Source organism: Diadema setosum, chromosome 10, assembly GCF_964275005.1.
Source record: "Diadema setosum chromosome 10, eeDiaSeto1, whole genome shotgun sequence".
Taxonomy (NCBI): domain Eukaryota; kingdom Metazoa; phylum Echinodermata; class Echinoidea; order Diadematoida; family Diadematidae; genus Diadema; species Diadema setosum.
Window position 1 is genome coordinate 37,386,386 of NC_092694.1, and position 144,179 is coordinate 37,530,564.

The 144,179-nt window shown below is 38.3% G+C and overlaps 5 protein-coding genes and 2 long non-coding RNA genes across 8 annotated transcripts; 3 read left to right on the top strand and 4 right to left on the bottom strand.

Moving 5' to 3' along the window:
* Nucleotides 1-6,738: 6,738 nt before the first annotated feature.
* Nucleotides 6,739-12,286, bottom strand: LOC140234276 (transmembrane protein 14C-like). Its single transcript, XM_072314336.1, has 4 exons — nucleotides 11,972-12,286; nucleotides 11,028-11,129; nucleotides 9,624-9,711; nucleotides 6,739-8,795 (listed from the first exon to the last, which is right to left on the bottom strand). Exons 1-4 carry the CDS (start codon nucleotides 12,042-12,044, stop codon nucleotides 8,753-8,755), a joined length of 306 nt encoding a protein of 101 aa, XP_072170437.1. The 5' UTR covers nucleotides 12,045-12,286; the 3' UTR covers nucleotides 6,739-8,752.
* Nucleotides 12,287-12,556: 270 nt separating this feature from the next.
* Nucleotides 12,557-45,327, top strand: LOC140234277 (CDK5 and ABL1 enzyme substrate 2-like). The gene is made up of 10 exons (XM_072314338.1): nucleotides 12,557-12,966; nucleotides 32,779-33,003; nucleotides 33,742-33,828; nucleotides 35,348-35,471; nucleotides 36,773-36,935; nucleotides 37,730-37,851; nucleotides 39,933-40,039; nucleotides 41,765-41,901; nucleotides 42,458-42,525; nucleotides 45,149-45,327. The coding sequence occupies exons 1-10, from the start codon at nucleotides 12,557-12,559 to the stop codon at nucleotides 45,287-45,289; spliced, it is 1,584 nt and encodes a 527-aa protein (XP_072170439.1). The 3' UTR covers nucleotides 45,290-45,327.
* LOC140234278 (uncharacterized) lies at nucleotides 22,854-27,719 on the bottom strand. Of its 2 annotated transcripts, XR_011901610.1 has the most exons (4): nucleotides 27,493-27,719; nucleotides 24,949-25,018; nucleotides 23,652-23,769; nucleotides 22,854-22,984 (listed from the first exon to the last, which is right to left on the bottom strand). It is a non-coding gene; the product is annotated as an uncharacterized lncRNA (long non-coding RNA). The 2 variants fall into 2 exon arrangements; XR_011901611.1 differs by lacking the exon at nucleotides 24,949-25,018.
* A 10,576-nt stretch (nucleotides 45,328-55,903) lies between the features above and the next one.
* On the top strand, nucleotides 55,904-107,262 carry LOC140234498 (vesicular inhibitory amino acid transporter-like). The gene is made up of 2 exons (XM_072314539.1): nucleotides 55,904-55,975; nucleotides 106,087-107,262. The coding sequence occupies exons 1-2, from the start codon at nucleotides 55,928-55,930 to the stop codon at nucleotides 107,260-107,262; spliced, it is 1,224 nt and encodes a 407-aa protein (XP_072170640.1). The 5' UTR covers nucleotides 55,904-55,927.
* A 5,676-nt stretch (nucleotides 107,263-112,938) lies between these two features.
* Nucleotides 112,939-118,218, bottom strand: LOC140234172 (uncharacterized). The gene is made up of 4 exons (XR_011901593.1): nucleotides 118,124-118,218; nucleotides 116,706-116,867; nucleotides 115,661-115,806; nucleotides 112,939-114,781 (listed from the first exon to the last, which is right to left on the bottom strand). It is a non-coding gene; the product is annotated as an uncharacterized lncRNA (long non-coding RNA).
* A 7,919-nt stretch (nucleotides 118,219-126,137) lies between these two features.
* Nucleotides 126,138-131,160, bottom strand: LOC140234294 (armadillo repeat-containing protein 1-like). Its single transcript, XM_072314358.1, has 7 exons — nucleotides 131,000-131,160; nucleotides 130,676-130,750; nucleotides 129,921-130,012; nucleotides 128,884-129,097; nucleotides 128,106-128,222; nucleotides 127,029-127,103; nucleotides 126,138-126,326 (listed from the first exon to the last, which is right to left on the bottom strand). Exons 1-7 carry the CDS (start codon nucleotides 131,072-131,074, stop codon nucleotides 126,138-126,140), a joined length of 837 nt encoding a protein of 278 aa, XP_072170459.1. The 5' UTR covers nucleotides 131,075-131,160.
* A 1,206-nt stretch (nucleotides 131,161-132,366) lies between these two features.
* Nucleotides 132,367-142,600, top strand: LOC140234227 (mitochondrial fission regulator 1-like). The gene is made up of 9 exons (XM_072314289.1): nucleotides 132,367-132,477; nucleotides 133,440-133,542; nucleotides 134,203-134,316; nucleotides 135,175-135,317; nucleotides 136,727-137,034; nucleotides 138,027-138,223; nucleotides 139,366-139,475; nucleotides 140,045-140,237; nucleotides 141,932-142,600. The coding sequence occupies exons 2-9, from the start codon at nucleotides 133,468-133,470 to the stop codon at nucleotides 142,013-142,015; spliced, it is 1,224 nt and encodes a 407-aa protein (XP_072170390.1). The 5' UTR covers nucleotides 132,367-132,477; nucleotides 133,440-133,467; the 3' UTR covers nucleotides 142,016-142,600.
* Nucleotides 142,601-144,179: the final 1,579 nt, after the last annotated feature.

The window sequence follows — 144,179 nt, forward strand, 5'->3', positions numbered from 1 at the left end:
AGAAAGAATAAAACCCAATATGATTAAACCATCTAAATGCTACTTCAGGGTCCTAGAATATAACATCTTACCTCTATTTTGCTGAAAACTCCATTCAATTTGGTTAAGTGGTCACAAAGAAATGTGGATTGTTATAAAGCATGTCATGAGTCTAATTCTTCCAAGTAAGCTCTTGGAAGTTCTGCATATCAATGTGGACAGAACTTGGAGGGAAGAGATTCCTGAAATTGTCTACAAAATTCCTCATTTCTCTTTGACCACTGAAGCAAATTGAATGGGGTTTTCTGTGGGCAATGAGTTATAGTTTCATACCCTGAAATTGTATTTGGATAGATTCACTATTTTTTAAGTTATCGTTGCGGAGGGCACGGTTGTAATTTTTTTGGGGACATATACGGTATAAGTTTTATAAAACATACATTTGTCAGGACTTAACAGGTCGCGGGAATGAGTACTTTTTATGAACAAAAAAACAACAAACAAACAAACAAACAAACAAACAAAAATCAAACCAGCCGGGCTATATAATACATAGACAGTTTTATACGGATAATGTATAAACAGACTACTGCCTGTTAGAGCTCTGGACAGTGGTAGTGTACAGTAATTGGAATACTAGAGTGGAAGGTTCTACAGATCTGAGAGGCCATGCATCGAATTCATTTACGGTACCATTACCATATTATTACTATAAGGCAGATTCTACTCCAGCACAATCAACATGTACTGACATCACTATCGTCATCACCCTGCTGTCATACATTAGAAATAGTAAGCCCTAACCCATATTAGGCCTGTCATCACTAGCACTACCTTCAGTAAGAACGGGGAAATTAATTTACCGGTCTTACGTCATAAAATTGGCATGAAAGGTGTTAAAATTTAAGATTATTTAAGCGTACAACACAGACGTATTTTGAAGAGCCGCCGCATGGCGCCGGAGGTGGGAACGAGTGAGTATAGAACCCTTGATGCTAAATCATCATCCTGTATACTGCCTTACTTTGGCAAAAGGAAGCAAGTGACATCCAGTACAAATGCTACAAATGAAGAAAATAATGTTTTTGGGTAGGCCCTTCAACATGGTAATTTGTGAAGAGAAATAATGTCCGTATTCGTGCAAGTCATATGGCGATGCATTTATGACAATTCGAAGAATTTTGATATTCTCATAGAAATTCATTATTATGTAAATTGCTTCCTTTTGCCCAAGTATTATAGATTTGTAGCAAACATGAAGAATCTGGCAAAAGGAAGCATGTGACAATCATATCTTGAGTATGTAACTTGCTTCCTTTTGCCAAATGTAGCAAACATTAAAAAAAAAAATAGCAAAAGGAAGCATCGACAATCATATCATATTTGTTGTCACTTGCTTCCTTTTGCCAAAGTATTTTAGATTGTGTGAAATATAAATAATTTGGCAAAAGGAAGCAAGTGACAATCATATGAGGTTGTAACTTGCTTCCTTTTGCCAAAGTATTTCAGATTTTCAGCAAATATGAAAAATCTGGCAAAATGAAGCAAGTGACGATGATATGATGATAATGTTACTTGCTTCCTTTTGCCAAAGTATAGATTTGTAGCAAACATACAAAAATTGGCAAAAGGAAGCAGGTATGACAATCATATCATAAGGATGTTACTTGCTCCCTTTTGCCAAAGCCTAAGGACCGGGTATTTTAGATTGTGTGTAATCATGTAAAAGATTTGGCAAAGGGAAGCAAGTGACAATCATATCATGAGGTTGTAACTTGCTTCCTTTTGCCAATTTGGGTATTGTATTGACTGTCTATTACTACTAACGTTGCTAGTTTTGTTGTGGATCAATCGTTAGTAAAAATCAGAAACAAAAAAAAAAATCTTCGTTATGGTTCTCGATTCAACATCTAACCTTGCCATTATAAACGCCACCTATAGGTCTAGAAATCCAGTCCCCCCCCCCCCCCCCCCCCGTCAAACTGAATCTCGGTCCCCTATAGATATAGTACCGGTACTGTATATTCTACAATACTTGAGAAGTTGGCATCTATCTTTGCATTTGGTCTGTCTTACACATGTCATGTCATGGCTGAACTCACATTCTTTGAAATTGAATACGGATAAATCTGAGTTTTTAATGTTTGGTTCGAAGACACAATTAGGTAAACTTGACATTAATTTTATCTCTTTTTCCGGCATGTCAATTAGTGTGTCCCAAACCTGTCGCAACCTGGGTGTAATGCTAGATTGTAATATGACTATGTCTCATCAAGTTTCTAGCATTTGTAGATCGGTAAGATACCAACTTCGTAATATCGGCTTCATTAGAAAATATTTGAACCGCTCTTCTACCGAAAAATTAGTCCATGCCTTGATATCTTCTAGGCTCGATTTTGGAAACTCTGTCTTATTTAATTTACCACAAACTCAGCTCTTCATGCTACAGAGGCTTCAAAATGCGGCAGCACGCATCATCACACTATCCAAGAAGCACACTCACATCACCCCTATTTTGAGATCACTTCATTGGTTACCAGTCAAAGATCGCATTATCTTTAAGATTTTACTTTTGACTTTTCATTGCATTCAGGGCGCTGCTCCTCAGTATAACATTGACTTACTCCATAATTACATCCCTGTTAGATCTTTACGCTCATCCAACTCCGGTTCTCTGATAATTCCAAGATTCACTACAATATGGGGCACACGTGCCTTTGGCCATGCTGCTCCCACCTTATGGAATAACTTACCTCCAGCCGTAAGAAATTGTTCTTCATCAGACTCCTTTAAAAGCAGTCTAAAAACTCACTTGTTGAAAGCCTCAATGCTCAATTTGACTAGTCTACTCATTACATGTATGGTTGAGGGGTCTAGATATCGCGCACGTAAATTTGAAATGCTCTTATAATAGAAGTTATTCCATAATCGTACCTGAATTTCTCAATGAATATCACGAAAATGCAGAAAAATCACCTCCCAGAATCTCCTGATGATACGATGACGGAGTAGTGCGCTGTCGCCGTTTGTATGTCGGACTTTTTTTTATGCGTTCAATTTCTCGGGGTATGTAAAGATCGCGCAGCTGCCCTCTGTAGTTTCATGCGTGAAAGTGTCTGCCCCTCTGCGGCTGTAACGTGCTCCGGCTTTCGTAGAATATTTTTTCACTTGATATTAAATTTGTCCCTGTTAAGCAACAGCAGTATTATTATTGTTATTATTATTATTATCATTATTACTATTATCACCACCACCATCATCGATCATCATTATAATCATCTTTTTTTCTTTTTTTTTTATGAAGCAATGTCATGCTGAAAGTACAGCTCGATTCTTTTTTTTTTTTCTTATGAATGCACTGTCATGCTAAAAGGACAGCTCCATTTGATTTTAATGAAAGTAAGTAAGCAGTGTATGTTGTTTTTTTCGGTGTGTTGTATATTCTTTACGAATGCACTGTTTCTGCTGAAAGTACAGCTTGGTTTGATTTCATTATAATTGTGTTTTGTTGAATCGTGGATTCTATGATACATGTGATTTGATTTATCATGAAACTGTATTGAATATGGAATCAATAAAAGATTATGGAAAAAAATCATCATCATCATTATCATTTTCATTATTATTATTATCACTTCCACCACCATCATCATTTTATCATTCTTATTATCATTATTTTTATCATTGATATTTTCATAATCGATAATGATATTCATTTATAAAGTTTTCTTACAATATTTCTAATCACTTTAACCAATAATATACACGTAATATAAAATGGAAAAAAGTAAAATATGAACATATATTTTGTGTGTGTGTGTGTGTGTGTGTTTGTGTGTGTGCTTACCCATTCGTCACCCTCTCATTTTCGTCACCCATTTGTCACACTCTCATCTAATTTTTCTTCAGTATCATTATGACCCTCCCCTGTCACAAATATATCACAAGTTAGCGCAAGAAATCACAAGCAAACTCAAATTGAAATCACACTTCAACTCCGATACACTGAAATATTTTCCTTTGTAATATTATAATCGTTGTGTTAAAATTTGACTTAAAACAACATTTATTAACAGTATTTCAGCGTAGCTGGCAGCATACATTGTTCTTGTGTATGATGACGTCACGTGGTAAACGATCGATCGAACAAATTACGAATTCTATCGACTACGAACGAGACAAGCGAGACGACACGTCTAGGCTACAACATCCTTAGAACAGATTTTAAGGTTAGGTAGGTAAATTACAAGGTAAAAAATTGGAAATTTTGTGGAAAATTTGTTGGAAATCAAAATTTCTTACCTGCTTCCTTCTCATGTTGGGCGGTAAGTCAGGTATGTTTATTCCATGGGCGTATCGGCAAATTTTGCGCTTATTCCTACGCGTAATATCGCTTGCTATACGCAGTTACGCTATGCGCGATCTTTACGTCCCTGCGCGAGACCTAGTACCCTTACTATATTTGATATTTGTATGTCCTTTATCTCCTTCACTTTCTCTTCCTTCCACGCCTAGAGCACTCTGCAGAGTGGATTTGGCGCTATATAAATCATATCAATTATTATTATTATTATTATTATACTCGATTATCAATGGAAATTCCATAATCATTATTCACTGTCAGTCTAACTTGTTACACCCACAGTATTACACGCGACCTACCTGAATGTCTGACAATGTTTCAGTTTCCATTTTCTGGTCATGATGTGTTGTGGTCCTTCGTCTGTCCTCGCTCTCCCCCATCTTCAGAAGATATCCAAACGGATTGGAAGTGAAAATAGACATCTCCCTGCCGGTTGGAAAAGATATGAACTCCGTCAAATGATGCATTTGACCAGGACCAAGGCAAAGATGCGAAAATCTCTAGCGGTGCATTGATGCCTTTTCGTGCAAGCAGCGCTACAACACACCCAAACCCATGGATCGGATGTTTTGCGTAGTCCTACTACGTTTTGCGTTTAGTTGGTGGTGGGATGCCGATTGCATGCGCTGTGATTTTCAAACTGCGCGCACAAACTTGTTACGCGCTATCTAGCCGATGGTGTGGCACTCCGTGTCACACGGCACTGCTCCGTGTCAGGTGCGGGATCCATCTATAGCCTGCTATTTTTCTGTTTTTATAGCAAACTTTGCAGTTTGTTTATAATCAAAACATCTGCATGTTTTGTTTTTTTTAACTTCCACTTGACACATTTAGTCAAGAAATTGAAGAAAAAGATTTAATAGGCTACATCACGCTCTTTATCACAGACGTTTATAAATGCGCATTCAATAATTTCAAGGGGGAAAAAGAAATAAAAAAGGTGTTCAATAGATGACGATATTTTGTATATTTGTTAACATATGTGTATAATGTATGTATATGAAGGGTTTGTTTGCAAAAACCGATAAGTCCATTTTTGAAGATTTTGAAGTATGATCTCTGTCATAAAGTACAAAATAATACCTTTTAAATGATATATTGGTCACTACATATAAAGCTATATTTTTGAAGATATGGTCAAAAGAAGCAAAACTTTTCTTATTATTTTCTTTATTTTTCTTGACCTTTAATCGCAAATATCTCCATTTGGCAAATATGGACTTATCGGTTTTTGCAAACAAACTCTTCATATATATATATATATATATATATATATATATATATATATATGAGTATCTGAATATAAGAACGACCCAAGTCCATGGAAGACCATTTCGAGTAAACTGAAAAAAAAAAAAAAAAAAACTTCATATCTTTTTTATTTGTCCAATAATATTCTATTTAACTGTGATGGGAAGGCAACATTGTATATACAAATTAGAACATATATTATTATGACAATTAACATTTACTGGTGTACATTAATTGTGGAGAGGCCATTTTGTGTGATGGACTTGGGTCGTTCTTTGATTCATATACATGATATTCTGCTACAGAGACAACGAGATTTTACCCAGTGTGGTGGGGAGGAGAAAAATCTCTTTGTATAGAGATGAGAGAAGGACGAGAGAGGGCGCTATAATACGAATGTAAGAATGACCCATAGAGCTGTATTTAATACAGCTCTATGGAATGACCCAAGTCCTTCATTCTTACATTCATATAAGATTTAACTCATTTATTTCAGGCACTTCCGGGGGGTAATTAGGATTTATCATTTATACACAAGATGAGTCCATGCATAAGCTACAATTTCCCATGTCAAACTAAATTTGGCCAAAAATTGGACTTGGGTCGTTCTTATATTCAGGTCTTAATATATATATATATATATATATATATATATATCTGATTGAAATTGAACACAAAAGTACAGTATTACGTAGCAGACAGATCGAGTGGTGTAGGTGTGGGTGCGAGTGTGCGTGTGTATTTAGAAATTATAAAATCTGTTTATTTTCAGTTTGGCTACAATTTGTTCGTACATGGAAGAATGATTAGAAATATTTTGGTCTTCATGTCTTCTTTCAGCATCTTTCCTGCTATCTCTCCGTCCATCCCCTATCTCTCCATCTATTCAACCAAGCACTCAAGACATACAAAGTGCTCTCGTCCTTCAGGTCAGGATCCCGGACCAAAACGAAAGAAGAAGAAGGAGGAGGAGGAGGAGGTGGTGGTTTGAACATTGTTTTGTGTCGGGTTCCTTACATTTCCAACATATGCAGGGGTGAATAGCTGCTATTCCACACATTCATGCAAAAACTATGATTTAATCGAGTGTGAAAATAATCATGTGCATCTCTTAACATATCAACAGAGCGTAGAAAACAAAACCGTATGTTTTGAGGCAGTATTTATTAACGTTTAACAAATACACTGCATTAATATCCTCCTGAATTACAAATCACAATCTTCAAGAATTTGTAATTATAAGGCTATTCCTGCACAGGAAATACAAAATCACATTTCTCCTGCTCAATTCACAATGACAGATTGTTCAATTGAAGACAAGGTTTGCCTATGACAGTAATCCTTGAAACAAAGACAAATGAATGCGTATCAGAGGATGAAACTTTGGGAGAAAAACTCAAACCGAGAATTATATCAATAAAAGTAGTTGTTACACAGTCGACTATCATAACGAACTAAGGAATCACTTTAATCTGATATAAAAGAGTTTGAAAAACAATAGAATACAAAGAAACTTAGATCTCTGGGGCAAGAGAAATCACCTTGCTATAAGAGTACCAAAGTGTGGTGTCATAAGCCATTCATCACCATGGAAACTGGTTCTAAACAACCTCATCTGTCTCCCAAGTGCTTCTGTGCGCACCTGGTTCCAACTCAAGCTATAACAAAAGACCGTGACATCATCACTTTGGTACCCTTTAACATGAGCTTGCAGGAGAACAAAATGTATTCTATAAGAATGGCAAGTGTCATTTTCAAAAAACTCCAGCATTGACAAAGGATGGAAAACTGTAAGAACACAAAAGGCAGACACACAATTGTATGATCAGATGATAGTACTGGCGAATGGTGTTGTCACTTTCACAAAATACTGATATCAATCTCTTTTAATTGACCATGATGAGACGAAATGTAATGTCTTTTTTATGAACTGCTAAATCTGAAAACAGGCAATCAGTAAGGTCATCTTCCAAATATTCCCATGATATGAAAATTGTCTTCCATTGGGTTTAAATCATGATGTGCTTCATCTTTTTGGCCTTACTACTAGAAGAGAAGAAGGAACCCAAGACATTATTTTTCTGTAAAGTAACTGCAAAATGGAACACTCAGCTGCAACTGAAAGACACAAATTCTGTTTTCATCAGCTAACTGGGAAGTGAAGAATAGAAACCGATGTATCATTTATTTCAGAGCTTTGTTCACAGCATATGTGCTGTCTTGAAAATGTATAAGTCATGCTTTTTTTATCTGACTTTCTCTCACAGTAAATGGCAAAGAAATAAAATTTATATTCTCAACTCCTTCCCATCATTGCAAACTGTAGATTTAGATACTGAAGTGATAAAATATTGCATTTTAAATGGCGGTTTATCCTTTCCCACAAACCTTGAAGGGTGATGTCATGTGACATGTCCAAATTAAAGAGTTTGTTTACAAATATGCTTACTGACATTTCTGCCATTCTAAAATAATGGAACAGAGTGGGCATTTCAGAGTGGGCATTTCAAGACAAGTGTCTTGTCTGTGATATTTACTGATTAATTTGCTCTCAGCCAACCAGATGGAAGGATTTCAGTAGTGTAAAACAGCTGTCAGTGACTAATAAGGTTCATGAAATGCTGCCCACATTGCACTCTACTTGGTCATTCAATTCATAATTGTATTCCTTTTTTTAAGATTGAAAGAAACAAAAAATAATCTGCATTCTTTCCAATCATTTGACTCCAATCAGTTACATGTATGGTACAAAAATAAGAAATTCACTGCTTTTTAGGAAGCACTGACTGCATCACCAAATATCAAACAGCAAACTTGCAGTTTGAAAGCATGACAAAGTCCAGCCTTACTTTTCTCTTTTAGGCACAAGCATTCAACCATGAATTAATTTGAAATCACTTTGCCATATAATGTTTCACTCTCTTGAAGTGTTCCCCCTTCCCACCTTCTCTCTCCTCTCTATTCTATTCTTTTCTCCTCTTCTTGCTTATATCTTTTTATATTAGCCTTGGGCTACTTATACAAGCAATCACAGGCATACTGCATAAAAATAGGAATTGGGGCATTATAGTGCATTTTGAGTCAGTAAAAAGAACATTTCAATTTGAAGACACCTTCCAGTAGCGATGCAGATGTCCGCTGACAGTCGGTGAATTCAGTTTACTTCAACAGTCTGGAACCATAGCGGAGTATCATAAGGAGACTGTAGATGAAATTAGAGATCAAAAGTGAACATAAACAGACACACGGCAACAAAATTGTTATTTGAACTTTGTTGTGTTGTTTCTTATTGTAGATGGACAAAGCATTGCACATTTTTTTCTTTAAAAAAAAAATCACAAATACTTGCTGATAAGATGTAAGTCTGATTTTCCATCTATACATCATTAATAAGATGGGGAAATGCAATGGAACTGTATGTTTGAAAGTATATGTAACACCATAGGCCTCAGACATAGCTATTGTGCAATTGCAATAGAATGAATTCATGGTGGCTCAGGCAGAGCCAAAGATGGAGACTACTCACAATAATGGTTCATTCAAGTCTGGTTTCATAATTGTTTAGATATGCTCCAAAACATATTTTTATAAATCAACTGCAGTACAGTGTATATTGTAGTCATGATAATCAAAGACAATTTTGAAGGGAGAAAAATATTCAATGTACACTGCATTTATAAACACCATTTGACAAAATTGTTACAAGAATAGTTAATTCACACCTACAGTAAAAATAGAGAGCTCTGTAAAATTAATCATCTACAGCGTGTACAATGGTTTTGGCAAACTGTAACACACATGTATAAGATGCACCCCGACTTTGGATTTGGAGCAGAAAAAAAAAACAAAAACAAAAACAAAAACAAACAAACATGGACATGTGTACTTGCATTCGTGTATAATCAATATTTTTCAGGACAAAAAAAAAGGTGCATCTTATACATGAGTGCCTACAGTACTCATTCATTCATTCAAGATTTTTTTTTTTAATACCACCGTATAAAGTCAAATACCAACAGGAATAACACACCTGAGGGATGCCACAAGACCAGCTGGCATGAACTTCCCACTGTTTGAAAACCTGTAACCCATGATCCCACACAACACAGCAGCAGTGCCTGTAACAGAGAGAAAAATCAAATTGACAGCTTATGCTTAGGATGGTTTATTATATGTGACCCTGCACCACAAAACACATAAAAAGTCGCCAGACATGGATTTTTAGTTAAGGGCAGATCCTGAAAGAGTAGACTCTAAGCTTTGAAATGATGAATAACTCACTTCAAATGGATTCTCCTAACCTATATAAATATTGGAAAGAAAGCACACACTCAGGAAAAGTGTGAACTGAGAAAAGAGGCTCTGAAGTACAGTGTGTATTCAAGCGTTTAATCTTGACCAAGCCGCGCTGCCTGTGCGATGAATGTGACAAAAAACAGGAAGTAAACCACCGGAGTAACAACAATGAAGGGATTATCAAATCGAACTGAAATTGAGCATGCCTTATTAACACTCTATGTCTGTAATTAATGCCAACTTTCAAAGCAGTAGCGTCATCCTTTCAAAAGTTATTAGAGACGAAAGTGAAGAGTGTGTGCAAGGTTTAACTCAGAAATAAAAATTGGACTCTAAAGACACATCCAATCACAGTATTCTACCATACCAAAAATGTTCGAGATAAACTGCTAAAAAAAACACACTTTCATGCCCGTTTTATGATCCCAAATTTTAGCTTAATGTAGAAGAAGACTTGCTCTTTCAGAAAATATGAAAAAGTCAAGATCGGCTAGGTTGACCGATTTCACCTATTTTCAGTCTTCACGCAAAATCAGTGTGTTCGTTTTGTGGTGCACGGTCACACATGCACTTTTTTGGTGTCCTTTTAAAATACGTCCAAGCTCAATTACTGTAAATACATGTATGTAAAAAACCCCATCAAATGCCAAATATGCAGAAAGCCACCTTGGTGAAACAATGATTGGAAAATGTAATGCATAGATTTTTAAGGGAAAAATTAAAAAGATATTCAAGAAAGTACTCTTCGTGTGCATTTTTCACTTTTCACTTTTTTTCACTATTTTTTTGTAAAGTTTGCTCAATGCAGTTTTCTAGATTCATACCTGCTATTTCATCATGCATCACTCTCTTTTTTTTATCTTCTTCTCTTTTAAATCAATCTTTGTTTCCAGATCAAAGAAAAAATATGAGCATTATGAAAAATGCAGGCAGAGAGTCACTCTGTATTCAAAGTACATTTATTTCATATGTTTGTATTCAAAATGTGTGTATAGTCAATACGAATTCAAATATAAAGCATTTAGAATTCTCTTCTGCTTTTACAATTTATTAGATGAATGCAGTTGCTGTAGAGATCTTCGGTGTCAGAAAATTGTAGTCTCTTGCATCCAGAAGGAGCACTTTCAGCTGTACTTACCGAGAATGGGGTAGACATTCATTGGATCTTTTGAAGTCAAAGAAGCTCCGTATCCAGCCAAACATCCAAACAGCAAACCAGCCCCCAGAGACATGGTGCTACCTGTGGTTCAGAGAGGTTAAAGGTTTGCATGAAAGACACAACAAATAATGTAATATTTGATAAACTTTGCTACATCAGTCACAGAACTTTTAATATTATGTCATATCACTGCATTACAGAATCTGGGCGACTCTGCACTAGTGACAGTGTTACAAAATTCACAAGCATCAAATTATTATGTTTCAAGCACATAGAACTATTGGTTTATGTGTGTGTGTGTGTGTGTGTCTCTCTCTCTCTCTCTCTCTCTCTCTTTCTCTAACCCCTCTTCTAGAAAGTAGAATTCATGCAAAAGACAATAGAGTAGAATCTACACATTTTTTGATAGGGGGGGGGGGGGTCAGGCATTTGAAACCTGTACAGATCTAATTGCATTTATCATAGGTTCAGCATTCTGTCATCGTAAAATATAATTTGACTTGTTATATTACCATTTTGACGATTGCAAAATTTGATGCACATTGCCAGGTCAATTTTCACTTCATAGCATACTTTATTTGGTTTGGAAATATGTAGAATCTATGTATATATCATGTGTAGGTAGTGTAGTGTATACACGTACGTGTATGACTGACAATGCTAGGATACACGCACATAATGTCAAATAAAAATGAACACAAGAAAATAATCGACAATGTAGAAACTAACCATGTATCTTATACATTGTAGTCCTACTGTACACTCAGTTCTACCAGAATCTAGCACCATGCACTGCCAGGCTTCACTAGTTTACATGTGTAATCAAAATGAATGAAAGCATCAAAGAACAATCTGACACTAGTGACAGTTTCCCATAGCCATACTTTGGATATAACTTGCATAATATCAAATCTATGATGTACCTGCTTTGAGGTAGCCAACTACTCCGCCTATCGCCACGATGGCTGCATATCCGAATCCCAGAACATCTGTCATTTTGCAGCTTGTGAAATTTACAGATTCTTGAAGCGAATATCAGTAGAAACTTGCTCCTCCGGCACCCAGCACGTTTGGAACGATCACCTGTAGATCTACTACACTTGTATTCCAGACAACAAGCAGGAGTACCACCGGGCCACCACTATCAACACAGCCACCAGCACTGGCCGCTTCAACCACCAGCAAATCCACGATCAGTTTTATTTACACGTTTTACGTTACGTATCACACGTAGATTCTAAGTATGATTCAGTCGAAGCAGATAACTGCGTAGGAAACTTATGAAGTGCCAAAATTAAACAGGGCACAAAGGGTAAAAATTGTTTGAAAGGGATTTGATATTTTACCATCTTATTTCATGTTTATAGAATGTAACTGTGGAAATTTCTTTTGATAACAACTGCCTTGAGAAGCAAAAAGCTGTAAAAATAATTATTGACGTGTGGGGCTATAGTAAATTGGAATGATTAGAACACTGTCGGCATTCCGTAGGCTTTTTCTTCCAAAACATGGCGGATAACGTGAAGAAGAAATCTCATTTGCGACATGCAAAAAGACGCATTGAAGCCGTAAATTTCTTGTCCAACATATCTCTGGATGGCAGTACCCCACCATCTTTAATCAAAGGGAAGCAGAGCTTAGAATCTAACAACGCGAAAGCTGAAAACAACAGTGATATCAACAACCAGTGCAATGAGTTTTCGCGCAACAGCAGGAGCGAGCGTGATGTCACCGACGGGGGAGGGACATTCATCGGAGGAGTTCAGGCGACGGGTCAGGGGAGGTCCACGGTCGATACGCCCAATAGCAGCATACAGTGTAGCACGCGGGTCGCCCGTACCAGAAGCCGCCGAACTTCGGGCGAGAAAAGTCCACCCGTTTCGTCCCACAGATATGACTCGCCTTTCTACCACTCCGGGTAAGAAGATCACTAAAAAGCTAATTCAGCCATTGCTTAGATTTCAGTCCTTTATTTCTCGTGTGACGAAGGTAATTTAACTTGATTCTTGACAATTGATAAATAAAGAATGAATTGGGGGGGGGGGGGAGCTGAGCTGGGGAGGCTGCAGCTCCTTTTAAGGTTCTCAAAAAGAAAAAAATGAAAGAAAGATTGAAAAAACAAGTGGGGGGGGGGGGCAATTGGGGGAAAATCTCGATACCCATGACCCATGCCATCTGTCCACAGCCCTAGCTGTATACATAGCCATAGGCTATCCGCTTAAGCTGGTGTGGTATAGCCCCACCCACGCCCACCTGGCCCTGAAAAAAAAAAAAGATATTCCTCAGCCCCTGGCCATTATAATGCCCCCAGAACCTGCTTGATAGAATAATAGAATGATAATGATAGAACTCATCTGCAATGTCTACAGTACAGCCATACAGGAGTACAGTATGGCTCTAAAGCAGATTTGCAACCTTGGTACCTTGATCTGCCACCTTGATGGAATAAGAAAGATGTGCGTTGATTGATACCTTTTCATTTTTTATAAGCATGAATTAGCCATGTCCTGCCCTCCATTAAATGCACAGAGGCAATAGTTTTCAGTAAGTCTTTGGAAGAATTGGAAGAGGCAGTAGTTTTCAGTTATATTATAAGTCTTTGAAAGAATAACCTCTACATAAAGATTTTTTTTTTTAATGCATTAGGGTAAGAGTACCGGTATTTGGCCAGCTACGCGGTATCGATGTTCGGTCACTTATCATTAGTCACCAGCCAGTAAGTTCAACTGTCGCAACACACGCAAATCACATCAATTCACATACTTGCACACTCATTCACAACAGGAAACTCCGTAAAGGAAATTTCCGTACGTGCCAATACAGTGTCTCAATGTACAAGAGTTGAATGCAAGTGCCGAATCCGCAGTATTCGGTCACCAACGGGCTCCGCAACGTCCCCGATGCAATTTTGCACCAACAAGGTAGTGCCCAGCACATTTTTCAGCTGCCTTGAACACGCATTGACCGAATACTGGTTGTGGTGACCGTATTCTGGGGAATTTTCAAGGTGACACAAATTTTGGGATTTTGTGAAATTCTGTGTGATATTTAACAAAATGAAAATTGAGATTAAAGAAATTTGATATATTTCACATACATTGCTGTGGATATGGTGTATGTATGTATTATTTTAGTTTGAAAAATATTGCAGAAAAGCTTAAGTGACCGAATACTGGGGGTTCTACCCTATTAAAAAGTGTTCCAAGAGGCAATTTTTGTGGATGGCATATTCTTTATTTCTGAAAAACCACATGAATCTTTCATTGTTATTGTATTAAACCTCTGCTCAAACAACCACCCCTCCAAAACTTTTCTATTCTGGATGTTACACGTTTGTCCTGCAACAATATTCAAAGCAAGATAATACTGATGTGTATCGTTTATGGCGCGCCAGAGGGGAATCAAATATTTATGTTCGACACCGACTAAAAAACCATTTCATCAAGTAAAATTTCATTCAACAAAAGTATATTCGACAAAATATATATTTGATAAAAGATATATTCAATAAGATATGTATTTGACAAAAATATATTCAAACAAAATATATATTTGACAAAAAAATATATAGGTTTGACCAAAATATATATTTGACAAAAATATATATATATTTCACCAAAATATATTTGAGCAAAATTATATTTGACCAAAAATATATTTGACCAAAAATATATTCGACAAAATATATATTTCACCAAAAATATATTTGACACAAAATATGTTTGACCCAAAATATATTTGACCAAAAATATCTGACGAAAATATATTCGACAAAATATATTCATTTCAACAAAAATCTATTAGACCCAAAATATATTTGACAAAAAGTGTTTTACATACATGGCTTTCCATACTTTCGAAAAAAAAAAAAAAATCATTCAATGAACGAAAAACCATTCCATGAAAATACATTTCATGAGCTGAAATACGTTTCATGACAAAATACGTTCGACAAAACGAGTGCGCAATATTCGCTGTGTACCAAGCTGGCCCATGCGACTTGTCTACATGCAGCGCAACACGTACGCATGCATACACTGCACGTGTACCATGCATAGCACACTACAGCTAGCTAGCCTAGCCGGCCCGTGATCGGCGCGGCGCAGCCGCTGGCCGCCTTGGTGGGATGCTCGATCGAGTGGTGGGTTTTGAGCGCGGTAGCTTTCGCGATTTCGATGTCGATCTAGCTCAAGACTTCACGCATGGGCAATGGGCTTCCACTGTTCTGAAAGTGGGAGTAGGAATGATCCCGCCATGGCGTTATGCAAAAGATTCAGCACAGCTTAATCTCCGCCATTATTGCCAGTTGGCGAGCGCGAGATCGGGATCAGGTCGTGGCCGTGGCAGAGCAACATCAGCGGTAACCGCATGCAGCAGCGACCCCAACACGTTACTGGTTACAGCGCCCCGCGCCGGGGTTACATCATCACAATACAAATACATAGTACTAGTATTTCATCACATCATCACTATACAACCAGCTATATACCTCATCACTGTACAACCAGATACATACTTCATCACTACACAACCAGATACATACTTCATCACTACAACCAGATACTTCATTTGATGAATCTTCAAGTCTGATTGGTTAAGAATTGGGGCATACAGTCAGCAATTACCTGTAGTTCCCACAGTACCCAAACTGACCCATATTATACTAAACTGCCCTCTTGATTTGTAGCAGCACATTCATATGCACATGTAGGGTAAGCACTTGGCTTCAATAGTGAGAGAGGTGACCAATATCCAATACAATTGCAATGCACGTGAAATGGCAGCGCAGATATGTGAATTGGCTATCCAAAAGCTATTGCCATCAACCTACTAAATTTTCATATACAATTTTCTTCATTATATAATACATGTATGTACAGATATGAACTGCTTTTCTTCAAGGCAGTTGTTGCTATCGGTGCCCCTGTAAGGTTCCTTGGGTCATAGCACAGAGCCGAGATCCCTCGTGGTAATGATATCAACAATTCCCCGAAGAGCAGTCCATATTTGCACTCTAGGAGATTGTCATTAAAAACTTCATGTCTGAATAGATGGGAGAAGTGTTGTGTGGTGGTTAGTAGAGGTGCCATTGAACTACGGCAAACATATTCCATATGTAGTATCAAAATGTCAATAAATGTTTGTAGAATATGTTGAAGGAATTGAACTACAGTCAACCTTGCCCATGTTGAATCTATTTGGACTGAAGAAATAGCTTCGATCAGAGAAAATTCAACTAATGAGGGATTAAAATTAATAGAATGTACCGGTATAAAGAGAAGAGGACTTGAAAAGGACCTTTGACTTGGGTGATTATTTGACTTATGCGAGGCCAGCTTAAGCAAGGTTGACAGTATTTTCATTTGTGTTGGAACTTTTGCAGCAGTTATCAAAGAATGAATAAAACTGGATACAAATATAGAATCCATGTTATAAAACTTGCAAGGATGATACACTAATTTCATCACAATCATAGTCATGGATTGAAAAGGAACACATATATGCTATTATGTGCCAAGTTTTTTTTTTTTTTTTTGTATGTGAGGGGGTGTGTGTGTGTGTGTTTTCATTTGATTGCTCTTATGGTTTGTTCACTTATAGGTCTCCATACTTTCAACACTGTTATTATTCCTCGAGTACTAGTAGTATGTTGCACTGCATCTTGTATGAAAAAAACAAACAAACACCAAAACCTCTAATTTTGCAGTCATTCACCTGGAGCATATACATCTGTACTGTACTCTTCTGAGCAGCAGTAAACTAATTTGCCCATTCACAATGAACTGGTTGTTTCCAGTTGCACAACTTACAATATATATAGAAAACTTACAGTTTGTGGGATGGCGTCATTCAGTTGTGTACACAGCTATATGATGTATGTAGTAACTATCTCACTTTTTCAGTCATAAATTTATCTTGTGTATCATTCATCCACTCACGCATTCAATCACTCCTTTCACTTTGTATGCCAAGTTAACAAGGAAAGATATTCGTGCCATACCAATCACAAGATGGAAATTTAATTGCAGTCATTAACAATTCTGGACATAAAAGAAATACAAAGTTTATGTAAATAACACTGTATATTCAAATTGGCTTGCCATTATTCAACAAGACAGCTCGCACTGCTGTTGTATGTATTCCACACAACCTACTAAAGAGCTCTGAACCACACTGCTTTCACAGTAGTTTGGGTACAGTCCCTTTGTTATCAGTCCATATTTTCCATTCACAACAGACCCAAGAGATGTCACCTGTAGGCCACACAGTTTTGGGGGATAAATTGTTTCCTGTCATGAATCGCCCACTTATGGCCAGAAGTAACAAGATTTCAGAGGCTGAACTTATTTCACAGATGAGCCAGCAGGCAGTATTTCTAACATTATGGCATTGTTATTTCATGTTACTGAGTAAGATCTGAATATTACTGAGTACATGTATTACCATGTAAAATTTGTATGCTTACCGTTATGTTGTAAAAGTTGCATCGCAGATTACAATTTGCACTGAAATAACCCCCATATTTCTCCTGTTGAAACATTGAAATATACATTTTCTTCATCAGACACTCACAGATAAAACATAATAACATATGATAACCAATAATTACAGTATATAGTGCCTTTTCAAAAAAGACTTGAAGCACTTCAACAATTACAACACTGATCCACTTACAATGTAACATGTAGGGGGCTCGTAGGCATGGCACATCCAGTCAATATTTGAAATATTACACTTTGAAAAGTCGCAAGTAATTAATGCAGGTTTGATTCATTTCAGAAGGGATCTTTCTTTTCTATCAAAAACAGATCCCTTAACTTCCAAGCTTCAATCATATTTCTTACATGTCATGTGGTTGAAGCTTCTCTGGCATTGCCAGCTTAATGCCACAGTCAAGGTGTCACAAATTCCAATCTTTCAAATTCATGAAATCAAATTCCAATCTTCTACAATCTAAATGAGGCAATTGGCACAAATGTACATGCCTTGTCACATATCTTTTTTTTTTTCTATATTTTTCAAATTCATTTCATTTCAGTCTCACAATAATTAATGAATGCTAATTTTGAATGGCAAGTACAATGCTTCTGCTCTGAAATTATGCTGTATACTGTAAACCTGTTTCAATCAGAGGGGGCAGAAATTTGCTTATGACACAAGTTAGCCTTAACCCAATGAGGACTGACTGATTTTGCGACAACAAGCATTTCCCATAGACACCTGCCCTAGTATACTCCGACTGGTTCTCAATTGGCAAAAGAGGAAACTCTGTTAAGCCAGACTTGAAGCACCTCCAGACATAAAGATTCTTACTCGCAAGTGGTACATGTACACTGATCTTTGAAGGCACTGAACACATAATAAAATTCTTATTAACATGAAAACTTGGCTTATACCAGTCTACTGTCAGCCGCCATTACAGGACAAAGATCATCAATGTAAAGTATTGTATCATCCAATGAAGTCCCATTCTCTGAGTATGACTACTGCACATCAATAGTTTATACAGGATCCTGCTGTGTACTTCACTGTGAAAACAACCTACAAACAATCAGAGTTAACATGATACAGACTACAACTGTGTCAAAGATAAGGTGGGTCTGAAAGTCAAGACTACACACAAGGCCTTATGAACATCAATGCTGAACTGTTACCACATACTAGTATATTATTCTGTATGTACAACTTTAATAAAGATGTGGAGTGTAAAACAGATGCACCCATCGTGTCACTGACTTCATTTGTATTTCCAGTTCCAGTGTATATTGTAAGCAACTTTGTTCAACTTTGTCAATAAACAAAACTATTTCACATTGATCACTTAAATAAACAGGATTGAAGTCAACATCCCTTTAAAATTAACTCTGAGACAAATAGAACTATGCAGATATTCATCAGTCTAGAGATACCACACAATTACACTTGCTGTAGGAAGTCTTTAATATTAGAATCTCAGATAAGCTGGAAAACATGATCAAGAGAGGCACTCCTGTATGGATTGTACATTGCTAAGTAATTGAAAAATAAAAACTTTATAAGACCAAGGAGGTACTAGTACCTCCTTGATAAGACGATAATTTTTACATTTACGAATAATTTCTGAATCCAAAAGAAAGATTCATATACACTCAACAACACTGACAAACAGACAGACACACAATAAAAACTCACACACCTATGAAGGAACTTTGTTCACAATGTGGACTAAATCACATTTTTGAACTAAGGAAAACCCACTAGAACTTTAGAAGACTGAGAGCTAAACACTATCAATTCTGTTTATGCTCTTCCAGCATTATCACAGCCAATGTGAAAAACTGAATGTGGATTTTTCTTCCCAACACCAGGATGTAAATCCTGCCTTTCCACTGTAAATCTTACTGTTTCCAACAATCTACATATGGCAGTTTATAGTTTACAGTCAGGGGTCCTTCAGCTCATATCATGTAATCTGACAATGTAAGTACATTTCAATTGGACCACAGTGATCAAATTAATCTATCATAAAATTTCATTCAAAGTTAAATGGTGCAGTATTTCGAGATATTTACATTGTAACCTCTGGCAATTTAAAGAGTCATGAATACTGAGGAAACACCACAGTATTTTTGTACTGAGCAAGGTGATATCCAATATTCTTACAGAGCTAGACCTGCTCATAATAAAGAGGATAAAATGGGTTTACCCCTTGCATAGAGACTATAAAATCTCTATCCCATTAAAAGTGCTATTCATTGGAGTGGGTAAAAGGAAAGCGATGGAAGGTTAATGGCAGGATGATGTCACGGTTTAGGGACAATATGAAGAATGATAGGAAAATGATGTGATGTCACATTAGTGTCATGATGATGTCACAGTGTTTGGTGATGATATCACAATAATGTGAGAATGATGCTATGATGTTATAAAGGTATAAGAATTATGTCTTGATGACAATGACGATGATGATGATGATTTAGTCTTATTCATAGAGGGTAGCCACTTTAGTGATCTTTGCACTGTTCTCCTTGTGGTTCCTGTTCACATTCATGAATGTAATTCAGCTATCAGGATTCTGTCATGATAATCTAATGATGATGTGAGGATGTCATGTTGATAATGAGCTGGCGATGTGATAGGGATGTAATATTGTCATAAAAATAATACAAACATTATTATGATGTCATGATGACTGAGGATGTGACATAAACACATTGAGTGGATTAGACATTGGAATGATTGGCAATGAGCCATATAATCAATCTTTCGCCTTCCCCTAACATCATCAGCTATCAACCAAAAAAAAAAAAAAAAAAAAATGGCTTGACTGAGAGTGATGGGTTGACATTGGTATTGGTATCCCTCTGAGTAACCAGTGCTATATAAGTTGCAAATATATCAAAGACGATTCTGACAGAGAATGTCATCACAACTATGAAATCTGTATGTTTACCTGGGAAAGGGGAGGGAGAGAACTAACCTGAATTCAATTTCATAGGGGCATGATTTGTTTTGTCCCTTTAAGCAGCATTACACATTAAAATGTTCTTGTCATCTTATCATCATACAAATCTGTAACTGCTGAAAGACTGCAATAGTGCAGATGAAAGAGTTGGCATTCATGTACCAATTGCAAAATTTCAAATACATGAAATCAAATGCTACAGATTCAAGAAATGAACTAAATATAAATGCATTACTCAATACTGGCAACCTTCATCATCAATAAAAACCATTATCAGTCATAATTGTTTAAAGTAAATGCCCATTATAAGAACCATGAGAAACACTTAAATATAAAACCTTGTGCAAACAGGAACACTTCCATAAGGAAAAAAAAAAAAAAAAAATCATTGTATTGGCGTAACCCGCCCGACCCTAGAAAACCCCCCGACCCTGAACTTTTCACACACAAAAAAAAGGAAATACATCGTTTTTACTGAGAGAGGGCACGATACGGGTTTGCGAATTATCAAAAACAACAACAACAACAACAACACCTGGTGTCGGAAAATGGCCGTGCAGTACAGCGTGTTGGCGACTGATAAGTCCGGTTCGAAGATTTTATTTAGTATTTTTCAGAGAATCGATTTGTCAGTGGCGCTGGGTGATTTAGCCAAGGAATTTCTGACCGGTATGTCGTGACGGCTTTTAAACTGGTTATATAACAAATTTTTGGATGCAACAGACCCTCTCTATCGAATGGGGTTTCGTTAAATATGAGTTTTACACCTAAAATACAGGTAGCAGGTACAATTGTACACAGTCTTCACTTATTAATGACTTTCACTGAGTATACCCAACCAAACAAATGTCCATGCACCAGTACATGTATGATGATTTTGACAGATTGAATGCGTCAGAAATACTGCAAAACCACATAAGATTCCTGCCAAGTATCAATGAGACCATCGTCGGGTCAAACAAGTTCAAAATCACACAGTTGCTTGATGATGTGACGCCGACTCAACCGCCGATGACCCTACTTTTAATCTCCGGCACAACTAAGACAGAGGAAGTCAGCATCACCAAGAAACAGATATCTGAAATGAGCAACAAAAATCAGTCAATCGAGAGTAAGTCATTAAAAGGAGTTCTATGGAAAAGAGTAAAACTGTGCCTGATTGCCCCTCTAATTAAACAGACATGGAAGTCATTGTAGTGCATTAGACATTAAATTAGTCAATTATACCATCCAGTCAGCAGCCTATGAAACCAAATATATAGCATTATTTTCCTACAAATATCTTATAAAGTGAAAAAAAGTATAAGAAACCTCTAATTTTCTCAAAACATGAAGCAGAGCAGAATACAAGAAATCCTACAGAAGCGCTGCGGCTTAGTTGTGAAGAAGTACAATCATGACAGATGTTTTACACATAGTTAACTCATTCAATTTTTTTGCTTTTAAAGGACACATTTGTACACATTAGCGTACAATGGGCAATAGTTTTACAATGTGTACAATTAACAATTAGCCTGTGATATTTAAATGACGGCCCTTGGTTTCAACAATAACATGGCAAAAGTGTGCGAATACACCAGTGGGATGGGAGAAGGGGAGGGAAGTTCATGCCACACTCACCTTATACTGACAGTGCTTCCATCTGGAATATTTCCTGTAGTGGTGGGAAGTAGATAACCAACATCAGTTACATCTTGAAGGACAGCTAACCAAGGCATGATCTGCATGTTTGACAACATTACTTATCAAAATTATCACTCATTACTTTATGTTGAAACGTACTGACAAAGTCTGTACACAATTGAGTAATTTCATCACCAGTGGTGCATCAGACAGTATGTATGGACTTGTAGTCATACATGTATGCTACACGTCTTTTTATGACTTTGTCTGACACAGAGAAGGCTGAGGCAGGATTGCATCTAATCGAGAGGAGCAGTCATTATTACAGTGCCATCTGGACTGCTTGACAGGCACAAGTTGATAAATCCCAGCTCAAGATAGTATCATGCTTGTCCTTATACTCTGAAAAGGCTTCATGGAGCAAAACAATTCATTGCATACTGAATGTGAAGATGAATGCTGCTACTGCATGTACTAATATACACAGCCAAGTATCTATAAAGACAATGGATAAATCTAATCAAATCAATACATGCATCATTATCTAATATTACAATCCGCATGACAAAGCATCTGACAGAAGATAGCTTGCTAAATGCACTAATGTTATCACTCGGCACAATGTAGCAAGGGCATAATATTACAATTATGTAAAGGAAGAACTTGACCAATATTAATAGAAATGTGTGTACAGTCATGGACAATAAAGGGAGCACTAACCTCTCTCCAGAAGACCCAGAGGATTCCCAAGACGATGATGAGGGCAGACATGACTACATAAATAAGAAGAGGTCTGGTGATCATGGGGTCACGAACCTAACGAGGAGGCTTCCTTATTACATCCTTGTCCAATGGCTCCACTCCGAGACTGGACAGAGGAGTGGGGAGAGAATGAAACATTATCATACAGTAATGTGAACTACAGAATGCACAATTTTTTTTTTTCATGTCAGTATTTGTTCATTATCCATCTTTGATAATACATGTATACACACTCTTTCTTTCTTTTTTTAAAAGAATGAACATATATTTGTCCTTTCTTCCAAATTAACAATAAAATCTGTAGCCATATAGACAGAAAGGATTTCTGGAAACAACATTAATGTGTAAAGTAGAAATAGTTGGCGTCCAGACTTTCCAATAAGAAGGGTCACAAAGAGAAGGAGAGTGGCATACAAATGAGACTTCGAAACACTGCTGATTTGAGAGGTATTGATTTTTACTTTTACAAAATTATTTTCCCCATGACTGAAGAATTATAATGGTACTCACTAAGATGCTGCTTTAGCCGATGAAAAGGTAAAATGAAAAATTTTGAAACCAAAGCTTTAATGAGGTTCAAAGATATTTGCTTGAAGAAATTTGATTGATTGATTGATTAATTGATTGATTGATTGACTGATTGATTGATTGTGAATCTTTATGCAGAGTGGCCTGATTAGACTGAATCAGAATAATGACTGCACTGCCGGCATAATTGCCCTCCCCCTTCAGAATACTCTCAGACCTGCTGATGTGTGCACATTGTGGCTCACCCTTGAGCAGGTGGTCCTTCCATGATGACGTTGATCCAAAGGCTCTGCATGGCATTGAGTGGGTTGGGAAACCTCATGATGATGGATAGGGCTATCAGGGTCCAAGGCAGCTATGCTCCTACCAACACAGAGAAACAAACAAACAAACAAACTCATATGTTGCAATCTATCTTCATAGATCCTTCACTTCATACTTTTGCATTTAACCCATTAATGTGTCCATGCAAATTGGTCATTACGGGATAAGTTTTCATCAATAATTCAAATTTCAACTGATTTCTTGCAAAGTAGAAATCAATACATAATCTTATCACAATTTGTATTCATGTTTGTTTCAATCAAATTACAAATGATTATAAATGATTACACATATTTACATCATATTTGTTATTAAGGGGTCATTTTCAATAAGACTACGTTGTGCTTCTCATGATTTCTCCATTATCATATTTGACACAGTGCATTTTTGTTTGTTTGTTTGTGTTTTTAATACAGATTTTGTCAACCAATAATGAAAGTGAAAATAAATGAGATGAATGAATGAAATGGATGAATGAATAACGTTTGTTGGAGAATAAGCATCAACCCATTTTAATTCTTCCGTGAAAACACTGTTTAGAGTCTTTAATGCCTATATTTGAATAATTATTCCACCATACAATTATTTTGAACGGAATGAAGTATACAATCTTTCGTTTCTGGCATGCAGAACTCAATTGAAGCAAAAATAGTGAACCATTTTAAGCCAAACATTTTCGTGTGTACACTGTATTCCAATTTTGCAAATTTTGTGAGATCAAAGAGTCACAAAATCAAAATACATGTACATGCAAAAGTTCTTGTTTACACTGTATGCACTGTATGCATTGAATTCAAGTGGCATGCTGAACTAGAAATGTCGCTAAGGCGACTGGTATGCCTCCGCCATAATGCATGATTCTCCTAATAGGTCTACTGTACATGTGGACAATGTGTGATTACATTTTCACACAATTGGCAAAATATTAAAATAACAAGTTTGTCACAAATGTGTTGAATATTCACCTTCCTTGACCTAAGTTTAATTGGATGAATAGGAGAGCATGCATTTGGGGATTTGGGGATTTAAGGACTTTAACTTGACTTTGCACATTCATAAGTTTATGCATTGAGTACTTTTCAAGGTATGGAGAAAAAGTGCAATTTCTGTATTGAAAAGTACATTGTTACCATTTTCATCTGGCCTTTGACCGTAAAATTCATAGGATAATCACTGTCAGGCAGAACATGCATAAATATGTAGAAAGTTTCAAGATACCTTGAGCCACTTCTGAGATATGGAGGAAAAAGTTAGTTCAGCACTTTCCCTTGATCTTTGACCTTTTGACCTTTAAGGCAAAAAAAAAAAAAAGAAAAAGTTTCCAGAGAATCTCTATCAGGTTATACATGCATACACCAAGTGTTAAAAAAAATAAATAATCCCGCTGGCATTGCATAGATATGAGGGAAATAGTAAAATGTTGAAGTGTTGCCCTTTTCTTTGGCCCCTGACCTTTGACCCCATGAACCCTAAATTTTCTAGATAATCATTGTCAGTCAGTACATGTATATGTGCTATGTTCCATGAAGATACCATGAACAATTTCCAAGTTACGGACAAAAAAATATTGTTACTTGACCTTTTGACCTTTGACCTTTGACCTCATGACCCAAAACTTCCACCAGAGAATCTTAATTGGGTAATACATGTATACACCAAGTTTTAAGAAAATATCTTCAGGCATTGCATAGATATGGTGGAAATAGTGAAATTTTACGTATTTGACCTTGACCTTTTGACCTTTGATCTTGAGCATGTGCACCCAAAAGTTGATAGGCACAACTTCACCCCCTAATACACATACATGCCAAGTTTCATTAGGATACCTCAAAACGTTTTTTAGTTACGCTGTCCACAAAATTCACTACGGACGGAAGGACGGACGGACGGACAACCCGAAAACATAATGCCTCCGGCACCACTTCGTGGCGGAGGCATAAAAAAAAAGAAAAAAAAGGCTGTCAGCTGTGATTCAAGAAAATTTCACACTGCAAATATTTCTTGCTTTACAGTATGCACAAAACTACTTCCATTGGGGTGTAAGAACAACATTTTGTGTAAGTAGAGAATAGAGATTGTTATGCCTCCGCCACGAAGTGGTGCCGGAGGCATTATGTTTTCGGGTTGTCCGTCCGTCCGTCCGTCCGTCCGTCCGTCCGTCCGTCCGTCCGTCCGTCCTTCCGTCCGTCCGTCCGTCCGTCCTTCCGTCCGTCCGTAATGAATTTTGTGGACAAGGTAACTATCGAAACATGTTGAGGTATCCTAATGAAACTTGGCATGTATGTGTATTAGGGGGTGAAGTTGTGCCTATCAACTTTTGGGTGCACATGCTCAAGGTCAAAGGTCAAAAGGTCAAGGTCAAATACATAAAATTTCACTATTTCCACCATATCTATTGAATGCCTGAAGATATTTTCTTGAAACTTAGTGTATACATGTTTTACCCAATTAAGATTCTCTGGTGAAAGTTTGGGTCATGAGATCAAAGGTCAAAGGTCAAAAGGTCAGGGTCAAATACATAAAATTTCACTATTTCCACCATATCTATTGATTGCCTGAAGAGATTTTCTTGAAACTTAGTGTATACATGTATTACCCAATTAAGATTCTCTGGTGAAAGTTTGGGTCATGAGGTCAAAGGTCAAAGGTCAAAAGGTCAAGTAAAAATATTAAAACTTCTTTTTTTTTTCTCCGTACCTTGGAAAATTTTTCAAGGTATCTTCATGGAACATAGTATATACATGTACTGACTGGAAGTGATTATCTAGAGAATGTAGGGTTCATGGGGTCAAAGGTCAAGGGTCAAAGGTCAAGTGCAAGACTTCAAAATGTTACTATTACCCTCATATTTATGCAATGCCAGCAGGGTTATTTTTTTACACTTGGTGTATTCGTGTGTAACCTAATAGAAATTCTCTGGAAAGTTTTTTTTTTCTCTTTTTGCCTCAAAGGTCAAAAGGTCAAAGATCAAGTGAAAGTGCTGAACTAACTTTTTCCTCCATATCTCGGAAGTGGCTCAAGTTACCTTGAAACTTAGTACATATTATGCATGTTCTACCTGAAAGTAATTATCTTATGAATTTTAGGGTCAAGGGCCACATGAAAATGGTAACAATTTACTATTCAATTCAGAAATTGCACTTTTTCTCCACACCTGTACCTTGAAAATTACTCAATGCCTAAATGTATGAATGGGTCAAAGTCAAGTTAAAGTCTTTAAATCCCTAGATACATGCTCTCCTATTCATCCAATTAAACCTACGTCAAGGAAGGTGAACATTCAACACATGTGTGACAAACTTGTCATTCCAATATTTTGCCAATTTTGTGAAAATGTAATCACACAGTGTCCACATCTACTATCTAGACCTATTGGGAAAATCATGCATTATGGCGGAGGCATACCAGTCGCCAAAGCGACATTTCTAGTTAAGAATTGGGTGTGCACTTTTGATTATTGCAACACAAGATAGATACTCTAGAATCTACTTTTTGAAACAAAAATCTTTACAGTATCCTGTCTTCATTTCTTTCTGAATCTACAACTCCTCAAAGATTAGCTGATTGATGTAAATACCTTTATGAGGGTCGTAAAATTTTGATATACACTGATCAGGATCCTCTGATAAAATAGTTATCGCAGCACAAGCATGGCTCCTGTAAGCAATATGTTGATTAAACAGAATTTCCCCACTAGTTAAAGTCAGGGTTAACCACTCTGGAATTGGACTCCAGCTATCACTGGGGTAACATGACTCTCACCTGGTATAGCCATTGAAGACAGCTGCTCTGGTTTGTCCAAAAGATCCACATTCTCTCGACGGAAAGACTTTGACTTGGCACCAGCAAAGTTCCTGAAAGAATACAAGACAAGCTTATCAACAAAGAACATGATACATGTACTACAAAATACCACAAATCATAAGCAATTACATCTGGTACAGAAATCCTATGACCCACCAAACAAACAAATAAACACAAACTACAATAACAGTGAACACATTCTGAACAAGACACTTTTTTTTTTCTTTTAATACTGCACAATTTATTCTGACAAATGAAGTATGGAATTGCGACTGATTGACAAATTGCCCCACATCGACGTAAATAAGCACTGAATTGATCAGTGTTTTAGTAGTAGCCATGATAAAAGATCATGGGCGTACATATTCGAGCAGGATTCGAACCTATGACCTCCTGATCACCGGACAGGCGTCATCTCCACTAGACCACCGAGCTTTCGCCCGACAGCAAGTGTTGGTTCTAATCCTTATAGCATGCAGCGGGTACTGCTTTGTTATTCAAATTCATGAAATTCTTCCGTCGAGATGTTTTCATTGCGACTGATTGACAAATTGCCCCACATCGACGTAAATATCATGGCTACTACTAAAACACTGGTCAATTCAGTGCTTATTTACGTCGATGTGGGGCAATTTGTCAATCAGTCGCAATGAAAACATCTCGACGGAAGAATTTCATGAATTTGAAGAAGTATGGAATTGTTTGCTTGATTTTCTTCTGAACTTAATAATCTATGCTTTATAATAAGGAGCTACAGTGTCAAACCTCGGCAAAACCATCACTGGATCAATAGAGATCAACACAAAGTGACTCCACATCTTCCAGTCCTCTTCTGTTTCCCAGATCTCGTAGACGGCATAGTTACAGGTCCCCTCATGGCCTCAAACATTCTCACACTGTAGCTGCCATTGTGTATTAGTGGAAACAACAGAAATACAATGCATGACATTACTGGGTAAATACTGTATACCTTTTGGAACATAATTTTATCAACATATAATAAACTTGATGTTGAAAAGATGAACTGAAATGTTTCCAATTAGTACCATATTGATGTACCGGTACTTGTTTCAGGTTTCTCTAGGTACTGCTATTACAGTTTGCCTACAATATATTTAGAGGCATATATATTGTAATTCTGCAAGGGGGAAAGCAATGATAAATGATGATGATGATGATGATGATAATCATGACTAGAAACATCATTTTCATTATTCAAGTAATAACAACAGTGATAATTCATCATGAAAATTTTACTATGATCACTACCATCACTACTTTATTATTCCTAATATTACTAGCTTTGAAAAAACACACCAAATCACTATATTCCAAGTTTATCACAAAAGTAAAAAACATTCACAATGGGGCATAAAGTCTTGACTTCCTAACTTTATCTTTGAAACTTTAGTTTCAACACACACACACACACACACACACGCACACACACAAAAATAAATAACAATAAAGAGGTAAAATTTGAACAACAATTTTCAAACAGTACAAGTACTTGACTAAGTTAGTACTTGACTGGATTAGGCATCCAGAATTCTGCTCTGTTGAAAGATAGGGATGGCTGTTTATATCACATATCTATATCCTCTGAGAATTGTTCATTCAGCTTATTCAATCTCATAACTTTCCATAAGAAACATCACATTCATAGAAGAAAAAAAAAAGAAATAAAGTCAATTTTCCTCAGTCTGTGATTGGTATAATATTACTGAAGCACTTTCCATTCAAAATATCACACCAGTGGGAATCTAGCAATGAGGACACGATGTCTTACCTCACACATCCATCATCTCTTCCTGCTGCATCAACGTATGTCCTCAGGTTGTCACGGAAACTTCATATTCTTTTCCTCCTGTACGGCGAACTACCTGCCGACAATGAATGCCTGTGGAGAGTAATCGTGATCGCGTGAATAACTGCAGTCAGCAACGCGCTGTTGTAATGATACTGACCTGTGTGACAGTAACTCTAATTGTTAGTCTCATGGGGGGGGGGGAGAACAACTAGCAATCTATATTTCATGATGAGTTACACATTACTCCAGGTTAGCAATATGGTTAGAAGGCATATAACCTTGTTTTTTATGTCTGTGATGGTCCCCCTTATTTAAAAACCCACCGTAATGTGTAACGTTAACATTAGACAGCGTAAGCTGTGAGCGCGAGCAGAAACAACCACAACTAAGTCAACGTTGAATTCAATGCTTCCCCATGTCTCATTTAATTCAAATTTATGTGAGTGACTGGAAATGAGATACTAAGGAATCCCTGAAATTTTGGTGGAATTTGGTAGAGTGAAATTTGAGGTATATCTTCTTGCCTCTTAGATACGATATTGGCTTACTGCCAATAGGCCTACTGCATTACCATTTACTACCGCCGGAATCTGTCTCTAAGAAGCCCATGACCGACGGCAACGAGAAGAGACAGATCTCAGACAAATTTCAATGGTCGCGCTCTGTCCACACGTAGTGCTCCTCTACAAGTTAGCGTGGATATGTCTTCCTGGACATTTTGCTGACTAAACCATACAGATACAGATCTCATCGGTCTACGACAGTTTACCAACCTGGGGTTGCTGAGGCTGAGCGAGCCCGTATCCGTAGTGCCGGTGCGGTGCCGGTGGTTGAGCCTGAGCCTATTTACAGCCTCAGGCTGTGGTCTTGCCCTTGGCCTGCTTGATGTTTGGGTTGGAGACCGGATCGTCATGGCAGGCGCTGCCGTAACTATACACAGCCCAGTCGCTGTACGTAGGATATTCGCACAGCGTACCTCCGTCTGGTCAGGCTATTCGTAAACGCTGCCGCTGATGTAACCCCCGCCCGGGGCGGCCGGGCGCTGTACCAGTAACGTGTTGGGGTCGCTGCTGCGGTTACCGCTGATGTTGCTCTGCTGGTGCTAACTTAGTCTCCAAGTATGTCCACGACCGGGCGACCTGATCCCGATCGTTCTCGCGCTCGTCATCTCACTGGCAATGGCGGAGCTGAATCTCTTGCATAACGCCATCGAGATCGTTCCTACTCCCACTTTCAGAAGAGACAGACATCGAAATCACTAATGCTTTGTATAATAGCGCGCGTACCACGCGAGCGTCTAGCTCTCACCGCACGGTACGGTATAGGGGCTAGCAAGCGCGCGCGGATGTGCATGCGCAAGCAATTTGCAGATTGATGGTGTATACCACAGTGTACACGCAACGACACGCGTGCAGTGTAAGCTTGCGCTGCGCTGTATTGTCATCAAATGACTTTTTATTTTCATGGAATGATTTTTTGTTCATCGAATGGTTTTTTGTTCATCGAATGATTTCTTGTCGTAAGTATAGAACGCCATGTCAAATATATTTTGGGTCTAATATATTTTTGGTGAAATATATATATTTTTTGTCGAATATATTTTGGTCAAATATGATTTTTGATCAAATATATTTTTTGTCAAATATATTTTGGGTCAAACATAGTTTGTGTCAAATATATTTTTGATCAAATATATTTTTGTGAAATATATTTTTGGTGAAACATATATATTTTTGTCAAATATATATTTTGTCGAATATATTTCGGTCAAACCTTCATATTTTCTTGTCAAATATATATTTTGTTTGAATATATATTTTATGAAATATATATTTTATCGAACATATTTTTGTGGAATGAAATTTAAATTGATGAAATGGTTTTTTAGTTGGTGTCGAACATAATTATTTGATTCCCTTCTGGCGTGCCATAATCGTTCTAACTTTTGAAATTTTCCTCTTACGAAAAATTGGATGGTAGCAAAGAAACAATATGCTATTTAAAGAACCATCTTTTTATACCCCCGCCAAACGAAGTTTGAAGGGGGTATATAGGAATCAGCGGGCGGGCGGTCGGTCCGTTGCAAATTTTGCGTCGCGAACTACTTCCTCAGTTTTCAACCGATTCCCATAAAACTTGGCACAGATGTGTGCCTTGGGTTGTAGATGTGCAAGACGTATTTTTTGACACTACCCAAAAGTATGTTGCCATGGTAACGGCATATTATGGGCAAAAATGGGTACAAATCTTGCGTCGCGAACTCCTCCCACAGTTTTTGATCAATTTTTATGAAATTAGATGTTCATCTGAATATGTTAATGTGCAAGACACATATTTCCGCAGTGGCAAAAAGTGCGTTGCCATGGTAACGGCATGTTATTGGTAAAATATAGGGCAAAATGCTTCATGGCAAAACTGCTTCATCAGTGTTTTCCAATTCTCATGGAATTCATATTGAATGTTTGTCTTAGGATATAGGTCAGCATGACACATTTCTTGACAGTGATAAAAAGTATGTTGCCATGGTAACAGCTCACATATTATGAGCCAAAATGATGGAAAATTTTGTGTTGCAAAGTACTTCCTCAGTTTTTGCCCAATTTCCATGAAACTTGGTACAGATGTGTGCCTTTGGTTGTAGATGTGCAAGACGCATTTTTTGACAGTACCCAAAAGTACGTTGCCATGGTAACGGCATATTAATGGCAGAAGATCAAGGAAAGATCTTGCGGATTTAACTACTTCCTCAGTTTTTTGACCAAAGCTTAAATGAAATGTGGCACACACCTTGATCTTGGTGGGAAGATGTGGAAGACATATTTTTCGGAGGTGTCGGAAGCTGCGTTGCCATATTAACGGCATATAAATGGCAGAAGATCAAGGAAAGATCTTGCGGATTGAACTACTTCCTCTGTATTCGACTGAAGCTCATGAAATGTGGCACACACATTGGTCTTGGTGGGAAGATGTGCAAGACATATTTTTTGGACGTGTCGGAAGCTGCGTTGCCATGGTAACGGCATATTAATGGCGGAAGATCAAGGAAAGATCTTGTGGATTGAACTGCTTCCTCAGTTTTTGACAAAAGCTTATGAAATGTGGCACACACAATAGTCTTGATGGGAAGATGTGCAAGACATTTTTTTCAGACGTGTCGGAAGCTGCGTAGCCATGGTAACGGCATTTAAATGGCAGAAGATCAAGGAAAGATCATTCCTTGGGTAAGACTGTCGTCACGGGGCGGGGGTATTAATCACCTTAAGTGATATTTCTAGTTTTACTAAAACACTTGATATCATGCAAATGCCTTCATTACTCAGACAAGTGAATTGGAACTTATGCTTGTTGTGAGTTATGTTTTGTTTTATTTTTCATGACACTAATGTAAATAACACTCTTCATTATTTTTTGACTTACATGGAAAACAACTACAGGAGTTTCTCAGGGTCATACAGTGAGCACTCCAAACGCCGTCTCTTTCACCACCAGCAGTCGGCGGATTTCTCTGGGTCACTGTCCCAGGTGACGGAGAGTGAAACCTGTATGCTGCCCTCGCATGCCATGTGTCATGTAGAGTCGCCAAAGGAGCGAACGCCTCCTGTGGGCTTCATGATTCCAGTGGCGAGGTCTTATCGCCTGCGTGTGTGCCGGAACGAAAGGTACCGGTATCCACTTTCTCACAATGCATGGTGTGTCAGTAGACTATGCCAGCAAGAGCCCATCACATATGGTGGGTGTAAGTTATTGTCCAGCAAGGCTCAATTTTCGTTTTCCAACAAATGTTGAATTTTCTGTGGGAGGACTCTTTGAAGCCAAAATAATACAAAGGAATGCAGATTAGATTAGCAGTTACACGTCTTGCTAAAGAAATGGCAGGGTTTCCTGTCATGTTGTGTTTGAGATTCAAAAGATTTTTGGTTTTTGTTTTCTGTTAAAACAGACGAAAGAAGAAAGAGAAATGGAAGTTTATGAAATTTATGACAAATGATGCGTGTAAACTGTCATCAACGCAAGTTGGCTATTCAGAGAAAAATTCCACCCCAACTGGGTAAATATGTGCTGATTCTATTGTGTTAGTCGAAGGATTTTGTCTGCTCCCTCTGGATTCAACGTATGCAAGGTTGACTGTACTAACCATTTAGTTCTAATCAGGCATCAGTGACTGTGTTTTGAGAGACAAACAAATTGTTCAGGGCCTCTGCTTGAAACAAAGACTGCATGTTCTTTTCATTGCCATTGATTGACAGATTGCCCTACATCGACACACTTTTCATTGTTTGATAGCATGTTGTTTTTATGTGGGAGTATTTTCCAGCTGAATAAATGTATATAAGTTGTTAATGGGAATAGCTTTTTTTTTTGCCTGCTCACATTTTGTGCCTTTTTTCCCCATCCAGGATGTTGCTCGTCACACCTCGCCATTCTCCATTTGTGATGTATTCTCTCTTGCCATACACAAGACGAAGCCAGCTCGGAATATACAGGTGAATTTGTAAACTGAACTGATGCCAATATTGACCCTTAATGCCCCTAGGCACTGTAATAGCTTAACTGGCCAAGCTTTTTTCTTTTTCTTTTCTTTTTTTATCAGTGTACAATAATTCATCAAATATTGACCTTCATGTAGTTGATGATTGCTAGATAGCCCTCTCGTGCCTAGCACTGCATCTTAGTTCAACAGGAAGGCTGTGGTGATGCAATGGGATTAGAGGTATTAGTTGTTGTTGTTTTAAAAAGAAAAAGAAGAGAGAAAAAAAATGGAACCCTGTTGGGGGAAAAAAAAAATTATTTGCCCCAGACAATCAGACAATACTGACGTAAATCAGACCATAATAAATCTTATACAGTCGAACATTTGATATACAATATAATGTCTCCATGACAGAGCTTATAATGAGTGCTCTTTACAAGGGAGCTCTTAATAAATGTCTCCACAAGGAAGCTCATAACAAGTGTCTCAATGAGGGAGCTCAAAAGAAGTGTCTCCACAAGGGAGCTTATAATAAATAGATCCACAAAGGAGCTTATACACTGTACATATGTATCAGGTTATTAGGTAATCTCTGTTCATGGACAGTTGGTGCCAATTTGTGCCAATCCATAATGAAAACACTCCATCCTGCTTGCCAGAAGGCAAACAAAGCACAGCAAAGGTGGAGAAGTTGATAAACCTCGTAAGTTTTTGATCACATTTCAAGGGTGCACTACTCAGATTCCAAACTTGGACACCTTATGACTTATGAACTATACACTATGGCAGGTATATTTTCATTGGTTATAATGATAAAGGTTGAGAGGAGATCATTTACCGCTGATCAAGAACAATCAAATTTGAGAACTGCTGTGTATTGAATTTTCATGTCACTAGATATATTCCCAAAGATTTTAGTATGCAATTTCAATGTCTGATGCAAAAATATTTCTTTATCATATTTTTGTTCTTCTTCTTGTTGTTGCTTGCTGGGTGATAGAAGAAGAAATTAATTCATGAATAGAGTACCAGAGATGTGGAAAATATATATGATGTAACAAAGTACAGAACTGCCTGAAAAGTTGTAGGAATTTCAGTTTCACATAAATTGCCCAAGATGATGTTAAAGCTAAACAGTGAATAAGTTTCCTGCTAACTAGCAAAATACATGCCTCTTAGATACGGGTGTATTCCACGACTTTGGTTGCTACAACTTTTCATGTCAGATGTGAGGTTGGCAAAAGAAGAAAAAGTATTTATTTTGCTCTGATAATGGTATTACACTCGTTTCTCTTTTTGCATACTTACTGCTGTATGTCACAATTTTCACTGTACACTGGCATTCATAAAGATTTGCTTTTCCACCTCATATTCAGTTGTCTTCGTGAGTAGATTTTCATAGTTCATGATGCAGTAACAAATCGGCAGAAGTGCACCACAGGTTAAAGATATGTTTTGTTCTTCAATGGGCACTTGGAAATAGGTTAGGAAGACACTATTTTGAGCTGAAGTGTCTTCTATCTTTCATTTAGGCGCAATTCTGAGTCTTCGTCATTTGCCCGGTCGAGGCGTACGTCGGGTAGCAAGCCCTTGAGGGTGCAGAGTGATGACTGCCTAGCCAGACTGGATGGGGTGGAGTTGGGAGACGAGGGGACGGTAAGTGGAGCTCTCATTACCCGGCACCATTCACAGCCATTCGTGTTTGATGCTGCACATTTTCCGTTATCTATCTGCTGTAGTTGCCATTGTTCTTACTGCTGTTCATGTTTTCCATTTTAAGGTCGCATTTTATGGTCATGCTAGATTACCTATCTGATGCAATTTTTGTCGAGCCCACCGGAGGTAAGGGGAGACTAAGGGATCGCCTACGGCGTCTGTCCGTCCGTCGTGCGTCGTCTGTCCATAACGCTACAAAAACTTCAATAACTCTTTAATCTGGGCTTCAATTGCAACCAAACTTCGAGGGAAGAGGGGTCATACAAAGTTTCACATTTTACCATTATGAAGTCACCTCAAGGTCAAAGCTCACAGGCAGGGGTCAATGAACTTTAGGGCCCAATGTTAAGCTTTTATGGCGCGTTTCTATTATGGGTCATAGCTTTTGATCCATAACTCCATTTGTGACCAAACTTGGATGGTAGATGTCCCTTGGGGATTGGATGGTCACCACAAGGTCAAAGGTCACAGGCAGGGGTCAACAAACTTTAAGGGCCCAATGTTAAGTTTTTATGGCACATTTCTTTTTTGCCATAAATTTTTACCCTTTTATATCTCTTTTATCTGTAATATCTCTCTTTTTTTTTATCTGCTATATCTCTCTTTTTTTTTTTATCTGTGATATCCCATTCGCGTACAATTTCTTGTACGCGAATGGGTGAGACACATTATGGCACTTGCCTTGTCTTGTTTCTATGTCTGCTACTACATTAGTTGCTACTGAATGACAGTTTTATCTCATAGTTTGATGTTCCTTTTTTGTCTGTTAATTGATGTTCATTTGCTGGTAGAACAAGACATTTGTTTATCTTGTGTAAGGTGTTTAATTGCTGTAGAGTTTAGTTTTTCATGTGTTGAATAGTCACATGTTTATGACACTGAAGTCATTCATTTTAGGGACATGGATGGAACAGTTTCCCACAAAGTAGGTGAATAAGGTGTTCAAAATTGAGAATCAATCACATACATGTTTAATATATCAGTGTGTGTGTGTGTGTGTGTGTGTGTGTGTGCGGGGCATTAGAGCAGATTGAGTGGATTTCTGACTGGGTAGCTATGTAAAGACAGAGAGAGAAAGATATGGTGGATCTGGATGAAGAAAGAAAAAAACTAATGGAAAGAGAGATAAAATGATAGATGTGGTAATGAAAAAAAAAATAGATATTATGGGCGATAGTTGATGCCCTCTTTGACATAGTTGTGTGTTTTTGTAAGACCTTGAATATTGTTGTTCTCTTCAGACGGTCTCCTTCAGTCACTTTCTGGTGCCAACGCGAGATCTCAGCCTAGTCCTCTACCGCAAACACATCCAGGACATGGAGCAGCTATCATCCTCATCGCCACACTCTCCTGCCATTCGCAAAATGACCATGAGCAATGTCTCCCCTTTGCAGTGGGATAAAAGTGGGTATTATTTTCTGAAATGCAAACCCATTGATGTTAGTCCCAGAGGACTAGATTTATCTGTAGTTTTAAAGTCACTTCATAGAATAGAATATACTTACATAGGAGACCAATCACATTGTGTTGCATGAATGAATGAATTAATTAATTAATAGATGAATTAATTTGTTGATTGATTAGTGGTTGAATGAATGAATGTATAAATAGACAATTGAGTGAATGAATTGGTAGCTAAATGAAAAGTAAATGAATGAATGAAGTAATAAATGTAAATGTCTTTGTCAGTGAATAATGATGAAGGAGTGAATGGTGTTTTGACTTTGATATTCTAATGTTTCAGTTGAGTATTCAAAGCTTAGATGAGAAATAGCTGAATCAAATTTTTATCAAATTCGAACTACTTGTACACCTGGCTGTGCACATCAAGATATCTACCACTGAATTTGAACTGATGGCACTTGTCAGTGTTCACAAAGCTGTGACCAAGAGTGTCAACATACCTTAATATTTGTTACCATGTGTAGTAAAAGTTCACACGCAGCTGATCCAGAGTTTTTGAGATAATGAAAAGCATAGCAAAGAAAAATGTTCATTTCAAATTGAGCATGAAATGCAAGTAAAGTGAAAAGGATATATTCAATCGACAAACTACAGGTATATACCAAACTTTGATTGTGAACATGTCAAGTCATTACCTACACATTTGTGGTATGTTTTCCATGTATCGTTGTTGCAGCAATTTATTCAAATTTGATGTAATCAGATTTGATCCTGATTTATCTCCTTGACTGCAGCTGAAATTGACCATCATCTCATGGACCATCTCAGTCAGAAGATCTACGACCCGGACGAACTGGATGACCCGGAGTTGAGTCTGGGCAAACACCGGAAGCTTCTCACTTTCTCTTCGTACATTGTGAGTTTTCTGGGGAGTTTGTTTCACTATGCGGAGCAGTGGCAGCAGTTTAGTAGGAGAGGTTTTGAAACAAGTTAAGGAGTCCTCCAGATGATTTTCAGATTTTTACATTTGAACAAATATAAATTAGTTATACTGGGTACAGAGTTTCAGAATTTAGAATGATTGGGATGAAGAATAAGAATGTTTTCGAAATTTGTAACAAATTGCAATGAACAAGGATGATGACATGACAGCCTCATCATAAGAATTAACTGTACACAGCCCAGTCGCTGTACATGGTACGTCGCGACAGGGCTGTACGCGCGCGACCACCAACCACTAGGAGAGCGATGTAATCGTATCACGATAGCTTTGAATTTTGATACTTATCATCATTTTTGTCACCTCAAACTCAACGAGTATACTTTTCAATATTTACTCTACATCTGATGCTATCAGTATTCAAATGTACGCAATGAAACTTACCGAAATTGATCATCATATCCAGCATGTCCACACGGTACACAATCTTTCACGCCAGGCCTAACTATACACAGCCCAGTCGCTGTTATACGTCGCGACGTACATTACCATGTACAGCGACTGGGCTGTGTATAGTTAGGCCTGGCGTGAAAGATTGTGTACCGTGTGGACATGCTGGATATGATGATCAATTTCGGTAAGTTTCATTGCGTACATTTGAATACTGATAGCATCAGATGTAGAGTAAATATTGAAAAGTATACTCGTTGAGTTTGAGGTGACAAAAATGATGTTAAGTATCAAAATTCAAAGCTATCGTAATACAATTACGTCGCTCTCCTAGTGGTTGGTGGTCGCGCGCGTACAGCCCTGTCGCGACGTACCATGTACAGCGACTGGGCTGTGTATAGTTACATAAGAATGTATGAGTTGGGGCTCAAGGAAGCAGAACAAAAAAGGGAGGCATGCATACATTCTACACAGGTGAACTTGTGGTAATGTTATGGAATGACACTGCTACATTTCGGAAATATGTGAGGCTTCTATGTCATCATCTTTGTTCAGTGTAATTTGTTTAAGGTTTTTCAAAGTTCTGTAAATTTTTCTGCTCAAGAACCACAATAAATTCCACAAATCTATACATGAAGCTGTTGATTTATGTACTACATGATGTGAAATTATGAAAGTCATCCGGAATGCCCCTTTAAGGGAGAGGAGGGGAAGTGGTACAATGTAAGGATCGGAATATCAGTTAATGGCTATTCCTTTTTATGTCTACAAAAATGTGTGCTATTTTACAGCACTCTGTCCAATCTTGTTCAATCACATGAATTTAAAATTGAAAAGGTTTTGTTGTGTGATTTTAGAATAGAGGGATTATAATCTCCACATATAATGTGAAAAGGCTACAAAGGAAATATTTCATGAGGCACCTGAATTTTGACAGCAAATAATTCTTCATAACTATCCATTTCAATTCGTTTTACAACATCCTTGTGATATAAAGAAGGGAAGAAGTTTGGTGTGAGTTCTGGTGTTTACATGCCATAAGATCCATAATATCAGAGACCATATCAGTTTAACCTGTTGAGTACGAGTCCCGAGTATACTCGGGCAGATATCTGGGAAATGCGTGTTGTAGCAATATCCGTCCATTCTGAATGGGTTAAGAGGTATATCAATGAAATATCATGGCAGCAAGCGATAAATTTTTACATCAAGTTTACTTTTATGCATGAAAGATGCATTGTGTACATGATTTTGTGAGCACAATACTTTTGAGGGCCAGGAAAATCATTGTTTGAATATTTTGACAATACTTTAAAGGCAAAAATGGATTTTTCTCTGATTGAACATGCAAGGAGAAGAAGGAGGAGGAAGAGGAGGAGGAAGAGGAGGAGGAAGAGGAAGAGAAAAGGGAAACAAAGAGAGGAGAGGAAAGAGAAGATGAAGAGAAGGAGGGGAGAGGGGAGATGGGAGAATGAAGAAAGGAAACTGACACTCTTTCATCTGACTCTTTAAAAAAGAAAAAAATTAGAGTCAGCATTATGTCATATTCATTTTTTGTAGCATTATGCCCATTTTAAGGTGTATTTGGAATTTAATTACACTGCCAGGTCTCTGTAGTGGACTACACCAAGCCATCGGAGCTGAAGAAAGAGCTGAACAACAAATTTAAGGAGCGCTTCCCCAACATTGACCTCACCCTCAGCAAACTGAGAAGGTAATGGACTCCTTTAAGTTTATTATTCAGGTTATTGATAGTCTTAGATCTGTTCTTTTAGGTGTGTATGTGACTGTTAGTTTGTCAGTTGATTGGTTTGTTGGTTGGTTTTATTTTCAGCTATCAGTATGGGTAAAGAGCTCTTATGTTACATAGTGGATTCTAACTTTAATTGGATTTACTGCGAGGAAAGTTTGAGGAAAATCGGTCAAACCGTTAAAAAGTTACACATTTTTAAAGGTTTGGTTAAATTTGTGTTTCTTAAAGATAATATAAAGTTTTGGTACCTCAAAAGTTTCCTGAATTTCCTTGTCTTAGTTTGTGTTTCAGGTTAAAGTACCTTTCATATAACTAACACTGTGAGACTTACTCGCCCCAAAGTGCTCTCATGTCTTAGTAGTCATGCAATAATGGTTTTGTACCAGAGCCGTTAGTTTGACTCGCCTCGGTACCGCGAGGTACTCAGCTGTATATTGTACGATATTGCATGATAACTGCGACCAGCAGCCCTATATGCATAGCTAAATGGGGCTTCGCATTGTAGCATTCAGGATCATGACAGACTAGGTTCGCGGGTAAATATCAACTTAAAATCCAAAACTTTCTTCAATTTGAAGACTTACCAGTTAAGTTGAAGTATTGAAACCAGGCTTCGGTAACGTTTGGTTCTGCCAATAGTCCCTTTCTGTTCAAATTGATGACTGAATATGACTCGGTCGAGAGGACCTTGGGAGAGCTACACTGAATACTACGGCCAGCGCATGCGCACACATCACATGTGCACAAATTTCAAATCCATGAACGGATAAGAAAGATGTCTGTGTGCGCATGCGCTGGCTGTCAATTCAGTGTAGCTCTCCCAAGGTCCTCTCGACTGAGTCACATTCAGTCATCAATTCGAACAGAAAGGGACTATTGGCAGAACCAAATGTTGCCAGAAGCCTGTTTTCAATACTTCAACTTAACTGGTAAGTCTTCAAATTGAAGAAATTTTGGGATTTTAAGTTGATATTTACCCGCGATACTAGTCTGTCATGATCCTGAATGCTACAATGCGAAGCCCCATTTAGCTATGCGTAAGGGGCTGCTGGTCGCAGTTAGCTATGCGTATGGGGCTGCTGGTCGCAGTTATCATGCAATATCGTACAATACGTGTACTACTGAGTACCTCACGGTACCGCGGCGAGTCAAACTAACGGCTCTGGTATGAAACCATTATTGCATGATTACTAAGACATAGAGCACTTTGGGGCGAGTAAGCCTCACAGTGTTAGTTATATGAAAGGTACTTTAACCTGAAACACAAACTAAGACAAGGAAATTCAGGGAAACTTTTGAGGTACCAAAACTTTATATTATCTTTAACCCATTTAGGACAAGTACCGAGAATACTCGGGCAGGAGGAAAATGCATGTAATAGCAAAATCAGTCCGTCCATAACGGGTTAACATCCACAATTTTCCTGTCTTGGATGTTTTACTTTTTATTCATGTACTAGTATTTGACTTTGACTTGTGCAAGGAATTAATCTTGGAGGTATGAAAGAGGAAATTCTGAAAAAAGAAAAGCCCGGTACATTTATATTACATCCTAAAATGTGTGTGCAGTAGTTGAACAAAAGTGATTAGAACAAGCGTCGTATATTAGGTGATGCATGGATATCTCTCGCGAAATTACCCAAAAGCCAAAATTTTGCTGTCCATCATGCATTCCTCTTCTGAGCAGCATCAAGCGTGAGATGAGGAAACTTGCCCTGGATGTGTGCTCCCTCGACCCCTGGATCCTCGCTGCATCCTACGTCTACTATGAGAAGCTTGTCATCCACCGGAAGATCAACAAGGAGAACCGGAAGTCTTGTGCTGGTGAGACAGAACGCACTAGCTGACTGATACCTTTTATGTTCTGGGAAATCATCTAATGACACTAGAAAAATATTTATAAAAAAGGAGAAGAAGAAAAAAACTGGAAGATTGAAGTTTAGGCTTATAACAAATATTCGGGTCTTGGGCAATTACCCCAGACCCTTCCCCTCACCCTAGCCCTAATCCTAATCCTGAACCTAGTCCTAACCCATACCCTAATTCTAACCCTAAACCTAACCCTAATCTTCGGGAGGTAATTGTCCTGATACGCAAATATTCTGTGAGGTTGACAATGTGGATTTGAAAAAAAAAAATAAATACAAATGAAAATGGCGAAGTTTGATAATGTCAGTGTGAGCTACATAAAAAAATTAGCAATATCTTTTTTTTTCCATCGCCATACGGAAGTGTAGTGTCACTTGCTATATCTGTGTGTTCACACACCCTTATCTTGAGTAAAACACCTGTAACATCTAATTTGGCAACCCAAAGACATGGGTAGAGATGACTGTATCAGCTTCGCCAAATATCATCTGACTAATTTGTTTTCATACAGGAACATGTCTCCTGCTAGCTGCCAAACTCAATGATGTCAAGGGGACTGACCTACAAACTTTGTTCAAGGTTTGTACATCGAGACACAGACTTTACATGTACAGTATGCTTCCAAACCATGTCCGAGTTGATTTAAAAAGAAAAAGAAAATTAGAGTAAAGTCAGACGAACAAAATGGTTGATGTTTCATCAAGCCTAGACGTAAGATTAGAAATTTCTTAACTGTTAGTGTCAGTTTTTCACAAAATGCTGATATTACATTGTAGTAGCAAGTGTTATCATTATAAGTTATCATTATAATTGCTATATGTGACCTGCTACAACAAAAGGGTCCTAGAGTCGCTGACGGCTGAGCCGAGAAAATCGAGTTTGAAGTCACATCATCAAAATTGGTGAAAACAATCGGATTTCTGTTTTTGGCATAACTGTGTAGTCTAATGTTTTTTCTATCATCTGCCGAAATTTTGAAGCTAAATGATTAAAGGAAAGGCAAGAAAACAGCGTTTTTCTGGGCCATGATTTTATGACTTTCAACATGACAGAAACGTGTCCGAAGATTTGGATTTAGCGCCGCAGCTAGACTCCGCCCCTAGCAACGAGGGAGTGATCTTATTGGTCAGAGCGTGGCATCCTAATTACTGATTGGTCATGCGTAGACTGCTGGCGCTGAGCTTGAATGAACATCGTGGAGGTCGTAGGAGCGTACATTCTATTGTCAAGCGGTGAAAACTGTCTCGCCTCCCCTTGATCATGATAGCGTCTGAAGGAAAATTTGAAGGCGTTTTTCTCGAAACTCTGATTTCCACAACAACTTGATATGCGCTAATATGACTTTTATGATATGTGCTATATATGAATTTAAAGAAGAAGAGTAAGGGAATAATGTCATGCCATTTTCAGAAAATTGTCCTCCCCCGACTTTCGGATCCTTTTGTTGTAGAGGGTCACATAATTATATATTATGTATGTACTGTAAAAGTAGATACTTTTCGTTAGTAATTTTTAGTGCTCAGTTGGATAGGATGAGTTTCACTTGTTTTCAATTCCACGGAGTCAAACCATCAAAAAGTGGAACATATGGCAAGCAGAAAAATAATGTTTGTGTGCTTTTATTTTCGTACTAGTCTCTGCGTGTGCTAAATATGTTGAATATTTCCACTTTTACAGTATATTCTTTTATTTGTTAATTATTGACAAGGTACAATCATTTGTGCTATTTTTCTTGATGTAACTTTATATGAGAAGTATGAAATAAATTGAAACTGCATGTAAACTACAATAAACTGCGATTTTCTACTATTAAGTTTGTATTATTTCTAATCATTGTGGAATTTATGGAAGTCATTTATATTTTTTTTTATGCCTCCGCCACGAAGTGGTGCTGGAGGCATTATGGTTTCGGGTTGTCCGTCCTTCCATCCTCCCGTCTGTCCATCCGTCCGTCCGTCCGTAATCAATTTTGTGAACAGCATAACTAAAAAACTGTGTAAGGTATCCTAAATGAAACTGGGCAGGTATATGTATAAGGGAGTGAAGTTGTGCCTATCAACTTTTGGGTCCACATGCTCAAGGTCAAAGTCAAAAGGTCAAGGTCAAATGCTCGAAATTTCACTATTTCCCCCATATCCATGCAATCCCTGAAGGTATTTTCTTGAAACTTAGTGTATATATGAACTACCAAATAAAGATTCTCCAAAGAGAGTTTCGGGTCATGAGGTTAAAGGTCAAGGGTCAAAGGTCACGTCAAAGTGTTGAAATTGTATGCTTTTCTCCATATCTCGCAAATGGTTCAAGGTATCTACGTGGAACTTTATAGTATACGTACGTATGTGCATGTACTGACTGGCAGTGATTATCTTGGAATTGGGGAGGTCGTGGGTCAAAGGTCAGGGGTCAAAGGTCAAGGTCAACTCCTCAAAATATCACTACTTCATATTTATGCAATGCCTGCAGAATTTTTTCTTGAAACTTGATATGTACAGAAATTGTACGTACATGTGTTACCCAATAGATATTCTGTGGAAAGTTTCTTGCCAAAAGGTCAAAGGTCAAGGGAAAAAGCTAAATTTCCCTTCTTCCTCCATATCTGGAAAATAACTCGAGATATCATCATGAAACTTATTACATATTTATGCATGTTCTACCCAACAGTATTCTCTTTGGAACTTTAAGGTCAGAGGTTGAGGGTCAAAGGCCAGGTTTAAATACAAATATTTTAACATACTGAAATTACACTTTTTCTCCATACCTTGTAAATTACTAGGTGCATAAACTTTATATAAAAGGGTCAGAAGTCAAGTAAAATCCTCAAATCCCCAAATACCAGCACTCTGACAATTTAGTCATTCATCCAATTAAACCTAGTTCAAGGAAAGTGAACTTTCAGCACATTTGTATCAAACTTGTCATTTTAATATTTTGCCAGTTATGTGAAGCTGTCTTCACACATTGTCAAGACATTGTACTATAGACCTATTAGGAGAACCATGCACTATGGCGGAGGCATACCAGTTGCCATAGCGACATTTCTAGTTTCATTCTTACAACTTTACCAAGTGTGTAGGTCTCCACACGTATTCCAAACAACATGTACCTTTCACTATCTCACTTATGAAATCCTTTTGATTCTTTATTTTATTTGTTTGCCTTAATTGCCTGGTCTGATTTTTTGAATTTTTTTTTTCTTTTTCAGGAAATTGAATCTACATTCCGTGAGAGTCGCAAGACGCTGATTGCCTTTGAGTTCCCAATCCTGGTGGCGTTGGAATTCTCGCTCCATGTACCGGAGCACGAGGTCTTGCCACACTACAAACGCATCATTCAGCAGTCCTGACGTATGGAACATTGAGATTCTCCCCCGACCCCCTACCCCCGACCCCTATTTCTTTCTTTGATTATCAATCCTTAAGTACGTATGAGGCAATACTTCTGCTCCTCAAGCTTTTCACGTTTCCCCTTGGCCAAGGTAGGTTCACTTCAAATGTAGATGAGTCTGAAAGAAAGTGAAATATTCCTAATTAGAGTCTAAAACTGATTCTGATGCTTGAACAAATGAGCAAACCATAGTTAACTTAAGTAAAAACATTGACAGACGTGTCCTGCCATAATATCAATAGTAGTATTTGGCTAGTATCCCATATTTGTACTAGGTTTACAGAGAACTGACGTGCTTGAGATGTCACAAGCATAGTATTTTACATTGGCTCTCAGCTAATTCAAAACATACACCATCTCACCAATGAAATCTTGTTGATTGCATACTTCTCGGTTTAAAGTTCAATTATCTCCATGACTGTACAGCCTGAAAAAAAAAAAAAGAAGAAAAAGGTCACCTCTGCTCATTTAAAACAGAGTAAAAGGTTCTCTGACATACAGGTGTACAAATGCATTTTGATTTGTGTTGGCTTTGTGATACCCTCAACATCACTTTTGTGGTGAAATGAATATCTACAAACACTCCATATATTTTAAATAATTTTCCTTCTATTTTTCTTCAGATTACTTGGATACACCCACAAATAATCCTTCCAAACCAATATTCATGTTGTGACCTCATCTGTCAATCATGGCTAAAGTACTGAAATGTTTAACAAAAGACATTGGAATGCATCTTCCCCTCAACTCAGCATAACTTGCCCGTTTCTGTAATATCAATGAGACAGAAGACATGGCAAGGGAACATGCAAGCTATGCTGAGTCTCGGGGAGGGTGCATTCCAATGTCTTTTGTTAATCATATTAGTTCATAAACAATGATTGACAGATGAGGTCACAGCATAAATATTGGTTTGGAAGGATTTTTTTGTGGGCGTATCCAAGTAATCTGAAGAAAAATTAGTTCAAAACATGTAAAATGTTTCTAGATATTCGTTTCACCTCACAAGTGATGTTGAGGGTATCATAAATCAACACAAATCAACATGCATTATTTTGTATGTCAAAGAACCTTTCCAGGACTGATTATCATATGATGGTTGAAGAGTTCAAGGCACATTATATTGCAGTATTCATACCCCAAGATTAGTTTGCCCACTCTTTGTGTAGACCGTTAAACTGTAATAGAATACAAGCGTCATTGTGTGATATGGTCAATAACACCTCATCTTTTTCCTGCCCTGTTTTTTCTGAAATGTCTGCCATGAACAACACTTTAGTGGATTCATTGATGATTTCATATTGTAATGTGAAGCATACATTTAGCAAGCTAGTCAATTTCTCTATATGGGTTTGCAGAGATGCTTCCTTTTACCTCTTTTGTTTTTGTTCTGTTGTTGTTGTTGTTGTTGTTGTTGTTGTTGTTGTTGTTGTTGTTGTTGTTGTTGTTGTTGTTGTTGTTGTTGTTGTTGTTGTTGTTTTGCTTTTGCTACTGTTTTTGCCAAATTACTGCAGCCCTCATGAAAAACCCTCCCTTGGCTAAATTGTAGTAGTAAACATATATGATGCAGGAAAGGGAAATATGCTGTTTTTCCACTCTATGCCTCTTAAGCCCTTAGAATACTGCAGTGTTATCAACAAGGTTGCTATCCCCAAGGATCCCTGGATTTAGGGACCTTTGTGTTTCAGGTTATCCCTGATCAGTGATAGTATGGTTTGTAATAACTGTTGATGGAATTTTGTATCTATAGTGACTCAAATAGATGTCCTACATGGTTGATGCCATTCAAGGTTACTACAATTTGTATCTAATGTTAAACCTTTCACTGTAGTCTAGTCCAAGAATTGTACACTGACCAAGCAAGTTGTGCCAAATATATACTGGATGCATTACATGTATGTGTTTCCTATTTTGGGCATAAGAAGATATCTTCTTCTTTACTAATCTCTTCACATGTCAGTATATGTAACCTTTTCCTTTAATTTTTCTATGCATACAGCAATGTTCTAGAGTTTTAGATGAGACGCATACATTGAAACAGATGCATATGAAGGATCTTGAGAAGCAGAAAAACATTTCAGCTCATAGCAGTATTTCTCACATGGGCTATTTTGGTTGGGTTGTTTATCATGATCACTTATGATCTGTACCAAGGATTTTGACCATGACAAGAGTATTCAAACTAGTACAATGGTTATAGTAGGTAATCTTTGGTAAACAAGTCATTCTTGTATCATTTGGTCGTCATGCATGACACACCTGGTACATTTAGATCTCTCCCATACTCTGTTTTTTTTTTTCATTCTTTATCTCATTCACCAGCCAATCTCAGTCTTTATTATTATTACATCTCTCTGTCAAGCTATCCATTTATCAAATTTCAAAGTAGGATACCTTTTGATAGCCTGTTTAATTATGAAAGTTTCATTTCATTTAACTAGCAATTGAAGTTTCAAAATGCATTGTTTTGTTTCCTTTTGTTTTGAGCCACCAAAATTTCAAATCTTTCAGATTTTATTGGCCCAAACACGGCCACCAGAGCAAAAATTGAGTGATGAGCCCTTATGAATGTACAGTTATGCATTTACAGAACATATGTGCATACACATGCAGGTAGTGTACATACACTTATGTGTGTATATATTTGTTATGTGTACTTTTATATTTGTATCTCTATATGTGGCTCCCACCCCCCCCCCCCCCAAATTCTTTCTCAGTTCAGGGATTATAAAGGTCTAACAGTCTGTTCCGTTCCTGTACGGGAGTGGGACAGCTTCTGCCGTTAATAAATAAAGTATGTTCCCAGCCTGATCTTTATACACTTTACACTTTGCTTTACGTACAATTGTAGGTCTATCTTCTGGTGTAGTAAGTGCTTTTCAGCTAATTTCATTTATTTCTGTAACCATATGAACTGCGATTTGCTGTATCCCAGCATAATCTTTCTTCTATTTTCGATAATATTCCATGGTGTTATGAATCCAGGTTAATCACTTTGTTGAAGAGCTGCCTTCACTTCGACGGGACTTTTTGGGACCTGATGCATGCAGTTGGGCATCATATGCTGTGCATGAATAAGTTTACTCATTTTCTCTCTATTTCTGTTTGATTTTGCTTTTGTGCTTGTGTAGGGTTTGTTTGTTTGCTTTAAATGGAATTGACATGTAGCAGAAAGTAAAGCACCTCTCAGAAGAACCAAATGCAGAGATTGATTTTTCAACATTCCAGGGACTTCTAATGATAATGTCTTTTATGTTGGAAAGGGGATGAATGAAGATTATGACGTATGTTGTAGATAATGTCTGACCATTTTTAAAAAAGGGGAAGATTATAGTTTATTAGAGCTTAAGTGTATATGGTATCAATGTGGTCAACTGGACTATCTTCTTTCTCAAAGAGAAAACTTTGTGGTAATGAGCGTCCTTTTGATTTCAGCTGATTATTGCCCTTGGAAATAACCATTGTATATATTGATGTACATTATACACAGTATCCCTATCGCCAGTCATTGTATAATGTATGTATGTGCAATATATATGTTTTGTTATTAAACAATATGATGCCTTGTACAAATTGTCTTCATTCTGTGAAGTGAGGAGTGAGTGATTTTCTTTGTGGAATACTGTACATGTACTTTGATGTACAGTACACTCTTTGTTCACCACATGTATGCTTATGAACACTTTGCTCACACATACATTTAGGCTACTTATGTACGATTCCACATAGCCTATATATCACTGGCCTATTTGTTTGATGGAAGCCCCATGTTTCTATTGGGCTGGTACCCGTTCAGACGCGTATGAATCCATCGGCAATCAATTTAATGAATAACATCAATAAGATATACAGTACACTCCCGTTGTAACGAAATTCCGGTTACTACGAAGTAAAAATTCAGGCCGCAACATTATCAACTGCATGTATTTTTATTGTTGATTAGTTTGGTTATAACGAAATTTCGATATAACGAAAGAAAACTGCCGGTCCCCTTTCGTCATAAAGGGAGTCCACTGTACAACAATCGTCTTTCTGAAAAGGGCTATGGACGATACATCCACGTTTATGTTGATATCAATGTTACAAAAAGTAAAGCTTAAAAGAAGTAATTAGAGAGAGTATGAGAGATCATGGAGAGGCAGAAACGTAAAAAAAAAACAACAACAACGAAACTTTTTTTTTTTGGGGGGGGGGGGGATGGACCCTTCCTGTAGAAAGCATGCAAATGAAGAGGAAGACATCGAAAAGATCTATCTTAGACCCCGTTTACAGTGCAGGGCTGGTCACAGCCCTGCCTCAATTGCGGTATTCGGCCCCGCAATTCTGTCCGTTTACATTTTAGAGCTCGTGGCCCTTACTCTTACGTACTAGCACATAATTCAAACCATTCAATATTTCTCGTAGTGGTGCTCTACTTGTAAACAAACGAATATTGGAGAGCGCAGGGGTCGCAATTTGGTACCGCATTTGGCCCAGTTTGAGAAAATTCCATGCAGGCCGAAACTACTCCCAGAGCTTGGCCAAAATAATGCGCGGCCGTTTTTGGTACCGCGTTTTGTTCTTTTGAGCGAGTGAAAGGAAGACCGGGCTCAGCCTGGCCTTTTCACTCACTGTAAACGGGGTCCTTGTGGATATTCCAGACTGGCATCGGACGAAACGTGATGAGGTTTGTCCTTGGAATAAGGAGATGAAACAAAATTCCGTTCTCTTGAAAACTATTGTTCAAATCACCAATCTGTTTGAATAGCAGTTTCGATTTTGAGCAAAAAATGTCTTTGGTTTAGTGCCATTAAAGGGACTTTCTAGACGATTTTTATAATTTCACATCATGTAGTACATAAATCGACAGCTCCATGTATAGATTTGTGGAATTTATTGTGGTCCTTGAGCAGAGAAATAGATACTCCGAAAAACCTAAAACAAATTACACTGAACAAAGATGATGACATAGAAGCCTCACATATTTCAGAAATGCAGCAATGTAATTCTTCTATATACCATACCACGTGACGGTGCTTAACAAGTTCACCTGTACAAAATGTATGCATGCTTTAAGTTCTTCTTTTGTTCTGCCTCATTGAGCCCCTGCTTATGCATTCGTGTAGTGAGACTGCCATGTCATCATCCTTGTTCATTGTGATTTATGAATTTTGAAAAAGCTCCTATTCCTCATCTCAATCACTACAAATTCTGAAACTCACTACCCAGTGTAACGAATTTATAGTTGTTCATATGTAAAAGTCTGAAAATCATCTGGATGTCCGTTTCAAACTTGGATGGCGGCGGCTCTGATATCCAGTAAATTGTCTGCGATCTAGTGGAATGATCGCCATTATATACTTAAATCCCGAGATGGTATCTTCAAAGGGGAGAAAATCATTACATTCATTTCTGTGTACCGTTGTAGTGGTATAACTGTGTTACGATACACTGTAACTATCAAAACACTGTCTCGACAACTTGCAATAATATATGCTTCGTGACTGCCGTCAAGAGCCTTTTGGCACTGTCTTTTAAAGGCGGGAAAACACTTTTCCCGCCTTTTCCAGCAAACACTACTTTGTCAGTTTGTGGTGAGTAGAAGCAAGACGCACTTTAAGCTTTTGTTTTTGTTTTTTTCTTATTCTCTCCCTGTCATAAGTATTATAGTCAATAAGGTATCCTTTAAAGCCCGCGTAAAGTTCTTGGAAAACAAGAAAAATTAAGAAGAAAGAGGAACGTGAGGAGAAGGAGAGTAAGAAAAAAATAAGGCATCGTATGACTTTGTTGGTTTAGGTTTTTGATGAAAATTACCCACAATTTCTTCTCAACTACAAAATTATTTGCATAATTATCCTACTTCAATTCAAGTCCGTCCCTTATATCTTGATTTGAATGTATTATTGAATTCCGTGGCCTTCAGCATGTAGCGAAACAAATAAAAACTGTCATTTCTCAGAAGTTAAGCCTTTGGCAATTCTGCATTATACGGACAAGTCATCAGAGAAGAGCGCTCTGCAGACAACATGGTCATGTCGTGGGTGACGTAACAGAGTGACGCATACGGTCATTTTGGTTCCACGTACAGGTCTTATTAGGAAACCCCTACTTCGAGGTTTGGATTTGTCATAATATATCACAATGTTTTTGTAAGAAATTTATTTTAACAGATGAAATGGCCTACAGTGAGCCCTGAAATTATGGTTACAAGCTGTTTACAAAGATCTGCCGAACCTTCTTCCTTGTACTTTAAGTTGATGAGAAGTGACGAGGTGACTCAGTTAGTAGTGTGTCTGCCTTGCAATCGAGAGGTACGGGTTTGAATCTTACATTATCTTGCTGACCAATGTTGTGTGTTATCACGTTGTAGCCTCTAGTAGTGGCAAAGCACTCTGTTCGTCGGACAGGACATAGGCTGAAAAAGGTCTCCGGTGTGCGAGAAAGTCACAAAACAGGCACGTAAAAGATATCCAGCTCATTCACTAAAGTAAAGGTAAAGTGGTCAGCCCCAAGTACATACAACATCTTGAAAATGAATAAACAAACACACAAGCATACAAACCAAAGATTTAAGCATATTGTGAGTAAATAGTCCATGTGTTGGTGCAATAATATCAAAAATAGAACAGAACTCAAGCTCATGTTGTCAATAAAACTATTGAATTGAATTGAATTGAATTGAATTGAATTGAATTGAATTGAACTGAATTGAATTGAATTGAATTGAATTGAATTGAATTGAATTGAATTGAATTGAACTGAATTGATTTGTTTGAATTGAATTGAATTGAATTGAATTGAATTGAATTGAATGCCAACAATTTATTTATCAAGTGTTCAAGAACACTTGATAGAGGTCGCCCGAAATTTGTTTGCCAAAATAAACTATTGGTATTGACAGCATGAGCTTGATGTTTGTTCTATTTTTCATTATACTATAATGTATTATGTATGTATATAATTATGATAATTATATCGCCCTGAAAAAAAAATGTCAACGCATGTTATTGTTACACTTGCGTTTATACCTTTTTGTGTTTGTGTGTAAATGCATTTTTTTTATGTATGTATGTTTTATGCTTGTGTTTACATGTAGATATGTATATAAAAGTTTATAAATATATAACATGTAAAATACGTATATAATAATGTATATGTAAAAGTTTTAGAACCACTATAAGTTCTATTCTGACTGACAAAACGAATGAGAAGGTATGAGGGGGAAATAGGGGAAGAGTTTAGGGATAGAAAGAGACAAACAGAATGAGATCAGGTTTAAGTGATATGAATGAGATTAGAGGAGACTGAAAAAGATAGAAAAAAGAAGGATATAGCAAGCAGTAATTCATGGTGAATCGGAAGACTCTACGCCATATTATCGGCTTCTGAGTGCTTCGTCATCCGTCTTGGCCAATTGCCGCACGCAGCGCGAAAGCAGTTTAGCGCATTTGCGTCACAATCAAATGAATATTATCGATTCAGCGCGCTCCGCTCTCGATCGTCTGCATGCACAGCTGCGTCAAACCCGAGCGATGGCCGGGGCCAAGCCGATGCGTAGCCACCGACAATCTAAGAGGGATTAAAAAGCGGATGATGGTTGGTTTTAAAGGTAGTAACATTATTTCTGGCCAGTCTTCAGCCATTACTGTGGTAATATTTGAAGATAACGAAGGACGTCTATAATGAATGGCATTTATAGGGCCTACTTCAATCTACAGATTCATCTCCCATCGAAGCATACATTGAGATGTCTTGCTCTCGACTACAATGTTCGAGTTTCGGCGTTCCAGTCATTATTATTATTGAATTGCACGCTTTTATCATGGATCTTTAATAAAGCACGGTCTGGATGTCCACACTACACTACTACTTATTATAGTTAAAGTCCTTTTAAAGAAGTATCGTCTATCAAGCTCTCTTTCAACACTGATCAATTCAGTGCTTATTCACGTCGATGTAGGGCAATTTGTCAATCAGTTGCAACAATAAATTAGTTATAATGAGCACACAGTCTGAGAATTTATAGTTGTTTGGATGAGGTATAAGAATGTTTTCAAAATTTATAACAAATTGCAGTGAACAAGAATAATGACATGGCAGCCTCACCATAAGAATACATGAGTTGGGGCTCAAGGAAACAGAACAAAAGATGAAGGCATGCATAGATTATACACAGGTGAACTTGTTCTGAAATAATATGTGAGGCTCCTATGTCATCAACACTGTTCAGTGTAATTTGTTTAAGATATTTCAGAGTATTTCTAAAATATCAGTGTCTTTGCTCAAGGACCACAATAAATTCCACAAATCTATAGATGGAGTTGTCAATTTGTGTACTACATGATGTGGAATTATGAAAATCGTCTGGAATGCCCCTGTAAAGTCAAGTCTACAATTGCACTCCGCATTTGTTCAGAGTAAATTAGTAGTTCAAACACAATATTTCAATTCTCAGAGAGCCTCAAATGGGACATAACGGGTAATGACAACCCAATTATCATTTATTTCTTCTGTTCAGAATCAGTATAATACGAGACTACAATGATACAACGGTGCAAGACACGGTACAGCAAAAGAAGGTTTAAATTAGCTGCTGCAGAAAATGGAAATTACGTGAAAGTGCATTATTATTGTACACCACGCTAGAATGAGAATGGCTCAGACTTTCAAGTCGAATAACAACGCTGTATTTGTATCTTTCTCTTTTTTTTTTCTTTTTTTTTTGGGGGGGGGGCTGTCTATGTTTCGTTGGTTGGACTACTAAGCTTACAAGTTTTCTTGTGAACTTAGCCAAACTATACTCAATGCTTTAGTATCCTGGACATGCTGGTTGCTCTTTTGCCGTTCTCCTGTTATATCGAGCGTATACTAAAGGCTCAAAGCTGTAAAGTAGGTTTCCATATTTTTGATACGCCCGTATGCAGTTTTTTTTTAGACGGCACAGATTGGGGCATGGCACGTATTAAACCTATGGGAAACACGTTGGGTTAAGGTTAGGGTTTTGGGTTAGGGTTAGGATTAGAGTTAGGTTTAGGGTTAGAGTTAGGGTTAGGGTAAGGGTTTGATGGTTAGGGTTAGGGCTAGGGTTAGGGATAGGGTTAGGGTTAGGATCCCCAATCTGTGCCGTCTAAAAAAAAAACACGCCGCCCGTATGGTGACGAATTAACAAACTGCTTCTAGTGTGTCAACATAATGTTCGGCAGATTTATCATTATCCTACTTTTTCTTTCGGGTGTTCACGAGGAAGAAAACATAAGGCTGTTTTGTTTTTTGTTGTTTTTTTTTTCACGAACAACAATGAGAACAAAACAGGGCAGAGGGTTGACATAACGTAATTGGATGTACCTTACGGCCATGTCACTTTATTGTAATTGGCGATAACCTGGTTATTTGTTGTTTTTTTTTTTATAAATTGTGAATAGACGTTAATGACTGGAAAATGAAGAATATTCAGAAACAATTGCATTTCAATGAGATTGGTGTAGATATTATGAAGATAGGCAAATAACAATAAAATTAAAGTATATCATGTTCGTAGAGCCCAGTGGAACAGTTCTACCCCCCCCCCCATCCCTCTCTTTGTGTAAATGCTGATGTGCGTGTATATATAAGTTATAATAATTACATGACGTGTTCGTGTGTGTCTTTGTGCCTGTGTGTACATGTCTTAAGAAAATATCGTTTCCCTCATATGAGTTATGCAATTTTCGTTTGTTATGCCAACGTGATGTATTATTTCACAGATTGAAAGCAATCTGGATTAAAAGCTTTTGCCCCCCCCCCCCCCTCCTTCATGTAGCCTACACATCTTTTCTCTTTCCATTCCTCCCTTCACACATATCCATACACAAAAACACACACAATCACTTATACACTTTGTACCTAACTCACACGAAAACAAACTCTAGCACATATTCTGCACAATTCGTCATACGAGTAAATACAAACACACGCACACACACACACCACACACACACACACACACACACACACACACACACACACACGCACACACATACACACACACGCACACACACACACACACACACACACACACACACACACACACTGCCTTCACCCCTCTCTTCATCGCGCAATACGAAAAACGCTTTTTGCAGACGACCATCACTTAGAATTGCCCGCGCGCATTTTTGTCCGAAGATTTCTCGTCGTCTGCTTCAGACACATTTTCGCAGTGGTCATAGGATTCATCTCATATTTACGGCTCGATTTATGGCAATTTCTTGGCTTTCCAAGGCATAAAATATATGGATTGACGTCGCTTCATTGCCGTGATTTTTTTGGGTTTGGAGCAGACCCGGGTAGTTTTGCGATTGCCATCATGCTAAAAGGGCAACTTTTTCACCGGGTGCTGGATCTGTTGCGATTGTCAGGGGGCGAGGAACTCGTGCCGTTCGCTCGCCAAGATGCAACCGAGCTTACAGTCGTCCCGAGCCCCGACAGCAGCGGCGACAGCGACGACTCAACGCCGGTGAAGAACGGGAAGCTACCGGGGCCTGGCCGCGGGGCAAGGGGCAACGGAAACGTGCTCGAGTCTCAAAAGGGACTGGTGACATCGCCAGGGGCAGAAGGGGACAACTCGAACATCGCTAGGAAAATGATCACGGCTTGGGACGCGGGATGGAATGTTACTAACGCCATACAGGTAAGAAAGACGACACCACTCTAGAACCTTCCAGAGGAGTAACAAACTTTCCCGGGCGGTCTTAAGAGCCCTTTTACTTACGCCCCGCAGGGCTTCTTATGTTAAAGGGGTACTTTGCTCTTTTTTCCCCTCATACTTGATCAAATGTTAAGGATCACTTGTTCATCTTTGAAACCACTCCCTATATGCAACCTCCTTCAAAGGCATGAATAATTCATTCCTGTTGTTTCCATAACCCACTGAAACTATTCCTCGTATATATAGTTTCTGTCTCATTGAGAAACTATCCAGAATGATAAGTTTGTTGAATGACTGAATTGCATTGGTTTACTTTCACCCTATCAAAGGTAAGTAATACGTATGTGTACTAGCATGCATGTGTACACTTGTGGGTGTGTGCGTGTGTGTGTGCGTGTGTGTGTGTGTGTGTGTGTGAGTGTGTATGTGTGTTTACTATGCTTCTTGAGAAGTTGGGACCTTGTGGACAATATTACAAGGTCAAACGCGTAATGATAATACATTATTGGCGTCCATGTTGTGATTAGAGGCTTGTCAAGGGTTAAGCCGGATGGTAAACGGTAGGCCTACAACTGGACGCCAAAAGAGAAGTGCTCCATATAGCTGACTGTGTACATAACGAAGTTTGAGTGAATAACCTTTTCAAAGTACAATATTAAAGTGAAAGTCAGTTGGTGTCGTTCCCCTCCTACAATCTCAAACCCTACACCCCATCTTCCCCAATCAAGACAATGACTTACCTTATGGGTATTTCACATTGGCTCTTTGAGCGTTAAGAAATGGTTTCCAACGCTGACGAAATCATGTACAGTGTATATAATTCTGCGCCAATATATAAATACAAAGTTATGTAACTGTCACATACCAGCACATCACATAGATGTGTTGTGAGCTAATTGATTAAAACAAACAAACAAACAAACAAGAGTTTAAAGATTCCCCATACTGAGCAACATTTGATTGCATTAGACAAGGAAAACAAACCGACTAACAAACAAACGTTTTCGAACTCTGGCTGTGTTTTGTGTTGAATGCATCTTTGTGTCAACATAAGGAATCATACGCGTACAAAACACATGTTAATAATGAAGAATTATAATGGAAAAGGGCGCCATACAAATAACATTTCGACCGGGCAGTGCAAACTTAATTTAAGGTAGGCCTATAGCCCAAAGGTTGTATTTCTATGAGATTAACATTCCGCCAAGCCAATAGTATTGTGATCACTCTATCATCATGTCGAAAACTGAATGTGTCTAGGCATTTCTATAGCTGATGATGTTGCGGTAGCATTTCCATTAGTTCAATTCAATTCAATTTTATTCGGGAAAAAAAATCAAAAATCAGAAGTACATTATGTACACAATAAAAACAAAAGCAATGCGTATATTATGCATGCAAATGTTTAACAAATCAACGTCGGTACCCCTTTGAAGCAACTACAGCTTGTTAGTGGGGCCTAAAATAAGATTTTAAATACAAGGTAAATGGCTGGTAGTTATACGTATTGTGCAAAAGGAGAAAAAGAAGAAGAAATATAGTAACAAGCAATGCACTCAGTCATGGATAGCAGTTTCTTAACAGTATGATGTTTGAATAGTGCTCTGAAGCAAGATAAGTGTTGCCAATTTTGTGATCACGGCAGAGGAAGGAAAAGCATTGGGATTACAAAGTATCAATTACTTCACAAGATAGCTAAATCGGGGGGAAGGGTGGCGAAGAGGTGAATTGGGTCCTCAGTCTTACAGTGCTCTGCATGTTTGTTCATCTCCCCTCCCACTGCACGTACACACTCATTACACAGACAGACAGACAGACACACACACATTTGTAAAATGGCATAAGGTCTGATAAACTCTTTGATAAACTTGCATGTGCACATACAAATCCGAGCTTCATATTCATCTTCAAGTTATGAATTTAACAGTAATTTGTCTTATTGCTTATTCATCTATTCAAATTTCATCAATTCATACACCATTAGTCAAGCAAACGTGGTAATGTAAGCCAGTCTTTCCCTATTTATGTACGGATAACTATCTTTCAATGGCTTTTTATTATGTTTCAGGGGTTCGCTTTGGGGAGGAATGGGTCGAATGAAATTATATACTTACTTTTTTATACTATTGTGAATCATTTTTGCACCACTGCTTTTCTTAACATTAAATTGAGAGGTGGCCGAGTTGGAGAAATATCGGGATCACGTGATCAGGGGGTCAAAGTTGAATACAGCCCCGCCCCTCTTGCTATGATTCAATCAGAAGTCACAATACACCCCGCCTTCCGTGATGGAAAACCCAATCAAACACTAACTTCACGCATTCGGCACGGCGATTGAAGACGGATGGGATCGAGCGTGCGTTACGGTGCGCCCGTGCCAAAGGGGTAATCGAACCCATTTCCATCGCCACGCATCGCAGTGTCCCCCTTGCGCATCCAGCCTGGGAGTTCGTACACGCCCCTTCTTCCAACTGTGACTCCTATGTTTGCTTGACCTCCTATTGGAATCTCGTAGGTACTGGAAGACATATCTAGAAGGAAATGTCTAATCAAGAGCGTAAATTGAATGGGGTCATCCCACGAAACCGACACCCGTGAGTTATACAGCCCACGAGTCATACAGCTCACGAGTTCGACACTAGGCAAATAAAACCCATGAGTTCGATACTTACCTAGGTAAAAACAGCCCACGAGTTCGACAGATACAACACGGGGTTTAATGTGTCGGTCTCGTGGGCCTTGTTTGCTTATAGTGTCGAACTCATGGGCTGTATGGCTCGTGGGCTGTTTTTAACTCGTGGGCTGCATCCCATGACTCGTGGGTGTCGGTGTCGTGACATGCACCCAATTGAAGTACACCTACTCCCGAATGAGAGTTGCTTATTTTTTTATTGCTTTTTGGGGTCTCACATCGTTATTTTTTCTGTTCATCTATATTGTTTGTTTTTCCTTTCCACTGTGTCTTTGTTAAGTTATCAAGCGATGTTGTTGTAAATGAAGCACAACATTTTTGCACAAACATAGTGAAGTAAAAAAGTAGAAAGCTAGACGTGCAGACATAATATTCACAATGCACAAGCGAGAGTGTGCATTTACACTTTCGGAAAATTGTGTAATTGAAGTCAGAAATGAAAAGGGAACGAGGGAACGAGTTAAAAGAGAGAGCGGGGTATGGAAAGAGAGAGAGGGGAGAGATGGAGAGCGACAGAGAGATGAATGAAAAGAAAACAAATTGACAAAAGAAACGATATACGGGAAAGATCATCCGACTGTTTTCTGACGGTAACCGTAAATGGAAATTCCTGATTCATAATTTATCGGCAGTTTATGCTAATTCTGCCAGTTCTTCCTTGCAACGCCAAAGCTAACATTCAAGCGCGCACACCTGAACCATCAATGCTGATGGTCCTGCTATGCTGCCAGTCAGAGTCCTCTATTCATATTATTTCATGCTCTTTATGCTTTGTAGGCATTACCTTCTCACTTTTTGACACGTTTCAAATAATATAATGTGCGTGTCACCATGGTCAGGTATCTCTGGTCGCAGGGGCGGATCCAGGAATTCCGTAAAGAGTGGGCGCTTTTACAAAAATTAAAGGGGGCGCATGCAACCTCCCCCCCCCCTCCAATTTTTTTCTTTTTATTTCTGTTGTTTCAATGACAAATAAAGGTGGGGGCGGGCGCCAGGTGCGCTCCTCCCCCCCCCCCCCCCCGATCCGCCACTGTGGTCGTAATTAATGAACTGGTCAAACTCAATTTTGCAGAAAGTGACGAGGACGATAATACAGTCATATAATTACTAGTATGATATATTTTGTTCTGGCGATGTAGAATTTTATGTATAGAATTCAAAACATTAGTTATGATATCAAATACGCCTGATGACACAAGTTTGTTTTTGTTTTGTTTTTTTGTGTGTGTGTGTGTGTGTTTTTTTACAGCATGCTTGATTTTCATTTTACCCAACAAATTATTATGCCCTCCGAACACCATGCAATCAACAACACGATCAAAGAGATAGCTATATATATTTATATATAGATAGATAGATAGATAGATAGATAGATAGAGAGAGAGAGATGGATAGAGAGATAGATAGATAGATAGATATATAGAGAGAAGAAGAGAAAGGAAGATATGAAACTTAATCCTTCCTGACCCCGCTTTCTGTACAAGTTGATTATGTTGACATAATAGAGCTTTGGTTTAAAACATTTATAATCAGCACCTAATTTATAAAGATAGTATATTAGAAGACATATTCTATCTATGTTATTATATACATTATATCATCATATAGCATAGATAGATAGATATAGATATAGCTATAAAGAAAGAAAGAGATAGAAAATTTATATCAAGGGGGAAAAGTCACATGGACGCCTCCAATGAAGGAAGGAAAAATTTATGATGATGTGTTTGCAACGAGTTGTCAACTATAATAGCAAAAAGAGCTCATCCCAATTTGCTGATGACGTCATTTTTTTCTTTCTGTCATGACATGCCATATCTTAAGCTAGATGTTCTGCAAGTCTTGCGCGACCAGATGAGCGAGATAATGGACATCAAGTGGTCCGAAGTGGGACCGTCATCATTCTATGGGCTCGTGCATGGAGCCTCACACAAATCGCAAATGATCCGGACCCTACTGACAACCACCCCCCCCCCCCCCCCCCGGCAGGAAATTCTTCCTTCTTATTCATACGTCATCCCGTGGTGTCTCCGAGAAAAGAAAAAAAAAATAAAAGATGAATTTGTAGTTTGATTTGATTTAATTTGATTTGATTTATTTGTTGATTGTATTAGTCGTGTTGGTTATATCCTGCATTATCATTGGTATCCACATGACGGGGTCTTTAAAACATTAGCGATGGATCAAATGTGACGGTGCACCGTGCATCACAAAACCAACAAAAAGTCGCACCTCTTGATTTTACGTGAGGACTCAAAAAAAAAAAAGTGAAACGGGTCAGACAAGTTTATCTCGACTTTTAATCATATTTTCTGAAAGAGCTATTCTTATTCTACATTATTCCTAAGTTTGGGATGATAAAATGAATGGGAAATTGTGTTTTCAGCAGTTTTTCTACAACTTTTTTTTTAGATTAATGTGATCAGGTATGTCTTAGAGGCAATATTTCATTTCTTGAAAACCCTTTACACATTCTTCCCTTTCCACTCTAATAACTTTTGAAAGGGTAAAGTTACTTCTTTGAAAGTTGGTATGAATAGCATGGAGCTATTGTAGCTCCATGTGATTAAGCGCTTGAATAGACCCGATACTTTAGAGCCTCTTTTCTCAGAAACACTTCCAGAGCATGTGTTACATTTTCTTTTCTATGTTTAGATAAATAAGGAGAGTCCATTTGAATAGAGTTATACATCATTTTAGAGCTAGAGTCTGCTCTTTCAGAATCTGCCCCATGTTTGGCGACCTTTTGTTGGTTTTGTTATGCAGGGTCACAAATACAGTAAATTTTACTTCTCTCAGGTAGCTTCTGCAACGTTTGTAAATATCTGACAATCACTGAGGTCTGTTCACCTTTGGGAACAGTGGTTAAAAAGAAAAAATCAAGATATGACATTTAATGCATATGTGTAGGTCTGTTGTACCACAAAACTTCCTATCATATAAATTTTCGCGATAGAGCCTAAAATATAAGGAGATATCTGTATTTTTCTCAATAAACCGTAACTGTAGACGGTTTAGTCCCAAAATACTTTATTACAATTATTGTTCACACTTTGTATATTCAACAATATCGATTTTACCTATCCAAATTTATACAGTGGTGATTTCTACCCCTATCTCACATTTAGAACTATTGTAAAGCACTAATGCTGGGGTTTTTTGTTTCATCTGCAAATGGTAATTATGCCTTTAATCCCGTGGCATTTCTACAGGCACTAATTCCTATTTATTTGAAAAGAGGAACATAACGAAGTGGGCAGCTGGTGGGTAAGACATTGTATCCAGTGATGTACGCCTTGGGCAGGTTTAGAACACACGATATGAAGTTTACTGACCGAGATCCTCATTGTACGGTATCAGATTTCCACAACTGTGAAGGAATTTGTATTTACCTCTCATTGGTAACTTCGCTAAAAGATAAGTTGAAAGTTTGTCATCATTTTCTATTTCTATCGTGGCAGCGATGAATCAACCCTACTGGAATGAGCACAGTGTCCCACAATGTGAGAAACACAGTGTAAACACAATGTGACACAAATGTGAACACATTGTGAAACACATTGTGAACACAGTGTGAAATCTCTTCACACTGTTAAATCCGAGCGTTTTTACAGTGTGAACACATTGTGAATCATCAATTCACAGTGTGACACAGAACATTACTATGTGCACATGACACTGTGAAAACCAAGCCACAGTGTGAAATCATCTCCACACTGTTAACTTTGAGCATTTTCACATTGTCGACTATGTGATCACAACTGTGAACACACTGTGGGACACTGTGTTCTTTCCGGTATAGGGAACTTTGGAGAAAGATGAGATTGACGCCCAGAAATGGGCGTCTTTGTATGACTCGATAGTCGATAACGCCGCACTCCTTAACAAGAATGATTATTAGGAATGTATCTTTCTCACAACCATACGGCTGTGAATGACAGACAAGTTCTTCCGTATATTCATGAAAAGTATACATCCCGATTAAAAGTCTGTTGGCTACTAATCATTTCATGGATCGTCGTATGATGGTTCTCCGTTCGAAGGGTTGTCTCCACGACTTCTTAATTCTCTCCTACCGCTGTCCGTCAATGTGCGTAATATGACTTAATCACTTCAAAGCACAGTGCGGAGGCATTTAGAATCCAGGGCTTGTTACCTGACGCCTTTGTCCCGATATCAAATTATGCGAAAATGAGCAGCGCAGTGCGTCGCGTTAATTTGCCCGCCATTTGGAGGTGTCGCGTACGAAGAACAGTATATCTCCCTACCCATCTCACTGCTTCATCTAATTTGACATTTTTCTAATTTATTTTGTGTAATGATATTATTTGCACAAGTGCTACTGAACCTTGGAGGACGTCATTTTTGCTGTTGCACCAGAATAATATTGTTTGGGTAACTATCACGACTCCTCCCCTTCCTCCCTCCTCTCGGAAAATTCATTGAGAGCGAAATTTAACAATGCTATCGTGTCATGATATTTTGCTCAGTTCGGGTAAAATTTCACATTTATTATCGTGTTCAAGGGCAAATTTACAAACAGACAGTTTACAGATAAGATTTGTAAGATAAGGACGACTTCTTTAAATAGGAGATTTTCAGTTAAAAAAAAGAAATCACAACTTATCCTTCTTGCATGTTTTAAGGATCGATGTAATGATGAGGTTTGGAGGTTCATAAACTTTCCAAGAAATAATTGCATATTAAACATGTCGGAATGTTTGTTGTTGTATTTTGTTTTTGTGTCTGTTTTGTTTGTTTTTTTAAATGAGATAGAGGATTAATATAATCTCTATAGGTACGTCCGCCGAGGAACTTTAAAATTATCCGAGGAATTGTCCGGGGGGCGGGGGGGGGGGGGTATCAAATTGATTTGGCACATCAAACATCAGCAACATTCCAGTCATGAAAACAAAATGTTATTAAGCAGAGGGGTGAAGATATAGGTCGAGTTTTCTTCGTTTGTCTGCCCTGTATACAAAAAAAAAAAAAAAAAAAAAAACGATTGAAAATTGTTAGATCGCAACTGCTGCTCTGCATTTTTAACAAACAAGTGGAGAAAAAGGCAGTTATATCATAGTTGAACCATACACAGGAACACTAAACACCTGCTAAAGCAGGAAGGAAAACTTCGATTCATATCGCTGACTTGGTTGCTATGGATGTCATTAAAATGAAAACGTCTCGTCAAAGGGGGAAAAGGAAGAAGATACAATTATTCTCTTTCCGGCGAGTCATACATCCACGTGTAAATGACAGACAAGATTCAGGTTTCTCTTCGTGTGAATAATAGCGTCTCATGTTTCTATCCGGATTTCATTACTCCCCACTGTTAAACACGAATGAAATTAACGCAGATATTTATTTACTGATCACAACTTAACTGGGATCACTCTCGTGTATTTCTTTCTCCTTCTTCCTTTTTTTTTTCTTGAATGCGAACATTCCGCCGAGAAATCAGAAGCTATAATTTGCACAACTTCTCTACAGAGACAATTTCTGAGCACATTTAAGGAGAGTTGATAAGAAATAGAGATCGGTCGACTGACAAGGAGGACAAGAAAGTTAAAAAAAGAAATCCCCTCAAAACGTGGAAACATTACTTCCAATCGCAGTCAGTCTCTTCACGGGTTTCTGTCTGAGTCATTTCCACATAATATCCAAGTCAACAGCAGATACTCTGTTGTATCTCCCGCTTGTTTGAATTTCATCTTCTGTGGACTAGTTGAAGAAGATGTAGTTTCGTTATCTTCCGTTCCCGCGTTCCCCTCTCTCCTCCATCTCTTTCCTCCCCCCCCCCCCCTACTCTCCCTTTCTTTTTCTCTGTCCTTCTGTGTCTTGTTTCTTTAGAAATGAAACAGTGAGTGAACAGACTGTGGCCAAGCTGATTGAGGTAGAAAAGCATCTTTGCATTTTCGGAGATTGTCATTACTCGTTTGCCGAACATGACGCTCGCTGAGCACGGTTTTATTCTCCGGCGTTCCTGAGTAGGAGAGGGATGGGAGGGGGAGGGGGAGGGGCCCGTGGTGATGTGCAGCATTCTGTCCCTCCTACCCCCCCCCCCCCTCCTCCCCATCTCCTTCCCTCTCTCTATCCCTCTGTCTGTCTCTGTCTCTCTATCCCTCCATTTCTCTTTCTCTCTATCTATTTATCTCCTCCCCTTTCTCTCTCTCTCTCTCTCTCTCCCTCAGCCACCCCCCCCCCCCGCCCCTCCTTTCTTTCTGGTTTCTTCTGTTAAAGCGACGCCATGAAAAGAAAAAAAAGATGGTGACTCAAAAGGTCAGTTCGATTTCTTTCGACCTTGTAAATTTCGCTACTTAGCGCACTTCCACTATTGTGTGTTCTCGGTATATTTCTCTCTATCCTCGTTCACATGGGCAAGTATCAGTGTTGGGTTTTTTTTTTTCGAATGTGAATCTATTCTTTGAATCTATTCTTTGATATTTATATCATTGAATCTATTTTTGATATTTATATCATTGAATCTATTTTTGAATCTATTCTTTGATATCTGTATCTTTGTATATATTCTTACTATTGTTATTGTCTTGTCCCTTTTTTTTCAGTTATTGAATGATGAAAAGTTGGACCATGGGTTAATGGAATACGCTTTTTGTTTGTTTGTTTTTTGTCTTGTTTTTGGTTTGTTTTATATTTTGCGTATTTTCGCCAGCACGGAAAAAACAACAATAGACAAATATCTTCATAATATGATAATTTCATCTTCTACAATGTTCCATCGCGACAGCGAGGATGCACATGCTGCGTGTGCTTTTGCCCTTTATATCAGGAATTTGTTTATTTTTTTTTTCTTCTAGACAACCCTTTAGCTGTCTAATAGTCGAATCGCCAAGTCATCTATCAACTCCTCAATCGGTATTTTCATCTGTATTTCGAAATATCAATAATAATATACAAATCGAATGCATTGTCGGTGTCTTTATCCTCCAATGTATCAGTGCAGATTTCTATCCACCCACATACAAACTACCTATAATTGGGTCAATCCATCTGTATTGGGTATGTCAGCAACGATCAATCTTGTAGTGAATGTACGGGTCATCCCACGAGACCGACATCCACGAGTCATACAGCCCACGAGTTATACAGCCCAGGAGTTCGACTCTAGCCAAAGTAGCTCCGTGACTCCGACACAAGGCAAACAAGGCCACGAGTTCGACACTAGGTGAAAACGGCCCATGAGACCGACATTACATCACGGGGCATATAGTGTGTCGGTCTCGCGAGCCTTGTTTACTTTTATAGTGTCGAACTCGTGGACGATGTCTACCTAGTGTCAGATCCATGGGCCTTATTTGCTTATAGTGTCGAACTCATTGGCTTTATAACTCGTGGACTATATAACTTGTGGGACGTTTGATTCGTGGGTGTCGAACTCACAAAGTGCTCACGACGTGCCCCCGAATGTACTGGTATATTTCTACCAACAAGCTGAATGTTTCCACCTATCGTTTCCTCGAGTCATTTCTCATGCATAGTCTTTCGACGAACTAATGTTATTGGTTTGCATCAGAAGATAATGTATACCATCAGGTTGTCTCTTCAGACCTTTCGAATTTTGTCATCTTCAATCTCTGCGTCTCTCTCTTTGATTTTGTTTACTAAGATCTGACTTTTCCCCGGCTGTGTCCATTCGTACCCTTGTGCTCTTCAGAAGGATTGCCCCCCCCCCCCCATCGCTGTTTGATAAAGTGTTATCCATGCGGGCCCTAGTATCCAAGATTTGACTTGTCACTATGGCAACGGGATGGGGAATTAAGCCCTTCATCCGTTACCCCGAAACTCCGCGAATTCCCTGGTAGAGAACAGCTATTGTCCATTTAGAATACCTTTGGTATAGATCAATGGCGCTGACGAACTAGATGCATCCGAACGAGCGTGATACTGGAGCATCACCTTGTATTGAAATGTCTACGTCTGTATAAATAATTTCACTGACAATTCTTTTAATTATAGTTATAGTGGCTGACATGGAAATGTTATTTTCACACTGCATGTCATCATTATTATCAGAACCATCATTAACCATCGGCATTATTTGTTATTGTAAAATGTAAATGTGTTAATATGTATAAATATAATGTGTGTATGTATATATGTTTATTTCTATATCTATTTCCTATACAGATAGATACTATTAGATAGATACTCGTAGATAGATAGATAGATAGATAGATAGACAGATTGATATATATGCATGTATTCATACATATTTATCGTACATACATACATACATACTGTCATACATTCATATATTGGTACGCAGAAAGATATCAAGACAGATCATATTTCATTTCATTCATTTTATTTCATTTCCGACAAAAGCATAGAGTACAATATATGTGACATTTGCACGTACAAAAAATAATAGTACAATGTGACTTTTGCATATTCAAGCAAAACTGACACAGCTCTTTATTTTTTTTACAATAAAACCAAAGCACAGTTTTAGGAAATGCATTGTCATAGGCATTTATATATATATTATATATATATATAAATATATATATATATATATATATAATAATAATAATAATACATCGTAATACATACATACATGACAACGTGGAATTATACAGTAGTTTAACAAGGCTCATGAAAACCCTCGATATTCTACAAGTCAATATTTACACACATTAGTGATGCGTCCCAAAGAGATGCATTACGCATGACAAAATATTCATCGCATCAATGCAAGCAGTAGTACCAGTCTGACGTCATAATGCAGTCGCTCTGGGAATCCATCCGACGAGGACAGACAAACGAATCAACAGTTTATTTTTCGCTACCGTTCAGGAAATTTTCCCGCCCAGACCAGAGACGGTTTAATTATTCTTAAATTTCCGTCATTCACCAGGAACACAATTTTACTTCTTCGCAGTTCTCATTTCCGCCTTTTCTGAGCTTATTTTCTTTTTTTATCCCCTCCTTCTTAATCTCCGCTGCCTATTTGTGCTCCCTATATCAATGATAATGATATTGATGGTTCTGTTTTGGAAATGATCGTAACAAATGACCTGGTTGGTTTTGGATGTCTTTAAGTCTAGTGCTGAAATAAAACCGAAGAAGAATGAGAACGGAGACATCTGTGAATACGGCCATCCGATGAGGCTTGGTGCGTGTTTCGGAGAATGACTGGTGATCTATCAGAATAATGCAGGTCATCTGGGAGACTCCATATCGAAGAGGAAAGGTATGTAAATATGCGAGAGGAGCACCTCGTTTCGGTGTATTTGGGTCAATTTGGTTAGAGCTGAAGAGGAGGGGGAGCATGTTAACAAACTCCGCTAGCAAAAATGATCTCCGGTGACAGATAATCGCTCCAGCCGCGACTAGAGGGGGGCTTCCCAGCCAAATGATGTCTCGATTTGCGGAGATAAAGTGGGCTTATTAAATCTCGTTTTGTGGGAGGACTAAACGTCATCTGTCATTGTTTGCTGAATATTACAGATCCATCCAGAAAAGTACAGAACACTTTTAAGAACAAGATAACTTTATAGACACAACAAAATGTCATCACGAAACGTAAGTTCCATTATCCATGCAGTCTGAACGAGTGTTGATTGAATTGAAGTGAATTTATTGCCACTTCACAGGGTGGAACACCCTGATCAGCAAAGCTGGTTTCCATAGGGATCAGACAAATAGGCCTAATTGCGTTTCATTGACAGGAGAAAAAAAAAAAAACACTTTTCACACAAGGATAAACTACCCTTGAAAAGCCCAAAATGCTGAAAGAATGATCTCATACCGGGCTGAATGCAACAAATGGATCAACATTTTTTGGTTTAGCTATTAAAAGGACACACGGAACGCAAAAGCATGCTGTCTTGTGTTTACTATAATATATTGATCATCTCATACGTGTCAGAAAGAATCATTAATACAATGTAGGCCCACTATATTCAGTTTATTTTGTTAATGACTTTTCTGCTTTTATCTTTAAAGTCATTCTGATCCCCCAAAGCAATATAGTAATAATAATAGGGTAGCCTCTTCAGTGTTGGCACTGCTCTACCAGAGGGCCCTGCCATTATTATTACCCTAGCGTTGCCAGGTACCCATTTATACACTTGGGTCAAGAAGGATATGGTGGGTAAAACATCTTGTCAAAGGGCGTAAGCACTGGGCTGGAATCGAACTCGCGTCCTCCGATCGGGAGTCGGGAGTCTTATCCACTGTGCCACAGCAAACAAAAATAAAAATAAAAATAAACAAGATTCTGCGGATGACATCATCTGTCAATCAATGCTGCATTATTACGACATCGATCAATAAAAAAAAATGGAATGCACCTTCTCCTGCAATAAGCATGATTTGCATGTTTCCATAGAGTTATTATTCAGTCGTGGTCACGTATAAGTGATAATCAGAGTATTTTAAATCAGCACAAGCCAACATGCATTTTTTTTTTTTTTTTTTTTTTTTTTTTTTTTTGCAGTACCCATATCACAGTGGGACGTCGGGACCCCGTTTTCTTGTTTCAATAGCTTTAATAATACTTTAAGAGCCATTCTGGGTTGACAATATAATTTGGATGGGGCGATCCGAGGCCTGAACCGCTTTAAACAGACCCAAACACTCAAGGATCATGCACTGTTTTACAGCCCCAGTCACATATAAACACGGATCCTCGAGGATCTACACGGTGATCCCCGGATCATCGCCGGCATGATCCGGGGAGTTCCGGGATAGTTTTGCCCTGGATGGAGGGTCGACGAGCGTTGATGATTGTACACATGGTATCAACACGGCAGCTACACGGATGAGGCCGGAACAGCACGGCATCTACACGGCGCTCACACGGACCATTCCGGACCCACCCGGCAGCTACACGGTCCATGCCGGAAGAGCACGGCGTCTACACGGACCAACACGGCAGCTACACGTACCACGCCAGCAGTCGAAAATCTACCATAAAAAGAGAGCTGATTTTGGATTTTCATCAATCTTCTCGTTCTCGTCACGTATAGGGACGGTGTAGATCCGTGTTCATCCCAGGGGCCCGTTGCATAAAACTCCAACCGGATTTTTTTCCGGTTGAAATCACAAAATTCCGGTTGGAAGCTCCCAACCAGAGTTTTTATGCAACGGATTTTACATTCTTAGATTAGCAACCTTAAAAAATTCTGGTTGGGCAAATCCCAACCAGAATTTTCTAAGGTTGCTAAAAAAGTTTTATGCAACGGGACCCTGTAATACCGTGTTTGCCGGTGGCTGCCGTGTAGGTCCGTGTAGCTGCCTTGATGATCCGTGACTGTCCGTGGACAGCCAAGGATACTCACGGCGCTTACACGATCGTTCCAGGCAGAAATTCGTGGCAACTACACGGCAGCCACATGGACCATTCCGGATTGCTCTTCCAACACGGCAGTCCACGGATGACGCCGGATGTTTTTGACCTCCAAAAGCTGCCGTGTTGGCCTCCCGGACGTCCCCGGACCTACACGGACCTCCAGGGACCTCCACGGATGCCCAAGGCGTCTACACGGATCTCTTCCTGGATCACCCCGGATCAGATCCGGGGTGATCCGGCATGAGTATGTGACTGGCGATTTAGTAAGAGCACATTGTAATAAAAAATAAAATCAACTGCGGAGAGGACGATTTATATAGTTACAATTTGTGGACCAGTCGATTACGAAAGTGGTAAGTACTTTCATAGTAACTTGCAATTTTGGAGCCAGATTCAGATATGAACGTCGCATAATCTCACCCCCTGAATCAACCCAACTCCCTGCAGAATAATGATTTCTACCAGGGGCAAAAATCAGGACGCAGTACGCTATTATCTTGTTTTGTATTCCATGCGATGTCAAAATACTCAATAAACTTTTCAATTTGAACCTGCCGAGCATAAACGTTGGGAACTCAAAGACCTATAAGTCTTTCAAGAGGGAAAAATCCTAACAGCCGTCCCTAAAGTATGACACCCCATGTCGTACGCGATGTTGTCAGACGACCGTGCCGTAGGACGAAGAATGACGACTCAAACCGAAAATGATGTTTTTTCCTCTGGATCATCCCAGATCGAAGACCTGCCCCTCTCGCTGGCTCTGTTTTTCCATCGGTCATAATCTAAAGCCTCCGGTTTCTCGTTCGCACAGCCACACTGCACGGGCGGGAATGGATTTATTGAATTGTAACAATTGAAGGAATGGAAAACAAGGTGGATAAGTGGAATGCGGTCAGACAATTTGCATGTAATCAAACACGCGAACCCCCTTTGACATTTGAATGCATATACACTTATTTTTTTTTCCTTTTCTTTTTCTTCCAGGGGGTGGATGTCGCCAGTGTTTAGAGACAATAAGCTGCCACAATAGAGATATTTTACTTTGGAGGGATGAAGGAGGATTTATGAACAGGTGTCAGCTCAGAGAGACGAATATGTTTCTCTCTGTCTCTCTTCTTGTCTCCACAGTTTTCTCTCCATCTCTCTCTCTCTCTCCCTCTCTTCCTTTCATTCTCTCCCTCTACCTCTCTTTCTCTACCTCTATTTCTTTTCTTGATTGATTTGTTTCTTTAATTTTGTTTCAACACAATGTCACACATAAATCAAAATTCTTTTCAGTAATATAAGAGAAAAAGTGAATAAAATGTATACATAGATTATCTTAAGAAAGTTATATCCAATTAACAAATAGTTAAATAAGAAGTTATGCAGAACGACTGCCACTATAAGCGGTTGCTTGAACACGTGGCAGTCCAGAATACCTACGTCTTCTATTTTCTCCCCACTTTCTATCCCTATCTATCTATCTATCTATCTGTCTGTCTGTCTGTCTATCTATCTATCTATCTATCTATCTATCTATCTATCTATCTATCTTTCTATCTATGTATCTATCTCTTTTGCTTACCCGTCTCCGCTCCCCTATGATATGTCTGCCTCTCTTTTGTTTGTATATCTATCTATCGGCGATGGCATATATTACCTGCATGTATATGGGAAGGTTCTGTACAATGCTGTTCACATCTAAAGAAGATTATTGTCATGGTAGATGTGTCTAATTTAATAATAAAAAAAAACAAGCACGTTTTTGCATGTTTGTTTTTCCATCATAATGTCCTTTTGATAAAACTCAAACGATATTTTTGAGATCGTGTAATCTGTATTTGCCCCTTTACCCTTTCACAATCACCATCTGAAATTGCTTCAGACACAGTATACAACAAGTTGCCACTGGCAATGAAAGAGTTAAAGAGAATGAAACCCAATACGAGACTGAGAGCATGAAGAAATTTTAGTGTAGAACACATCGGTGCAATTTACGGAAAATCGGAGTATGAAAAAATACGACAAAATAAAAAATAGAAAAAGAATTCCACCAAAGTGCATTTCTTATTAAAGTACACATATCCTGTGCTGACATGGATAACATTGTTTCTTCAGTTTTTTGAAAGAGTTCAAGTGCTCTTTTACCATGATAATAAAAACGAGAGAAAACATGTCGAATTCTCTTCAAATTTTCGTAATATGGTTGTCCTGCGCTAACGTCACGAATCAATTTGTGGTTTTATAATCTTCTCATCCAGAGATGGCGGCATCGAAAAAAAAAATATGCATGAAATTGAAATTAATAAATTCTGAACTGATTTTTTTATTTATCTCAAATTTCACTATAATGTGTTCTCCTAATCCTGCTAATAGTGCAGCATTCACTTAAAACAAAAGATATGTTTGGGTTTCATTCTCCTGTAATTTTAATGTCATCGTTGTTAGTATTCTTTAGTTCTTAAAGTATCAACTATTTCTTTTACACCTTGCAGCTAACTAATAGAGCAGATCGAACACGGTGACATCAATGGTAACCATTACGTTGCAATAGCTTAGGTGGTGACGTCATTATTTCATTAGTTTCCTACCAACATGACTGACGTACAAACACGCTTCTGATTTCATAATGGCGCGAAATAAACGAGAATTAATCGAACCCATATGTACTCTGTGCATTCTTAATTATTATTATCATTAAACAAAACATCATCTTCTGTATCAAATGGTAAGACTTTTTTATTACTCAAATAACGAAGAAAACAGAAGAAAAAAAGATTTCTGTACTATTTTGTGAAAACTCAAGACATCATATCCCACCTCATATCTTTTGCATCACTATGCGCTTCTGACAAATATCATGATTTGATGAAACAAATAAAGATTTCAAAATTTCATAACTTTTTTTTTACTTTTTCATACATTTTATGTTTACCTTTGACAAAGTGTTGCACCATTCTATTATATCTAATTTCAGGCTATCATCAAAGTCAATTTTGATTTTCTTTGGTTTTTTTTTTTTACTATCCCTGCGCAGAGATAAATATCAAGTCTGCATGTATCAGATGTATGTACCAACGTAACGATGAGTGCACGTATGTAACAGCTTATAATACTTATACTGATTTGTATTATTATATTTTGTGTATAGGTGTTTACACGTGTTGACATCTAAATACGAATGCAATTGTATGATTATGTATGTTCGTATATATTTTTTTTTTTCTTGTTATTCATGTACCGTATGTATTTGCATTTATGTGCTCGTCCGCAGTCCAAAGATGCAAACTACTCAGTGCTTTCAGTTTTATATGCATTGATATTTGATGAAGATGGGTGAAATTGATAGATAAACAAATTAAGTCTCAACTAGAAAAAACAAACAAACTGTAGTTTAAACTGTAGTTTAAAAAAGAAATACGACTTTGGGGTCACAGCGCTTTGCATTTCGATGTGAAAAGCACGCGCTCTGTATTGCGGAGTACCAACTCGTTGTTGTGTTTTTCCCCCCTCATGCCACGAAGACGATAATTATTTTTAAATTTCGCACATAATCTCCGCTTCATTGGCCAGGATTACATCTTGACGAACCTTCGAACCAATTATGTCACTCGAACACACAATCAAGCCCTTCTGTGCAATCTCGAAACCTGATTATTCTGTTTTAGCATCCAACTTCTTCTTCTTTCTCCAGCCCATGACAGTCAAATAATTACATTTCTGTTTCTATCCATTGCTCTTAAACCTCATCGCTACTCCTATCTCGCCCTTTCTTTCTCACTTTTTCTCTCCGTCCTTATTTCCCTATCCTTCATGTTTCACTTTGTTGCACTTTTTCATATCGCTATATCCTTCCATTTCCTTCTTTTTAAAGCCCCTTTGTCCTTCCGCCATACCTGGTATTGATTTCTACAGAGTGATCTGGTTACCAGGGTAACGATAAGATCAGTAGATCTAGATTACCGATAGGAAGGGGGTTGGATTTCCGCCGACGGTGGGGACCTTATTGACCAGAGAGTGAATCATGTATTATCTATGGCATGATAGTACAACGAATTGTGTCAGCACTGGTGCCACTTTTAGCCAAAAGTGTGTACGGTGGGGAGGGGGGGGGGGGGGAGTGAGGAAAGAGGGAATCAAATGGGGGTAGCTGCAGCCACCCAATTCCTCACCCCACCCCCATCCACCCACCCACCCCCCCCCCCCCCCCGCCCCCCACACACACACACACAGCTTACTATGAGCATTCTTAACTCCTGGATATGCGTTGTATAATGTCGTCTTGAAGTTGGACGAATTAGAAAATGATGTTTGGTGCCAAGCTTATACTTGCATGTGTTTGCAGTTTTTTTTTTTCAGTAGTTTTACAATAAGATGATATTACAGACAAAACTGACAGAATCACATTCTGTGTATACTGTGTTGTACACTCTGTTACTTTTCTTCATGCATCTCACACATCAGAGTCAAATGTCATCATTTCAATTCCTTATGGACACATGATTCAATTTACTATCAATTGATAAAGGACACAAACAGGGGAAAGTGGAGAATGGGAAGTTCTTCTTTAATCTAGATAGACACCTACAGTTTTGACAGATGAAAACTTAACCGTCAACATACGCTGAAAATATTTTTTCCTGTGTTTTTTGAAGTATAGAATATATCGTGGTGTTGTGTCAAATTTAGTATCGTTCATTATTGAGATAATGTGTCCTCACGCTATGTCATGCCTGAGCTGACTGAAGAAAAAAAAAAACACTAAAAATTTGGCGAGTGATTAGAGCGAATGTCTTAAGGCAGGAAATGTATTAATCTGGCCGTATTTGGCTGCTTTTCCATCACAGATGAAAGTTTTTTATTTTATGTATGTTACATTATAACAAGACGGCTTTTTAGTTCAGCGATTGGTATTTCCTAAAAGCCGTGCGGGGATAAAAACTGTCTCCTTAGAAATGGGTCAAGCTTTCCATCAGCATAAAACGCACATCTTCCTCACCTTCGAGAAATGTAAGCCTTGGAGTTAATCTTCGCGGCGTGATAATAGCAGCTCTGCTAGTTTTGTTTCCGTCCGCTGTTGACTATGCACTGATCCACAGTTAAATTTAAACGCTATCAGGGAAGATATAGAAATAAATCAGTAGATATACCTTGTGTCCCTCCCCCTCCCCCCCCCCCAAAAAAAAAAAATACAGATGGGAACTTCCGCAATGATAACTTTAAGAATAGTGAATCAATCGCAATACAATTTCAGAGTATGAAACTATAACTTCTTGCCCACATCTTACAGAAAACTCATTTCGATTTGCTTCAGTGGTCAAAGAGAAATGAGGAGTTTTGTAGAGCATGTCAGGAATCCCTTCCCTCCAATTTCTGTACATTGTGTTCACACATTAATATGCAGTTCCAAGAGCAGTCAAGTGCTAAACTGGGAAAAATCAGACCCATGGCATGCTTTGCAACGATCCACATTTCTCTGTGACCACCTAACCAAATCGAATGGAGTTTTTCTGAAAAATAGAGGATAGATATGATATCTTAAAACCCTGAGGTATAATTCAGACAATTTAATTGTTGGAAGTTATCAATGCGAAAATCCGATTGTATTTTCTTTTTTGGACATACTGTATATCTTATTCTATAAACATCTGCACAGCTGATCTGTGACATAGAGAATGAGTTCACTGATTCTGATTTCTAGTGCTGGGCCTTTTCCTGAAAAAGCAAACAGGGTTGCTTTCCACTGAATCTTAAGCAAAGGCTGTCTGTTTCCCAATACTGGTTGCTTTTGAACACAAACTTGTTCTTGCATTGTGTAATGTATTTATAAACGAGTTATAGAATTACGCATGTATATGTTAGTATGTACATGTATGTGTGTTTGTGTGTGTGTGTGTGTGTGTGTGTGTGCGTGTGTAATCAATTATACACATATATGTGTGCATATTCAATCTTATGATTATATCTGTAACCATGTAGGAGGATATGATTTAGGTGAATTTTTAGGGTAGCAATAACAACGGTAACATTCAAATTTCTAAAATACTATATGACGGTAACTGAAAATACCTTACTAACCTTACATATCCTCTTTTAGATTAAGAAACTCGACATGTAATAAACGACATTATTACATACTGAGGCTTTTTTATGGTAAGAAGCCTATAATAAGAGCCATCATTATCAAGATGGACATCCAGTGTTTCAGGAAATGAATGCTTATAGAATTTAACCATATTCACTGACAAAATCACCTCGGTAACACATAGTGCTTGACAGAGGTGGCGCCACTGCCGCTGACAATAATAAAAATAATAATAGTGAGACTCTTATAAAGCGCACATTTCTACCTAAAAAAGATACTCATGGCGCTATAGAACAGAGTACATATTGTGTCACGTTACAACAGTATCACAGAAACTAAGACAATAAACCAACAAACAATAGGCCTATATACGTACACATACTATACATACAGGTATACAATATTGTTAATTCCAATTGAAAATATATGTCTGAGATTCTTTTTGAAACCATCAATGGAAGATGCTTCTCTAAGAGATTTTGGTAGGCCATTCCATAGTTTTGGGCCCATATATGAAAAAGCCCGATCCCCCCAATTATGTTTGATTCGAGGTACCTGTAATTTTAGCGAGTTTGATGAACGGAGATTACGTGGTGGTTGGTGAAGATGAAGAGTATTTTGAAAGTAGACAGGGGCAAATTTGTGCAATGTACGGTAAACAAGAAGAAGAATCTTGAAGTTAATACGTTTTTCTACAGGAAGCCAGTGTAGGAACCAAGTATTGGGGTAGTATGCACAGTTTTCTTCTTGAAAGTAAGTAATCTAGCGGCACAATTATTCTGAAGACGTTGTAGTTTACTGAATTCTTTTTGTGGAAGGCTGCAAACAATAAGAATAGCACATGCAAGAAGAAGAAGAAAAGAAAAACCGAATTGAGTTTCTAAGACGAAGCTGTGGATGCCATCAGTGTGAATGTGTGTGCCAAATATGATTGCCTGTCTAGCACATTCTGATTGGTTGGAAGGGAAGGAAAACCCCTTCGAATGAGAGTGGAAACTAACAGTGGGGGGGGGGGAGGGGAATGGTAGGGGTAGGTTGAGGCTTAGGTAGAAATCAAGGTGATGATTGCACTTCGCATCCATTCATCCCTCATGCGTACTCTTTCCCTTCTTGTTGCTTGAGTGTTTCATAAAAAGGGCTGAGTGATGGGCGCCAAACATCTATTTCCTCATGTTAATGAGAAGAAATATTCGCCACACCATTGCCATAGGTTCAGTGAGCAAAAAACGGCTGTAATTATAGAATAAAATCTTGCGACGTACGCCAGATGAGCTCGGTACTAGAAGCAATGGCCTGGTGGAGTGTTCATATTATACTAGTAGTTTCAGAGTTCCGTGAATGAAATTTGGTCTAATACCCTTCATATTCTAACAAAGAAATGGTAGGCTATTACGTATATACCTATATGCGTGATGCGTATATGCATGAATTGTATGATACGTGACTTGTATAATACTTGATTTTCCTTTTCATTTCTTTTCTTTTTCATTTTTCTTTCCTATGAGATCGTCTATGGAGACATATACCATTATGAGTATTAGAGAGACATTAAATGTATTCATATTATATTATACATCCATACAAGCATAGAATATGAATACACACATTACATACATATATATATATATATATATATATATATATATATATATATATATATATATATATATATATATAATATATATATATATATTATATATATATATATATATATATATATTATATATTATATATTATATATGTTATATTGATATAACACCATCTGTAATGTTCATGGGATCGAGCTCCCTGTTATTGTCACTCTATGTTATAATTTGCGTATTATATTACATATCATAATTATATATTCATAGGCCTATATACAAACAAACACATAATCATACATTCATATATATGAATATATATAAGCATATGCAATTTATTGATATAAAACAGTCACAAGCCGAGGTCTATAGAGATCTCATATTGTATGTTCTACCTTTTACCAGTTCTCTTACGCATCCAAACAAACGGTCAGTGAGCAGCAGCCATGCAGCGAGCTGGCATGATACATGGACGGCGCGCCACGGAGAGAGAGAGAGCGCCCCGCGGCTGCTATGTCGGTTAATAACCACCGCCTAGATGGGCGTGTAAGTGGTTTCTGTCATTTCAATTCGCTCCATCTTTGGTGAGAATGGGAGGAGATTTGGGATGATGGGAGCATCTTAGCCTAGTTTCCAGTCCGTGGTCTCGTAGCCTGTTTTTCTACCCGACTCACAAATAGGTAAATACCCAAATTCAGAAGGACGACGGACTGGCCTCAACACAGTACGCTATGGTTAATGGTACTGTCATCTATACGAGACACAGTCTTTCTAACAAAAGAAGGGGGGGGGGAGAAAAATGCGAACAAACTTTTTAAGTAAGTGATAACATCCAGCACATAGTAGAGTTCGCTTCGCAACAGTCTGCAACTCCTTCGTATAATTGTGTACTATGTACTACTCTATTACCATTTTATTTATCGTATATTGTTTTTCTCTATCATACTTTTTTTTTTTATTTGGGGGATTAAATGTATTTTCCTATAACATTTCCAGAATAATGACATGATAATGAGGTCAAAGGAATTGAAATGAAATGACTTCCTTTTTGACAAAGTCTCCATTGCTATTTTGAACAAAACAAGAAGGATCATTGTTGACAAAAAGAGTATACAGTCACTGACAGTGTAGTTTGGTCAATTCCAAATGGAATTTCTTTTGTTTGTTTGTTTGTTTGTTTGTTTGTTTGTTTGTTTGGGGTGGGAGCGGGGGGTCCAAAGGGAGACTTGTGACAAAATTATTAGTTCAAATCATTCCAATCAACACTTTGTAGATAATATTATCGTTTCTTGAAAATATGCGAACATGCGAGCTGTTCGTTGACATTTGGGGTTCATCAGTATTGAGGCTGAAAACCTTGTGTTCAGGTCGTCAAAAGCACACACTCGATTTCGTGTGTATCATACCAACCGTGCACTTCAACCTATGAACAAAAAATGGGGGGGGGGAAGACGTATATAGGAAAGGGGGAAGGAAGAACGCCTCCGGATCCCCGGGCTATTAAATGAATGCTGCAGAGCTCCTTCCAAAAGATATAAACTCTCTTAAAAAGAGGGTCAACGACATGATGCGCTCAGCCTTTGTGAGGGATTTTAGTGCCACCTGTCACGCAGATAGACCGAAATCCCATAGTCATTTGTGGGGGGGGGGGGAAAGAACGTCGTAAGTTTTCAAAATACATATCTGATCGGGTACATAGAGGGGAGTATGGGAGAAGATGCAGTGCCCTTCACAATTATATCACTATGTCGCCACCCACCTTGGAAATCTTCTTCCAACCCAGTCTGACGATTTCAGCTAACAAGGGAGACGCCATTTTAGATGCATTCCAATTACTGTGGGCATGTGCAAACGTGATGATTGACAACGGACGACAGCATCCCAATTAAGTTCGCTGTTCATCTTTGTTTTTGTTTTTTTTTTTTTTGCTTTTTATAGATTTTTTGTAGTACATAATATAAGACATACATGTGCTTACCATGATATGAAACAAAAAGAAACAGAGAAAAATAGTCATGTTTGTGCATCTGTCTGTCTTTGTAACAGTCTATCCGCCCTCTCTGTCTGTGTGTGAGAGAGAAAGAGAAAGAAAGAGTTGAATGTTTGAGTGGTAAGAGCCTTTTTATCCCCATAAACATATCAGAACAGTAATGTGAATTCTCGCCTGTAAAGAAGAAGAAAAAAAAGCTTTATTCGACACTACAGTATACTTTTGATTAAAAAAAAATCTCCTAGATAAATCAGATACATCTACATCCTAATTTCAGAGCAAAGTTGAAGTCACATTGTGATGTTCAACAATAAATATGGTTTGCTACTGTCCTTTTTCCAACAAAAAGGACAGAACAAAAAAAAAAGGGGGGGCTCGTTTTCTCTGTAAATTCATGTCTAGGTATATGTATCGCATATAGGGTATATGCAAACGGAGCCGTTACGTTTACGATTCACCTGAAGTAAACAACATTTGTTTCTTCGTGGCTGAAGAAAACTAAAAAGTCTCAAGTGCAGGTGGATTGTGGCATAAACGAGCAACAGGAATGCACGAGAGTCAAAGGACCGAATGTTTTAGGCACGGCGGCTAGTTACAGGCCGTTAACATAATCCTTCTTTATCTAACTTACTGGAAATGGATAATATTGTTATGCCACTCGCGAACGCAACAACGCCTCCTTCATTTCTTTGGCTTCAAAAGAACTGTGCAAAACCACTGTATGTTGATTTGTGTGGATTCATGACACCCTCACATTACTTATGTGGCCGAATGAATATCTAAATACAAACCATATTTGTTATGATAATGTTATTACTATTCATGACTATTGTAAAATTTGTCTTCACGATATTATCAAGATATAAACCTATAAGAATAAAAATAAATCCAAACCAAGATTCTGTGAGTGACATTTTATGTGAATCACTGATAAAGTATGCAAAAGAAATTATATAGTCTGAGCATAACTTGTTTGTTTTGACGTTACTGATAAGATTGCAAAAAAAAAAACAACAAAAAAAAAAACATGCAAATTATGCCCGATCTAGTGGAGGGTGCATACCAATGTATTTTGTTAATCATAAGATTATTAGATATCCTAAGCCCCGATACCCTAAACCTCAGCAATGATTGACTGCATAGGTTATGTCACTAGCAGAACACTTGTTTGGACAGTTTTCATTTCTGGGCGCGTATCCAAGTAATCTTAAGAAAAATCGTCGAAATATTATAAATCATGACACATATCTAGATATTGTCTTTGGTCACATAAATGATGATTAAGGTATTGTAAATCAGTACATGTCAATACGGATATTTGCATTGCCTGTTTGTATAGTTCCTTCAATAACAAAACATTTTGTTTATCCTTTAAAGAGGCATGCACTGGTTCAAAAAGAAATCTTACTTCCCTCAGTGATTGGTGCGTTTGATGCTCGTAACCGCAAGTCATCCATACCTCTCTCTTTACCAGACATTTTGGTATTAGGTCTTCTGGGATATGCAACCCGAAAAAAAGAAAAAAGAAGAAAGGGCAAATTTGAGATATGAAATTTATAAACACACGATATAATCATAGTTTTCTATGGACATAGATCAGAAAATCAAACTAAATCAACCGATTAAGAGTTTATATTTCTCTGTCAACGTTTGGTATCAAGATTCAATCTCAGTAACTGCAATAGATAAAGCTTGGTGTTAGTGTCGTTGTTGTTTACAGTTGCTGCTATATTAAAATTTTGTTCATGTTTTATTTTACCACTAAGTATATGACATCGTAGAAAACGCTTGTTTGTTGGTTTTTTTTTTCTTTTCTACTTGTGTGTATCTAATGAGCATGGGTTAGCATGGCAGAAAACAGTAAACCTAAGTCGTGGCGCCTTACACACTGACACTCTTTTTCAACCTCATACCATATAGGATGATACAGTTAACCACCGTCTTAATATGACGATACGTCTCCTCTTTATTCAATGTTCAACACCCTCTCACTCATAAACATGCTGCGGTTTCAAGAAGCCTCCTACAGTACTAACGTCTTCGATCGGCGTGTAATCGAATCAAGGCGGACGGGTGATGGGCGCGTTATTGCTACATTTGAAGCCAAAAATTGAATCAGAAGCGCCTAATTTTCCAGCCCGCTCTGCCCCTTCAAGCATTTAGCGCGCATCGCAGGCTGTTTTTCTTCATTTTTTTTTTATCTCTCTTTCTCTTTCTGGTTTGTTCCCGAGAGCTGGTTTGGATAAGAAACTCCTCCTAAACCATTTAACACGTATGCAAATCGGTGCATGATGCGATGTTTTCTGTGGGCACTGTGCAGGCAGAGTTTATGTAGCAGACTTACGGGACGTTGCAGAAAAAAAAAGTGCATCAAAAATTGCAGAGATCCCCTAGCTCAAAACATTTCAATGGGAAATTGCCCATTTTGTATATTGTACTATCATGTTTCTTATTTCCTTTTTGAGACTCTGAGGCTGCCATCACTAACCTGCATTTTTCCTTCCTCTTTATTTGGAAACAAGTGTATCGTCGATTCCTTTGATTTTATTGTTGTTGTGTTTAAACTTTAGATATTGTAATTTCGATACTATGAATGTAATATTGGTTTTTTTTTTCTCCCATTCTGTTGTCAGATACACGTGTTATTATTTTCATATGATTTCCTTGAAAAAAAAAATAACATGGAACTGAACTGAACTGAACTGAACTGAATTGAATCACCTGCAAGTCTTACAATGTATTGCAAGTTGAATTCTTTTCATCTATGATATCAATTGCAAAATTTGCAATTGATATTTGCAATTGATTGAAACTCGACTTTCTTGCAAAGCCCCCTAACAAAGTCAGAATGATTGAGGCTGAGACTGAAGAACAACGCATCCCCGATATCAAAGGATAACTACAATTCGACCATGGCTATCATAATGTCTTGTATGTCTAGTCCTACTTTATAGTATTCAACGTGGATTCGTAATGATAATTATTATGTAATGAGAATGTACCTGAGAAAGTAACAGCATCCTACAATGATAAGTCGATACAAGTAGATTGATTATCTTGTTACTACGTCTTTAGACCAACAAAAACGTAAATACATGTGTACACACACACACACAGATATATTTATCCACATTATATACAAATACATAAATTATGTGAGTGTATGCGTGGTGTGCGTGTGTGTGTGTGTGTGTGTGTGTGTGTGTGTGTGTGTGTGTGTGTGTGTGTGTGTGTGTGTGTGTGTATGTGTAGGCATGTTATATGTCTGTATACTTCCTACACTTTTCTTTTGAAGTGATTTTGAGTCAGCCTTGATAATTCGCAGCTTCATATAACTTGATATGATAATGTAAAAGCTTTATAGGTAGAAAGAGACAGTATTGATGGAATATTTTTTTTCATCGACTTTTTGGCGTATTGTATTCAAATATTTGAATTCAGCAGGCAACTGGCAGGGCAAAGTAAGTGTGCCTCTTTGCTTTAAGTATCAGAAGCTTTCTGCTGAGCGCAAGAAACGCTAAAATATGGGAATACACACGTTTAGTTATGAACACATTACGTTGTTTCATTATATAGGAAGCATTTCGATGGAATGTCCCAAAATAGATCGCGATAAAAGGGTTCAGATTTAATTGTAGCAGTCTGGTAAAATCACAAAGGACTTTCTGCACATTAAGAGCTGCATACCATTCGTTAATACACCTCATTCAGCACTTAGTGCAAATTTCATTTTCTCCAGGTTTTGCTGACGTTATTGTTACTGCCGATTCACTGTAAATTATTATCTGTTCTTCCCTGTTTCCTTCCGTAAGTAATGGAAACAATAGCTCTTAATTTTCGCTCTATAACTAACTGTTTAACCAAAAATATTCGCGACATGAAATTTTCTCGAAATGCCGCTTGCATAATAGTGTAGACAAGAACTTCGCGTGCATTTTAATTTCGCAAATCCTGGCTGTCGGAAAATTCGCGTAATTAAAATGCACGTGAAAATTTTTGGTTTGCAGTATTAGCAACGGTTCTGAAACTTTGTTCATGATAAGAAAGAGTCACTGAGACACACATATACATAAACATGCATACATAAATACCCATAAACTCTCAATAAAAATGCATACTCAGTATAAGCCTAGAAACCTACCTATCTCCTCACACAAACACTCACACGCACGCGTGCGCACACACAATGTGCGCATAATATACTAGTAGACACATACGTTAATACATACATGTATATGCAAGGAAAGTTTCATACATACATACATACATACATAAATCATTGTGTTCTTCTCCAAACACGACTGAAACAAACCAACATGGCGTCCTTGACATTTGGGATGTTTCAACAGGGTGGGGGAAAAACGGGATGGCGTAGGGGAAAAGTGTCATGTGTTTTTCCCGCCGAATGCTAGAATCTGTCGTCTGCCAAGTAGCAGATGTTGGTGAAAGTGCTGATGTCTATAACTGTCTGCCGCGCATTCAATCATACCTTACAGGGTCATCCCTCATTTAGTACCCCCTCCCCCCCCCCCCTCGCCCCCGGACCTTACCCCTGTTCTTGCAAAGTTCTCCCACGTAACATCCACTGAAAAGTTAGAGGCGATTGAAATGGAAATAGTACGAGTCTCAGTTCTAGGTCAAGATTGTTCCTCAAATGCCTTTTCCGCTTCCCTGTAGGCAGTAGTACTTCACAAAGAAACCCAAGAAGCTACCCGCCTTTTATAAAACACCGTAGGCCTATAGAGCATGCGCAAGCCTTCTTGAATTACGTAATCAGTTATTCATTCGGATACACATTGACATTATCATTTATTGATAGTGTGGGTTACTCTAAGGCAGGAACACACTGAAATGAAAATTTGTGAATGTGTGTGCGCACGCGCGCGCGTGTGTGTGTGGTTTTATGTGTGTTAAAAAATAAAAAAGTACATGCCTGTTTTGGTGTGTATGTGTGAGTGTGTGGGTGTGTGTGTGTGTGTGTGTGTGTGTGTGTGTGTGTGTGTGTGTGTGTGAAGGGTGGATTCTAATAGAGGTGAGTTTAAAATCCAGCTTTCATCTCTTCCATTCTGCCCTTCCCCTTCATAATACATAATTGTTTTCATTTGAGAAAGTCTGATTTTTCACCCCCATGATGTCTCTGTGTGTCCTTTTTTCGGTGTCATTCTTAGAGAGGGATGAAAATTTGACTTCCAAGGGCTGTGAAGTAATAGCAAAAAGACAGAGATAATGCTCAATCGTCACATTATGAAATACAGCGGAACTGGCTGTGAGATTTCCCATCTTTTTCACATTCAAAAGGATTCAAATTGTTGCTTTCCATGCTCTGAATCAAACCCACCATAGCTTACCCCTCCCCTTCGCTCCTTCACTTCATCACAACACCCTATCAATCCCCACCCCATCCCGTCAGTCTGCATCTTTAAGTCAATGACGATGATGCTGCTGATGATGATGTTGATGATGCATCGAGCTCTTCACGTTGATTCGATTTCCCTCCCGTTGCCAGCAACCTTTATGCCTGTTTGCTTTCGAATTGATCGCCAGGGCATCCCGTTTACTCTGATGCAAGGTGCAAGGAATTGCCGAGATTATACGGACCATCAATCCTCCATTGACCCCCACGTATCATACTCACCCATCGCTTTTATTCTTTTCTCTCCTTCATCTCCCTCTATCTTTTTTTTTCTCTCTCTCCCGCTCCCTCCATCTTTCTTTCTCTGTCTCTCTCTGTAACTCTCCCCACTTCTCAAACTCTCTCTCTTCGTATGTTCCTTTCTTGTTCCGTCAATCTATCTATCTATCTATCTATCTATCTATCTATCTATCTATCTGTCTATTCATCTATTTATCCTTCCATCTATCTATTTATCTATCCATATATGTATCTATTTATTTCTCTCTCTCATTCTATATATATATATATATATACATATATATATATATATAACTTACTTCTCTGTCTCTTCATAATCTCTCCTCATTCTCTTTCTTCCCTACTTCCCTCTGTCTGTCTATCTCTCTCTATATAACATTATTTACATATACTTATATGTTATGTACATATGATAGAAAGGGAGATAGAGAGAGATGTTATATACATATATCTCTCTACTTTCCTGTCCATGCTATCTACTTCCATTCTCACTCACTCCGATTCTCAAGATATCTCAATTTCTTATGTCTGTTTTGTTTAACTATCCTCTTATCTCTCTAACCACTTTGTTTTCCCATCGCATTGTGTTTGTTTTCTTTTCTTTGACTTTCTTTACTCTGAGTCATTTCCTAGGACTTTACAGGTTGAGTGGCATATATGTATTTTTTTTTATAAAACGCAGTCTCACTTCAAGAAATTAATGTCCTTCAATGAGTACCGGGTCAGTGTCTAGATCATTGTTTATATTTCCGGTTATATATTACCCATCTTATGAATCATACTTCTGTCTTTATTCCTGACGTAAATATTTCCCCCTACGCTGTTCCCCTTTCTCTTCACCTCTTGGCTCAAATATCTCTCGTCGTCTCTTCCCACACCAATCAAAATTACTCTGGATGCAGGCAGGATAGGCGAATCGTATAATGGCAATGAGTATTTGGTATATCAACTGGCCTAGACAAATCAAAATATTTCCCAGCCGCCCAAACTAGATAGATATCTTGCGATAAGACTATGAAATACACAACTCATCATATGTCTTAATGCAATCAGGGGAACCTCTAATCGAATTGGCGTTATTATGCCAGCCAATAAAATTACCCCCGAACGGAGGTAGCGAGGCGAAGAAGCGCAGCTTGCTAAGAATAACACTCGCCATCCATAGCGCAATGGCCGGAAATGAACACATCATCATACGATGCCTGAAGTATAGGGTATTCGATCTGTGATTTGCATGGCATTTGATACAGGATGCGGAAAAGCGTTTGTGATCTACTGTTAAATGCATGATGAATACATTCATATTTGTTATCCAGTGAGTGCGTGTGGATGTTTCGGAGAAACTAACATAATTAACGAGAAGTTGCCATTTCTTGTGTAGTTCGCTCTTTATCTGCAGGTTATTATTGTGCTTTCAATTCCCATGATGTTTTAGATCACGTGGGTATCATTTTCTCGTATACACATCTCTTCGTTTCTCCACATGCTCTCTCTCTGTCAGTTGACGTGGTCGTCTGTCTGTTGTCGAAGAGTCTGTTTGTCAATCTTTCTGTTTGATAGCCCTCAGAGTGAGTTCACATCTTCAACTGATCTGAGAAGGACGCCAAGATCCAAACATATAGGGGTTATCTATGTCATTCTCTCCCATTCTATTAACTATAGGTATTCCATCCACCTGTTTCCTTCTCTTGGTGCCGCCAATATGCTCCCCTTCCTTTTTGTTTCGTTTTGTTTTGTTTTGTTTTGTTTTGTTTTTTAGTTTGGTTAACTCGTATCATGATAGTTGCCAAACTAAGCATAATTTGCTGGGGTTTTCTTTCAGATGACGTGATTATGTCTGTGACATTAAAACTATATTAGAGTAACACCCCTTCTCTAGTGCCATGAAATCTAGAATACTCGCTTTAATTGAATTTCACCGTAATGCTACGTTCATGCAACAGGACAAAATCATTTATTTTAAACTTCCGCAGCTCTACTTAAGGCATAATTTACCATTTGCAGATGAAACAAAAACCCAGCATTAGCCCTTTGAAATAGTTATAAAATGTGAGTTAGGGATAGAAACAGCCACTGTTAAAATTTGAATATAATATATAATCGATGTTAAGTATTGTTAAAGATCCAAAATGTGAACAACAGTTATAATAAAAATGTTTCCAGACTAAATCAATCGTCTACAGTCAATAGTTTATTGTGAAAAATACAGACATCTCCTTATACTTTAGGCTTTATTGCGAAAATTGTATATAGTAGGATGTTTTGTGATACAACCTACACATAATATGCATCAAATGTGATATCTTGAACATTTTTAAAAAATCACTGCTCCCAAAGGTAAACTGGACTTTTAATATCTTTCTTTCAGAATAGCATGGTTACGAAAAAGTAACTATAACTGAAAGCACTGCTGCTGCGGCTATTAAGACTAAAATGCCACAACTACTCACTCATCTAAAATTTTCCTAAGCTGTCATTCCTTCTATCTCTATTTCCTGGTATTTTATTCAGTCATAATAATGAAATATTACAACTGATTAAGATAACAATCATCAGTACAAACATGTAGCAGATACCCTGCCATATAGAACAATATGCACTTGTAGTATAATTTTATTTCTTATACTAGTACTCAGAGTATTCGAGTCTGTTTTGGTTTGGTTTCGGTTTGATTTAGCTTCATTTGGTTTGGTTCGATTTGGTTTCTCTTAGTTTGATTTCGTTTGGTTTTGTTTGCGTTGGTTTGGCTGGTTTTAGCTTTAGAAATTCATGTTTCTTGATTGATATTTTTCATTGTAACTACTTGATGCAGAAATGCACCAGCCATTTAACGTGTTTAAATGGTTTCATTAGAAATCGATGTAAGTATGATGAATTATTTTTACAAATACCCCAAAGAACACTGATTGCCTAAATCTCCTGATATAGCATAGGAAATTGAATTAATGTATAATATCTTTGTGGTTATTCAACGTAGTCATTTGTCTTAGCATGTTCAATATAGATGACTCCATCTTTTGAGGCTACTTTTAGAAACCATTAATCAAAACCAAATTTCATGTTTTTATGATAGTATTAGAAAATGAACCATTGACATTTATCTCTTCTTTCAGGATTTACGTGATAAACGTATCCTGACCGTGATTTTTCTTTTTCTTTTTTTTTTTTTTTTGGGGGGGGGGATTCTTATTATGTAGTTTAAAATATCGCTTCCTGAATTTTTCTTTTTTTCATTTCTTCTTCAAATTCGATTCCCATCCAATCAAAGTTCCGGATCCCTCGATCCGCTACAATCCGCGGGATGATAATGACAGAACGGTTTTTCAAGAAAACCGAATTGTGCATTTCAAAATATCGCTTTTATTACGGTTGCAAAAATCTTAGTTTTGTCGGTTATCATATTTCATGTTTTCGGCTTGATAGATAAGTTGCGTACGCTGAAGCTTTCCAGTTCATGATACTTGTATTCAATTTGAAAAAGGTTCTCCAAACTGGTTTCTAGAACGCAGCAACAGCATATCAAGTGATTGTCCGTTCATAATACAATGGAAGATATACATAATGCACTAGTTGTTGATATATTGGGCAAGCCTTCTGCAAGCTTTCAGGTTGTCAGAAACGTTTTCTGTGATAGATGTCTAGGCCTCTCCTGTATATTGATTGGAAAGAGTTTATACAAAGCGTAAGGCGAATAACCGATAACAAATGTAGGCGTGGCTCAAATAAAGCGCGAGCTACTCACACCATTGTTTCTCAAGAAAATGGATCTCAATACCAAGCAACAATAAGAAGTTTTTCCTTCAGCTAAACGAAAGCAGCCGCCGCAAGACAAAAACAAAAACCAAAAACAAAATCGCAATGACATAGAGAAATAAGCAGAACAGAAAAAGAAAAAAATTCATTAGTCTGATCTGAGACTAGTATGCGCAAACTCCTTGATCGACTGCAGAGACCAATGAGAGAAGACGACTTCCCACTGGCCAATCAGATTGGCTCTCGCTCACTATACATAGGAGGGTCGCGGTGAAGCGTTTGATGTCAGACGATTACGATTATATCGCGATCAATCAATCAATCAGCAGAAATCGATCTACTTACTGGACAATTTTGTCGACAAACATAGTCTGGGGGTGGGGCATGGGTTGGGAGGGTTCAGTGGAATGAACGTCTGCCAGGAGTCGCATGCAGACGACATGTTTTGGGTCAGAGAAATACTTCCAATTCTTTTTTTCATTCCCGAAGTCAACTTTTCGAACCTCGCCAAGCATCTCATACCTTCGGATGAATATCAACTTGTAATCAAGTGCCCATGTCTATATACACTAAGCAAAGGATTCTGGGGGCATTTCATGAAGCATTTTTTTTTCCAATAAAGTTGTCGGACAAATTTTCTCTAAGCCAATCAGATGCAAGGATTTCAGTAGCTTGTAGCAGTTTGTCAGAAAAAATATCCGACCAAAGTGCTTCAAGAAAATAAAATGCCTCCCTGTTGGAAGACCCGATCTAGTGAGAAGAGGGGCGTTGAAATGAAATTGTCGTCATAGAATTTGACCACATTTGGGGGACTTAGTTTGGTTGTCTGAAGGAAATTAATCACGTGGCTATTAAAGTCTTTGATCGGACGATTTCCCTCTTTATACAAGTTCATTTTCTTGAAAATCTACTTCAGCCACTGTGTATTTTTAGGGTTTTGCTTACTAACATTCATTAAATATTAAAGGTCTCTTCCAAGGAAATATCAAAGACATCTTGCATTCACCAATGTTATAATTCTAAATCAGTAAAGAAAATTACTGCATAAAAATTGAGGATCTATTACGATCTTTCGTCATATAAAGAGCAAGAGGCTTGCTGAATGGCAATTTTACGGCATGGGAAACTATTTTCTCACATTTCAGTTACAGTTTTCAGTTCTAGCTTTAGTTTGATTCTATTTAATTACATTGACGCGGTTGCGCGTCTCTGTTTATTCAATTAAAAGCGATCCATTCTCCCTTTCAAGTATGGTATCGTATATGATAGTATTCAAATGATATCTACAGGGTATTAACGTCGATGCACGTACCAAGCCCAAATACAAGATTATGAATTCCAATCCATACAGATTGCGGAAGAGTATCATAAACACGTTTAACACAAAGCACTGTTTATGAGAGCATCAATACAGCTTTTAAGATACAAGTTAATTTGAATTGCACATGTATGTGTGCGTATGTATATGTTTGGGTGCGTTTGTGCGTGTTAATGTGTGAATGTGTCTGTGTGCGTATGTGAATTTGTGTGTAGGTTTATCTTGTATATGTGCGTGTGTGTGCTACCATCAACCATGTCAACACTGTGAACCAATGACAAGGGTATGCTCTAATGCTATATTATAGGCAGTGAAAGTGCAGTTAAAATGGTATGATTTAATTGTCCGAAAAGCACAGCTCATGTATCGATATTTTGTTGACAAGCGAAGTGAACTAATCAAATGTGGGGGAATTTCTCGCTAAAATCGTAACTTGCAAGCACCCACACATGCCGTAATGGCTCGTACAATAGCTGTTATGATGTTACGGCAGTCCCACTCCAGTCTTGTTTAAATCGAGTTCGCCCGCGCAAACTACTGTCCGGGCGAAAACCGTGTGGTTACCATGGAAACGATTTATATCCGTCTGGTGTTAGTGAACTTACTCATGTAATTGTAGTGTGATTATCGCTTTTCTCAGATTGAATCAACGCAACTCTCTTGGGGAAGCGATCCCTCCATTTCACCACAAAACGACAAGGCTGTACTCCACTTCTATGATGGCGAACATTTCTTTTCATAATTTCTGTTTTCTTTTTCCGTTGATAAACAACAAGATGCGCAGCAATGTGTTTTCTGTTCGTTTTCCTCCTTATTCTCATCCTCTTCTCCTCTTCTTCCTTGTCCTTTTTCTATTTCTGCTTCCTTCCTCTTTCTTCTTCTTCTGCTTCTTTTTCTTCTCCGTCTACACTTTCCTCACCGGTGCTGTTGTAATCCTTAGATTGTTTCCCGAATATCAGGCTAGCGTTAAACCATCAAGCCCAAGAAGGTACACTTCGGCGGTGAGATGCAGTATATCTACCTTGTTAAACTTTTCTCATTCATTACTATCATAGTACTTCATTCAGGTACGATAAAAAAAAAAATGCATTTCTTTTGAACCCTATTCTGAACATCTACCAGTATTCATTGCAGTTGTAGAATCATCAAAAGCTTCTACATCCCTGAATTTGTAACAGATTCTGATATCGACAAATTATTTTAGAAGACCACAGCCACGTTTGCCATCTCAAAATAATATTTTCATTCTTTTCTGATTGTGTAAAGATTTATTAGATTTTAACCAGTTCAATCTAATCTTTCTCCAATATAGGATGCTCAGTATGAATTTCAGAGCTATACCAATATAATGAGGCTAAAATAATAAATATCTGCAACGAAATTCCACAGGGATTTGATGAATTAAAGCAGCTCAAAAAGAACACGAAATGAAATGAAAAATGACACTTAAACTGTCCAGAAGTATGTTCTTATATTAAAGCAGCCAAATGGCAAACTGCGAGACAGTTTTGTGGAAATTTGGTATTGAGACAGCTCCCAAAAGGACGGCATCCTCAAGCACCGAGGCTGGTAATACTGGTTACCATAGTTACCGGAACCAAAAGTGTCTTCTTTCCCACAAGCTGAGCAGAACAATCTAATATCTTATTCATTTTCCCCTGGGTAGAGATATTGTGACATATTATTAGTCTAAAGCACCTTGTTTATACCTATCACCTAAACTTGCGGGGGGGGGGGAGGGGGGCTTCTTAACTGTTAAAATATATTCGCCAAGACAATCGTTGCTTCTTCTTATATCAGGGTCTAACCCTTTCTCCGGCAAGGCTCTGGACAATGTGTGGCCAGGCTAAGTACACGTGAGTGAGTCTCGCGCTTTTTAGATGTATCCCTTGTTATGTCACTAGCATGGAGCAGGCCCTGTTCTGTAACCAATCATTTCTGATATTTGCCGTTAACAGAGCTCGAATAGTTCAAAGTGGCACGGTTTCATCCTTGAAGGTGGAGGTGTGAGCTTTGAGAAAATGGATAATTTTGTCGCCGTTCGCTGATTTTATTCTCTGCTGTTTGATTTAGAGAGATATGGCGCCAAAAAAGTCTAAGTCCGTCATAAATGTTTTTCCCTTGAGAAGAATGCCCAGCTCATTTCTTCTTTTTTTTTTAGTTCCTGAAGAGCAAAACCCGTTCTCCATTCCCCCCCCCCCCCATCCGCCCTTCTCTCCCTCCACCACCATTTTTATTCCCATTCCTTATTTCCTTAAACCTCCTCCCACGCGCTCAGATGTATGCTTCCAAAAACAGTGTCGGGTGCATCGCAAATCGTCATGATTAATCCGCCGTTTTAGCTGAAACAATAGTCCTCTGGAGGCATTTGCGTTCTAGGCACCCTTTACGTCTCAAGTTCTCTCCAGGCTCAACTGCTCCGCTTTACTAACGTGGTTTGGCATTTGATGGAGGTTGTTTGCGCGGTAGTGCGGAACAGGTGCGGGGCAAACAGAACGGGCGATTGACTCGACCGTTAGAAACCTGCGGGCACGCCGGGTCGTAACGGGTAACCCTGTTAAGACACGCACTGGAAGACAACGTGTCTCTGGAAACGTCTGTTCGTAGTTACAATCTGTCAAAAAATGACCCCGAATAACAACACATCTTTTCGGGCGTTTTTCCCCTCTTGGCAAACATGTCCATGTACAGTCTCCGTCACTGAGTCGTAGCCTAGTCGTGCACAAGCCCATCCCATACACGTAATGCCTTTATGATCAGCCCTCATACTGTAGGAAATCTATCGAGTTTACATACCTATATAACATACGTGTGTTACACAGTCATTAATGGAAATGAATGTTCCCACATCTAAACCATGTGAATTGTGATCAGTATTTTAACAAATATTACGTAAGTTTCATCAATGAAAGTATTGAGGCGGACTACATGTTTTTGTAATTCCAAGAAAGTGGAATCTACTTGATGCCAAAGATAAAGAAATTGCCAGTGACTGGCATAAGGTGTCCAGCACTTTGTTTCTTATCAAGTATGAGGCAAACCCTTCACAACGCCGCATACGAATGAAGTGTGAAATCGATCTGCATTTGATCTGCAGCAAAATTTAAATTATAAAAATTTTCGACATGTTCGCCGGAAATGACAGAAAAGCAGCATTAAAAAATATCCTTTTAAAATGGGGTACTAAAAAGTCAAATGTCTTTTTTGTTTTGTTTTGTTTTGGCTCTGCTTTGATTGAATGTAATGAATCATACTTCTTAGAGACAAGTCAGCAAGAACAAAAAACGAAAGCGGTGGAAAAAAAATGAACAACGTAATGTGTAAGAGCGATGCTATAACGGCTTCTTTGCCCTTGAATTATTCGTGAATATAGATAAGAGGAAGAGTATCAGAGGAGTTTTATTTCGAAAGGAAGAGGGTTTTACCTTAGTCCAACGAACCCATTAGAGGGGTTAGGCGTCAATCAATCAAAACTACCGATTTGAAAGCTAATTTTGCCTGGAACTATTAAAGCCGCAGGTAGGTGGGCTGGTGAAAGCCGCCTATTGTCATAATGATGCATGGCAGGCGTTTGGAGAATATTTGATTCCATTACGGATAATAGGGAGTCTTCCAATTTTCCTGTGGTCTCCAATTTGAAAACGAAATGAAATGGGGATCAGTGACTCAAAAGGAAGCTTATATCCACCCAAACAGATCAACCCCATTCTCTATTACGTGCCCCCACACTTCTATCCCGTAAGATAGGTTTCCGAGTTTACGGATTGAGAGATAGAAACAGACTGGCTAGAAAAAACAACAACAACAAAATAAAACAAGAGGACTAAGAAAACTGGCTGGTATAATACTAATAGTATGAAAATCACTGCAATCATTACAGTCCTCACAGAATGATGTGTTCTCGTTATTAACGCGTGTTGGCCCGATTTAAGTAAACGTTCCAGAATATTCAACTTGATGGTTGTGGTTGACTGATATAACATTCAAATACCTGGCTTTCCTTCCTGAGAATCAAATGACAATCTTTTCAATATTCCTGTTTCTTCTGTTTCTAGTACAATAGTTGAAATTTCATTTTCCGTAGTATTTGTAGCTAAACAACCTGCTCTATGAAATGAATATGTCAGTAAAGTGATCTACACAAAACAGATACAAATGGTAGGTCCAAACGCTCTATGCGAAAAGGATAATGAATTATAGTTTGCAACCATTTATCCGTTGATTCAATACAGGAATATCTCGTGAGAAGGTTTACCCATGGTAACCTCGAAGAAAAGTAATTCTCGATGGAAATATAAACACAAAATACATTCCAAAAGAAACGGATAAGAAATTGGACATCAATAATCATGTCCAAACTTCTAAATCTAAAGGGGCAGTTTGACAAAATGAACCGTGCAAAAATTATTGAATGCACGATTGCTGTCATTTTGTTGCTATCTATCACATGGGGCGATGTGAGAATCAAGCAATATTCAGTATAGGGAATCTAAAATTAACTCTTTAAACACCCCAGATTATACCATGTGGTAACGGCGGTTTCACACCTATCATTATACGCGCATCCTTGTACGGAAGTGCCGAAAACATCTGCAATGTTCTTTTATAAGGTTCGCCTGTTTGTTACAAATTGCATTCTTCGAGTGGAGTATTCTTAAAAAGCATTGCACTGCAAAGACATGCCAGACACATACACCACTCAACCATCTTCCTCCTCCTTCCTTGTTTAGGCCTATCTCCCCCACCCCACCCCACCCCTCTCCTCTCTCTTACTGTCGTGCTGTATGCTGTTCGGCTCTCCTGATTGGATTAACGACAGGTGCATAAACCAGTGAGGTTAACCTCTTCTAGCTCTTGAGCATATGTCAATATGCAAATCGCACGGGGGAACATACACCTAGACATTCCGAGGGAGGATAAGAGGGGGTCTTCTCAATCCCATCATGGGGGGAAAGTGATCAATTATGTGCAAGGGGTTGTTTGCGCCCAATTTGGAGAGCCCTACACGCCAAGATTCACATCATCTTTCTTTTCAGCTCGAAACATTCTGTTTCTTCTCTAAAGACCAGGATACGTGGATCGTTATGCCCACATACAAGTAAGAATACATTAATGCACACACCACTGTTTATATTCAACTTTTCTATGTAGGGTGTGCGTAATAGAGCCATACTATATCTTTACATACACTATTGTTTGAAATTATTTATTACAAGCAACAAACTTATACAGTAACCAAGCAATATATAATCATATATATATATATATATATATATATATATATATATATATAATATATATATATATATATATATCAATTAATTACATGTATGTATATATTTGCATCTATATTGTGTATATATATATATATATATATATATATATATATAGATAGATAGATATATGTGTGTGTGTGTGTGTGTGTGTGTGTGTGTGTGTGTGTGTGTGTGTGTGTGTGTGTAAGACTATGCGTGAATGATTAACATCTCAGTTTTACCGTTGAATTCATATTGTTGCCGTTGGTGAGTGTCATGCAACTAACACTAACGCAGAAAGCCTGCACTTTTCTGGATCAAATCTCACTTATTTTAAGTCCTTTTTTGCTTTTGGAGCACACACTAACACACACACACACACACACACACACACACACACACAAACATACACGGAAAAACACATACACATGCATTCAGAAAGATGTACATGTACTCATTAAACGTTTTGAGGGGGATGCCCAATTTTAACTTTACTTGTTCAGAATTTTACAGAGGAGATGATCCGAAAAGCTATGCTCGTCAGTTATCTATATAAGATGTGAAGATGTTCCCTAAAAGTTTCAACATTTTTGTCTTTTTTATTGTACTTGAGTTGAAAAGGGAAATCAGTACAAGCATGGGACACTGAGAAGCACCCACCACATCTTCTTTAATTCATTATTTCATCGCATATCCTCGAACAGCGAGCAATACTCAAGAAGTAGCACAATTTCTGGAATACACCAGGTAAAAATGGCACAACCTGAAGACGAGTTGATCGATGGGACACGGGATGAATAAAGACCACGGGACAGCTGGTCTTACACACTGATACCACCTGATCCGGACCACGAAATGTCTGATTTTTCGATCTCTGATGTAATCTTCGAAGGAAACACTGCAGTTGGGGCTGGCAGGTGGTCTTCCGATCTTACATTTTCTGACTTGTAGATGATTTTCTGAATCGAATGGAAGGTAGGATCCTGATTGAACGCATTGATGATGAGGAACAACTTCTTTGTAGACGTGGCGGGCGTGGATTTGGACAATTATGTTCAACGCGTGCAGTTAGACATCAGAAATCGTCCTTCTTGTCGAGTTTATCTGTGTTGTGTTGTTATTATTATTGTTGTTTGGGGGTAGGGTTGCGTGTGTGTGTGGGGGGGGGGGGTAGGGGTAATCGACCACTAGTAAATCTTTAAGGATAGGCCACTTCCGTTGAATATGCACTGTCTAATTAAAGCACACACACACACACACACACACACAACTATCCAAATTACAGTGCCTCGTAGGTTAATACGTCGAAGTTCTAAAGCTGACTTTAGATTTGCGAAGGCCACCGCACACATCTTCCGTCAATCATGCACTTTGCTTGCAACTATAGCTATAAGCCATCTCTAAATCCATATCTACATCTTTACATCCACTTCGAGACCTTGTTTCTTGTCTTCCGGTTTCCAGTCACCACGCCCACCTGGTTTTAAGGTCTACCACCAACACATACGCCACGTAGACTTCTTCGCCCCATTATTCATGTTATTGCAAAGCTCCTCCTTGTACATTACCCTTGGAAATCGTGAGGGATCCACATTATAATTATTTCCTTTTAACTTTTCTCCGGATTGGTTGGATCTTTCCCTTTTTAGCTAAGACCACGGCTGGTGCCACGTTTTAAAAGTGGGAGGCCCAGTTTATATTTTTGGTGGCCACTTCCGGGTTTCATCAGCTAACAAGAAAAAAAAAAACAGCCTTCAGAGCAACTTCTGATGTCACTTCCGGGGTAAAAAAAAGGGTTCCCAAAGTGGTTGCACGTGGTTGCACCCTATGTATTCCTATGTATTGTACACCCCCCCCCCTCCCCCCGTTGCGCCCTGAAGATGTTGTCTATATCTCATACGATAAGTTCATAGAAATTTTGAAAACTGTTCTCTTGCGCTATGTTCCGACGTGTTCTCTAGTTTAAAAAAAGAAGAAGAAAATGCATATGAGGCCTACATAGGATTGAGTACCATCATGCTCGCATACAAAAACACAAATATGTTAATATGCATACAAAGACATAATCCGAGTATGTATCAGTGCACGTACCAAGATTCAGATCTACACACTATTCATAATCATCAGTAGAAGCCTTAATACTGATATGTGTGTATACGCACACATACCTGCAGATAAACATTTTGTAACAAACTTTTCCTCATTCAAACCACGCTTTGCCTCATCCGACGCCAAAGCTTGTTACCAGAGTGGCCCCGTCGAGGCAGCTGGCAACCCAAGCAGCCATATCTGATCTCGGTCGTGATAGATGGTGTTGTCAGGCGGGGAAAAACGCGCGAGCGCGAAGCGATGAAAGCCGCACTATGTACTTTGCGCAGTTGTGTAATCACGGCGACAGCGAGGGAAAACAACAGATTCTGGAAATCATCGCAAGGGCCAGCGTCTACTCTAAATCTGCTTCTTGCCTGGCTCTTTCCCTACTTTTTTTCCCATTTTTTTTTTTTGTTCTATCTCCCTCCTCCCCCCCCCCCCCTCCTTCTCTCCTGCTCTCTCCTTCATTGTCTCTTCATCTCACCCTCTCTCTTCTCTCTCTTTCTCCTTAGTATGTTTCAAATCTCTCCCCTAAATCATTCGAGTCACTTTCTACTCTCCATCTTTCTCTCTTCCCCTTTTTATTGTCTCTTCTCACTCTTCCCCTCTCCCCCTCTCCAAGCCACACCCCCTCTCATTCTATCTCTATCTCACTCCCTTGTTTTCTTTCCCAGGGGTTGTGTAAGTACGACGGCAGTAACAGAACACGTAACAAATTTACAGAAACCCTGAAGAATTTTATCTCCCCTCATCCTCTCCTGCACCCGTCCCCGTCCCCGTTTAATCTGAGAAGAGTTGAATTAGTCAAAGCTTAGAATTTTCACGTCCACAAAACTTTTATTATATAAGGAAAAGCAACAAAAATCAAATTATCCTCTTTTTTTTTTGCTTGAGCTTCTTGTAAACATATTTTGCATTGCAATGTTTAATATACGTGTTTTCCTCAATACTATTTATTCACTTATATTCCAATAACATAAAATAGGAGTCAATTTGATATTACTGTACATCGTAGCACACAAAATCATTTCTTTTCGTACATATGATTTCCGCACTTGGAAATAAAAGGATTAAGAAGGTAACGACTGAAACGCACCTTTCACTTTTCATTAAGATAGAATAAATGAAAAAAGTACAGCAAAATTACCAACATAAAAAATGGAAGTATATTATATCTAAAACTAACAACCTATCACCTAAAATACTAATTCTCCGCAACTGTTGTTGTTGTTGTTGTTTTAAAGAAAGAAGAGAAAGAGAGAAAAAAGGGGCCCCTATATTATCAAAGCACACACACACACACACACACAAAAAACGCAACTGCCTTTCCTAACAATAATTTATACCTTTACAACTATCAACAACAAAAACCCTGCTTTAGCTACTCCCTGTTATTTCACACACATACATACACATGCACGCGTGCGCGCACACACACACACCCACACACACACATACACATACACATACACACACATGCAGTTCAGTGCAACTTTATCACCCAAGGTTAAATTTTTTGTAGCAATCCCACGGACATGTGAGTATAACGTTGGGATACATGAAAAGTAGAAAAAGCATTCAAAGTCGCACATGTAGGCCTATAAACGAAAGGATACTGCTTAAGGCCTTTATCATCTATATTGTAATCTCTCTATTCTTCTCCGCCCCTCCTTTAATATATATATATATATATATATATATATATATATATATATATATATGTCTTTCTGTCTCGATCTCTTAATTTTCGCGCCCTTCCTGTATGCTGGAGCTCCTGCTCCTAACATCGCACTGTAAGCAGTGGTAAGTAAAACAAAACTTTTTCCGGCCTAGCTCTTTCGCTTGTCCTTGTTATATTTCCCACTCCTTTCTCTCTCTCTCTCACTCTCTCTCTCTCTCTCTCTCTCTCTCTGTCTCCCTCTCTCTCTCTCTCTCTCTTTCCCTTTATCTCTCTATTTTCTTTCTCTCGATCTCTCCCTCCCTATGTCTATTACTTTTTTCTCTCTCTTTCTCTTTCCTCTTTCCCTTTGTATGTTCTCGTGTGCACCCGACACAGCATTCTATCTACAACGTCTCCCTTTCGCTCTTTACCTTTCAATTCCGTTTCTTTGCCTGTCGGATAACGGCGTATGTCGAACGATTATCCAACTGATCGCAACCTAATTCCGGTTCTAAAAACCCTGTTCTGTCAGCTGCACCGTGACGCCCACCGCCCTGGCTGGCCCAACTTTACAGTAACGGTTACGGTGAAGGAGCTCATGTGGTGAGCTGTATCAGTGGGGTAAAAGACCTGTCATATAATCCAGAGTTAATTCATGCAAAGAAGTTGATTTATGCGATGCCGTTAACTTAGAAGCGTTTCCGTTAACTTTAGAAGCGTTGAAAATTGTCATACACTGTATTGTTATCTCCCCGCCGGCGTCGCTCGTTTGCTGGAGCAAACCAATGATATTTATTATTCATTATGTCAGAAGAAGCGAAGAAGCGGATTCATGCCTTCGTGTTAGCCTACTTATGCATCATGATAACGTAATTTTTTTTTCTCCCAGCAACCTAGTAACAGAGGTTAATCAACCAATGGTGGCCGAAATATATTGCAATAATTTTACGTATAGCACATGACCACTGTGTATAGTATGCTGTGGGGGAACTGTGGTAGAGTGGATATAAGATTCCCAATTTCCAATCGGAGGACACGAGTTCGAATCCCGTCCAGTGCTTTTGTCCTTTGACAAGATGTTTTACTCACCATGTCCTATATTCTCGACCCAGATGTATGAATGGGTACCTGGCAACGCTAGGGTAATAGTAATGGCAGGGCCCTCTGGTAGAGCAGTGTCAACACTGAAGAGGCTATCCTGGAAAAAGAAGATCGTTGTATTATCAGCTGTCGGATATCGATAGTCGATCATTGGAAGCATCAAAGAAAGAATGCACGTGAGTCAGTAAGGAATAAGATGTTTTCTTGTATACACTATGGACACCTCAAATTATGTATTGGGTAATTTTAGTAACCAATCTGCTTGTTGTTGTTGGTGTTTTTTTATACCTCTTTCGCACCTTCTATCTACTGGTTTCCTATATCATGAACCTTCCTCGAAGTGAAGATCTGGACCATCTTGAGATGTAATATAGTTTGGTATGGAAGTTATCTTAAAGGCATAATTTACCATTTGCAGATGAAACAAAAATCCAGCATTAGTGCTTTAAAATAGTTCTAAATGTGAGTTAGGGATAGCAACAACCACTGTAAAAATTTGAATCCGTATAATCGATGTTAAGTATTGCTAAATACACAAAATGTGAACAACGTGAACAATAGTTATAGAAAAGGATGCTTCCAAACTAAACCGTCTACAGTTATGGTTTATTTAGAAAAATGTTGATATCTCCTTATATTTTAGGCTTTGTTGTGAAAATTTTATATGGTAGGATGTTTTGTGATAGACAACAGACCTACACATATGCATCAATGTGATATCTTGAACATTTTTGAAATCACTGCTCCCAAAGGTAAACTGGATCTTTAACTTGTTGAAATGTGACTGAATTTCCTTGAGACAATGAAGTTTGAAGACCGCAAGTGATACCCATAACTATTTGCCCTTAGTTACCCTTGCGAGAAATGGTGGAAACGACTAGTGGTTATCGCAATGCCCAAAAAGAAAGAAAGAAAGAAAGAAAAAAAAGAAAAAAAGAAAGAAAGAAAGGAAGAAAGAAAGAAGTGTGCAGTTTTTCGAAGTTTTGTTAATTTCTATTTCTCTTTTCTTTCTCTTTTCCTTTTTTTTTTTGGGGGGGGGGGGTCACCGTGTCAAGATGTACAAACGTTCAAAATATATTGTGCACTTTACACCAAATTGTACTACAGTGCTTACAAGCTTTATGGAAACTGGAGACTCAAATACAATGTGAATATACTAAATAATCATCACAAACATTGAAACTGTATATTATGTATCATAGATCCATCAACAACAACAAAAATGAATAGATCGCAGTATAAAGATTATACAACTGACATCGTTTGAAGAGATAACAATGAATACAAATGAGCAGTTTAACAAACACAAGAAAGGACTGAAATACTGCATGTTAGCTCTAAATTTATTATAGCAATTGGAAGCTCTTTAATTGATGACGATGTCAATCCATAACAATCAAAGCAATCCCACGCAGTTCATCCCAGTGGGATTTAGTTAAATCAAATGCAGTTCAATCTGATACTGACTGCATTTGGAATGAGAAGTCGAGTCCCCTTGTCAGAAGAACATTGAGCCGGGAAATGCATAGCGTGACCTGCGCCGTATCTATCATGTCAAGAAGTCATGGAGCGCGATATTTCGGCCGCTCTTACTCTTACCTTGGCGTCCAATCACAGTCGTTTAGTCTGCCTGTTTGTCGCTCGATCACCACGCTACGCAGACCTTTCCCGCCAATCCATCAATTCATACAGACAGCAAAAAAGTGCGCGAGTCCACTGCCCGCGTTCCCGCCAAGCTGCTTGCACTTCTCTTCGGGAATTTTCTCGTCGGGACTTTCTTCGTCGGGAATAACCATATTATCCATCTGTTATCCCCCATCATCTTATCTAATTTTCTCACTTTCGTATTTTTTTGTAATATTGTATTTCTCAAGGACATTTTCCTGAGAAATATGGAAAAAGATTGAAATATTGAAAGAGAGCGATATGAAATAGACTTACAGTGATTCCAACAGCTATGGATACAACTGCAAAAACAACTTTACATGTAGAGTGGCATTTACGGTTTTTAAGGAACAGTAGAAGATGGCAGAGATCAAAAGTTGTGTAGGGTAACAGAAATCAATATATCCATGCATTTGTAAAATCCTTGGCACATTGTCGTGGGAGAACCGTGTTCAAAAAGGCTGCGTATTCTGTTTTGCATGTACAACATTGTACCTTATACTTATCTCTCTAAAAAAAAAAAAATCGAGTCAAAATATTCACTCTTGAAGGAGTGAAAACAAAAAAGAGTGAATTTAGAGTGAAATTGGAGTGAATTTTGAGTGAAAATGTTCATTTTCACTCTTTTTAGAGTGACCTCAGGGATCACTCCAAAATCTTCGAGTGATCCCTGAGGTCACTCGAAAATGAGTGACATTGAAAATTTTCACTCAAAATTCACTCCAATTTCACTCTAAATTCACTCTCTTTAGTATTCACTCCTTCAAGAGTGAATATTTTCACTCGATTTTTTTTTTTGATTTTTTTTTTTAAAGAGAGAGAGAGAGAGAGAGCTACACAATGTACCTTACTTGTACAATGTTACTTGCTAGGACAATATAATCATAACCCGTTTATTGATGATCAGAACTTCGGCTTCAAAACAAACTCCATTTTGTGCCTTCTCTTGTATATTTGCGCCAAATGTCTCGTTCCTTGAATGTTTTTACATCGTACCTTAAACTCAATATATACTGGAGACCTGCCACTGAGAATTACAGCTATAGTTTGAATCCACCTCACTCAAGGCTAAGCACTTTTTAATGATTAGTTACTACAGAGAAATGCACATAAATAACGCAAGGGCGGTAAAAGACTAAACCACATAAGTGACTTAGGGAATTTTTGTTTACACCGCAGTTCTTCTTGAAAGAATGTTAGCAAACTGAGCAGCGAGACTCATCAATAAGTCGAAATGTTCTTTAGATGGTTGGGGGGGGGGGCAGTGCATCTTTAGGTCGTTTAAATTCAAAGTGTTTTTGTCCTCATAGGCATTGCAGACAGGATGGAAAAGGAGAATATGCCTCGCGCACACATCTCTGTCATTCGAACCTTGTCAAAATCTCCTTACTAAGCAAAGCTAATAGTCGAAGTTGGGTTACGTAGAGTTGGTCCAATCGTTGCCCGCAGTGGACTGTTGTTTTCTCAGCTTTGACCGCGTGACGTCACGCAAAAACATTCCTGTTTCCACCGACCGACATGGTATCGAGTTCTCGAGTATTGCAATACACGGTCAACATTCCTCGTACACAGTAAAATCGAATGTCCACCAGTCTTAATATTAAAGTTATAGACAAATGCAGGCTCTTTACACATTCAGTGCCTTAATCATCCAATTTTGCGTCAGTAAATCTGGTAAAGACTGTTATTTTCAAAGGGGTTCCTACTTCTACTGACTATGCAAACACACAAGAACACAAAAACACACACACACACACACGCACACACGCACGCCCATAGATATACAATTATTGTTTAATGGATGGTTATATAGATACGTGTGTATATAGACACAGTTGTATGTCATAATCAAGACATAAGTATCTTTTCTTTTTAATGGTCAGAGACTAACATGGAAAATTTCTGAAAATAATGACTCTTCCAAAAACGTCGATGTGGGAACATATTATCCTGATATCACTCTAATTCATTCACATTATCATACTGATGATAACGCCATGCCGCAAGAAGATCACGTGGTGAAACCAGATTCACCTATACCGTATGTCCCTCCAAAAAATTTTTTACAACTGTCCCCTCCACAACGATACCTTTAAGATTGGTGAATGAATCCAAATACAATTTCAGGGTATGAAGATATAACTTATTACCCACATCTTACAGAAAACGTCATCCGATTTGCTTCAGTGGTCAAAGAGAAATTAGGGTCTCTGTAAAGCATGTCAGGAATCCCTTCCCTCCAAGTTTTCTCCATTGTTTTCAGTTTCAAGAGCATCTAAGTGCTTAACTTGGAAAAAACGGACCCATGACATACTTTACAATGATTGAATGGGATTTTCTGCAAAATGTAGGTTAGAAGTTATAGTTTCATTCCCTGAAATAGCATTAAGATTGTTTAAACATTTCGAAAATTATCAATGCGAAAATCCGATTTTATTTATTTATTATTATTATTATTTTTTTTTTTTTTTTTGGGGGGGGGGGGGGGGGAGGAGGGGACATACTGTACACCAGAAAGAGTATGATACCATATACAGGCAGAGGGACATGCAATCAAACGGAAGACACAGGTGACAATAGACGGACAATACCAGAGACAAGCGTTACACTATTTCGTTCATTTGTTCGCATTTATTCCGTTTCTAAAATAAAATCAAAATAACATTTCATGGTTGTAAAATTTTTAAACAAAGCACAACCAAATGACTAAGGAGCAATACAGTATTGCAGTCTATGCTATAACATAAGCATTATGAAAGCATTTATGGGTGCATAATTATGTACAAAAAATAAAGTGCATTATCGATTCAACAAGGAAGCAGGAGACTGTCATTATAAGCATGGCTTGACTAGTTTGACGGCCTCATCATGTAGCTCAGGTTTGCCTCTCACAAAAGGTAGATTTTGTTATTGCAATAATGTTATATGGTGAAAGAAAGATGTGATTTCTCGTGATCGTTCTCATAAAAACAGCTAAATCCCGTGTTTGCCTTGAGTACTGATTGGTACAAAAATCCCACGGCGTTGTACACACTGATGTGTAAAGTCTCTTTCACAGAAAGGGTTAGCATTGATGGGCCTTTGGTCGTCTCACTGTTAGTTGGAGAAACCCCTCAAATTGCCCTGAAGGGTAATTGCCCTAGGAGGGTAGTTGTCCGCGGGGTAGTTTCCCTAACAACTGCCTAAGGGGGAATTGTCCGTGTGTGTGGGGGGGGGGGGGGGGTAATTTGCCGGGTGGTAGTTATCCGGAGGGTGGTTTTCCAGGGGGTAGTTGTCCTAGACCCGCTCTTTCATTATGCTAGAAAAGTGAATTTTTGTGGAATTCCTTTTATATTTTCTCTATGTAGTTGTCCACACATGACGCCATAACCACTAGTAGTCTCCTCATTCTGCGGTTCCAACACCAAAACTTTAAAAATTCATAACTTTTGCATCGATTGTCCGATTTTCCTCAAACTTTCACTGATATGTTCAACTAATGTTGCTGCTTTCACTCAATTCACATTTTCTTGGGGTTTTGGTTTCCTTTATGTTACCGAGAGTGGTGGAATTGTGAGATTTCTTGGTCTATGTGTCTGTGTGTGAGTAGGAAGGGGGGTGGGGTGAGGGGAGGTACTGGGAGGGGTGAGTGATTCTTTGTTACAAAGTGTGTGGGTGTAATAGTGTGTGTATGTGTCCATGCAACTTTGACACAACGATATGTGATGGGTAGAACTTTATAATTATATTTACATTGTCCCGTGTACACCTGGTTCTTGTTCCTTTGAAGTTGCAGAGATCATGGGGACCATCCATTTCATTGAATTGTTTCCTGTTGTCTTATGATTGCGTGGCGTGGTGTATGTATATTTGAGGGGTTTCCATTTGCGTGTTTATATGGGAAGGGATGAACAGTGATTATGTCTGAATACTAGAGGACATTATTTTCTTCTTCCTTCCTTCCTACAGGGAATGTTCCTCGTCGCACTCCCATACGCAGTCCTCCACGGCGGTTACTGGAGTATCCTGTCCCTCATCCTCACTGCCGTCATCACCTGCTACACTGGTCTAATCCTGGTCCAGTGTCTCTACGACACCAACGCCATCACCGGGGAGAAGGTTCGGGTGCGAGCGACGTACGTGTCCATCGCGGAGGAAGTGTGGGGGAAGCGTTTCGCCTCCAGGATCGTGCACACGGCTCAGTTCATTGAACTCATTATGACGTGTATCCTGTACCTGGTGCTCTGTGGTGACCTTCTCTCCAATACCTTCCGGCACACGTCCTTCCGGGAGAGCGCCTGGACCATCCTGGCGTGCTTCTTCGCCCTGCCCTGCGCCTTCCTGCGCAACCTCAAGGCCGTCTCCCGCTCAAGCTTCGGCAACACCATCGCCCACATCATCATCAACGTCATCATCATCGGCTTTTGTTTCGTTCAGGTGAAGCACTGGCACTGGAGGGACACCAGCGTCCGGATCCACATCCACTACTTCCCCGTGTCTCTCGGCATCGTCGTCTTCAGTTACACGTCTCACATCTTCTTGCCCAGTCTGGAGGGAAGCATGGTTGATCGCTCGAGGTTCAAAATCATGATGTACTGGACTCACGGGCTTGCTGGCTTCTTCAAGGCCTTCTTCGCCTACGTATGCTACCTGACCTTTGGACACAGCACGGAGGAGGTCATCACTGATAACCTCCCGACCCAGTCGTTTCGTATGGTTGTGAACGTCGTCCTTGTAGCGAAGGCCCTTCTATCTTTCCCTCTTCCATATTTCGCAGCCGTGGAACTTCTTGAGAGGGCGTTTTTCCAAGGCCGTCCTGCGACCGTCCTACCGTCCTGCTACGCGCAGGATGGCATGCTCAATATTTGGGCCATCCCTCTGCGCATACTCGTCATCTGTGCTAGTCTCCTCTTAGCCGTTTTCATCCCGCATTTTGCTATTCTAATGGGGCTTATAGGAAGTTTCACGGGGACGATGCTGTCGTTTGTTTGGCCCTGTTGGTTCCATCTAAAGCTAAAGTGGCACGAACTTAAATGGTGGAGAAAAGCTTTGGATATCGTCATAATGATGTCCGGCTGTGGATGTGGATGTATAGGAATTATTTATTCATTCGAGGCACTCGTAAAAACATACCTTGATTCATAATTGCGTCTGCTAGAATGACAAAAATTTCATTAAAAAACTGTCGAATGTGTTCTTTTGAGGAAAAAAAAAAATATATGAGTCTACATTTGTTATGTGTAAACTTCACATTACTTGATTTCTAACTCTTATATTGTGAGACTGAACAGAGTGGCAAAGACTGACCAAAGTGTTGTCGGAGAATGTTTAAGTAAATATTTTTCACAATGCTCATGTGTAAAATGCTCTGAATTTATCGATGGATCGAATTCATTGTTAAGACTACATTTGCAGGCAGCTCATCCCGCAGCTTTGATCCTGCATCACAAATAATCTAACCATCGTCAGTTAGGAACTTTGAGATAAGTTTACATTTTGAAAGAAGGGATTCTTAGCTTTCAAATGAGATATTCGTCAAAATCGGATGTTCCCAAACCATCTACATAAACCAACCCTCTAACCCTCTAACTCTAGTTCTAACCCTCTAACTTGAAACAGGAAATAGAAATAGTAAAAAGACAAACAAACAAAGAAAAATACTGTTAAAGACACCTTTTATCTTTTAGTGCATGCCTTTAGATTTAGATAGAAAAGGGTTACTCTGTCAGAATACACAATAAGTCTAATTAACTGAGTTGACAAAGCACACACATACACACAGACACACACCCACAAACACAAACACACATCCTTTCAGGCTTTTTGGAGATTCACTCCTTGCGACCGTTTGTTGATTATTGAATCAGGTTCGGAAACAGAGGGAAAAGGTCTTTAGAAATTGACACGAGAATCAATGAAGAAACAAACAAACAAACATGACAAACAAACAAATATAACACATAATAAAGATAGACGTCAGCAGAAAAAAATCCAAACAGTACTAAGTTTCGAACAAGAGATTCAAGAATGGAGTGCAATTACATAAATAGATACTGATCAATTAATGAAGTTCTTATCTTATCTGCATCATTCATGTTCAGTAATCTACCAACTCAATAGCTTGTTCTTAGCATGGACCTGTTGTTATCTCCAAGATTTCAGTAATTTTGTTATGGACTTCTGTCGCTGAGATTTAAAACCAGATGTCAGTGTTATATCAACAGATTCCTCGTCCTTGTTTGAAGCCTTTTGAAAGCAGCAATTGGCCCTCCTTTTCCATGTTTTTGTTTCTTACTCCTTTTCTCTCTCTCTCTCTCTTGCCCTCCATCAATATCCTTTTTGTCGTCAAATTGTGTGTTTTATTTTTCCACAAATTTTCTCCCGTATTCGATGTGCATCTTCATGTGCTAAATTTTAGATAAAAGTGTATGCTTGCATTAGCTCTCATTTTGGTCGTAAGAAATAGCAGCTTTTTAGTTTTCGTTTTTTTATGGGATTTGGTTCTTTTTCATTCAGGCGTTACATATACCATCCCTTCCTTTTGACATAACAATTGTCATCATAATACCAAATATGTTATTATCTTTATTGATGTTATTAATATCGCTTTTTATTCTGATAAAGGTTGTGTTTAGGAAAGTTGATGATTGAAATAATAATAATAATAATAATAATAATAATAATAATAATAATAATAATAATAATAATAATAACAATGAAAATATTAATAAAGTTATTATTAGTTTTATTCTTATCGTTTTCATCGTCATAATCGTTGTGTTAGTTTTCTTCTTTTAATGTAACGTTATGAATCTGACCTTTCTGTTCTGAAATGCACTTGCTTCACTTTAAAGGATGAGAAATCATTTTATTTGTGAGTTTGATTTCATTTATTGAGTACATTAGTGAGTATTATTCATTCATTATTGACATACAGTTTGAAGAAGGAACTAGCAGTAATTTGTAATGTAAAGACGTTGTAAAACTCCCATACACACGAATGGAGGTGTAAAGCGGGCGCCCCATGGGATATGAAACATTCGTGCATATTCTCACAAACATGGCGCTGGGAGGGAAGAATTGTTATCAACAAATTTACCCGAAAAAGATTGTCAGTGTAATGCGATGTGCAAGAGGGATTTGAAACAGGTTTGTTAGTAATTATAGCTGGAAGGAGTTACATAAAATTACAGAATGATACATCTTTCGATTTGAAATCAAAGGTGCCGCAAATAATGTCAGAAAGGTAATGATGGGTTAGAAGATATATATGCACCCACCCACCCCCATCCCCTTCCGGCGTTCGACTGAAATTTATAATTGGAAGAAAGTAGTGTCACCAGAGTTCATGCTAAATGTGCTTTTGTATTACTTATTTCAGATTTTCTGTTCAATGACAATATTTGTTTGTCTGATTGCTTTTCGTGTATTGATTTAAGCTCCATTACTGTCTCGTTTTCAAATTGTTTACCGTGGATGTTGGCGGCAAAGAAAAGGTAGAAGCCACAAACGCATCCTATACTTGGAGAAGCTGCATCTGCAAAAATTATATTCATCTGAAGAATTTGCTGAATTTGCTGACTTATTGATAAGTAAATCACGTAGGCCTACATAATATCCTCAAAAGAAGAAAAACAAATTTCAGTCCTCACTCAATTTTGAGATAACATGCTATAGGAAATGTTAGTGTCAAATATTTGACGTAAATAATTGACTCTCTGTCATTTGAAGGCAGGCGTATAATGAAACGTTACATCCATAATTATCTTTTTTTTCGCATTTCACCAGTGCTAGCTAGTGTATTCAGTAACGCATTCGCCTTTGTTTAAGTTTCTTCTTCAGTCCGAAGCTTTATAGTTGTTGAATCATTGTTGATATCATGATTGTTGTAGTATTAATGTTGCTGTTTATATTACTCTATCAATATTTTTGGCTTAGCTGGCAATTTCAGCCAGACTAAGAATGCAACGTGTATTCTAGGCAATAACGAATTCTTTTGACGGAAAAATGATATTACGAAAAGTAAACGTGTAGGCCTACTACGATTTAGCTGAAATAACCAGTGCGACGTGCGAATGTCTATAACATAGGAGCCGAGGAGCTGTCATTCGAATTAGCCAACACATTGCAGATATCTGCATGTTTACGACTTGTTCAGGATGCGACTATTTTTTCAGATAAAGGGATATAATTGCAATTGGCAATCATTATTGACGATTCAGTCGCCTTGTCTGTGGATACTGGGGATAAGTTCGATCTTCAAACTGAACTGGATGAATAGTTGCTTGAGTCATGTTCTTCTTTTGCATTGGTTGGAGCAAAGCACGACGTCACAACATGTATCACTATACGCTTTTGTGCGATGCGTGGTCAAGAAAACGATGACGTCACTCACCATGATGTAATTTATTCCGATAGTTTCAGATGCTACAAAAGCATTCCGGGTATACATGATATATGTCAAATCAGCTAGAATTCAAATTTAAAATTGACATCTCAAAAGGGAATTTACATCTTTGTGCTATCTCATCACCCACGTTCTGCAATTGTCGACTAAAATGTGAGAACTTTGCGATGTCTGTCTTAGGGTCAAACGTTAAATGTTTTGCCACATATCATATTTTTTGTTATCAAGTTAAAGGTATGGTATAGTATTGGTTGAGGTGAGGATTCAGCTTTTAACTTTTTGCGAGATACATTGTATACATGGAAACCACTTAAAATGTTAAATAAAATGTTAAAGAGCACACAACTTTAAGAGGAATAATGTTTATTAGTATTTTGATGAAAAGTGGTTTTGGAATGGCTTAGATATCCAAAAACAAAGCAAAACAAAGCAATCCTAATAAAAGGTGGGTCCCATCTTTTATTATAGGATCGCTCTGGTTTGGATATCTCAGTAATTTCTAAACCAGTTTTAGATGTGACTCTAGATAATTTAGAATTTACTCTTTCATATTTCATAAGAGCTTTCTCATTATATATATGTCATCAAAAAAAAAAAAAAAAAGAAGAAGAAGTTAGAAACCTGAAGCGCCATCTCAACCGAAACTGTACCACCCCTCTAAATTGCATGGAAATTTATTTTGCACTTAATCTTAACATGATTACATGAAACGTCACGAGATTATTATACGTCTTAGATAGTTACTTCCGTGTTCTCGACACTTTTGTCAAGTTTGAAATGGATGCTACCATGACATGGTGTTGTTTTTCTTTGTATTGTTCTTACCTGTTGAAGGATTTTAAATGGGTTGGTTGAGTTATTGTGTCACTTTCCGACAACACCAACAAGGAGACAAAGTTTAATGAGCAAATTCAGAGTTACATCACGATGTTATTCCGTCATATGACAGATTCCGCATGGGGTTAGAAAAGGATTTTTTTTTCTTTGGTCATACATAATTTATTTCATAATGCCTGCACCTTATTGATCTAAATTGTGGCATATTAATTCTATGAAGAGCAGGCGTGGTTCTAACCATTCTCTGCGATTAACTCGAAGATGAAGTATGCAGAATAAATGTGTTTATTGGAATGATAATCAAAGCAAAGTAGATATGGTTATTTATATATTTGTCATAGTAATATATTTGCCTGTAATGCAATGAACAATCGAAATCAGTGGAATGTTATTTCTTCTGTACCATTTTCTTTCTTAATGATAAGCTTGTGTCATTAAGCAATGTACAGAAATTAAACTTCTGTGTGGTATTTAAAATAAAGAAACGTTTTGTGGTCATTAGTTTATTATAGACTTCATCTAATTTGTTTTGATTCAAAATATTGAGCTGGACTGAGTATAGGCTAATGGAAGATTTCATGAATAATCTTCATCATACCACACTTTTTTTTTTCTTTCGCTTTACTTTCCTTTTTCATTAGCTCTTTCTCTCCATACACACACACACACACACACACACAAAACACAACACAACACAACACAAACATGATCTTTGCATATATATATATATATATATATATATACACGCATATTCTCCAATGGTAAAGTGAATGTAACCTAATAGATGATAATTACAGATAATGAATAATAATGTATGATGTATGTCGCATTACAATATAACCGAATGTAATAACATAGAAAAATATCATAATTATTATTATCATTATAACATATCACATCAACTCGCATCGCATCGCATAACATCGCATCCTAATCGTATCACATCACATGATTTCATGATATGATACACACTAAGAAATCAGGGTTCAAAACTGAACCTCTAGGCGTGATGCAATAGCAGCACCCCTTTCCCTCAAAATTTGAACCCCTGTCTAGGGTTCAATTTTGAACCCCATAAAAATGAACCCTTTTCCCTCAAAATTTGAACCCCTGTCTAGGGTTCAATTTTGAATTCCATAAAAATGAACCCTCTGAGTTCAAAACTGAACCTCAAGGTTTATTTTTTGCACCCAGGCAGGTTAAAAATTGAACCTCTGAAGGATACATTGTTTAACCTCAAGGTTGTTAAAAGGTTCATTCTTCCACCCAAAAGGGTTAATTCTTGAACTTTTCAGATATCAAAATTGAACCCTTTGCGGTGCATGTACGCTCCCTGGTTTTTATTTGTCCTCCTTAATGGGTTACATATATTATATATATATATATATATATATATATACAATACATGTATTAAATAGACATATATATAATATACAATATTACATACAATATTATATATATTATATATCCTGCTGAAATAATGGAGATGTTCAAGCTTAATAAAGTACAGCACAGTGTTCACAGTTGTTCAATCAAACACATACTCCTTAACAATGCCACCACCAATTCATTGTACATGCTGCTCATACTTCATGTTTGGCACACACTTTGTACAGAGAAATTAAAACATCTCTGCATCACAGATGATTACATTTCATGTTTGTTTAATAAAGTCTTGGGATGATAAAAAACGAGGAAAATTAAATAAAGAGAAAATCCCCATTTTCGTACATTATCTAAGTACAGTTCATCATTTGGTACATACAAACTTGTCACTTTCATTTGTCAAGATGGACGCATTTCTGCATTCACACAAAAATGCACGTGTATTGATTTTAAAGGCTAGATTTTTATCATTCAAAACAAAGATTAAGTCAAATCAAGTTTTTGCATTATAATGTAATACATGTACAATAGAAAAAGTTAAATACAATACATGTACATAACATATACTCATACTGTAATGAAATACAATGTATATTCAAATTTTGTAAATAAGGGAAAACAAAATTCCCTGATGAAAAAAGAAATGTATCAAAGGTCTGTCATTATATTATCATTACATCATTTTATTTCCCTATAAGAATTTCTTTATGACAAAAAATAAACATAAAAATCTCCCCCAAGCAGAAGAAAAAAATGAAACATTTGCAATCCATGTGCGTTGTGCAAAAAGTACACTTTTATCATCTAAAGAAAGCAGAGCTGTTAATTCCAGATGTTGCATGTGCAAGCAGTTACAACACAGTGAATTCAGGTAAAACAAATAAAACAATCGAATAAAAAGTATACATGTACATTACAAAACCTTCATGGTTAGTTTCCACATGCATAGAAGGAAACAAAATGGCCACAATATTTTCCAGCTACATGTCTATGCAAATGAATGAAAATACTTCATAAATTAAAGATTATCTAGAAACCTTAAAAAAAGATAAAGATCATTAACAAGTAATCAAAGCACAGTACACAAATATTAGTAGGATTTCCGTGAACACATCTTTACATGGCTAATGTTTACATACAATAATTGTAAAGGTTAGTATCCTCACCTGTTACATAACAGATGGAAAAGAAGGATACCAAGTTTGCTGAAACTGCAATAAAATATATAATCAACACCACTAATACACACACACATGCAACTTGTGACAAGTAAAAAAGGAAAAAGGACCCCCCCCCCCTCCTTCCTCTAACAGCATCCAATTAACCAAAAGTATGGGGATATGTCTATTCCATCGATATTGGGATGGCATTTGTAACTAGAATCACATTGTATATAGTACGAGATATGATAGAAGACAGAGAAACACTCAGAGATAATAGTACGATAGCATAGACAGGATAGGAGAGGCATAAAACAGGAAGGTACAGGAATTGTCCAGCTTTATACGGAAAGCTTGAATGATACCACCGTACTACAGTGTAATTCTCAGTGCTGGCTCAAGGCTAAAATTCATCTTCCACCGAAAACATCAAAATGCAGCTTATATTCATAAGCGAGAATGACAAGAAAACCAAACTACTCTATTATAGCTGCAAGAATTTCTATAACAACCTCGAGGATGATAGTACTGTACAAAGTGTCAGCATACAAAACAATACTTTTTTTTTTAGTGTTTTAGTCATTTAGGCAGAGGATGATACACAATGCAAAGCAGATACAAGTATTAACTCATCATCATACAAGTAGCCACAGGGTTGTAAATCTACAGTGATTTCTTTAAAATCATTCCATGAAGTGTTCTTCACAATATTACCTGCCAGTATTCTACATTGATTTTATGAAGACTGTTTCAGACTGTAGTTGATTGCCCTGGACAAAGGTTTCATCATGGATGCATCTGTAGAACTGAGTGAAGTGGTAGCGATTCATTCCACGAAGACAGCTGAAGAAGGTGCCTCAGTCATGCAGAATACCTGGGGGAAAACAACAACAACAACAAAAGTGTTACACTCTCCTCTGTATAGTGATACAAAAATGTACAATATATCATACATTTATTGAGAAGATTAATTTCTGGGAAGAAGGAAAACACCAAATTGAACATTTCTATGGGTTGCACTTTCCTGACAAATCACAAGCACAACACACTCTACACACCCTCTTAAGCTTAAATTTGATTGTAGGGTAACAATCTCAAAACAATGCTATACTACATGTACAATGTAATTCTAGAACTTTAATAGACCATACACTCTACACTGAAAATTTGAAAATGTTCTGCCATCTGGATGAAATATATGCCAATGAAGAACAGGTGAAGTCAAAATTACTTGTGGGGGCCATCAACCCTCTCCATGAAAAAGGCCATACTGATCATGTACAGACTTTTCACATTCAATACAAAAATGCAGATTAACCTTGAACTGGGAACAACTGTTGATTGAGAGAAGAGAGATGACCAGTCCAGTCGTTTACTGGGACAAATGTCTTGTCCAGGATCATCCTCCTTTTATGTTGATGCAGTGACTGCATCAGCAATTCGGTACAGCGTATTTGGCCCAGTATACACTGGACTCCTGTTATAATGAGGTCCTCAGGGCCTACAGTTTTCTTTCGTTTTATCAAAGTTTTGTTACAACCAAACAAGTAAACAATAGAGCAACAAATGTAGAGCCAATAACATTATGGCCTCAATTTCAATTTTGTTGTAACGTTATTTATTCATTAGAACATGAGTGCACTGTGTGTATGTATAAAGATTGATGCATTAAAGAGTTCCATAAATAATACATCTGAACATACAATGCAAAAAAAAAAAAAAATGAGGCACAGCAGTTTCGTGATCAACTCACAGTATTGTTCTTTGGCAGATCCATTACAGGTCAGTTGCAGGTTAGGTGGCAGCGACATATGGCAGCAGACCTTTCCGGACTTTGCGAAATGTTGGCAAGGTTTATTTCTTCCTTGGCGTTGTAGTGTTGCGATTCCTGCATTAAATCTATTAAGTACAAAAGTAAACCAAATACATGGTATGTCATCTTTGATAATCCAACTAAAAAACAACAGTAATGTAGAGCTGTGCAAGAAAGAATTGGATGCTATACATATGGCCACAGGAACCAGGGGGACTCGGGCCCCTACTTTTTCGGCACCATACAAAGGAAAACATTATAAGGTGTCCCCACTTCGGGTCCCAATCCCCCCCCCCCCCAACTTTCTTTACCCGAAAGTGTGTAAGTGGCACTAGAAAGAAATACATGAAGAGTTTGTTTGCAAAAACCGATAAGTCCATATTTGCCAAATGGAGATATTTGCGATTAAAGGTCAAGAAAATTAAAGAGAATAATTAGAAAATTTTTGTTTCTTTTGACCATAACTTAAAAAATATACCTGTATATGTAGTGACCAATATATAATTTAAAAGGTATTATTTTGTACTTTATGACAGAGATCGTACTTGAAAATCTTCAAAAATGGACTTATCGGTTTTTGCAAACAAACCCTTCACATGTAGATAAAAACCTCGAAGTGTGAGCACCATAAGGATCTGTTTTTGCGCTGAATACTTTTTTGTTTTGTTTTGTTGGTGTTTTTTTTTTTTTTTTTGCTTGTAAGCTGAAACCTGGAAGTTTCACCAGAAGTTGCATTCGCGGCCTTTTTTTTTTTGCTTGTTAGCTCATGAAACTAGGAAGTCCCCCCCCCCCCTTTTGAAAACCTTCCGCCAACAGTGATACAAAGACTCTGCATGGCATACTGCAATTAATCTTACAAGATTAACCATTCCATCTTTGCAACTCTTACAGATAATTAATGCTGCATTTGCAACATTCATAAGAAAACAGTTTTTATATCAAAGGGAGCAAATGTGCATTTTCCTGGCCCGCAGAGAAAACTCACCTTTGCCTTGGTGTCACAAGTAGAGAAGAAGCTTTGACATCAGGTTTCATACCGAGAATACTCCCAGGGAGTAGGATGCAATTCAGCGCAGCATAGTCCATAATGAAACAAACAACATCCTTCATTTGCTGTAAGGACAAGGATGCTTCAAACACCTTTGACCTGAAGAAAGAAAGAAAGGGGAAAAAGAAAGAAAGGGGAAAAAGAAAGAAACTTGCAATGACAACACAGAAATTTGAATTTATATTGAACTGTTCATGTGCAGTAGGCCCTATAACAAATCTGCAGGTAACAGTGCCGTCAATGCAATACAAAGCACAAGGGTCTGAGTAACGTACATTTGTTGTACCAATTGTAACCTCAAATTTACCACCACCCACCAGTTTAATATGTAGATCAATGATGTCTGCACAGCGCATGGCGATGTCAATAGGCTATTATATAGATTGCCCACACTTAATACTAGTCTGCTACATGACTTACAACGCTGCTGGCAACTTGTATTTTCACCTCGAAATCAGTATAATTTGACTGTTGTTCACCATGTCCATAGATACAGAGTGTATGTAATGTAGATCTACGTGAAATATCTCTTCTTTGTTTGTTTGTTTTTTGTTTGTTTGTTTGTTGTTGTTTTTTTTTGATAATCAGTACCGGTATCATCAGCTTCACACCCTTGCCACACTGACACAGCTAAACCTTTTTAGTCTAGCTAGTCGGCCACTACATACCGTACAGGAAACTTTTGTACTCGGTCTGCACTGTGTACTGTAACTGGTACTGACTGCGGCACTGTACAACCAAACCCAAGTAAGAAGGAATTTCTTTCACACTGATGATTACTAGCTGTACCTCCTCTGCCTTAGTACAGTTTGATGCACATTCTCTCATTCAGTGTTTCAATCACCGGTATCCGTGATCCGTATCATGTCACCGCGGACCGCGACTATCACACAGCTTATCATGCAGACTGTATCAGGGTACAGGGGCATGCAGATATATGACTAGTGACAGTGCGCGATCGAGTCTTAGTCCCATACAGTTAGCTTACTGACTCTGTAGACTGTACAATAAGTCAGTCTCGACTGTCTCATAAGCACATGCAATAGAAGACAAAACAGTATCACAAATCACTACACATTAAACTACCATTAGATTAAACAATGCAAACTGGTTTGCCTTATTTCTTGTCGATCCCTAAATGGCAGTACGGTAGTATAGTAACCGTAAAAAGGCCCGTATTGCTCCCCATTACTGCATTAGGTCATGTGATTTTACATACAGTGTATTAATACATGCGTGAACGTGGTAACAAAGAACGGCACGACAAACGATTGAAATTATTACCGAAGAAATGAAAGATCTAGCCGCACAGAAGCGCAACACAAATAAGTCATGATTTGTGATCATTTACTCACCTTAATCTTGTATAAATCAGCAAGTCTTGCAACGAGAAAGCCCCGCTTCAATGCAATTGCATGGGAGTTCTAGAACGAATGGAAGTGAACTGCCGCGACGCTTTGCTTTGTGACACGTATAGACATAGCTAGCTCGCTGTATGCGGTGGCGATGCGAGCTTACAAAAAAAAAAACAAAAAAAAAAAAAAAAACGGAGCCTCGTTCGTCTTCTCTGATGTGATTGGTTAATTTCCGGGATTGGCGTGTTAGTTTTTGCTCACGTACTGTTTATGAAACTGGCACGAACAAAAAATGCTATATCATTTTATCAAACACCAACAAACATCTTTATATTGATTGATTTGCAATCTTAAAGATGAACATCATCCACAATTCAAATCACTACTGATACTGCATTACAAATCCTAACATGTTTGAACGCAACAGTATGATCTAGATTTTTGTAGCAGACTAGAACTCTTCTATTTGGAGGTTCAAAAATTAATCTTTCTCAAAAGTGAACCCCTTTCGGAGTAAATAGCACCCATAGAAGTTAAATATTCAACCCTAGTCCACGCAAGGGTGCATTGGGTCAAACTCAACCCCAAATTGAACCCTGATTTCTTAGTGTGTATCGCATCAAATCAAATAACATCACATCACATCATATCACGTCACGTCACATCACATCATATCACAGCACAGCACATCACAGCACATCAAGTCACATCACATCACATCACATCACATCACATCACATCACATCACATCCACATCACATCACATCACATCACATCACATCACATCACATCCACATCACATCACATCACATCACATCACATCTCATCGCATCGCATTCCATCACATCCACATCACATCACATCACGTCACGTCACATCACATCACATCACATCACATCACATCACATCACATCACATCACATCACATCACATCACATCACATCACATCACACCACAGCACATCACATCACAGCACAGCACATCAAGTCACATCCCATCACATCACATCCTCACCCAGTCCACACCGCACCACATCACATCACATCACATCACATCACATCACATTACATCACATCACATCACATCACATCACATCACATCACATCACATCACATCACATCACATCACATCACATCACATCACATCGCATCACATCACATCACATCACATCACATCACGTCGTATCATCATAAAGATATCGATCATAGTTTTCCCTAAATATCTTCAGTGTTTGATACCGCAGCTGGTCATAGGACGCGCTTCCCGGAGGGTAGAGAGTGTGTTAGAACAAGAATTAACAGTAGAGTTCATCAGTTCCATGGCTTTCTAATCATTGTTAGTTTTCTGATAACCTTTGAACCTAAAGAAAAAAAAAAACATCTATAGAAATTAGAGGAGATATCTGTGTCTAAAAACTATACATTGATTCGTATGATAAAGGCGGTGGAGAAATATGCATATGGATAATATCATAAACTGTCACACATTATCAAGTTTAGGTCTCAAGAGTAATCATAACATTTACTCTAAGATAATTTCAGACGAAGAATATGAATTCTTCTTATGATTTCATTATTGTAATTGTTAAAGATCTGGATTAAGTCCGTCAGCTACAAAATGTGTAATAGAATGTGATATGAAAGGATGAGGATCTATCGAAACTTCAGTCATCACTTCAGATACCTGTAGGTCATAACCATTCTTTTTTAAAGAGATTGAGTATAAGAACGAGGATCGTGGGGGCGCTGTGGCATAGTGGATAAGACTCCCGACTCCCGAACGGAGGACCGCGAGTTCGAATCCCGCCCAGTGCTTACATCCTTTTAATTGGACAAGATGTTTTTACCCACAATGTCCCTCTCGACCCAGGTGTATAAATGGGTACCTGGCAACGCTAGGGTAATAATAATAGCAGGGCCCTCTGGTAGAGCAGTGGCAACACTGAAGAGGCTACCCTGGGTAAATAAGACCTTATTATTATTATTATTATTATTATCACAATCTTTACCGATAGTGAAATTTCCCATCCATTTGCGGGTTTCCTTCTTTACATGTGAAAATCAGCAACTTATGAAAACCGCGATTTTTATTCTATTCAATCAGCAATGTCTTTCGGACTGATCGCTCGCAGAAACGATAAAATTAAATCACCAGTTGACCAATAATTAGCATTGACGGTCAGGGGATTTCGAATAATCGCAGTGATCAGCAAATATATTGTCCTCTAAAGTTATCGAAACCATGGAAACAGGACGCCGCTAGCTGCCATGGCAACTCAAATTGGACAGGAGACTAGAGAAGAGAGAAGAGAGGGAGAGAGACCCATTATATATCATTAAAAAGTAAGAGAGAGAGAGAGAGAGGGAAGGGAGAGAGAAATAAATTTTATGCAATGGAAGCGATGCAATGGCGACTGTCAGTCGGTCGACTATACCGCCCATGTAGAATACCTCACAATACCGGTTGATAGGCAATGACTGCTATAAAAGAAAAAAAAAAAGAAACGAAAGGAAAAAAATCCATCTTGGGGGCCCATCATAAGGATGTGTGCTATGAATAATTGCAGCATGTTGCAATAATGAAATGTTTATAGAACAAATAACCTAAACACAAACAACTGCATCAGTGTAATAGTAATCCTGTTTCCTGAATATGGCAATAGCATTCAAAAAATTAATATCTTAAGTCAGGGTTTTCGTCTTAACCCTATTCTAGCAGGGCTATTTGAGAGCAAGCTTTTACGGGGGGGGGGGGGTCATTTGACAAAAAACGAACAAAAAGTCGCATCCCTTGATTTTATGTGAGGACTCAAAAAAGGTGAAATGGATCAACCGAGTTAATCTTGAGTTTTTCATATTTTCTGAAAGAGTTATACCTCTTCTACATTATTCTTTTATTTGGGATCATAACATGAATGAGAAAGTGTGTTTTCGGCAGTTTTTCTACAACCCTTTTTTTTGGGGGGGGGGGGGAGAATAGAATAATCAGGTATGTCTAACAGTCCTCTTTTCATGTCTTGAAATCCTTTACACACTCTTCAATTTTAAGTCTAATAACTTTTGAAAGGATAACTCTACTGCTTTGAAAGTTGGCATTCATCATGGACAGAATGTCAATAGAACATGCTCAATTTCAGCATAATCTGATAATCCCGTCATTGTTGTTGATTCAGAGGTTCACATTCTGTGTTTTGACCCTTTCATGGCCCAGCTAGCACGGCTTGGTAAAGATTAAGCGCGTGAATAGACCCTGTATGATACTTCATGGGGGCATTTCATGAAGGAAAATGAAAATGTCCGACAAATCAGTTATATCCGACAAGTTCAGAGAAATCAGCCAATCAGACTAAAGAATTTCTCAAAACTTGTCGGATATGATTGACTTGTTAGATATTTCATCCGACAAGTTCCTTCATGAAATGCCCGATGAGCACTATGGTCACTTTTAGGGTCTCATTCGTTTCATTTTACTATCGAGTAGGGCCTATTTCAGCTCGGCGTCCTATACGAAGAGGAAGCTGAAAGTGTAGGCTACACACTTGATCCCGCTTACAGCCACAGACAGACAGACGGACAGACACACACATGCATACATGCCCATAGCTTCTTTTTTTTCTCTCCCTCATTCTCCCAATCTCTAAAAGTGCTTGAGCAATATTTAGTGTTTTCCCTACACTTATGGGAAATGAAAACAGCATACAGAGAGACTCGAGCGATACATACAGTGCCGTAAATAAACCAAAGAGCGCCATCTACGGTCAAATGCATTGTATGGATTAGTCATACATATAGTTACTTTGCTCTCATCTTTCGTGGGCAGTCATAATTATGGGTTGTTGGTGTCATGCACCGAAAGAGGTCGCGAGTAGGTCTAGGTGCTGGTTATCTTTTATTAAGTCTATTTCAGCCATAACTGTGGGCCTTCAACATGCCTAACAATAATTATGCATTTATGCACGGGACATAGCAATGCACCTGACTCATTACAATTAAACCCGTATCGATTCTTATTTTCTTCTTGTGGAAGTCCCCCCCCCCCCCCCCCCGTGAGCGACGTAAATATTTATAACCGCTTTTCATGAATGCCCCTGACTGCACATGAAGAAATCGACATCCCCCCCCCCCCCCAAATGCTCACATGCATTTGTATGCTCATGTTGTGGGGCTACTGAGGTTATAGGGTGGGGGATCTTTGCATAGGATTTTACAATGAGAGTTATGATTGCTGCAGTTCATTGTATTTTTTGTAAAGAACGAAAGAATCGTACTTGTAAATCAAATGCTTATACATTGTATTAGGGTTTTTCTTATGCAAGTGAAATGCACGATGCACGACAACACAAGTTCATGCATTGTAGTCCTAAATCATCTTAAAGGCATTTTTTACCATTTGCAGATTAAACAAAACCTAGCTTTAGTGCTTCAAAAATGCAAGTATAGAAAAGAAACAAACAGTGTAAAAATGTGAGTCAGTATAATCAATGAAGTACAATGTTGTTAATATACAAAATGTGAACAATGTAGGCCGATTATAATAAAATTGTTTCTAGACTAAACGGTTTGCAATTATGGTTTATGGAGAAAATTAGTGATATCTCCTTACATTGGGGCATTATTGCGACCTTTGTAAAGATGTGGTAATGTTTTGTGATACAACTGACCTACACATAATATATGCGTAAAATGTGATAACTTGAACATTTTTTAAATTACTGCTCCCAATGGTAAACAATACCTTTAAGGGGAGAGAACTCAAAGTACAAGCCAACATGAGAGACATTTCTTTTCCTTTGTTACATGGATTTTATTTACAACGTAATTGAAAAAGGAATCACCATATTTACAAAATATACACTGTCATCAATAAACACAACTTATGCACATACAAGGGCCAACACTATCATTGATTTTGTATATGCATGGATAGACACAAGCACCATCTTACATTACAGCATTTATCATTTGTCCATAATTTTGACATATCTATCTTCAGGTCGCCATACTACCTAATGACCATGTGTGCAATATATACTATTGTTACATTATCACCTCCGCCAAGGGGGGAGGTCATGTTTTCGTTACCGTTGGTTTGTTTGTTTGTTTGTTTGTCCGTGTGCAAAATAACTCAAAAGTAGCAAACAGATTGAGATGAGACTTGCAGGAAAGGTTCAGAATGACGTAAGTAACAAACGATTAACTTTTGGGAGTGATCCGAGAAATTTGGGGGAATTTATGAAGGATTTTTGATATTTTGGCAGGTAGGGTCAATGAACTTGGGAGTTCAGGCTGCGCGTATTTGAGGTTTGCATGCGCGCACTAAAGTGGGTGCTCTAGTTTCTGTTAGGGCAAGGCGCGCCACGCAGCTGAAGGTTTATGATGTAACAAAGGCTTCTATATTGGAAAATTGGGAGACTTTCAGCACATATTTGTCATGCTATAAGTACGTATGGGTGCCGGGTGGTAATCACTGATATCTCTAATGGAAGAACAAGAGCAGTGGTGGAAATGAGCTGCATGCTTGGCAGAGGTCTGCACTCTCAGAGTGCTTCTCTAGTTTCAAATTAAATCTCATTTCAATCGCTTTCTGTCTGGCCATACCTTTAAGAAGTTGTGAAGTACAGTATGTCCCTAAAAAATTACAACCAGATTTTTGCATTGATAACTTCCATATGATTAAACTGTCTGACTGCAATTTCAGGGTCTTGAAATATAACATCTTTGCTTTATTCTGCAGAAAACCCCATTCAATATGGTTAAGTGGTCATGGAGAAATGTGGATCATTGTAAAGCATGCCATGGGTCTGATTCTGCACGTTTAGCACTTGGATGCTCTTAGAAGTGCACATTAATATGTGAACACAATGGATAGAACTTGGAGGGAAAGGATTCCTGACATGTTCTACAAAAATCCTCATTTCTCTTTGACCACTGAAGCAAATTGAATGGGGTTTTCTGAAAGATGTGAGTAATAAGTTATAGTTTCATACCCTGAAATTGTATTTGGATTGATTCACTATTTTTAAAGTTATCATTGCAGAGGGTCCCGTTGTAATTTTTTTTTTTTTTTTTTTTGGGGGGGGGGGGGGCATACGGTATACAATCCCTCCCCCCCCCCACCCCATACCAGTTACATGACAATGTTTTCACAGGTGAATCTCATTTTAATGAGCTGCTTGGGACCAATAAAAGGCCTCGTATCTGGTAGCTTGTTACATGTATATCAGAGCTGAAAAAACAAAATGATAAAACAGGAATGGCACAGGTCTACAAGATTAGGCCCTATTACGTAAAATCAGGTACATGTATCTTGCTATATTTGACGTAATTAGAACAAGGTTCCACAGAGGAAGAGGGAGGAAGTTACTCAAAGTGATAAATGATAAAATCAAAATGTTTTTGTTCAGATAAGTAGCACTCGATACGTCAAATGATTTCGGGTGAAAAAAAAAAGGGGGATTAAATAATGACTTCTAGCTAGAGATTAAAAGTCTGTCTACAATTTGGAAATGGAATTATAATAACAGTCATTCAAATATATATTAAGTTCATGTGCTATGCATGAGAGACTAAATGTTTTTCTCCTTTTTTTTAAATATCATTTTAAAGGGGGTGGGGTGGGGGACATATTGTATCTTCAGATCAAATGAGTGGCCTCTTTCAAGATATTGAAAGTGGAACTGCTGGTCGCACCGGACCAGGCACCATTAGCAGGTGGCTGCTAAAGACAGGTGACCACAATGGAAGTCTAGCTGTGTGTATATTACAAGTAATGTTTAGGACCTGGCAGTGTGGGAATACCATGGATTTGGAAGGATGGCCCTGCTCGAATACAATTATGTACATGTATACGAGAATTCCTGTACTGAATTGTGCGCAGCTTTGATTTGCAATCAACTCCAATGCCAGGTAAGTAGCCTGAAGCATGTCAGTATGAAGATTGAGTTGGCTACATTTAAGATGAATTTATGTAAATGGCTGGACTAGACCTCTGGTGATTTGAGCAGTCAATATGTTATTGTAATCTTGCCATTAATTGCAGAATCATCTCTAGTTAATAAGACTCGAGATCTAGTTTGGGTAATGAATAAACCTGCTACGAATTTCTCATGGCACAAGTGTAAAGGGCCCAAGATTAGCACTAGAGGGCCATTCATGTTTGACACAACGCTCATGAAGTAGATTTTGAAAAGCCCAAGAAAGATGATGGCTTAGTCAGCAAAATGTAATAGCATCTACTGACAACAGGCTCCATCCTTTTCTTCAAAGTTCCTCATAGAAATTCGGGATTACCACATGAGGATCTTACAACAAAGAAGCCGTGGTTACACTGGCAAATCTTACATGTGATTGAAGTTCTTGAAGTTTAAATTCTTAAAGTTTGGCAAGTCTGAACGCAACTTCCTCAAAACCTCTTTCAAGACTTCCCATGAAAACCAGGGATATTTCTTGAACCCCTGCAAATCTTCACAAAGTTTGTGCAGTCTGAACACACACAGCTGAAACTTTGCAAAGCATAGTGTATATCACGTGACAAGTCGTCTTCCAGTTTGTTGTGCCTCTGGAGCTGTAAGATGGCATGCACTTTCTTCTTTATGGTGCATGTGCACCAGTGACCAAAACTCTGAAAACTTATGGAGAACTGAAACTTCAAAAATTTTGGCCATCAGTGCGAACGGACGAGCATAGTTCGTAAAGTGTTCTCCAAGTTTTGCAAATGTAACTGCAGCTATTGCCATTCAATCTCACTCATACGCATGGGTATTAAAAAAAAAAAAATCATGCCTGAAAGAAGGAAACAAAGCTGGACAAGCACAAAATGTGCTTTCTCCCAACCCTTGCTCATGATTTTGGCAGAATGATTCACATGATAGCAATACAAGACAGATATCCCATTACCAAGTCCCCACCCCTCCCCCTTTCTATCATTTGGCTCTTCAGTTGGTGTCTCCATAGACACATAACTTTGCTGAGTCCATCTTAAGAAAAAAGTGAGAACGGTCGATCCTCATCTCCCATCACCAGTAGAAGTTTGTGGAGATGAAAGAAGCAGCCGCACTGAGCCACCCTCCCGAGTTCTTGTCCGGCTGACCAATGCGCTTGACTGCCTTGTCCTTGATGGGGCTGTCCTCTTCAGGGAGGTAGTCAGGGAGGACGTCGTTCTCCTTGTTGGCAAGAGCGGGGTTGGCACCAAAAGACAGAATCACCTGCCAAAAAAAAGGGGCAGAGGAATACCATGAGCTTGTAATGCAGGCTTTGATTTTTTTTTCATGCAAACTCTTTTGATAGGAAACTTTCTTTTATCACAGTGGAAACCTTCTATTTGGTCTGAAAACTCCTCTCTGTTTGGGGGTGGGGGTAGGGATGGTATGATGTGCAAGGTCAATGTGCTTTGCAAGTTGATCTGAGTAAGTCTAAACGATGTTGCAATTAGAAACTGCTTCCCTTGAGTTATAAAGGTAATTTTCTTCAACTTTTGGAAACAAGCAGTTAGGTTAGAATGCTGCATAATTCACATCTATTGAGCTACTTCTCAGTAAAGGTTCAAGTTTGACAACTTTTGACAACTGCAACTAAAAGTCATCTCCCTATCATGCATGTTCTCAATTGCTGTATTCGAGAAATGGGGAAACTGAATTGCAATTTACAGATTTGCCTCAAACAGCCTGAATGATTGGCAACAAGAAGTAATATTCTTCAAAACTTTGTTTCAGTGCCAAGGCCAGAAAAAGTTTTTGAAATTCTCATGGCATCATAGATGCTGATGCACTTGTTGTAATTTTTGTTCTGGTGCTGTTATTTATTTGATTTAAAAGTTGTAGAGCTCTTGACATGCTATAAAATATTGCCATGGATGAGGCAGGGGGTGGGTTAGTCATAATTTCTACTCTCGACTTTGACATTCTTACCTCTTCTCCATGCTCATTCTTGATGACCTGTTCAGCTGACATTGTCTCGGTCTTGGCAATTGCAACAACTAGCACCTGTAAACAATTGAATGGAATTTGTGAATTAGTTTGATAGCCTCACCCACTGTATTCTTAATGTGCCAACTAACAACTATAGTATAACATTTCTACATTACTGTTACCCATAAATATGAGACATGTCCTCATTTCTTTTTCTTTATTGCTCAGGAGAACTTATAATATTCTTCTTTATTTTATTCAATGCTAGACTTGAGATTTCATTTGATGTACAGAAATGAAAAAAAAAAAAGTTACTGAATATAAGTGCAATTAGGACAATTCAATGGAACAATGAAATTAAAGTGTCAATGGCTCAGCTCAAAAGAAGACAAAGAATATAAGTGCAGAAAATTATTGAACATTGCATCCTCTAGGCAACTCATCCATTGAGGTGACATGACGATTGCATTAAAGGGATAGTACAGTATTGGTGGAGATGAGAATTGGGCTTTTAACTTTTGCGAGATACCAAGAAAACACTTATGATATAGTACAGAGCATACCACTTGAAGAGGAATTCAAAGTTTATTTGATGAAAATCGGGTTTTGAATGATGGAAACATCCAAAAACAAAGTAAAACAAAGCGATCATAATTAAGTGTGGGTCCCACACTTTATTAGAATCGCTTTTTTGGGGGGGATATCTCGGCCATTTAAAAACCAATTTTCATCACATAAACGTTGAATTCCTCAGAGAATTACACGCTCTTTCATATTTCATAAGAGGTTTCTCATTATCTCACCAAAAATGTTAGAAACCTAAAATTAGGTCTCAACCAAAACTATACGATCCCTTTAATTATTACATCATTGTCTTCCCTTCTGTAGTCAATTATTTTAACACAGCAGCAGGTGCAATACAAATGCAATGACACGATTTATACGATCACACAAGTGAGAATAGAAGAATTGGTATTTAACCCTCTGCGTCCCCACAGTCAGTACCTGTCCGTAGGTTTGTATGTGAAATTTGTGTACATTTGACTCATTGGTACAGACAGGCTTAAATAAACTAACCTCTGGCTTCAGGTCCATCTTGGTCCTCACCATGCATCGCTTCTTGATGAGGTCAAAGGTGAAGCTGACGATGCCTTTGACCTGTAGTAAAGCCTCCTCACAGGTCCTCCGACATTCCTGGATGAATATGCACAAGAAAACGTATATTAGGTCACTGGTGCAACACACTCTTAGTACATGTAGTTACTTGGAGAATGGGACAGCATGAAACTGAAAACATCATAATCATACTTTAAATGTATCCTTTTCTCAAGATAGTTAACTTTCTAAACCTTTATTTCTAAAGTAAAAGACTTGGATTCTTCAGCACATACTGATAGTTTGATGCATTGTATATCATTGCATAAAGAAAGAAGGGAGAAGAAAAGGAAACAGATGGGGGAGGAGGAAAAGGAAGGCATGAAAGAGTGGAGGAGAAAACAGAGGACAAAAGAGAAGGAAAAATGAAGAGGCAGAGAGAAGATAAAGAAAGTGGGAAGAGGAGGAGGAAGAGATGAAGAGGAGAAGACAAGGAAACAATAAGATGGAAAAGTGGAGAATGAAAAAGAAGAAGAAAAGGAGAAGGAGGAAGAGAAAGAGATGGAGATAAGACAAGATGAAGGAAATGGGAGGAAGAGAAAAGAAGAATCAGGAAGGAGAGATAAAGAGACGAGGATGAGGGGACATTGAGAATCTGGAGAAAGTGGAGAAGGAACAAAAAGCAGAGGAGGAGGAGGAAACAAACTGCACAATGAGAAGAGTGAAGAACAAATAAAGAGAGAAAAAGATCTACACTCACAATGTCATTGAGACCGTCAATCTGAAAAGTCATGGTCTTCCATTTCTTGTTGTGAGTGCCCACAAAGAACTTGTTGGGGTGTTTTGGGTTGAGTCGGCCGCCGGCTGCTCGGGCCGTGTTCTGACTCTCCTTCAGGGGGCTCGGGGACGGTGGGGCCAGGAGACGCTTGTGAATGCTCTTCGCTAGATTCCTGCTCTTAGTATCACTGTGAGGGCTTCATGATGTGATAATACAGTGGACTCCCGTTAAAATGAAGTCCTCGGGACCAGCAGTTTTCTTTCGTTACATCAAAATTTCATTATAACCGAACAAATTATCAATAAAATACATAGAGCAGATAATGTTGCATTCTGAATTTTCACTTCATTGTGACCGGAATTTCATTATTTTTGTTATAACAGGAGTGCACTGTAGAAGAGTTGGCCTACTATACATAACTAGCACCCATTTAGGGGAGCATTCTTCAGCTGTGGCATCATGCGCAAACATCCATGAACAACAACACAGTCAAGCAAATGATAACACAATCCCCCAAAATAAACGACAAAACAAAAGGAAAGAAAAACAAAAAGGATCTAGGAACAAAAGGTCTTCTGTAATCAATCCTATGGCATATGTAACAATCTTATTAATGCATCAATTGCAAAGTTGACAAAAGACAAAAGACAAAATTTACTTCAGCATGACAGTTCTTTCAAATTCATCAATATTTCATTCTTGCACATTTGCCACAAGACATGCATTTCATCATCTAAGCTGAAGGAAGGGAAAAGTATTTATAAAGAAAGCAACGAGGGTGACTATGCAGAACTCAGCTATTACAGTCACATTGCACTGACTTTATGAAAAGAATTTTTACAGAAATTTCTCACTCAGACTTTCTTATTCCTTAGTTGTTGTTGTTTTTTTTTGTCTATAATCAAGAATTTTTGGCTAACATTTTGTAGTTTCATATTTCGCCAAACAACTGTAAGTCAATCCTTCACTGGCAGGTGGCAGGAGATTTTCATATTTGCTACTTCTGTCCACTGACTCACCTGTTGGCTACTGCTTCCAGACTGACCAGCATACCCAGCTCTCTCTTCATAATGGGCCGGTTGATGGAGCTCTCTGCCAGGTAGTGGAGGGCCTGAGTGGACATTTCAAAAATTTACATATTATACAAATTAGAAGGATGAGTGAGGTGAAATTTAATCACCTTAAATCTCATTATAATAAGGTTCCATTGTAAACTGCTAGTTCAGTGGAACACGCACACTCATCTTTAGCAATTCTGTGTAATGAATGACAAACGGGGCATTACAGAAAATATTTATTCCATTTGCCCCCGAATGGGCGTTTGGGCAAAGGGTCCATTTTTTGACCAGGCTAGTTGCTATCCATTGATACTGGTCCATTGGTGAGTTTGGTGACATTATTTTTTAATTAATTAATCATCATTATTATCATTATATGTCAGGGAGATTCCAAAAATGGGAGTAGGGCGTAATCAGAAATATGTAGGGCCTACAAATAGGCCTACTTGTGTACATGTAACTCAGTACACAATGTAAACAAATCAGGGAGATGTTGTTTGCCACTGAATTAAAAATACTTAAAAATAATATGTGACATATTTGGTCAAAGCATAGTTTCTTGGTTCCAAATGTTTCAATCATGTATACAACGGCACATTCTGTCAGCTATGGAGACAAGAAGAGTACAAGCTCATCTCTCTCCATTTCAATATTCATTTAGCTATCTTTTAGGGGGAAAAAAAAAACTTGTTCTTTTTTCCTAATAAGGTACTCACCTCGAGGGCAGTGGATACAACAGTTGGGTCATCATTGTCTAAAAATAGCACCAACCCAGGCAGGCACCCCTGGTCCTAAGTAAGAGGGAGAGACGGAAAAATAAAATAAATTTGAAGAGAAGGTTAGAGATGTTGGAATCCAATCCAATCAAAAATGAATTTTAAATCAAATTGTTGAAATCACTTTGTCATTGCTGTTATCTCTGGGTAAGAGGGGTACAATTCCCCCTTGTTTAACTGCAGTGACCCCAGTCTATAGATCTACATGTATATTATTTTTATCAACTGACAGTGCAAGGATTTGAATGACCGTGCATACTGTACCTTCACAATTTTTTCCCTGTTTATCGGGTCTCTCGCTAAATCCCTCAGCTGTTTCACCACATCCTGAACGGCCATGCTTGGAAGAGAATCAGGATGGCCTTAAGGTTTGCAGAAAAAGTGGCAGTAAGGCAGGAATCTCCCTGTTTCTCCGCTCAAGCTACACGTGTTCTGCACAGGTTGGATGAAAAATCAAATTGTCATTGTCAAAGTTTACTCCTGAAAATGGCCTGGGGGGGGGGGGGGAGGGCATTTCATGAAGCTTTTGCCAGATATTTTTTTTTTTTCCTGACAAACTGTTAACGTTAGAGTTAAGCTAACCATTACTTTAAATCCTGTACCTTGCATGTAAACTCATACATTGTATAACTTCTGTCTAGGCTCTAGTATTGGCTGAGAATTTGTCCAACAAATTTGTCAGACAAAACGCTTCATGAAATGCCCCCAGCCACCCAGGTCCCCATGCCCAGGCCATGGGCATAATTTATGTAACAGTGAGTTACAGACTAATAAACAATAACAATCACATGGACTATACACAGCCCAGTCGCTGTAAGTATTCGCACAGCGTAGCCCTACTAACAGCGTCTGGTCGGGCTAATGGCAGATTCATGTTTGTAACAATACTAACATGATCAAGTTTCAACATTATTCATGGCTCATGCAGGTAGAAGTCTAACGTTAATGAAAATTGTCCCAATAATGCAATATGGACAAAAAATCTCTAACGGTTACTGGGTATAGACATCTAACAAAAAGTTAGCTAGTGTTAGCATGACAAACGAGGACAGAACTCTTAAATTCAATCTTACACGTTACTAACAACAGTAGAACAACGTTTCTACGCTGCTGTGTACAAAAAAAAAAAGAAGAAAGAAACCTACCTCAAACTGTAGTGTGGTAAACACGTTAGAACGCACTCAACTGCAGGACCTTACAGTTACACTACAGATCAGTAGAATTCGAGATTGGAGCTGGAGCTCGAGGGGGACAGTCTCCGACGGCGAGACTGCAGTAGGTTCACCTGTAGGCCTACTGTAGTGCCTTCAAAATGGTAGTTTTATAACTTTTTGAAGCTCTGCGTCTTCTCTTCTGCGAAGGATCACAAACCAGTCTTGATGGAGTTCCCTAGATCTGGTAAAATACCTCAAAATTGTGCGATGGAGAAGGTGCGACGACAGTCTACAGCCGTGTGATGAATACCTTTTCAGTGATATGCGAATAAAAGTGTGCGAGAAGCCATCCGGTCATTTAAAAATGGCGGAGTATTGTTATTCTCTGCGCTGATTGGATAGGGTGTTCGAGAGCAACGTTCTCATTGGCTTATCTCGACGCGGCTCTTTAAATCTTACGATGCCTCAATGAGAGATCTGTGCATTGACGTACGTATAAAGACCGTGCCAAAACTATCGCTGAAAGATTGAAGATATCCCATTGCACCGAAGGAACACTCTGAATCAGGATCCATCGAAATCTGAAAGGTATTTTTTCAATTTCTTTTCGTACCAATCATGTGAAAAATTATTTGTCACAAGTAAATTAGTCTATTTGATATGGAATTGGAAACACTGCCATCGCGAAGCGTGGCTATATTGCATGGTCCCATACACTTCAATTCGCGAGGTAGTTTGTTGTTTTACTTTAGAGCGTAAGGATTCACGAAAGAATTTAACGTTACGAATAATGAATTAATGAGCTTTCAGATTGAGATTAAGATCACAAATAATGTGATGTAAGGATCCTTGTTTTGACAATGAATGCAGTAAAGTTGTAAACAAAGATATTTCGTGAGCAGGTGCAGGTGAGTATGAATGGATCTAATTCCCTCAATTATACTTTATAGGCCTGTAATTACTAGTAGGCCCTATCTAACGTTATAGTCTATGATGAAACACCCAAGTGAAATGTTTGTACAGACAGACTTAGGGCCTACTAGTAGTAGGACCTATGTAGGCCTATTTGGAAATTCCTAACAATGAATTATTGTGATATGGTGTCTCTGTTGCCCAAGTTGCTTGCCATAAGCTGCCTAGGGCCTATATCTTCTTTTGTTATCAGTCAATATTTACCAAGATTTATAGAACTAAACAAAGAGCCCTTCTCTGTAGAAATTTTTGAGTGATTGTGTCCAATCTACATGTGGGGATTTATGGTTCTTTCTCTTTCTTTCCTTGCTGTTAATCTTCATCATTCCATGATTTCTTCATTATTCTCATCTGATTTCATTCTGATTTCGATTTGATATGGCTAGTCGAGGGAGTGAAGAAATGCTTTTGAGAACTGTGAAATTCATTAATCAATGTTTTTTTGTGTGTTTTTTTAACTTTCTTATGTGTTTTTTTTTTTTTTTTTTTTTTTTTTTGAAATCAGACTACAGATTTAGTGTATTATGAGAGATTGTCTGCGACCATTTTAGTTTCTTACCTTGTTTATTACCACTCAGGTGAGTCGCTGTCACCAAGTTTGGGCCAATGTTGGATGCGGCCCTCGTCCACGTCATCAGAATGGTTCTTCAGCTGCTGCGGTTGGCTGATGAGCCCCAGGAGGTAATAATTAGACACAAAGTATTCATCTAGATCAAACACAATTTGTAATGAGCATGAGGCTTGACAGTTTAGTGAAATAAAGGCTGGCTTGACAACAATGAATCCCAACTCCTCAGTACTGATGTTTATAAATATGTTGCTCCTCAAAATGAAGACAGAATGATCTATTGATAATCATAAGTTTATATTGTATCATACAATTATTGATACTCTACTTGTTACTGACATATTATGTTATGGGTAATATTGAATCCCCTGCCTTCTGAAAGAGGTACAAGGTCAAGTGCTCTGTTATGCAAGGAAAGTAAACATACATGTTGGATTTTCTTTACATTTCATAACTTCAGTCATCCTATGCATGTGACATCACAAGCTGTAGTTGTCTTCTCATCCAGGGGTGGCGGCACTGAAACTTCAAAAATTCATAATTTGAGCGGATTGTCCAATTTTCCCCCAATTTTCACTGATGTGTTCTATCAATAGCTGCTTCTCCCATATGAAGGTTACGGTAACTTGTCCTTTAAGTTCACTGAATATAAAGACGTATTTGAAAATTCTGACACCCTTGAGCAAAGTGTTTGTCGTCTAATAATAATAATAATAATAGCTTTGCTCATACTATACTATTCTTTCTTTTCTCTCCACCTTAACTGCATGTAGGTCACTATGGGTTCTTCTCAGTGTCAGAAACGGCAGAAGAGGCGACGTCGCAGCCTGGTGCGAGCCATAGGATCAAGGCTGCCCCTAGCCCCCATCCACCGTGTCCACTTTCAGGTAGGTTGAATGATGTCATGGCATTCAAGATCAAGGGGCCAAGATTTGTGCAACACTATCTGTGGTAACAGATGAAAACAGACAAACAAGTTGCACAATTCTTTGCATCAGGTTTTTATACAAATTGCATTAATATATTTGGATCTTTTGAGCCAACTTCTAGAAAAGAATTGCAAAACTGTACCGTGTATATTTAGTGTACACTTAAAACTCAATTTTTCATTAGACCTCGATCCTGTTGCAACAAAAGATACACATACAATGTATGGTTAAAACATAAGTCAGACAATCAAATGTAGTTCCGGTATCATCCTGTCAGAATTGAGTATTCAGTGACTTATGTTTGATCTCAGCTTTTATACTAAATAGAGTCCAGCTGGTCTTTTTTTTTTTGGGGGGGGGGGGGTTATCAAGTCAAGAGGTTGGTTTTGAATGATTTTCTTGTCTTGACACTTTTCACTACTGACACTGAATAATAATAATAATAATAATAATGGAGTCTTGTAATGCGCCATGTCTGTCACACAGTGGCACTCCTGGCGCAGAAAGGTAAGACCTCCTCTCACATTGTTCTTAATTTTCTCCTTATCCAAATAAATTTCATTATGTAAAGCTGACCAGCTAGGGCTTTCTTATTAGCATTAAAAAATGTATTGTGGTATGAAATTCAAGAAATGTTATCTGAAAGCTTTGATCCTTTAGACCTTTTAGCAGTATTTCTTCATTGGGAAAAAAAATGCATGCAATTCTAAAACTAGAAGTCCTGTCCAAAGCTTTAAGACAGGAAGAGGAGGTCTGTCCTCTATTTCTATCATGAGTGGTTGAAGCAATCTACTTGTGTGGAACGTGTCACTGCAGATTGTGCGCCGATCTGAGCCGCCGCCCTGGCTGCACCGCCAGCCCCAGTTCTACGAGGAGGACTGCGCCCCAGTTCGGATCCCATCCCTGTCAGATCTCCCCTGGTTGCTCATGGCCACGCCAGACAAGGAAATCCGATCTAGGTGAGCACAAGACCAACGGGATTTATCCAATATAGTAGAAGGAATTTGTGCAATTTTAACCATGTGGAGATTAGTCTGTCAGTGCACATCATTTTTTAGTAGATGTACAACTTGTATCTTTATGATCACACATTTGTCACAAGGCAGTGGTTTGAAAGTCAAAAGCAAAGAAGAAAAAATGAAATAATTCTTTGCAATGATTATACTGCGTAAACTTGATGTATTATTTAAGGTGTATATGTGCAAGTTTCACATTTTTGAACCAAAATATGATTTTTACTGCCTCCGCCAACGAAGTGGCCAGAGGCATTATGTTTTCGGGTCGTCCGTCCGTCCGTACGTCCGTCCCGTTTTGTTTTTGTTGATATCTCAAGAACCATGAGGTGGTTTTGCATCAAACTTGGTATGAGGGTATATCCTGGGGGGATAATACTTTGTTTCGATTTTAGGGTCACGGGGTCAAAGGTCAAAGGTCACAGGTTATTTTGTGAAAAAAAGGTTGAAATTTCATGTTTTTCTCCATATCTCGCAAATGGGTCAAGGTATCTTCATGGAACTTAGTATATATGCATGTACCGATAGGCAGTGATTATCTAGGGAAGTTGGGGGTCATGGGGCAAAGGTCAGGGGGTCAAATGTCGAGGTCAACTCCTCAAAATATCACTACTTTTCTTATATTTATGCAATGCCTGAAGGATTTTTTTTAAAACTTGATGTATGCATGTATAACCCAATATATATTCTGTGGGAAGTTTCTTGCCAAAAGGTCAAAGGTCAAGTGAAAGTGCTAAATTGCACTTCTTCCTCCATATCTCAAAAGTAACTCAAGGTATTATCATGAAACTTACATATTTATGCATGTTCTGCCTAACAGTGATTCTCTTTGGAACTGTGGGGTCAAAGGTCAAAGGCCAGGTTTAGATAATACTATTTTACCATTTGATACTGAAATTATACTTTTTCTCAATACCTTGACAATTACTCATTGATGCATAAACTTGTAAAAGGGTCAAAAGTCAAGTGAAAATCATCAGTTCCCCCAAATACCTGCACTCTGACGTTTTAATCATTCATCCAATTGAACCTAGTTCTAGGAAAGTGAACATTCAGCACATTTGTGGCAAACCTGTCATTTTGATATTTTGCCAATTGTGTGAAACTGTCATCACACATTGTCAAGACATTGTACTATAGACCTATTAGGAGAACCATGCATTATGGCGGAGGCATACACCAGTCGCCGTAGCGACATTTCTAGTTTTTAATTTTTAATTTTTAATTTTTTTTTTGGAGGGGGGGAGGGGTCATTTACTGCACATTGCATTTTTTCTTGTAATTTTCAGAGGTTAGCAGCCATATATTCTCACTCACAGTATTTGTACTTGTCCTGCATTATATATGAAACATAGGTCAGAATGCAGAACCATTGGCAGAAAGAAGCGGAGGAAGACCATAGCGGTGCGCCCCCTGAACCACACCCCACCCCGCCACTCCTCCAGCCCCCAGACACCGATGTCTCGACACAACTCCCTCCCCAGCAGCCCCAACTCCAGCTTTGCTGCCACGCCCACGGTTAGGGGCGTGGACCTCTCGGAGACCAGTCCCACCAAGGTGGATGATCCTGTTGCCATGAAGAAGATCAGTGCGTTGGAGGATGAACTAGAGAAGCTAAGAGCGCAGATTGCCATGATTGTCACATTACAATCAACATCAGCAGGTGACTTTCTTGTACTATTGTTTCTGTATGAGAGCCAAAATATGCCACTTTATTGTACAATGGCACTTGGTTTGCTGAAATACAGGCAAGCATTACATATTGACAAGCCAATGAGATGTTTGTAACCATGGTGAGCTCTTCTTCCACAATCTTTTCGTAGCTTGAACATTGTGTGTTGTAACTTAAAGGGATGGTATTAGTATTGGTTGAGATGAGGATCCAGCTTTTAACTTTTTATAGGAACCAATTTTTATTGATATGGAATGTTAAACAATTCTAAGAGGAATTAAAATCCATAGATGAAAACCGGTGTTGAAACACAAAGCGATCCTTGTAAAAGATTGGTCCCGCCTTTTATGAGGGTAGCTTTGTTTTGGATATATCTCAGCCATTTCAAAACCAATGTTCATCAAATAAACTTTGAATTCCTCTTAGAATTATATGTTCTAACATATTTCATAAGAGGTTTCTCATCATCTCAAAAAATTATCTTCCAAACAACATTCAAAACCTGAAGCCCCATCTCACCAAATTGTAGGAGGATGTCAGTGTATCCTCTTTGGACATGACAATCTCTAGTGCTTAGTTTATTTGTTTAACAAGAAATAAAAGATATGCAACAGAGCCCTGCACATCAAAGCTCTGTAGAATTTTGACTGCCATGTGTTACATCAGTGGATTTTTTTTTTTTTTTCATTAATAAGAAAATTCTTATTGGGTTGGAGCAAAAATAAGAGAAACAAGCATCACAAAAGAAACCAATTCACAAACAAGTTTATCAATATCTCTCTTGGTTGAATGGAGTAGAAAAAGTGAAACCTAATACCCAATTATGAGGGAATAACTATTTCATAGCAGCAATCATGAAGTAGCTGCCATCGGAATAAGATGGTAATTCAATTAAAATGATCCCAGGTTTCATCTGTAATTAGAATTTTACTTCCAGAAGTGAAAAGACATACTTGCATGCTGTTTTCTTTTTTATGTTGCAGATTCAGGTTTCTCAACACCAGCCAGCCGCATGAGCCTAGCCCCTGTCATGGCCACACCTCCCCCTCCTCCCCCACCTCCATTCCCTGCTGGGGCACCCCCTCCACCCCCACCCCCTTGTGGGGCACCTCCCCCTCCCCCACCCCCACCACCACCTGTTTCAACTCCGAAGCTGAATGCCATCGAGCTCATCAAACAGGTGAGAAAAAAAGGAACGAAGGCAAATGATATAGTTCTGAATATTTCTTGCTCTCAGTACCAAAGTGTGATGTCATAGCCATTCATTGACATGGAAACTTGCACAAAACAACCTCACCTGCCCAATATCAACACTATTGGTGTTAACCTGTTGAGGACGAGTCCCGAGCATACTCGGGCAGGGGTCTGTGGAAAATGTCTGTTGTAGCAAAATTAGCCCGTCCTCAACAGGTTTAAGGGATCAAATAGTTTTGGTTGAGACCTAACATCAGACCTGGTGGGATAGTGAGAAACCTCTTATGAAATATAAAAGAGCATGTAATTTCAAGAAGGAGTCAACGTTTATTTGATGAATATTTGTCTTGAATTAGCCGAGATATCCAAAAAAAGCGATCCTAATAAAATTGACAGGCCATGACTTTTATTAGGATCTCTTTGCTCTTCCTTGTTTCAAAACCGATTTTCATCAAATAAACTTTTGATTCCCCTTAGAATTGTATGCTCTTTAACATTTCATAGAGTGGTTTCTAAATACATGTACATGTATCTTACAAAACATTACAAGCTGAATCCTTACCTCAACCAGTGCTGTACAGTCCCTTTAATAATGCTCACACATTGTTCCAACCCAAGCTATAGCAATAGACGACATCATCATTTTGATTCTCTATTATGTTCAGCTTTTGTCAAAATCTTTCAACTACAATCCACATCACAACATTGCATTCCCCTGTCTGATGAAAACGAAGAAACAAAGAAAGTGCACATGTATGTGGAATTCCTTTTAAGGACATCTATTTTTGCTGTATTCACCCATTCGAGTAGTGTTCATATGTGTCTGATATTGCCATACATATTTCAGCCATGCATAATTTTTTTTTTTCTCAATCAGTCTTAGTTTACATAGTGCTTATCACTTATTGTTTGTATTCACCACATTCATTTACATTTGTAAATGGTTTATGGTTCATAAAGACTTGGTCGCTTCCTAAGAATTAGAGAGGACAAAGAAAGAATCAACTTCAGCAAGAGTTGCACATTTTCAAAATACTCAGCTTGGGCTATCTGTGAAATAAAAATCATGCTATGCTAGTTACTGTTTCATTAACTCTTTTTTGCTTGCTTTCCTCTCGGTGATCACAGAACCGCGATAAGAACAAGAACAAGCCCAAGGCCCAGGCCGGGAGCGGGATGCCCAACATGGCCGACGTTCTCAAGGGACTCGGGACCGTCAAACTGAAATCTGTTGCGAGGTAAGCTAACCTCTGACCCATGGTTTGTTCTCGAGTTCTTCAAATTCTCTCTCCTTCGTATGACTGAATTCATAGCTTGTAAAGAATTACACGTGTAGTAACTCTCAACAAAATTCATAAGTTCCACAGCTTAAAAATGAAATGGCAAGTTTGATTTTTAAAATCAGACTCTTGGTGTCATTATTCGATGCAATGTCTTTGTTTTGTGTGTTTGTATATTTGTAAATGAAATTACAGTGCAATTCCTTCCTATTACCACAGCAAGACTAGTTTCGCTTTAAATACCTGAACTCTTGTCTTGGTCAGGATTTAGACTATGAAGTCTAAGCTTCTGATCAAATTTACTTCGTTGTGACTTATTTAACTCTTATGTTGCTTTGTGCCAGCTTTCTTAGATGGTATACTGTTTGAATTAGCCGTGGGAGACACATGGTAAAAAATCAGTTTCATGGGGCCTTCTTTTTTCGTTCATCTTGTTGACCCCAGTATTAATTACTTGAACAGCCCATTCCATCCTTAAATTTCTCAGATTGGGCATGACTTGACCTTTGACCTTTTCCATGTCACAGGTCACCCGGAGGCACACCCATCCGCCAGCCACCCAGGCAGACTGACCACACGGACCCGGCGTCCATCATCGCTCGGGCCCTCAAGAAGAAGTTTGCCCAGGCCCGACTCAGCTGCAGCCCCACGGCCAACAAGGAGAACATGGGCTCACCGAGCAGCAAATCCAGTCCTGCAAAGCACAACAGCCCTATAAAGGTACCATTCTAGAATGTGGGATCATAGGAGAAGTGCTATTGATGTACAATGTAGCTGAAAGTAATATTAACCCTAACTAGGCCGGGCTATTTAGGTAGATCATAGAGCCGGGGGGCCTCCCAGGCCCCCCCTCCAGATCTCGGCCGTCGACCGCGCGATCGCGACGAAAATTGGCACACACATTGCCTATGGTGTAATCTAAAGTACTACGAAGTTAGATTTTTAAAAAATTGTCATTTATGCTAAATTATGCTAATTTATGCATAATGATGCTGAAATCGGACAATTTGGTATAAATCACTAAATAAAGCTCGAAATGGGCACATTTTTTTGTGTAAATATTCTTTTTAGTGTCCTAAGCAAATATAAGAAAAAAAAAAATTGAGCTATCTGAAAAAAATTTCTTAAGTATTTTATTGTTTTTTTGAATTTCTTATGTATTTCTTTGTTTTTTTTACTTTATGTTTTTCATTGTTTTTTCGATGAAACTTGTCCGCGACATTGTTCCGAACAAGAAAATGTGTTATTAATTGATTTTAATCAATAAAACCCCAAAATAATCATGCTTTTATGAAATTTGACTGTAAGCACAGTTTCCATTGAAATTGTACCCGAATTCACGTTTTTGAGTAATTTTTGGTATGACATACATGTACATATTTATGCGAAACTTCGGAACCGCGCGCCCGGGCATTGCAAATTTGGTGTCAAAAGATGCGGGAGACTCGACAGAAAAAAGTCATGAAACGTCGCGGCGATAGCTTTTCACGTTAGCGATACATCGCACGGAACGTCGAGGGGGGGGGGCCTCGGAGGCCACCCCCCCCCCCCCCCCCCCCCGGCCTAGTTAGGGTTAAAGGCATAATTTACCATTTGCAGATGAAACCAAAAACCAGCACTAGTGCTTTGAAATAGTTCTAAAATGTGAGTTAGGGATAGAAACAATTAATGTAAAAATTTGAATTGGTATAATCGATGTTCAGTATTGTTAAATGCACAAAGTGTGAACAATAGTTATAATAAAAATGTTTCCAGACTAAACAGTCTACAGTTATGGTTTATAGAGAAAAATACTGATATCTCCTTATATTTAAGGCTTTATTGCAAAAATCTTATATGGTTGGATGTTTTGTGGTACAACAGACCTACGCATATGCATCAAATGTGATATCTTGAATAAACTTTTCAAGTTACCTTGTCTCGTCTTACACATTTTTGTACAGAAAATTTAGTTTGCATGCAGTAGTTGTACTACACATGTAATTGTAGGTCAGGCAAATTTAACCATAGAATTCCACCATACTCTATGTGGCTCACCCAGTGATATTTATTCTGAAATTTGAATGTGACTGCAAACCATTCTAATGGAAAGCTCTATCCAGAGACCTCTTTGTTGTACTTACACTCATTAATATACAGCATCCGCTATGAATTTGTCTCCCTATTGTGCATGACAAAAGTTTAGACACATTTCACCTGCCCAGCGGAAGGGGCCCTAGCATGAAATTTCACCCCCAAACTGAATTTTTGTGAGACATAATTTGACAAAGTTTTGAAAGCTTTTTCATAATAATGTGATCATCATTTTTGTGTCATTTTTTGAACCCGCAAGCTTCGGCGCCCTTATGCCGGGCAGGCACCGATTTCTTGTTAGTCTTATCCTCCTCTTTCTTTCAATGGTTTCCCACTGTTAGTTTGGACCCCACCTCCTGAAGCCCACCAACAGAGCCAAGCCTAACATCAGGCAGCCCCGCCCCCTGGCTGACGTCAATGCGTGATGATTGGCCTCCGAATGGACCAATGGCAAATTAGTGCCCCCAACTTTGTCGATCCTATACATATGCGAGACATGGACTCCTGCTTTGACCGTCAACCAGTAATGGTGCAGGTTGATGGGCAAATTGTGATGAATCAGACTTCAGAAATGATGCGAATCAAAAGCACGAGAGGGGAGCTGCCTTGGAGATCGGACTCCAGTTATTTCTGAGAGGAGTGGATAAGTTATGCATCAGACAGTGGGACGGACAGCAGCCCTTGAGTCACTTCAGTACATCATTGATCCCCAGGGGCTGACGTAGGGCAACCAACTCTCAGACTGTGGCCACACCATAAGTAATTACCCCGTTGGACAAGCTTTGCCACTAGGACAACTTGCCCTGACAGTATTCCCTGGCTATAATTGTCCTACAGGGTTGATTGTCTGGGAATGGTTGTCATGGAAATTTTTTAAAGATGAGGGAAGGTGGAAGTACCTCACTGCCTTGTCAATACCAAGTTGACGAAGAACCTATCATACAAATTAGTATTTAGAATTTCATCTGCGTCAAGGCCTAGACACACCGAGCACGGTAATGGCAACAGTTCCCCCCACCCCCTTTTTTTTTTTTTTTTTGCTATGGTACGCCAAAAGGAGCCATGTCTGGTTCTGTTTATTAAAAAAAAAAAAAATCAACAGTTCAGTACAAAATCACCCCAACTTTTATTATGTCAAAATCAAGAGCAACAAAATCACCAGTTGATTTTGTAACAAATTTATTAGCGGCGAAGTGGTATTGTAACAGAACCTGACATGGTTCCTTTTGGTGCACCATAGCACCAAAAAAAAAAACTGAACCATTGTCGTTACCTTGCTCTGTGTGCCGAGGCCTAAGTCCAGTTGTGTGATAAACACATTGTGATATCTTCCACCTCACTTCATTTAAGTTGCAGAAAATAGCTGATCATAAGGCAAGTCCACATTGTAGCTCATCCTAGTTAACATCCGTATACTTGATTTTCTTTTTCTTACAAGGCTTTCATTAACCTGTGCACAGAACAGAGCACATCCCTATGTATGCAGGGGTGGCTAATCATTAGATATGACCATTGGATGTGTTTTGCATGGTTCAACAAATCATCCTTTCCTATAGTGACAAAGTGACCAACTTGTCCTCAACACAACTCAGTTTTATCTTCCAAAAGTAATCAGAAATTTGGTACACTTGAAGCATACAGGAAAACTTGATGTAAGATGGCATATAATGGAGTTACCTATTTACATGTTGTACATTGTGCCACTACACTCTTATGCGGTTCCTATACAATCTATAGAACTAATTCCTTTGTTTACCTTTTTTCTTAATTTATAGCTATTTGTATTTAGCAAAGACAAAAAACAAATATGTAAACTTTACAAATTTGGCAATCCCATGACCAAGTTATACTATTTTTTTTTCTCCACTTGGCTTCCAGCCATATCATCAGCAACATTGAACCAGGAAAGGCATAGATTCCAGTGAATTATTTCTAGAGGTGAAACACAATCACTCCAAATGGCATCCTTACTTCATCCATGACCTCCCCCATCATGATTTATCTTGCATCAACATGTTGGTCCTCACTGAGTATTTTTTGTGTGTGTGTGTCTGTGCGAATGCATTATGGAAGTGTGTTTGGCATATTGTCCTGTTCACTGTTGTATTGAAAGTCCCGGACAAATATCTCAATTATTTTAGATGAGGTGTTCCGTGGTGAAATAAAGTGGTTCACGATGATGCAGTGTGTTATATCAGATGGTGACACGTTGTTCCCCAGTCATGTTGCAATATGTTAGTTTTGCAAAAAATATGTTCATGTCTATATTTCGTGTGTTTTTGTATTGACTTATGGGAGATGATGTATGAGGCAGATTAATCATAGCCAGTTCAAAAGTAATATGCACTTGGGGAAATATAGAGGTAAATACATTGTATAACAATAGTGTTCAGGCAAAAGCATCTTATCGTTTCTAGCTACACATAGACGGACAGATCCGTCTGTCGGGAGGAGTCTTATTTTTTTGACGTTATCGCTCTCCTCCGTATAGGAGGGGATCCGCGAAGCCAGACGCAGTCTCCACGAATCATATCCCCGATGATCAAATACAGACCAATCTTTGGGTCTACTATCTATGGTGCTAATGGA

Excerpts from the sequence above, each read along its gene's own strand:
- LOC140234276 (XM_072314336.1), bottom strand. The coding sequence starts at position 12,044 with ATGACAGATGTTCTGGGATTCGGATATGCAGCCATCGTGGCGATAGGC. Across the intron at positions 11,130-11,971 it reads AGTTGGCTACCTCAAAGCAG|GTAGCACCATGTCTCTGGGG; the intron begins GTACATCATAGA and ends TCTGAACCACAG. Across the intron at positions 9,712-11,027 it reads GAATGTCTACCCCATTCTCG|GCACTGCTGCTGTGTTGTGT; the intron begins GTAAGTACAGCT and ends TCTCTGTTACAG.
- LOC140234277 (XM_072314338.1), top strand. The coding sequence starts at position 12,557 with ATGGCGGATAACGTGAAGAAGAAATCTCATTTGCGACATGCAAAAAGA. Across the intron at positions 12,967-32,778 it reads TCGCCTTTCTACCACTCCGG|GAGTTTCTCAGGGTCATACA; the intron begins GTAAGAAGATCA and ends AAACAACTACAG. Across the intron at positions 37,852-39,932 it reads TCACTTTCTCTTCGTACATT|GTCTCTGTAGTGGACTACAC; the intron begins GTGAGTTTTCTG and ends TTACACTGCCAG.
- LOC140234498 (XM_072314539.1), top strand. The coding sequence starts at position 55,928 with ATGATCACGGCTTGGGACGCGGGATGGAATGTTACTAACGCCATACAG. Across the intron at positions 55,976-106,086 it reads ATGTTACTAACGCCATACAG|GGAATGTTCCTCGTCGCACT; the intron begins GTAAGAAAGACG and ends TCCTTCCTACAG.
- LOC140234294 (XM_072314358.1), bottom strand. The coding sequence starts at position 131,074 with ATGGCCGTTCAGGATGTGGTGAAACAGCTGAGGGATTTAGCGAGAGAC. Across the intron at positions 130,013-130,675 it reads TTGTATCCACTGCCCTCGAG|GCCCTCCACTACCTGGCAGA; the intron begins GTGAGTACCTTA and ends ATGTCCACTCAG. Across the intron at positions 129,098-129,920 it reads CTGGAAGCAGTAGCCAACAG|CCCTCACAGTGATACTAAGA; the intron begins GTGAGTCAGTGG and ends CACATCATGAAG.
- LOC140234227 (XM_072314289.1), top strand. The coding sequence starts at position 133,468 with ATGTTGGATGCGGCCCTCGTCCACGTCATCAGAATGGTTCTTCAGCTG. Across the intron at positions 133,543-134,202 it reads TGGCTGATGAGCCCCAGGAG|GTCACTATGGGTTCTTCTCA; the intron begins GTAATAATTAGA and ends AACTGCATGTAG. Across the intron at positions 137,035-138,026 it reads ATTACAATCAACATCAGCAG|ATTCAGGTTTCTCAACACCA; the intron begins GTGACTTTCTTG and ends TTTATGTTGCAG.